At 39.3% G+C, this 144,179-nt stretch overlaps 1 protein-coding gene across 1 annotated transcript; it reads right to left on the reverse strand.

The window, feature by feature from the left end:
• Nucleotides 1–329: 329 nt before the first annotated feature.
• MAN2A1 (mannosidase alpha class 2A member 1) lies at nucleotides 330–117,258 on the reverse strand. The gene is made up of 22 exons (XM_005141196.2): nucleotides 117,124–117,258; nucleotides 110,432–110,692; nucleotides 96,494–96,638; nucleotides 89,482–89,653; nucleotides 87,720–87,847; nucleotides 86,032–86,205; nucleotides 83,500–83,686; nucleotides 78,215–78,392; nucleotides 73,580–73,782; nucleotides 66,277–66,462; nucleotides 64,792–64,906; nucleotides 61,764–61,831; nucleotides 45,642–45,807; nucleotides 43,408–43,638; nucleotides 43,174–43,296; nucleotides 37,866–37,980; nucleotides 30,335–30,468; nucleotides 29,141–29,282; nucleotides 22,446–22,579; nucleotides 11,758–11,952; nucleotides 4,151–4,261; nucleotides 330–3,235 (listed from the first exon to the last, which is right to left on the reverse strand). Exons 1-22 carry the CDS (start codon nucleotides 117,256–117,258, stop codon nucleotides 3,083–3,085), a joined length of 3,456 nt encoding a protein of 1,151 aa, XP_005141253.1. The 3' UTR covers nucleotides 330–3,082.
• Between the last annotated feature and the right edge of the window lie 26,921 nt (nucleotides 117,259–144,179).

The raw sequence follows: 144,179 nt of genomic DNA on the forward strand, positions 1-144,179 counted from the left end.
CTCAAATGTTTAAAAGAGAGATTAATTCAAGTAAAAATAATTCTAGAATTTTCTACTTTCTATCTGCTGCTAAGTCAGTGCAAGATTTCTTTTGTGAAAGAAGAGCTGCCCATTCCCTTCCCATCCTGTGCAATCACAAGTTTACATCTCTGAAGTTGGCATCTGTTTAGCAACTGTGAAATTGAGTGCATCTTTCATCAGTTCATCTCACTACAGATAACTGTCATTCCCCCAATAGCTACCAATGTATCAACCTTGTTGTTTTTACCTTTATAATCTTTTTCTTTAAATTAGTTATGTTTAAATCATTAATAACACTGAACACATACCACAATAACACTGTATTTTATTAGAGATCATATTTTACATATCCCCATGAGATAGAAAACCTTCCAAGAGAAAAGTATCAAAACCTTCAGTTTAAATCAGTTTATTTCAGACAATATGAGCAAATAAAAGAAAGACATTTAAGAAAAAGGAATGTAAAAGAAAATTTCGCATAGGTACAACTCTGGTATGGAAAGTAATTACAAGATTTAACTCCATTTCTTACACAACATTGTCTTTAAAACCCTACTGGAAGGAAAGTAAGGATGCTTAGTTCTCTTAACCAGTAGTTATAAACCCGGCAGCTTTAAAATAAAAAATAAAAAAAAAAGATTAAATTAGGTGCCAATGCACAGAAATAGTCAAGAACTTAACTGAAATATCCAATTAAAAATACAGCCTAAGTATTTATTTAAAATTGTTAAAAATAATCCGAAACCCCATAAATAGTCACATTCTGAACCAATTAAAGTAAAATTTATTATTGGACTTTGACTGCAGTTTTGGTTCAGTTAAGGATTTCAGGAAAGGATCCCAAATTGTTACACAAAACAAGGCAAGATAAAGGAACAAAGATTAAATCGGCTGGTTAAGGAAGGCATCTTGATTGTACAGCTGATCGAAAGGACTGAATGCTATACGAAACATGTTTTGGAAGCAATTTTAACAGGCAAAATATTTTAAAATATTATTGCATCAAAATTCAACTTTTCTGCCTAACAAAACTAAAATAGTACTTTGAACGCCCTCTTCTACAGAACATGTAAGTCTCTGATGCATTTTAATTCTGAGGATGCAAAAAAATAAATGTTATGGGAATTTTCTGCTGGCAAGCTTACCATGCTTGAAGTTCCAACAAAACCCAGTATTTTCAAATACTACAGCTAATGAAAGTTACAGTACATGTTTATTGCATGAAAACATCCATTTACTGGATCTATCTGATTTTCCACTTGTGGTTAGTGGTTCTTATATTACCAACTTGCACCAGATCCTACCAAGTATTCCATTCATTACAAAATGCACAGTAGATTGAATTAAGTAGGGAAATCTATACAGTCTCAGAGATTCAACCTGTGACAATGCATGAAATTAAAGTTTCACTTTTGTTTCCTCTTCAGATAGCCTGTAGCTACATGATATAATTTGATACACTGTGGAACAACAATGATGAAATTAAATAACTGTGATATTAGAGTTAGAAAATAGCACAACTTTTTACAGTTATGATGAGTTTTCATGCATTAGTATGAAACATAAGCAATGATGTATGGAAAAGTAATGCATAAGCAAGAGAGAAGAAAGTTGTGAAAATAAATGAAAATTAGGAAATGGGATCATATGTGAGTGGATATTTATATACATTAACTGTAAACAGCAGCTCTACTTAGGGAAATATTTTTCACACTTGAATGGCTTCTGCACTAAATATGAATTAAGTGAAGACAAAGCAAAAAGTAAGTCTCCATTCTTCAGTAATGTGAACACTGTCAAGGTGAACACTGGCAATGTGAGGTTCCAAATTTGAAAAAAGTTAAAATATAGGCACATGATTCTGAATTAACAGGTCACCACAGTCTGTGATATGCAAGCACATGTTCTGATGGGTTCGCCAACTATGCCTTGCTTACTATCAACTCTCTGCATCTCTATGAAAGCAGCTGAATTAGATTTTACAGTGATTATTTTTTGTCTATTTCATGTTATGACATCATTTTAATACATTCAAATAGTCAAAATGTTCAGAATAACACAGCATAAACATGGTGCAGATCAGAGTGTGGCCAGCATTGTCAAATAGGAGATACACAGCTTAAGTATTATATAAACTACCTTTCCCCCGGAACATTAACATAGACACCAAAATTGTAACAAGATGTATCAAAAAATAAGGCACATTTATCTTGATATGATAACCTTGAAATAGAAAACTCATTTCAAAGAACACTGTATCTGAGTTTTATAAAAAAACCTTGTATTCATGACAATTATTGACATTTCTCATCATACATGATAATGGAATAATTGCACATATCCCAGTGTGTCAAGTAACAAAATGGGAGTTTTATTAAACATTTCCATTGCAAAATTATTTTGTAGGTTCATGTTTTTGTATTTACATAACTCAGGTGAATGGTAGAAGTATTAAATCTACCATCACTTATTACAAGTACTGCAGGCTTTCATTTTACCACAATTAATAATCCCCTTTGTGGTGAATAAATTGAAATTAATTGTGGAATAAATTGAGATTATTGTCATTTATATAAACAATTGTAAATATTTGGGCATTAGCTACTATATAAGAACATTTTATTCTATTTTATTCACACGCTCCATCAGGACTTATACACTGAATTATTTGTACATAAATTCATCAAGGATTGGCAAAGAAGGCTAAAATCCAATCCCCTCTTTATGAAAATTAAAACACCAGAAACATAGTTAGTTAGCATTTAACCTGAGATTTAATCTGTTGAGAGGTTAACATCCTTAGAAATTTCTTCACTTGCTGCATTAACTTATACTGATGTTCCTATTATATGGAAGGGGAGGTGGGGTAAGTATAAACAAAAAACAGCCGAACAAAGTTGCTGGCAACATGGCTTTTCACTGTGTCAAAAAAAATACAGAATGCATGGCTCTCTCACAGTATCCAGAAGCTGGAAAAATAATAATGTGCTTCTTATTGCACGCAAAACCTAGAGAAGATACAACTGCAGATTCCTCTTTATCTGAGTATTATAGCCAGCTTTCATCTTAGCCGAATTCGGAAGGTATTTATCTCCATAGAACTCATACTTATTTCACTTACATTTCTGGCATCTGGAGGTGAATGCATCAAAGATAAAGATGTGGGTGTAAGACTTTCTACTTTGAATTTGTTGAAGAGTTTGTGCACGTTTATCTGGAAGGGAAAAAAAAAAGAGAGAACTATATTAATACATTTAGAAAGTACCTTTAAAATCTCCAACAAGGATTCAAATTAAAGCCCTCCTTACAGGTATCAGCACAGCAATTCTCACATCAAATATGAACTTTTTAAGTGTCATGTCTCAAATGCTACACAATAAATCAGATCTTCTTAGGCACTGTTTACTTGTCACATTTCAGAGCAAATAAATTAAATCAATATATTAAAAAACTGATTAGATGCATTTGGATTAAAATTACCTTGTTTCTAAATGAAGCAACACTTGCTCTTCTACTTAAAAGATAATCCCAAGCCAATTTCAAAATTTGATTATAAAATTTATACAGATTCAGAACTACCTACTCCATTTGTAATCCTCAGGACAAAGTTGCATGATTTATATTTCATAATTTTATGTATCACATCAATTCTACAGCAAGTGCAAACCACTCAGATATTTGCAGTGGTGTAAGTCATGTAAGTGAGTAGGGGTAGACAAAGGACATGCTATAATAAGCAAGTTTTTAAAGTAACAGTCACATGGTTTGTGGATATGTTAATAATAGTAAAAACATACACTTCAGAATATGCAACTTGATTCTTTTTAGATAGTAAGGTTCTAAAAACACTATTAAAATTATTTGAAAAATACTGATCCATGTTTTATGAAAACAGCAAGTACAGGAAGTTAATGAGATTAAAACTAACCTACAGGTTTACTTGTTAATATTTACATGGTCATTCCCACACACCAGCAGATCCATATCTTTATCAAATGGAAAACAGCTTTCAAGGTAAACTTAGCTATTATCCTGAAAGTGTAACTCTTGAGACATAACTACCTAGACTTCACCTAATAATTGCCTTAATTATCAATGTTTCTACAATACCTATAAAATGTTAGTTTACCTTTCCCTGAGTAGTGGAACAGAGCAGACCCATGTCTCTGTTTGAAAATCTACAGTCAAACCCCTTTCTGTGAAGAATCAGAGCAGCTTCATCAGATGGCTCAGTATCTACCTACAAATAAACAAAAGATTAGTCAGAAAGTAGCACAGTTAGAAGAACATTTTAGAACTTCATAAAATTATCATTACCTTCCAGGGATGGAGCCATCTATGCTTTAAACAATGTTCAGCATAGATTAAACTGACATATTTCTTTTAATATTTAGAAGACTAAATATAGAAAGACCTAAAGAGCAAGGCAGTTTAGATATACAAAGTCCTACCAAATACTTTGTAAGTTGTTAACCAAGGAGTTCAAGGCTCAGTAGATGCACATGTACAGACTCAGAATTTAAGTGTAATCACAGTTTTATTAATTGGCTTCCCGGAAAAATTATGTGGCTAAGCCAAAACCAAAGAGACCACATGCGAATTACAATAGCTAGAGAAAACTAGCTATATGACTATGAACTAGAACATCGTGAGTATGTTCTATCAAGCTTTCATTCTGCAAAGCTGCCCTGAAAAATCTAACTTAGCTTAAGGCGTACATGAAGCTTTACACTAAAGAGGAAGTATTAAATAATTTTTTTGTTTCTCTAAGACATAAAGTGCTCTTGAACCTTATTAGGCATGAAAGAATACCCCAAGAGTAATTCACAACCATAACTTCCTAGTGTGGACCAAACCAATAAAATTACTTAGGATAAGTGGTCACAAGGATAGCACAGAAGTGCCTCAAATCAGAATAATTTTCTGATATGTACTTCAGAATTGAAAACCATAGCCTAGAACTGGCTGGGTAACTTCAGTTTACACAGAAACTTCATTTTTTAGTTTTACATTACGATGTATAAAACTACTCTTGTACAGCAAGAGTATCAGAAAATAATTCTTCACATTAATGGTGAATGTGCATGCAAGCCATTCTCTCATGGTGAGAACAAGTGGTACATGACAAGATGCCCTTCACAGAATTGTTTAGATTGGAAAAGACCTTTAAGATCACTGAGTTCAACCATTAAACTAACACTGCCAAATCCACCACTAAACTGTGGCACCACACCTAAATGTCTTTTAAATACCTGCAGGGATAGTGACTCAACCACTTCCCTGGGCAGCCTGTTCCAGTGCTTGACAACCCTTTTTGTGAAAAAAAAAAAAAAAAAAAAAAAAAAAAAAAAAAAAAAAAAAAAAAAAATTCTACTATGGAATCTAAAACTTGTGGCAATTTCTTCTTGTCATATCATTTGTTACTCGGGAGGAGAGATCAATACTCACCTCACTATAACCTCCTTTCAGGTAGTTTTAGAGAGTGGCAAGGTTCCCCCCTGAGCCTTTTCTGCTCTGGACTAAACAATCCCAGTTCCCTCCGTCACTCTGCATAGGACTTGTTCTCCAGACTGCTCTCCAGCTCTTTGTTACTCTTTTTTGGATATACTCCAGCATCTCCATGTCTGTCTTGTAGCTGTATCACTACACTTACCCTAGTAATTTGTTTTCTATAATGCAATACATTATTTCTTTGTTGTTTTATATTATTCAGCTCTTCCATCCTGTCACATATATAATAAGTGCATAAAAAAGATGGTATTCTCCACAGCCGTAACAGGTTTTCAGGCTATCTTTCTCTAATTTATTTCTGGTTTACTTGTTTTTATACTAGTGCTTTTTCCCCAACATGCCACAAGCTAAGTTTGTTTACTTCAGTAAGTACTTATTGCCTTGTAGAAACCTACACCAGGAAGTGTCAGGTACTTTCTGATGCTTTAGCTCTTGAAAGTGTAACAAACCAGAGAGGTCTTAACCTAACTGGTCTTGGATCCAAACAATTTTTTTCTTACAAAAGGAGATCTTGGAACAGCTAGAACCAGCTTCTTTGAAACCCAGCATGACACAGCTTCATAATAAAACAAATTCATAATATTAAGTACTTGTTCAGAAAATAAAACTTGGTACATGGCAAAAAATAAAGTTGGTGCTTTCTAAGCAAGTTCCTAACTTAACATCGTAAAAACTTACTCAACAGTATTTGGAATTAAAATGAGACATTTTGCAGTAAAACACTGACTGGTAAAAACTCTGCACAGTTTACAAATCTTGAATAAAACTTGTGTTGAGAAGATTTTCATGATAGACATGAGCTTATAACCACATAAAATCAGATTTTTAATTAATGAATGGTGTCTTCAGTCAGCATATTCAAACAAATTTACAGTACTTAGTATCACTGATACTTGAATAAGCTCTAGTCCTGTTTATTGGAACACTAGTACCACTATTTACATTAAGTAAAATAACAACGATGATGTGACAAAATTATTTTCCATCTCCAACTATGACATGCCTTTGTTTTCATTGTTACTGATGTGACAGTGCTGCACTTAAAAGCAGACAGTTATGCACATAAAATAATACCGTCTGTTAAACATCAGATCAGTCAAATATTAAAATTTATGTCACAAAAGTCTGACTTCCTATGGGGTAAATTAATGCTAAAAATGACAAGCCAGTAAAGGGTACCTACAGGTTCTCTTATTACAGCAGAATTACTTTGTAGAAATCTGCAGAACAAATGCATTTGTACATTTTAAATGATGGTATGAATATTTCTCAATTTTAAATTAAGTGTTATTAAGATTCAAAAGATTGCAAATAGAAAGGTAATAAACAACTAATGAAGCCTTCAGAAAAAGTTTTGGTGAGTATGAAGATCAACGCTATAGTAGGTAACCTTTTAGAATTCCCAGAACTTTATCATGCACACAGCATTCTTGTGTAATCGATTAAACTGTTCTAACCTACTGTCATAGCATATGTAAGTTGCTACAGCCTCTGCAACTATTCTAACTTCCCTTTTCTCATATCATCTCTAGGTAAATTAGATTAAATTTATACAAACCTAAGAAACGTCTGAGCAAGGATGAGCCTATTTTGCAACAAATACATCATCTAAACATGACTATGCTAACCAAATGAAAACTTGTAATAAATTTATCTATTTTCAACGAACAACATCTTTAACCTTCTAAAACTTCACAGCATTTTTATATGACAAATATTCCCTAGCTACTATCAAATCCCTGACTACCCTTCCTGGAAGAGCTGCCAAAATTTATTTTGATTTTGATCTCTGAGAAATAAAAATGCAGTTCTCACATCAAGTTTCTAGGTTAAAAAAAAAACAACCAAATTGCTAGGCTTCCTAGTAAGCAGTATCCCATGGCAATACTGCTAAAATTTTTAAGAGAAAGAAACCCCATTTATATGTTTTTTATCTGATTACTGTAAGCTAAGAGAGATGCACTGAAACATTTAAGCAATGTGACAAAAATATGCATTTACATTTAGTATAAATCGACAAATGTACACAGTTTTCAAATCTTGAGACATAGTCTATTTATAGTAGGTAAAATCTGTGTCAAACAAAGAATTTTTTAAATACAGCTCCAGTTTTTAAGTTTTATATTCCTCAGGCATTTGACTCTTTCATCAAAAGGGCACGTATCTTGCAATCTTACAACAACAGCCAATATTCTTTCTACTGAGAGGAACAGAGTTTAAAGGGAAACTACGAAACCCTTCACCTTCTTTTATCATTTATGCTTTAAGGCATTTTCATGCATTCTGATTTCTACCTTAAGTCTTAATACTTTTGTAAATTCAGTACTCTTTTATGTGAACTTGCAATGATACAATTTCTTGAAAATCAATAACTAAAACAATGGAGAAGTATTCTACATTTCTGGAAAAAATTGCAATGCATCAATTAGCCAGAATTATGACACTTATTATCCAGTTTCTTTGAAGACCAAGAAAGGAAGAAGAAAGTGAAGAGTGATTCAAAAAGACTGTTTGGCATGCAAGAAATTATTTGCAAGTGTCATGGTTTGAGCATGTTTTGAGGGTGTTTTTATTCAAGGTTTTTTCCAGCCAGGTGGAGGAGGGGAGGCCGGGAGGAAGGAGAGACAGGACACCTGACCCAGGCTAGCCAATGAGCTATTCCATACCATAGCACGTGATGCCCAGGATGCATACTGGGAAAGAGAAGGCTGGAGGGGGAGAGCTGTGGAGGAAAATGGAGGAGGGAGCACATGGTGCTCGGCCAGGCAGGGTGGAGTGAGTTATGGGTCGGTGGCTGGTGGGGTGTTGTATTCTTTTCACTTGCTGTTTGCTGTATCATTATTATTTGTAGTAGTAAATGGCAGTAGGGGTTTTGTGTTATGCCTTAGCAATTAAACCGTTCTTATCTCAATCCGTGGGGGCTACATTCTTTGGATTTTCCTTCCTAACTCTCCGGGAGTTGGGGGACTTGGTTTAAACCACGACATTTTTTGGCGCCCAACGTGGGGCCCGAGGGTTTGAGATAAGAACAGATCTGAGCGGATTTATGGTCTCTTGTCACAATGCTGATTTATTGGCTCTTAGAGGTTTTTCTCTGGATCTCGCTGTTTCGGGATTTTGCCAGGTACTTTGTGTATGGATTGGATGTGTTTGTGTCGGAGGCTTGTAATACGGTGGGGCTCCGGCGGCAGGGGGGGATGGATGTGGCCGTGGACTTGGACTTGTACCAGGCCGTCCCGCTGGTCTTCGCCGTCCTTGTCCTTATCCTCATCGTCGTCTGTGTGGACCTGCGTGAAGCCGGGAAGGAGCGGCCCCGGGAGCTGCCAGCAGCTGAGGCTGCCAGGGAGAGCGGCACAGGGAGCCAAATGGCTGTGGCAGAGCAGCGGGGGCAGGCGGGGGAGGAGCGGAGCAGGGCGGTAGCTGAGCAGCGGGATCAGGCAGCTGGGGGGGTGAGTCCCGCGGCCGTTCCTGACCCTCCGACGGCCGAGAGTGTCCCCCGGAAGTCACCTGCCGACCCCCAGCAGGATGCAGGAGACCACGCAGCACTTCCCAGCAAGGCAGTGGAGGAACTGAGTCCTGCCGCCGTCCCGAACCCCGCAGCGGCCGAGAAAATTCCCCGGAAGTCACCCGCCGAGCCCCAGCAGGAGGCAGGAGACCACGCAGCATTTCCCAGCAAGGCAGAGGAGGAAGATCCAGACTTAGGAGAAGAGAAGCTGATGATGGGAGAACTGGCAAGCAGGGCAGCAACATCAGCCCCAGTGACAAGTGCAGCAGCAGCTGAGAGTTCTGATGGTTTTGAATGGCTTTTGGGTGCCCTTGGGACCTGCCTGCTGATTATTATAGGGGTCAGCCTGTTGGCACAGACACAGAGTGTGTCCTACCCACAACCATTTTGTCTGATCCCAGAAGTTAAGCAGAGTCAGGTGTGGGTCTTGTCTAAGGTTAGACAAGTACATAGAAGCACCAGTAGACTGTCCCCAAGGCTGGACAGTCATGAGTGGCAGGGCATGTGGGACAGTATGGCCAAGTATCTGATCCACTGGGCCCCTCCAGTGCTTTGGAAGCATTGGAGGTGGAAGGCAGCTGTATGGAGTCCCCAGCAGCAAGCTGTAGAACTGCTGAAGGGGACGGTGAATGATTTTGAGCCTGGTGGGCCCAGATACTTCAGGCTATCAGTCCAGAGATGCAACATAGAGATGTCTCATGATCGAGGGGTGGACTTAAGAGTGATTGTGTATTGAAATGTGGGTTCTGGGCATGACGTGAATGGTATGGAATAAGGGGTGGATAATGTCATGGTTTGAGCATGTTTTGAGGGTGTTTTTATTCAAGGTTTTTTCCAGCCAGGTGGAGGAGGGGAGTCCGGGAGGAAGGAGAGACAGGACACCTGACCCAGGCTAGTCAATGAGGTATTCCATACCATAGCACGTGATGCCCAGGATGCATACTGGGAAAGAGAAGGCTGGAGGGGGAGAGCTGTGGAGGAAAATGGAGGAGGGAGCACATGGTGCTCGGCCAGGCAGGGTGGAGTGAGTTATGGGTCGGTGGCTGGTGGGGTGTTGTATTCTTTTCACTTGCTGTTTGCAGTATCATTATTATTTGTAGTAGTGAATGGCAGTAGGGGTTTTGTGTTATGCCTTAGCAATTAAACCGTTCTTATCTCAATCCGTGGGGGCTACATTCTTTGGATTCTCCTTCCTAACTCTCCGGGAGTTGGGGGACTTGGTTTAAACCACGACAGCAAGGCATAGCAACATTTCTGCTGTAGGGAAGAACAGTCCTGTCTCTATAGTGTTCCTATCGACTACTGATAGCTTTCACTTTGAAGTGCACACATTAAAGTTGGCTATCAAGAAATCATTGAAAGATAGTGTGGACAGCAAAGAGATCATAACCTCAAACAATGTTATACCAGCTGGGATAGTGGGACTGGTATATCCCAGATAAAATTGTAGCATTCACTTGAGAGTATTAACACTGAACTCAAAAAAAAAAAAAAAAAAAAGACAGAACCAGCCTTCCACTTCACGAGTTTCATGGCCACATGATACAAACAAAGGGAGGAAGTTTAGGCCTTGAAAAGGGAGAGGGCACATGTTCCTGAAGGTCTAAACTTGATATGCTGAAGCAAATAAGTTGTTTCATGAAACAAAAAGACTTTACAGTGAAATGTGGAACATACATTTCACATGAAGATTAATTCAATACAAAGATTCCTCCTAACTATTCAAAGACATAGACCTGCCTAACAGTTATTCCACTCTGAAATTAAAAATAAGAAATAGTCACAGCTGAAGAAGTATACATGAGATTGAACTACTAACAGAGAAAATGTGACAAAGTCAACTGATTCTTTAAATCTAATATAAGGATTGAGACTAAAAATGAGCTATGATAAAATGAATATAATCTGAGGTTACTAGAGATGAGCAGTTCTACCAGCCAGGGACAACTACCAGGGACAACTAGTTTGTAAATATCGAAGTACAACAGCACTGCTGAGTGATACTGCAATACACCACATAGCTAGTGCACCCACATTTTAAAAAGTATTGAAAAACTGAAAAGAATTTACACAAGATGTACAAACAGTTCTACTTTATAGTTCATTAAAAAGAAAATTGAAATATGGTGGTTACAATTATGCAGGTTCCTTTGCAAGGAAAAAATGTATTGAGCACAGAACAGTGTTTTTTTGTGGTTGGTTTTCAGAGGAAGCAAAGATTGCAACCTGATGTCAGAAAAATTGAATAGGTATTGTGTTAAAATATTTTTAAGCTTAAATAATTTACTCCTATAGATTTCAGTATGTGGCAGATTTTAAGTCTTCCAAAATGGAATCAGAATTATCTAAAACCATATGCTTTATTTAAAAGACAAATTATATTTAATTCTTAATACAGAAGAGGCCAATATGATATACGATATCATACGGTATATGATCCCTTCTGCTCTTAAAATTTGGGAACACATTGAAACATGCCCCCTCCACATACAAAATGTACTATGCTTATTATTATGTTGTGAAAAAAAAAATCCTGTATTTCATGTTACTCAGACACAAGCCCCTAGTTCTTGCAAATTTAATAAAAAACAGTCATAATGCTGCAGTTTTTCATACCATATAACCACTCCAAATTACTTTCCTAGAATAAAGTATTTGATTACACTGTACTAGTAAGCTATATCATATGTTTGTTCATAAAAATAGTAGCTTGACCTTACCTTTGATTGGATTGACCTTAGATTGACTATATGCATGTCACAAGGCATGGATGACATGAGTGGAGAAAAAGTATTTAGCACTTCTGGGACACCGGAATCTGCATATGTTGTCATTGGAATTACAGGATGATTTAAGAAAGAAGAAGTCATATGGCTAAGAAGTGATGGAAAACTGACTGATGCCTTCTCTTGATTCTGCAAAATACAAGAGAAAATATTTGTAAAATCAAGTTAATATACCACCAGGTCTAAATGTCAAAGCCCACACACTGTCTATATGATTTGATTAATTCACTGGAAAATTTTAATTTAAAGACTGTCTACTTAATTACTTTTGGAAACTTCTCATTATCCACTATTTCTCTTCTAGTACTAGATGTATGTCCTGTTTTTAGAGATCATTAGTACCTCTTCCAAAATGATCATTAGACAATATCTCACTTTACATTCCTCACTTTTATATGTTAAGCCCTTGATTTGTAAACAATGTCATTTAGAGAAAGAAGCTAGCTACTAGTTCAGCAAGTTCCTTCTCTCTACTCAGTACCTACCTAAATGTTGACAGCTAATCTTACAGGCTTCCTTTTCTGCATAATATTCTTTCCTGTATTTCTCATCTCTTCAGATTCACCCAACTTGTCCCTTACATCCGTCTTTCTTTTTAAATCTAAGTTCTAAAACTGCCTGCTGAAAGAAATTGCAACTAGCATCTTTGTCCTGGCCTGCAACGCAGGGGATACAGGGGAAAGGAAGAGGAACATAATGCCTAAATAAATAACCCATGCTAGAGTTGCAGAAGGGACATGATTTTTCCTGTTGACTGAGAAGAGCTTATCCTTTTCCCAAAGATGACAGAACATAGTGATCAGAAATCTTCTGAAGTTCTGCTTTAAAGAGGAAGTAGGTCACCAAACTGATAATGAAGACAGAAACTACACAATGATATATACTAATTTTTGGCCTCCAGAGAGGCTATCTGCATTGGAAGTCATGTGAAGTACTGATGGAAATGCCTTGTTTCATGATTATCCTTAGAGAGTTGTTTCATTGGAGAATACAGTAAGACCCTGGTCTTGCAGCCTTTCTCTGTCCTCTAAGACAGATTCTGCCGTACTGCCAGTGCTCACAGTTTCCTCAAAGTGGTAATGACCTCAAATTGCACCAGCTCAGATAAGCTCAGAAGACACCTTACAGAGGTCTACCCTCGTGCTTTGGTGAATTATATCGGCTAAAAGCAGAGACACTAAGCTTGAACATCATGCATACCACAGAAGTAAAGTATTTTCTTTCTAAACAGAGCTGGCAAACAGGTACTCACAAATGGAAACAATTTAAAAAAACCAAAGCAATGTGATTCACTGTATATGTATATATATATATATACATACATGGTGAAAAAAACAAACCAAACCCAAAACAAAAATACCAACAAACAAAATAAAAACAAAAAAAAAAGCCCTCACAAAACAGGCACAGCTGTAAGTCCAGAAATCAAAGGAAGGCAATCCTCTGTACTCCCTACTTCACCATAAGCCAGCTACAATGAGTGGCTGCTGTAGGGTGAGAACATTCACTCCCTACAGCTTTGTGCAGTTATCACATGCTTGGGAACTACTCTGTCTTTATTTAGAACCTTTCTGCAACACATCTTTGTCCCACTGTCAAGAAAAAACAATATTTGAAAGAAACTAAGCTGTAAGGTTCCCTGGCATAAAAACGAGGACAGTGTTGGCCTGAAAGCAGATAGTGTTTATAGATAAATAGATGGAAACACTGCTCTTGAGCAGCAGACACAAACTTTCAGAATAAGAAACAGAGTATCATCTATATAATAGTAGCAGTAATTCTAATTTAGATGTAGTATTTTACAGAAACCTGTAAAGAACTAAAACATACCCAACTCTCTTCATATGAAACCAGTGCACCTCCCTTACTAAATAGATGTAGCAAGGCTATGAAGAAGATGTGCTGTGTTCTGTGTGACAGAGAAAAATATCTCCACTTTTTTTTTTACTTCTGTCACCTCCATTAGTACCTCACAACTTCGAAATTCGAGCTTTTGTATATATTTCATGAGTTCACTATAATAGTCGTAATTAAAACTGGTGTTAGAATATCTGACGTTGTCACACACGGTCTTGAAAATGCTTCTAAATGGTAGTAGTTAAGCCAATGTTGAGTTCCTGCTTTTCTGAAACATCAATTATGCTTGTTAAGATGTGGTTACACATAGCATAGCAACGCACAGTATAGCATATAGCTAGTATGTGAAACATATACATGCATACAAATATGCATAGCAAGTGGTAAATACTACTCAATCAGACAGAAATGGCTGTATCACCAAGCACGTGTTTTCAGAAAAAGTGGACACTGACAGATATTTAATTGGGGAAAAAAAATAGATGTATGTGGTACACTAAAAGCAATTTTGTTATCTGACTGCAATGTATCTGTGGTTGTACTGTCTCTATCATTCTAAACAATCTCTTCCAAACCATAGGAGGTATTTGAGCCACTGAATCCTGGCTCTCTGCTTTAGAGTAGGCTAAAATCCGTATAAATAAATTGAACAAGTCAAGGCAAAGTACAAAATAGGATCTGAAGAAGAAAGTGTGCTTGACATGGCATCATTTCTCCAGCTATGTCACTGCTGAAATAAACATGTTACCACATACTATAAATCCCATTTTATTAATATTATTATACTAGTATCACATACTAAGGCCTGGAAAGTAAAAAGAAATCAATGCTTATTTTTAACAAAAGTTACAATAACTACAAAAAATAAAGTCTATATGTTCAAATGTAAAGAAACAATTACTCTTTTGACAAGCAAATATTTGTTAACTGTACTCAGTTTCATACTCAAATAATAATCCTTTCACTTAAAAATTAAATCAATTCAGTTCTTGCTTATCTGAGGAGAAAGAAAAATTAATATTAGAAGTGGAAAAGATATGCACAGCCAATGCTTTGCAAGGACAAAATTAACAGACTTGGTTACATCTAGTAACTAAGTTACTAGTTACATTCTAGAAGAAGAAAAAGATGCATCTAGAAATTGCATCACACAGCTGTCAATAAATCAGATGAGTATAATGTAAAGTGATTTGTCCAAATTTTATTACATACTTGGCTTACCTATGAACAACATGGTAATTCTGAATACACCTTTTGTGGTATCCAGTTTGGCTGTGGGGGAACACTTAAAAACACTTCAGCAAAACAAACGTGAAATCTTTTGCACATACCAGCATATTTACTACTAGCTAGATGAGCTAGAATTCAAAAGACAAGCACCAGGTAATATTAGGATTAAGGACTTAATAGAATACAGGCTACTTGATTATGCTAGTGATTATTTAAGAATTCTACCTCTCCACAGGACATCCATGTAGTTTGACTACCACTAAAATATACTGTTCAGGGTGGGGTAGGGGAAGAAAGAAAAGTATTTCAGAGATGCAAATTAAAAGAAGCTTTTGGTTGATATTGTCATAGCAAAAAATCTCCACAATAATTACACCAAAGTGATGCACATTTAATTATTCAAGAACTGCACATCCTACACTTCATACAGGCTCCTTTTATGGGAAGTTTCCCAAAGAGCAGGAAACACCCTGTTCTTCAGAGCTGTCTGAAAAAAGACAAAGGAGTATTCTGGAATACAAAAAAGCTTGTAATAGCAAATATGCTACCAACTGACCAAAACTCTCTGCTCCTGTTCCCTGGCTCTTCAAGTCAAGAACAAAAGACCTGAGAATAAAACTAGGGTCAGGGTATGAGTCACACCACAGGTGATTACGTGTATAAACTGCATACAATTTCTTCATAATTTCTCTGAAAGGGCTATTTTAAAATTAAACAACTACCTTTGAGCAAAAATACACTAAAAATGTCTGTATATTTAACAGAACAGAAAAGGGACTACTACCCTCACTTCAACAAAACTGAAACAGTTACATGAATCAGAAAATGCTACTGACGTTCAGACCGTTTGAAAATCAAACATGTTCGGAAACTCTTAATACAGCAAAGGGCAATTCCAGATATAACACTAAAAATATAATGTTTTCTTAAAACACAGAACCATAGACTACTTATGGTTGGAAAGGATCTTAAGATCATCAAGTTCAACCTCCCCTTTCATAAGCAGGGACCCCACACTAAACCATGTCACCCAAGGCTTTGTCCAACCCGGCCTTGAACACAGCCAGGGATGGAGCATTCACAACTTCCTTGGGCAACCCATTCCAGTGTCTCACCACCATAACAGTAAACAACTTCCTCCTTATATCCAATCTAAACTTCTCCGGTTTTAGCCTGTTACCCCTTGTCCTGTCACTACAGTCACTAACGAACAGTCCCTCACCAGCATCCCTGTAGGCCCCCTTCAGATACTGGAAGGCTGCTAAGAGGTCTCCACGCAGCCTTCTCTTGTCCAGGCTGAACAGACCCAACTTTCTCGGCCTGCCTTCATATGGGAGGTGCTCCAGTCCCCTGATCATCCTCGTGGCCCTCCTCTGGATTTGTTCCAACAGCTCCATGTTCTTTTTATGTTGAGGACACCAGAACGGCACACAGTACTCCAAGTGAGGTCTCACGAGAGCAGAGTAGAGGGGCAGGATCACCTCCTTCGACCTGCTGGTCATGCTCCTTTTGATGCAGCCCAGGATTTGGTTGGCTTTCTGGGCTGAGAGTGCACACTGCTGGCTCATGTTCATTTTCTCATTGACCAGCACCCCCAGGTCTTTCTCCACAGGGCTGCTCTTAAGCTTTTCTCTGCCCAACCTGCAGCTGTGCCTGGGATTGCTCCGACCCCCACGCAGGACCTTGAACTTGGCACGGTTAAACATCATAAGGTTGGCATCGGCCCACCTCACAGGTGTGTCAAGGTCCCTCTGAATGGCATTCCTTCCCTCCAGCATATCAACCGAACAACAAGCTTGGTGTCACTGGCAAAGTTGCTGAGGGTGCACTCAATTCCACTGTGCATGTCACCAACAGAGATGTTGAACAAGACCAGTCCCAAAACCAATTCCTGAGGGACACCACTCGTTACTGATCTCCAGCTGGACATTGAGACATTGACCATAACTTTGTATGTGCAGCCATGCAGCCAGTTCTCTCTCCACCAAGTGGTCCACCTATCAAATTGATGTCTCTCCAATTTAGAGACAAGGATGTTCTGTGGGACAGTGTCCAACGCTTTGCACAAGTCCAGGTAGATGACATCAACTGCTCCACCCCTGTCCATCACTTCTGTAGCCCCGTCATAGAAGGCCACCAAATTGATCAGGCAGGATTTTACTCTAGTAAAGCCATGCTGGCTGTCACCAGCCATCTTGTTGTTTTTCATGTGCCTTAGCATGCCTTCTGGATGAATCTGCTCCCAGATTTGGCAGGCATGGAGGTGAGTGACTTGTCTGTAGTTCCCTGTGTCATCCATTTTCCCCTTCTTGAAAATGGGGGTTATATTTCCCTTTTTCCAGTCATTGGGAATTTCACCTGACTGCCATGATTTTTCAAATATGATGGACAGAGGCTTTGCAACTTCATTTGCCAGCTCCTTCAGGACCTGTGCATGGATTTCATCAGGTCCCATGGACTTGTGCATGTTCAGGTTCTTTAAGATGGTCTCAAACCAGATCCTCTCGTACAGTAGGCCTCAGGTGTTCATTCTCACAGCCCCTGCATCTGCCTTCCAAGACTTGGGTGGTGTGGCCAGAGCATTTGCCAGTGTAGACTGAGGCAAACAAGTCATTCAGAACCTCAACCTTCTCCAAATCCAAGGTAGCCAGTTCTCCTGATGGCTTCTGGAGAGGGCCCACATTGTCCCTAGTTTGTCTTTTACTTGCAATGTACCTACAAAATCCCTTCCTGTTATCTTTCACATCCCTAGCCACATTTAATTCTAACTGGGCCTTAGCTTTCCTAATCTAGTCCCTAGCTTCCCAGACAACATCCCTGTATCCTTCCCAGGCCCCCTGTCCTTTCTTCCACCTTTTATAAGCCTCTTTTCCCCCTCAAAGTTTCCTCAGCAACTCCCTATCTAAGGAGGTCTCCTGACACTCCTGCTGCACTCTCTTCTAGTTGGGACACAACACTCCTGAGCTTGCAGAAGAAGATGATCCCTGAATATCAACCAGTTTTGGCCCCCCTTGCCCTCTAGGGCTATATCCCATGGAACCTTACTAAGCAGGTTCCTGAAGAGGCCAAAGTCTGCTCTCTTGAAGTCCAGGGCAGTGAGCTTGCTGCATTCTCTTCTCGCTGTCCTGAGGATCTCAAATTCGACTATTTCATGATCACTGCATCCAGGCTGCCCTGGAATATCACATTTCCAACCACCCCTTCCCCCTTGGTGAGCACGAGGTCAAGTATGGCACCTCTGCTTGTCGGCTCCTCTATTACTTGCAGAAGGAAGTTGTCTTCCACACTATTGAGAAACCTCCTGGACTGCTAGTGCCGGGCCATACTGTTCCTCTCTAACAGGTATCAGGGTGGTTCAAGTCTGCCATGAGAACATGGGCCTGTGAGTGTGAGGCTGTTTCTCTCTGTCGAAGGAGGGCTTCATCCACAGAGTCCTCTTGATCAGGTGGGCGGTAACAGATTCCCACAATAATGTCTCCCAGCACTGTTCTCCCTCTGACCCTGACCCACAAACTCTGTTAACTGATCACCTGTCCCCATACAAGAGTTCCATATTCTCCAGCCCATCCCTAACATGAATAGCAACTTTCCTCCCTGCCAGGCCTATCTTTTCTGAAGAGACTGTAGCCTTCCATTCCAACACTCCAGTCACAGAAGACATCCCACCATGTTTCTGTGATGCCTATTGTATTATAGCCTCGTAGATGTGCACACACCTCTAATTCCTCTTGTTTGTTCCCATACAACAGGTGTTTGTATAGAGGCATCTGAGCTGAGCTCCAAATGAAGTCGGCTCATTGGCTGGAGCAGCTGGAATATCTCTACATCACTCAGCATTTATTATAGGTGCTGGCAACTGACTGGGAGTGTTGGGATGGAATTATGCTCCCCTCTCCCAACACATCTAGTTTAAAGCATCCTTGACCAGCCTCCTACCAAAACTGCTCTTCCCCTTTTTTGTCAGAGCAGCTCCACCAGCCTCCAGTAGACCCAGCCTCCCAAACTGAGTCCCATATTCTAACTACCCAAACCCCTGACTATGGCACCACTATTCTAACCATTTATTAACCCTGCAAATCCTCCTAGCCTTTTTAGGGTCCTCCCTTTTATCCTGAAGAATTGACAAAAAGACTGTCTGAACTCCAGAGCCCCTAACCACCTCTCCCAGGGCTCTGTAGTCCTTCTTTATGTTCTCTGGGCTACTGCTATCTGTATCACTAGCAGCCACATGGACCACTAGAACTGGGTAATAGTCAGTGGGACTTGCTAGTGCAGCCAGCCTCTCAGCACCAACCCTGATCTGAGCCCCTGGTAGGCAACACACCTCACTTGAGAGCTGGTCAAGCTGACAGATGAGTGCCCCTCTGCCTTTCAAAGTAGAGTCTACTGTGACCCACCTCTTTTTCCTGGCAGCACCAGTAGTGATCTTCTTTACCAGTGCATCAGCTGGTTGCTCTGTTGCGAGGGTGCGTCCTCGTTAGCCTCCTGCGGAACCGTGAAGCAGTTTTGGCTGGGGACAGATTTAGAAAGAAGCTCCTTGCTTTTAATTGTCCTCTTCCTCCTTTTCTTATTGTTTTCTTTTGTTATTAGTTCACATCTTCCCAGGTTAATGCCCTCCTTCTTCCCTCCATGAGCTACAATCGACGACTGACGCCCTTGCACAGTTTGGGCCTGAAGCAAGCAGTCCTGCTTCCTCTCAGCTTCCCTGACATCTTTTAACCTATTGACAGCATCCTGCAACTCAGCCATTTGCTGCAGGAGGACCTCCACCTGGGCGCACGAGTGCGGCCCTGCCCATTGTGCACCCTCACCTCAAGAGACCAATGCAGGCACTCTCTATACTACAAGCTCTGTGCTGCAGCCTCCCCTCTCATCGGCTCTTTCTGGTGTGGACCCTACCACTGCTGGAGCAGCCAGAGCAGAGTTCCCAGAGAGGACTCTGGTCATGAGACGAGTGCTCACTATCCTGCTCCCCTGCCCATGGGAACTGCTGTGCCATGTCATGCCCTACTCCTGGTTGCTCATGCTCCCTGGGGCAGGTTTTTACCTGCCAGTCAGGGCGGGTGCTGCTCCTCTTGGCTCCAGCCCCTGTGAGTCCCTGCTCACGCCAGCTGAGGTGCCGGCTCCTGGGCAAGTCCTGTTGAGGACCTGAGGCTCTTTCGGCAGCTCTCACCCTCCGAGTTGAGGCTCCTGGACGGTGAGTTTCCCCCTGCTCAGGTGTTGGAGGCATCACCTCTCAAGCTACTCACCTCAGCAACTGACCCAAAACATCTTACTTGGCCCATGGAGGTTGTGCACACTGTATAGTTTGGTCCAACAGCATGTCTTTTTGGCTGTGCCCACTCCCCCATAGCTTTGATCCTCTTCAAGTCCCTACAGAACTGTGTAAGAACTAACTGCCCTTAAAGGCTTACTCTGCAGTTATTTAAAACCATTATAAGCTCATCACAAAGGGTCAGTCAGGGGAAGGAAGGTAGATGCTGGAACACAGGTACCCAAATGCCTCAATGCAGGTTAACTGTCCCTTCTCCCTTGAAAGATTCTTAGTAACTTGCACAGAATCTTTCAAAAATGTAGCAAAAGGACAAAGATTTTAATAAGAAAAGGCAAATACATTGTTATTCTATAGAGCTGATGTTTGACTGATATCCCAAACAAAATGGTAAATGTATGCAAAGACACGTGTAAACGTTTCACTAACCAGATAGCCCCAGAGTTGTTTACGCTGCAGTTTTTTTAGAACTGAGGAAACCTCAAACTATTTTCCAAAGGTGTATTTTGGTTTGAAGCAGCAGCACCATTCTGGAATTAAACTTATGACTAACACCACTTAACCAGGCACTGCTCTAGTTTGCAGAGGAGTCTCAATGTGCATGCGCTAGCTTTCTTTTAGAAGTAAGTAACCAAGAAGTTTCCCTGGAGGTACGCATCAAACATGCTCTAACTCTTCACATCTCCATTACAGTCTGAACAGATGACTAATCCTTTGGATGGATGGTTTTTAAAGTCTGTTCTTCTGACAGAAAAATAGACCTTCTCTGAACAGTAACTGGACTAAAAGACTTCCAGAGATACATTTTAGAGAGTAAATCTATGGCTCTCTCAAAAATACCAGAACTTCACACAGTGTCAACGCAAGCACCATGGCACTAACTGATTTGATTTTCTCCTGTTGTTTCAAACTATTTGCTAATTTAAAGCATAAATTTCTGTGTCCAATAATTCTCACTTACCAGTTTCTTATTCTAATTTAACACAATACAATTTACCCTGGCTACTAAAGTAGCACAGAACTCTCTGAAGGTTTCTTCTTGCAAAGGTAGATTAACCCGTGCAATGCTTGCTGTCAAAGGTAGACTGCTGCAGAACTCAAGTACACTTCTTTCAAGTTAGCTCAGATATTTGCACACGACACTGATAAATGAAGTTAACATGCTGCCTGTATGGTACACAATGAGGAATCATAGTGACACGTACAACCTGAAAAAAACACTTTCAATCATTAAGTGGTGGAAATTAGCTTTAAACTTGGTATTATCATCCTCTCACAGTAGTTAATAAAATCCATTATAAACCAGAATTCATTCCAATTTATCTGAATATTCATTAGCAGCTCAGGATACATCCTCTCATCTTTAGCTTTGTGATGATTTTAACATATACTCAATGCTGTTAGTATGATTCTAATGCCTTAGTATGAAGATGTACTTCTTATTTTGTCCTAAAAAATTATAGAAAAAAAGCAGGGAAAAAATGCAAAGAACTGATAGAGAACTAAAGACTTATTTACAAGACTAACAAAAAAAGGCAAACTAAGATCTGTGCAACTACAAAAAAATCTCCTTCCAGCAAAACGGTCTCAGCTTTCCCAGAATCAGGATGAAATTAAAAGGTTTATATGTCTGAACATTTCCACTTAAATCTTATTTCCTACAAAACCTGTATTTATAAAGATGTTTTCTCTTTCTAACCATCCATCTGAAATAATGTGTCAACCTTACTCCAGATTCAGTGGATTTTGCTAAATTTAGCAATTTCGGAAGAATAAAAAGCTTCTCAGTAAGAAAAAAACAACAAAAAAAATAGAATGAAAGAACAGTACACACTACCCCAAAAACAGTGCAACAGTACTCCAGTCATGTGTTGAAGTGTGAGTGGGAAAGCAGACACTACAGGTATTTGTGTGAAGAGTAGAATCATACAGTTTGGGTTGGAAGAGCTCCCCAGAGGTCATCCAGTCAAACCACCCTGCAATGAGCAGGGACATCTTTGACTAGATCAAGCTGCCCACAATCACGTCCAGCCTGGCCCTGAATGCCTCCAGGGATAGAGCAGCCACCACCTCTCTGGGCAACCTGTTGTGAAAGATGAAGTCTTTACAATGAAAATATTCAAGCAAGTTGACAAGATTCCCTTGCAAGCTATGTTTCCTTAGCTCTACTGGTCATGGAATAATGTCTTCACTGAGTTACTGCTGCTGCAACAGAAATATTTAAATCTTAATTAGCCAGAAAAATCCAGACAACAAATTTTACCACATCTGTTTCATGTCTTCTTTCCAGCAGAAGTCGGAAGGCATTAGCTGTAATCTTGTTGTCTTGGACACCTTGTCCAAGGCCACGGTTGTCATCCTGCATAAGTCGACGATCCATGATCACTTCTAACTGACCTGAAAGAGCAATACAAGAGCTATACTAGTAAATAGAACATGTAAAGCTTGTATTAAATGTAAGAAAAATACCCTAAAATATAACTTAAAGAATCGCCTTTTTTTTTTTTGTCTTGCATATGGAACAGTAATAGCAGATCAATCCTGTTAGGCCTGATTATGAAAACAGTTAATATCTTTGGGCTTTGGCTGTTAATATTCTTCAAAAAATTTTTCACAAGCCTTTCAGCAGAAGGTCCTGCAAATTTTTATTGAGTCTAAATAGTAGTTTAACATGAAAAGTTACTACTATTAACCTGCATCTATAACAAGAATACTTGGCACATAAAGCATCGAAGAAGAGAATCAGCCCAAGTAGCTGCAGCTGTATGGATCTTCTGTATAGGAACTATTATAATCTTATACTCCATTAAAAAACACACCTCCCAGACACATTTTTTTCTTTTTTGTTTTTGTTTCACAGTTGGAGGCAGAAGGAATCATAGAACATTAGAACTATGGAACACCAGGTTAAAAGAGATCTCAAGGATCATATGGTCCAACCTTTCTTGGCAAAGCATGACCTACATGCGCCAGTATCCTGCCCAGCTGAATCTTAAAAGTGTCTCTTGTTGGGGAATCCACCATTTCCTTGGGGAGATTATTCCAATGGCTGATTGTTCTCACTGTGAAAAATCTGCCTCGTGTAAAGTTGGAACCTCCCCAGGGGTAACTTCTGCCCATTACCCCTTGTCTATTCCATGTGATTTGCTGTAAAAAGAGAATCTCCATTTCCTTTGTAGCCGCCCTTTAAATACTGAGACATGGGGATAAGGTCTCCCTTGAGACTTCTCCAGGCTGAACAAACCCAGTTCTCTCAGCCTTTCCTCATACAGCTTCCCAGTCTTCTAACTATGTTTGTGGCCCTTCTCCGGACCCTTTCCAGACTATCCACATCTTTTTTGTACAGCGGGGACCAAAACTGAACACAGTAGTCCAGGTGTGGCCTGTCAAGTGCTGAGTAAAGCGGGATAATGACAACTTTGTCTCTGCTGGTGAAACTCTCATTGATGTAACCCAGCACCCTGTTGGCTTTCTTTGCCACAGCTGCACACTGATCACTTCTATTGTGCTGGTTTTCTACCAACATGCCCAGGGTCCCTTTCTACAGAGCTCCACCCCAGCCACGCAGCCTTGCTGCACTCTTAGGTTGGGTTTGACCAGGTGCATAACCTTGTCCTTGTTGAACTTCATAAGGTTCTTGTTAGCCCACTCTTCCTCCCCAGGTGGCTCTCCCTTCCAAAGTGTCCACTTCCCAATTCACTCTGGTATCATTGGCAAACTTGGCCATAGTACATTTGATCCTACCATCCAGAACACTTATGAAGACACTGAACAGCATTGAGCCCAATATTGACTGGTGTGGACCACACTGGTAACAGGTCACCAGCTGGAAAAGTTCACCACCACCCTCGGTGTGCAGCCAGTCACCAGCACTGACCACTTGTCTAGAGCTTCTCTTGGAGGAGGCTGTGGGAAAGTGTACCAAAAGCCTTGGAGAAATCCAGGTAGACAATGCCCACCACTTGCCCCACATCAACTGAGCATGTTACTTTGTCCTAGAAGGTGATCAGCTTTGTCAAGCGTGATTTGCCTGCAGTGAACCTGTGCTGCCTTTTCCCAATCCCATGCTTCATTTGACTTGTGGTAGGCCCTAAGTGGTTTTATTCCATAATTTCCCCAGGGACTTTTGTAAGACTCATGGGCGTGTAATTCCCTGGATCATCCTTTGAGTCCTTCTTGTAGATGGGGGCAACATTTGCCTTCTTCCAGCCTTCTGTAATATCCCCCAATCTCCATGACTTCCCAGAGATTACAGAGAGCAGCCTCACAAGGACATCAGCCAGCTCTTTTAACACCCTCAGGTGGATATTGTGGACACAGGAAAACCATGTGGCAATACAGTATATAAATGCTTATAATCACTCCTTCTTGTAAGAGTATTTTCACTTGTGGGAGTATGAAAGTACTTTGCACCAGGTGAACACCAAGTATGAAGTTTTGAGTTTATATTGAACTGTAGAACTGCCATTCAAAATAGCTCTTTAAGCATTACATTAAATTATATCATATCATTCACAACAGCCCTGAGTACGACTTGGGGGTGCTGGTCAATGAGAAAATGAACATGAGCTGACAGTGTGCGCTCTCAGCCCAGAAAGCCAACCAAATCCTGGGCTGCATCAAAAGGAACGTGACCAGCAGGTCGAAGGAGGTGATCCTGCCCCTCTACTCTGCTCTCATGAGATCTCACTTGGAGTACTGCGTGCAGTTCTGGTGTCCTCAACATAAAAAAGAACATGGAGCTGTTGGAACAAGTCCAGAGGAGGGCCACGAGGATGATTAGGGGACTGGAGCACCTCCCATATGAAGGCAGGCCGAGAAAGTTGGGTCTGTTCAGCCTGGACAAGAGAAGGCTGCGTGGAGACCTCTTAGCAGCCTTCCAGTATCTGAAGGGGGCCTACAGGGATGCTGGTGAGGGACTGTTCGTTAGTGACTGTAGTGACAGGACAAGGGGTAACAGGCTAAAACCGGAGAAGTTTAGATTGGATATAAGGAGGAAGTTGTTTACTGTTATGGTGGTGAGACACTGGAATGGGTTGCCCAAGGAAGTTGTGAATGCTCCATCCCTGGCTGTGTTCAAGGCCGGGTTGGACAAAGCCTTGGGTGACATGGTTTAGTGTGGGGTCCCTGCTTATGAAAGGGGAAGTTGAACTAGATGATCTTGAGTTCTTTCTAACCCTAACCATTCTATGATTCAATAAATAGCCTTATGGAAGATGACATTTGTATCTTTTCAAGTTTCTATCTCCAGAAGGAAATCAGCTCAGGGCATGTAATTAATGTTGTTATGGTTCCTGCACACTGAATCATCAAACAAGTGTACTGGTTTCCTAAATAAAACTGGCAGACTGAAATACTTGTTTCCTAAATAAGAAATGCACAATTTAAACTACCAGATAAGGCTACTTAGTAAGCTATTCTCTTTCATATTTCTTCATTGTTCTACAACTACTTATCCAATTTTCCTAAATACTTGTTCTTCCCTTCCCTCAAGTAAAACCAGATTTTGTGTATCCAGGATAGAAGTCAGCTGGAAATGATTTAAGAAAACAAACAGCTTTCTGTACTAAGGTATAAGGCTAGGATTCTGCCTCAAATTGATGATCTTTGTGGACTGCTGTATGAACATGGGTTGACAGAGAGATATGATAAATCCAAAACCACAGTAAGAAGGACTCACCTATGACAAAATTTTGTCAAAATCTTCAAACAGAACTTAGAAGATTTAAATAAAAAGCTACTTAACTGCATTTCCTGCATTCTTTAATAAGCTAGGATAATGAAGACTGACAAAATAAAGCTTTATGATTTCTTAAGAGGATTGTGAACAGCAAATATAATCAGTGCTTCTAAAGTCAAAGATAAACACTCCCCCCCCCCCCAAAAAAAAAATCATTAGAAAGCCAAACAAAAAGATTGTTTTAAAGAAACATCTGGTTCAAAGATGGTGTAATCTATTGCATTAGGGTTCAGGATGTAACCAATCCCTTCTACCCCATTAATTATCGATCAGACTGCAGGGAAGTCCAACTCTAAAAGACAGTGGTGAATCCTGTCTATCTGGAGGTGTTCCCTGGGGCATGGAGGATAACCCACTAGATAGGAAATTAGAACAGAAGTGGATGAACTTACAAGGTGGAGAATGTTCAGCATCTAACACTAAAAAATGATTATACATCCAATCCCATAAACAGGGAGAAAGTAGGAAGCAGAAATAAATCTGTGGCATATGTACTTTACAGTTTTGATCAAGTCTCTCAGAAGCTGATGTTGAGAACTGATGACAACAAAGTGAGAAATCCTACTCCATACTGCTGAGATCATCTGATAGCTTGAGAGTTAAGTGCTCCATTGTAAGGAACCTGTCTCTAATCCAAGAATGACATAAGAAACAACCATCTGTTCATAGAAATCTCAGATGATGGGTTATGCCTTGAATCAGACAGCCTTGGACACAGAGACACACAGTTACTAAAGGCACTTGGCTAAACTGCAGTGTTTTTTAATTTTATTCCAGGATCCCCTTGAGATACTGAAGGGCCCTCAAAAGAAGTGTCATGAAGCATACGACTTTCAGTAGACACAGAGCCTTCAGCTTCATTTTTATTCTCTTTTAAGGAGTCCAACATGCCCACAGAACAAAGGTAGTAAACAAGAGTCATTTCATAAAATATGACTAATGATAACAAGTCAGATGAATATATTCTCTTCCCTTTTTTTTTTTTAATTTAGTGAAGGAAGACTAAACAGTTGATGTTGCTAATTAACTGTTAACCTTGCATGACTAAGTCTGACAAAGAGTGACATAATTAAGAAATTTATGTCATGACCAAGTATGAGATACATCTTTTGCTTTTTTATTTAACTGGAGTAAGGAAAAAGCCTCTAATGTCCTCTGAGTTGAAATGAATGCTCACAGAAAGCCAGTAACTTCCTAATACTTAACTGTAGCATGTCAAACAGTGCTAGCCTTAGCTTCCATAACATGAAGACAGAGATTGGAGGTCTATGTGGACTTAGATCATAGAATGGTTTGGGTTGGAAAGGACCTTAAGAACATCTACTTCCACGGCAGGGGGAGCCCTCACCCTAGACCAGGCTGCCCAAGGCTCTGTCCAACCTGGCCTTCAACACTGCCAGGGATGGAACATTTATCACTTCTTTAGGCAATCTGCACCACTGCCTCAACACCCCTCACAATAAAGAACTTCTTCCTTATATCTAATCTGACCTTCCCCTGTTTAAATTTGAACCCATTACCCCTTGTCCTATTGCTAGAGTCCCTAATGAAGAGTCCCTCTCCAGCATTCTTGTAGGCCCCCTTCAGGTACTGGAAGGCTGCTATGAGGTCTCCACGCAGCCTTCTCTTCTCCAGGCTGAACAGCCCCAACTTTATCAGCCTGTCTTTATACAGGAGGTGCTGGAGCTCCCTTATGATCCTCATGGCCCTTCTCTGGACTTGTTTCAATAGCTTCATGTGCTACTTATATTGACGACACCAGAACTGCACACAGTACTCCAAGTGTAGTCTCATGAAAGCAGAGTAAAGGGAGAGGATCACCTCCTTCAACCGCTTGGTCACACTTCTTTTGACCCAGCCCAGAATAGTGGGCTGTGAATGAACACCAGATGTTGCATTATTCTGTGATGCAGAGGCTAGGATTGTTAATGAACAGACACCATCACACAATAACAAAGTGTGTGCCCACTAATTTAGTTTCTAGTACCCAGCAAGAGACTACAAATATTTGGTGGTGTCAAGCTCATTTACAAGATCAGGCTAAAGGAAATGTGATTACTCCCAGTGGAAGGCATGGAAAAAAAGTGGTTTGGGTCTTGCATCAGGTGGTGCTGGAACAAATGCCTGATATTTCCAGCACGGTTTCATGAAACATATTGGCCTACAGGCCAGCATTAACTCTTTGGCTTAAAATTAATTAGGCTTGCTAATACTTCCATCAACCTAGTGCAGTAGTCACCTTTTGTCAGAATAAACACTAATATCACATTTTTCTGTAAAGAAACTGGGAAGTACATTTTGGTATAGTTTCTGATACACATTTTTCCTTCAAAGTATTCATTTCATTGTTTTTCAAAACCATATAAATTTAAACTCACAATATATTACAGCAAGGAATTGTACATCTTAAATTATGAATTGCATACCTTATTTTCCCACGACTTGCTAGCCTTATTTGCATGCTCCTTCATACTGGTAGCAGTATAGACTGAACAACTGACTACTCTTTCCATCACTCCAGGTCATTCATCATAGCTTTCTTTGCCTTGAGGGACAAGACTGTGTTCTTTTGGAATTCTTAATATGAATTAATTTTACTTGTCAACATATTCATCAACTCTCTCAAAGTACTCCATTAAATTTGCAAAGTATGGTTTTGCTTCAGAGGAAGCATGTTGATTATTAGCCAGGATAATTTTTATCCTTTATTTCCCTAATTTTAGTGTTAGAAAAGCTGCTATGTTTTCCTCTACAGGGATGTTAGGCTATACTTGCATATACCTTTATATGCATATACCTTTATATTGCTTTATACCTTAAAGCAAACAAGCAAATCAAAACACATGATCAGCATCACATCTCTCTTAAGCCCTCTGCTACCACAGCAGTACAAAACAGAACAGAGCACTTAGTTTCACTGTTTCATCCTTGAGTTCCATCAAAGTTCTTAAGTGAAAAATATCTGGTTCTGAAAACTTATTGCCCATTTTGTCTTTTTCATAATTTCTTTCCTCTGTCTCTAGTTTGAGACAGATCTTCCACTGAAGATGACAGGATCTCATGTGAGAACCTCTACGTCCTCCCTTACTGACATATTCTAAGACTTGTCAGAGTTGGAGAAATGCATTTTATCAAATGCTAGTATGTATGGTAATCTCTGAACGAGCTATTTCAGACAATCATGAAGGACAGGCCTTTATAATATCTATCATACTTACCATTTTTCAAGCTTGCAACACCTAGAGACTGAGCTGAATGAAGTGTCAAACGAACACCAGCATCTTGGATATAAGCCATGGTAGTCATAGGATAGATATTTGCCTGAAGAGGTAACTTGCTCATCGTCAGTCTGGGCTGGATCTGCAGTATGAACATGAACTTAAATAAAACACATTCTTTCTATGCATTTAAATTTCTAAGACCTTTTCAAACATTTATCCCATGTGCTTTAGAAGCAAAACCAGCACAAAAGCACTCACTTGACTGTATTATTTAGCTTTTTAGAGATTTGTGGCTAAAATTACCACTTTGGAAATGATAACTTCAATGTACTTTTAGATTCATCAAGAGAACCTAGAAAAAAGGAATAATCACAGTTAAAGAATAAGAGAACTTTTTTCTCCTCTAGAGACCAAGCAGTGAATAGATTCAAGGTAGAAGAAAATGAATTGTTGGTTTGTAAAAGCCGTAGTGGAATTCTTCAATAGTACATAATAAATGAATAGTAGTATTAAAATTATTTTCAAGTTTAAATATTCACTTTTCTGTCTCCAGCAAAATGCACTACTACACATTAAGTGGAAAAAAGCACTCTCTTACCCAGCAGGTATGGTTTTCAATCTACTTGCAAAACTATTTTTAGCAAGAAAAGAAGGTGAGTAAAAGAAAATTTTCTTTCTTTTGTATGTGCTGTAGAGTTCAAGACAAGAAAATGGTCACACTGTATTTCACATGACACATTACTAATAGGAAAAGTTAATTACACTTCAAAATACTTCACTTATTTCCATCCTAGCAGCAAGCAGTTGTTTGCTAGGTCTGAGTTGCTGGACCTTATGCACATCTGGCATTGTGCTATCTGAAGGCCTCTAACTAAATAGACAAAGTAGAGAGGCATACAGATATACAAACAACTACCCGGTAGCTTGTCATAACTTGCAGTTTATAGCTCCTATGTTAAAAAGGATATAAAGGAATATTTAACAAAATCCCTGAAAGAAAACAGTTGTTACTTTATCTCATCTAAATCAAATTTTATAATGCGTATGTTTTTAAAGCTTTCCTTTAAAATGATTAATGGAGTTTAAAGTTAGAGATTTGACTAAATATGACTCAAACTCTTTACAATCAGAAGTATTAAGACAGCCAAAACCTGACACCCTAGACTTTTATAGTTAATAGACTATAATTACCTGATATCCATTCAGATCAGTACAGAATTTATTTTCACTGTTTATGTCAGATGAAATTCTCATTGCAAGCTCACGATTATATTCTCCTCTAATATCCACAATATTGGAAACTTCAACAGACTGGCCTTCCAAACCTACATAAAAAAAACACATTTAAAACCTCTCGATTTTAAAAAGTGATTGCCAGACATATAAGAATGACTGCACTCCCAGAACATAGTGACATACTTTTCCCTGCTAGTTTTAATTTTCTGTTGTATTTAACAGAATACTTGAAGCTGGTTTGGTTATGTACAACAGTACTTCTAATTCAGTACTCATGGAACAGATTTTGAAACCTTCATCTAAGTAGAACAGAAGCAATTAATGAGAATAGCCAAGGTGGGTTCCAGAAAATCAGTAAGAAAGAGAACATAACTATTAAGTGCTATCTTTAGCACTTAATACACTGGAGCAAGACTTAGTCGTTTACAGCTCTTTCTAACTTTTAAGTGGCTGTCACTATTCACAGGTAAGAATGAAGTTACCAGCTTCTTGGCAGCAGCTGTTCCACTAAGCCAGTCAGCTGTTTTAACAAAAATGGGGACAGTGAATTAAGTAGCTGCACAGAACCACAACCAGGACAAAAGTCTTTGCTGATGGGGAACAGACACATAATTATTAAAATAAGGATTAAGTAACTGAAATGCAGAGATGTTCAGTGAGATTTTTTTTCTACAGTGCTTCATACTGAAAATTGAATACCTTTAATAATAACCTGACCATTTCAAATAGTCTGAGACACAGTTTGGATTGGAATCATTCCTTCATTCAGCATAACCATGTCTACCCTTTCTGTAGTGTAATGGGACTAAAAATTGTGGACAGAATTCTGCCAAGCAGAAAAGATACGAAATACCTCTTTGCAGTGACATTACAGATTATGTTGTGCTCATTTGACAGATTGTAAACAGAAGATAGTAGAAAGTAAGGAACTGATTAACCAACTCAGCTCTTTAAAACTTCTCAGTATTTAAAAATCTTAGAATTATTTATTTTTTTTCCCCTCAACAGTTCCTTATCTGTCAACACGTAAGACCCAGAAGCACTGCATATTATTCTGGGTCCTGAACTGCAGAATCTATAGCAGAAACACAAAATACTTTTGAATAATATTCCTAGATTCTGAAGCATGTGGACAGAGGTTAGGACTTTTTTTTCCTTCTACACATACAGTTTTCAAATTATATTAACAGTTCTGTTTGAGAACATTCCGGAAGAGTTTCCTTAAGGTCTTTACTTTGCTGAAATCTGAACCAAACACTGAACTTCACGCAATGGAATGCTGTGAGAGACTGAACTGAAAAACTCAAACTCCACTATCCATTGTCTCAAAGACTGGTATGAGAAGCTGAGATGGGATTCCATTGTTCACTGTCAGAGAGATGGGTGGGAGGAGTTAAGACCCCAATAATGTCCATTACCTGAGAGAAGGGTGTGAGGAATCATAGAATCATAGAATAGTTAGGATTGGAAAGGACCTCAAGATCATCTAGTTCCAACCCCCCTGCCATGGGCAGGGACACCCCACACTAAACCATATCACCCAAGGCTTCATCCAACCTGGCCTTGAACACTGCCAGGGATGGAGCATTCACTACCTCCCTGGGCAACCCATTCCAGTACCTCACCACCCTCACAGTAAAGAATTTCTTCCTTAGATCCAGTCTAAACCTCTGCAGTTTAAGTTTCAACCTGTTACCCCTTGTCCTATCACTACAGTCACTAACGAACAGTCCCTCACCAGCATCCCTGTAGGCCCCCTTCAGATACTGGAAGGCTGCTAAGAGGTCTCCACGCAGCCTTCTCTTGTCCAGGCTGAACAGACCCAACTTTCTCAGTCTGTCTTCATATGGGAGGTGCTCCAGTCCCCTGATTATCCTTGTGGCCCTCCTCTGGACTTGTTCTAAAAGCACCATGTCCTTTTTATGTTGAGGACACCAGAACTGCACACAATACTCCAAGTGAGGTCTCACAAGAGCAGAGTAGAGGAGCAGGATCACCTCCTTTGACCTGCTGGTCACACGCCTCTTGATGCAGTCCAGGATATGGTTGGCTTTCTGGGCTGTGAGTGCACACTGCTGGCTCATGTTCATTTTCTCATTGACTAACACCCCCAAGTCCTTCTCTGCAGGACTACCATGAATTTCCTTTTTGCCCAACCTGTAGCTGTGTCTGGGATTGCTCCCACCCAGGTGGAGGACCTTGCACTTGGCATGGTTAAACTTCATGAAGTTGGCATCAACCCACCTCACAAGTGTGTCAAGGTCCCTCTGAATGGCATTTCTTCCCTCTAGCATATCAACTGAACCACACAGCTTGGTGTCATCGGCAAATTTTCTGAGGGCACACTCAATTCCATTGTCCATGTCAGCAACAAAAATATTAAACAAGACCGGTCCCAACACAGATTCCTGAGGGACACCACTTGTTACTGATCTCCAGCTGGACACTGAACCATTGACCACAACTCTTTGAGTGCGACCATCCAGCCAGGTCTTTATCCACCGAGTGGTCCACCTATCAAATTGATGACACTCCAATTTAGAGACAAGGATGTTCTGTGGGACAATGTCCAACGCTTTGCACAAGTCCAGGTAGATGACGTCAACTGCTCCACCCCTGTCCATCACTTCTGTAGCCCCGTCATAGAAGGCCACCAAATTGATCAGGCAGGATTTTCCCCTAGTGAAGCCATGCTGGCTGTCACCAAGCACCTTGCTCTTTATCATGTGCCCTAGCATGCCTTCCAAAAGAATCTGCTCCCAGATTTTGCCAGGCACACAGGTGAGACTGACTGGTCTGTAATTCCCTGCATCATCCATTTTCACCTTCTTGAAAATGGGGGTTGTATTTCCCTTTTTCCAGTCATCAGGAACTTCACCTGTCTGCCATGATTTTTCAAATATGATGGCCAGTGGCTTTGCAGCTTCATTTGCCAGCTCCTTCAGGACCCACGGATGGATTTCATCAGGTCCCATGGACTTGTGTATGTTCAGGTTCTTAAGATGGTCTCGAACCAGATCCTCTCCTACAGTGGGCCCAAGGTCTAGGTTTTCACAGTCCTGGCGTCCACCTTCCAAGACTCGGGTGGTGCGGTCAGAGCCTTTGCCAGTGAAGACCGTGGCAAAGAAGCCATTCAGAACCTCAGCCTTCTCCAAGTCCTGTGTAGTCAGTTCTCCTGAAAGTTTCTGGAGGGGGCCTACATTGTCCTTAGTCTGTTTCTAAGCCGCTACATACCTATAAAAGCCCTTCCTATTATCTTTAACATCCCTTGCCAAGTTTAGCTCCAATTGAGCCTTAGCTTTCCTAACTTGGTCCCTAACTACCCTGACAACATCCCTGTATTCATCCCAGGCCACCTGTCCTTGTTTCCAACCTTTTATAAGCCTCTTTTTTCCTGTGAATTTTTCTCAGCAGCTCCTTATCCATCCAAGGAGGTCTCCTGGCCTTCCTGCTGCACTTCCTTCTAGTCGGGATGCAACACTCCTGAGCTTGTAGCAGGTGATCCTTGAATATTAACCAAGAGTCTTGGGCCCCGTTGCCCTCTAGGGCTATATCCCACGGAACCTTGCTAAGCAGGTTCCTGAAGAGCCCAAAGTCTGCTCTCTTGAAGTCCAGGGCAGTGAGCTTACTGCACGCTCTTCTCACTGTCCTGAGGACCTCAAATTTGACCATCTCATGATCACTGCATCCAAGACTTCCCTGGAGGGTCACATTTCCAACGAGCCCTTCACTGTTGGTGAGCATGAGGTCAAGCAAGGCACGCTCCTTTATTGCTTGCGGAAGGAAGTTGCCTTCCACACAATCGAGAAACCTCCTGGATTGCTTGTGCCGGGCCGTACCATTGCACCAACAGATGTCAGGGTGGTTGAAGTCCCCCATGAGAACATGTGAGCGTGAAGCTTTTCTTATTTGTCTGTAGAGTTCTTCATCCACACATTCCTCTTGATCAGGCGGTCTGTAACATATCCCCACAGTAATGTGTCTCATCACCGATTTCCCCTTAACCCTGACCCACAAACTTTCTGTTAACTGATCACTTGTCCCCAGAGACAGTTCCATGCTCTCCAGCCTATCCCTAACATAAAGGGCAAGTCCCCCTCCCCTCCTACTAGAACTGAAATGGGACTCCAGCGTCCATTACCTGAGGGTGAGGGAGCTGAGATAAGACTCTTCTGTCCATTATCTCAAGGAGTGGTGTGAGCAATTGCTGTCCATTATCCCAAGAATTGCTACAGACGTGTGATGTTGCAGAGCTGGCTGCAAGGCCAATGAAACTGGTCCACCAGGAACATGCAGTACGTGACATTAAGAACAGAGGTACCCCCCCTAACTCATAATAAATGGGGGAAAAGGTAATCACCATGAAAGACACCCTCCATGGGGACACCACCTCCAATGACTACTATGGACCCTTGGGGCCACTCTCCTGTGATGGAGACTACAGATCCTGGAGGACTCTCACCACTGAGGATGACTACTGTGGACCAAGGGACACCACTGGATCCACAGTGATGACTATGTCTCTCTGTACCCCAAATGCTTGCTTCATTTCTATCTTTTTTGTGATCTGTCCTATTCCTATCTCTTGTTTATCCTGATTTCCTTTTTATAATAATTATCTTTGTGTAATAAAGACAACAGGTTGGAAGTTGGAACTAGATGATCTTGAGGTCCTTTCCAATCCTAACTATTCTATGATTCTATGATTCTATAATAAACAAACTGATGGATTATGGTACTTGGCCTTGTTTGGGTCTTAATTTCATTCTTTGGATCACAAATGAAATAGGTCTGACACTCGGATTTTCTCCAGTTGGATGCTGACAAATACCGAAAATGTCTGCTTGCTTCAGTTTTTATATTATTATTTAGTATGTAAAATGCAGTCAGAGTTGTGATTTTGTCACCTAATTGTGTTTAAAATCTGTCAACTGCAGCAGTGTCAGCAATTTTTAAAATGTTCATTTACCAATGGCTATTATAACACAGTGCTAAATGAAAAACATTCAATTCAGGTAAATATTTCTATTTTTCCTTATCTGGAAAACATGCATCTATCTGTTTCACTTCTGATGCTTTTAGTCATAGATTTTTTAACTATTTTAAAGTAGCACTATTAAAGCACAAATACATTGATCAAGGATATAATATTTTAGTCCATAATTTTAAAATGACCGAACCATGACTTACTTTCAGCTCTCTTTTCTACTACATAATTTAAAATAAAATTTCCATTAGGAAGATAATAAAACATACAAAGCTTCTGACAAAAATATTAACAGTCATTCTGATATCAAGATCAAGATGCCAATAGAAGCAGAAAAAGTTAAGCATCACTCACTGGTAAATTACTGTACAGAGCTGGCAAGCCAGAGTATTTTCTGCCCAAAATCAATAGGATTCTAAAGCCAAAACTGCAAAAGCAGTGTTTTATCACAGCTGCTGAAGAAGCTGTAACACAAGTACTGTCCAACAGCTGGATTAGGCACACAATCAAGCTTTCCACTCTCTGGCAAGCACGTAGGCTACAATAGGATTATCACAACTTTATTTAAAAACAAAATATATGTGTACACATACACATATGTATTTCTCTCCACTTGCTTTGTTACTGTACATATTTAGCAGAACTCCTTTTAATTGAAGTAATACTATATAAATAACTTCCATTACAAATCCCAGGAAATATACCTCAACAAAACAATGATGTAAAATAATCAGTTTTTAAGCTTTGAAGAAGGCCATTTCATAGAAAGAAATTAAAATAAAAACATACCATAAAAGTAAATAAATATGTAAATAATTGCATAATTTTTCTGTGTAAAAGCTGAGAGCATTGTACAGAACTTCACCATGATGACTGAATAGGTAATGGTTTAAGTACTGAAACAGTATGATATACTAAAAATTATCTAAAAAAGGGATTATAAAAACCCTAGATAGTGCACTAAAAATGAAAGTTAAGCTTTCATTTAGGAACTGGCAAGCAGGTGATTTCCACTGACAACTCATTTTCTGTGAACTGTGAAATGGAAGTATTTCTGGCATGCACTTTACTAATTAAAACAAACACACACAAACAAAAAACACACAACAAAAAAACTAAAACCAAAACCAACCAACCTCACCCAAACAAAGAAAGAGACTTTTCAGGCTTTTTACTCCCCATCACTACAGTAAACATCCTCTTTATGCAAGTTTCCTCATAGGAAAGTAACTTTCTTTTCACATTTTGGCAACCTGGTGCATATTGACCTCAAGGTATTTTTTATTTTTATTTAAGTGCATTCTACATACTAGTCACATAAAAAAAAATTTTGCATATAGATGTATTTCCTCATGATTTTCAACAAGAAATTGCTATGCAACATCTTGATTTGTATTCGTAAGGAACGTGATCTACAGTTTGATTTAGAACTATTGCATCAGGCGAGCTAGCAATTTAACTCTGATCAGTATACGGCATATAAGTAAACATGGAAACTACAAACTTCAAAACATGCACTTCTAAAAAAACCCAAAAAACCACCCATGAGTTCTGTGGCTACAAAGTAGGTATCGCTGGCAATGCTACATTTAAAACCCAAAAGGAACAAGGAAAAGAGCAAGGGAGACTTTCAAAATACTTATAGCTGAATTATTTGTCTTTGAGGGTATTTAGAAAAATAATTAGATATGATAAATAAGATTTTTAAAAACACACAATTTTGACACTAAAGTTAATGGCAATATAAAGCTTGCTTAAGTATTGAAAATACCAAGCCAATGTTTCTGTATTCAGAAAACTTTCATCCAAACAGATGAACAACTGAAAATGCATGTCTCCTACTTCAATTACAAAACAATACCCTTCAGCATTTATGACAATTTTCAGGAAAACTACTTCATATAATTGCACCATGATTTCCTCCCTCTTTTTCATTCTTCACTGGCCCATTTAATCACCAAATTTGGAAGGGTGCAGTTTCAAAAGTTACTGTTCTGTAATATTCTTGGAAATAAGTTGTTGAACAGTATAGAAAGAAAAAAATGCAAGTCTTATTGAAGGTAAAGCAAGAAAAACAAAGACAAAGTTACGTTAATTTGAGTTCATAAGTCAGTATGCCGGTGTTTAGTGCTGACTCTGTCACAAGATCTTCCAAGCAGATAAGGAACATAAACAAGAAGCTTAGATAACTAAAGCATGCCTACAGTTGTGGAGTAAACCAAGCTTCACTATTAATGTCCTTAAGAAATAAACTTTACATGCTTTGTGATTTCCAAGAAGATATTGTTCTACCTCCATCAGTAAGTTTGAAGCTATAAAAGAAACTATGTTTCTACCTCATCTGAGATATTTCTAATTTTTTCTTGCCATTTTCATAATTTACAGCTACCTACAGCACTCAGATCACCCAGTAAAGTTCAGGACTCCCTTGCAGGTAAAAGCCAAGACTGCAAGGATGAAAAATAACTACTGAGACAGACAAAATATTACAGTTCTTACCTTGGACTTTATACAGTCGCATGGTATGTGTCACATGGTTGAAAAAACATACAACTTCTGAGAAAATCCTTCCATGAGCAACTCTTATGATAGGTGGGTCTGTAAAAATGTAAGGCTAGAAAAAGAAAAAAAGAAAGTTAGAATAATTATGTTGAAAGCTTTGCATACAAGTAGTGCCAATAAATGAAATTACTTAAAAATACAACCTGAAATTCAGCAACTTGTCTGCAGAGCCTCACTTTTCCTTTAGTTAAAATTAGGATAACCCTCATTACATATCTCACTGATATTTTATGAGGATTAATAGATACAAGGCCTACAGACAAACAAAGCATTAATATTTGCGAACATCTGGGTTGCTCTTTCTTGCTAGGAAAATCATACTTGCTAACCAGTAATCAAATACTGTAGTTTCGTATTCTGTGGCAGGTGGTTTAATTGTGGGTTTAGTTTGCTCACAGTCTACCTCATCACTGGTGCACACTGCATGAGGAAAGGTTCCTCTATCCTGTCTTGTGGATCAGTTTGCATATCCTTTTCAGCGTAAAAGAGAAAGCTTTTTCTTCATCAAAAGCAGCTACATTTGCTGTGGGAGCCCCCCAGAATGCAAGGCAGTGCTGGAAAACATCAAGCGACCTCAAAAGGAATATTGACTTCTTACTAATGTCTCTCAAAGACTAGCAGAATTTCTACCTATCCATAGCCAAACCAAAGAAATATAGACTATTATTTTCCCATGTAGTTACAGTATTTTGTGACTGCCATATAAGCAAACAATAACTTTTTTTTGAAACAGCTGATCCCAAATGGAACTACATACACTATATAGAAATACAAGGATATCTACAAACGTAAAAATGGGTTAAATATTAAGTGTGTACAGAGCCAAATCTGAAAATACAGAAAATACAACACATGCTATTACTACTGTAGGGCAACAACAATGAATAAGGACTTCACTGAAAACAACCCCCAACAAAATACTCAAAAAACAAGTCACTTGGAATGATATAAGCAGAAAGCTTTCAGAGGGTGGCTGTCTTCCTCCTGCATGTACTAATATTGAAGCAGGACAGAGCATGCTCTTTGTTCATCAGCAAGAAAATCAAGTATCAAATGTATCTTGAGGAAGAGAGTAAACAAAGACAACACACACACACACACAAACAAAAGTCAAAGAAGAACAAGTACAGGTCCATATCATCATATCTTCTTCTTCAACAATGTAACTGTATGTATATTCATGGAGAAGTTTTCAAGAAATATTATGCAAAAAAGAAACTGAAAGTGACTTTCAAAGACTCTAAGTTTGCTTTTCTACTCACATATTTACTCCTACAGCTTCAGACAGAACCCTGTTAAATAAAAGTTGCCCAAGATCCAAGAGGGAACTCTGCTGCTATCAACTACAGGAATACTTTGCACAGGAGCTTGTGTTGTTAACACAACAATTGTTAACACTTTGGTAAGATGGGTTGTTTCAGGAAGAGAGGGATTTTCTACTGATGATCTTACAGCTTTGGTAAGATGGGTTGTTTCAGGAAGAGAGGGATTTTCTACTGATGATCTTACAGCAATGTTTTATCCAGTTAATTTCACTGGAACTATCCAGGACCAAACCAGCAAAATGGAGAGATGCTGGATGAGTGACAAAGGAATGCAAAATGCTGTAAGGCTATTAAAAAAAAAAAGAAAAGAAAAAAAAAAGAAAAATGTTACCTGGATTACAGTTTTATAACATGAACAACAAATAATAATGAAGGAACCCCATTCCATCAAAGTTATTAGTATAAAACATAATGGTGACATTGATAACAACTACCAAAATACATTGTTCTCATAAAAGTAGACAGCAGAAGTGAGATACATTTAACAGCTCTCAGATTCTGCGATATTCCCACAAAAGCTAAGTTCACACACCAGAGTCTCCAAGCTGCTCATGTTGGCAGATCTGCTCCCCAGCTGAAGATAGGTGGGAATGATATGGAAAGATGAGGTGACAGAAAAAGAATTATGTGTCATTTTGCAGATACTGTCTGAAACTATTTTTTTTAAATCATAATTTGTGATTCCTGTGGCACATGCATTGAAAGAAATAAACCAGTTTGCAAGCCTCTAATTCAGACACAGTATGGGGAAAAGATACAACTAAGGAAGGAAGTTACAAATGCACAGCCTACCAATGCTTTTGGGAGTTGGAAAATTCTTGCTGATACAGAGGAGATATTTGAGTTCTCGAGGATGCCTGTTGCTTCCTGACTGCTGGGCAAGCAGAAAAATTGAAGGAAAGAAAAAGGTACTGAGAGAACAGGGAAGCCTCTTAATTCATATTTAGTGCCTAGGAAAGAACTAATCCTAGAAGGTGATTTCTTGATAGTCATCTGGAGACAGACTTTCTTCAGAAACCGTAACGAGACAGCTGACTGGGTTTGCCACACTGAAAACATTTCAGTGAATCAGGATTTTAAGCAAAAAAACCCCATCCTTTATGTATTGAATAAGCATGTATTCTAGCATCATTGTTAAAGATCCTTGGTCAGATGTACAAAGGCCTGCAAAACGATCCCAGTCCGGGACCTGAAATACAGAAATACTTTTGATGCAAAAGTGATTAAGATGCAGAAATAGGCTTCTTACTACTCAGACACAAACCGCTTTCCCTTTTCAGTGAAAGGAACAATGATAGAGCTATTTGAAAAACTCAGTGGATAAATGCCATGGCCTGAATTCAGTATTTACTCTGACTTTGAGTGGGAGCCTGGACTAAATGACCTCCCAGCAGGACAGATTCCATGATTAATCAGACTTTAAATTAGAAATAAAAATATTTGGGTCTTATATCCAGTGGTAGTCTTAAGAGCCCACTTCCTAAATGATTAAAATTAAGTTACTTCAAGATCTGTCTGTTCCCTTCACCTCCCCTGGAATGAGTTCCATTGCATGAGATTCAGCAGCTTGCTGTGGCAGGTTCTGTTGAGCCTGGAAAGCAGTATTTTCAGAAACAGAACAAGAACACAGAACAATGGGTCAAAGGGTCCAGAAATTGTTTTTCAGTACCATATTCAAGAGAAATATGGAAACCTTACCTTGAAGGAAGTGCAGGGGGAGAGTGAAGCTATAAATTTTAAGGGAATACTTGGAGCAAAATAATATCCCATAGCTCCCTAGGATATCTTAAAGTACTTGACCTCAAATTGGGTGCCAAAGTGTCATGGGACACAGGATAACTGGAGAAATGCCTTCACTTGAAGGTCTGCTGGCACAGAAACTGTCTTGGAATGTTACAGCCCAAAGGCATAAAGCACAGGCCATAACCCTTTCCCCTTGTGGTCAAGTGAAGCACTACTAATCATCTTAGTATAGCCTGGAAATTTCTGGCAGTGCAGCATACTCTGTTGGCATAGAAGTCAAATAAACTATGCTCAGAGGAAAGTTTTCTACCACAGACTGAATGCTTTTGATATGCCTGAGGTTTTTGTGGGGAAAAAAAAAACAACAAAACAAACAAAAAAAACCCCAAACAAAACAAAAAACTAACCCAAAAACCCTACAGACAAAACCTTCAAGTTGCTTCTGAATAAGAGATAAGCCTTCATTTGGTAGCATTAGAGATTAGACCAAGCAGGAGGAGTGGCTGGGTCTCTATGAGTTCTCAAGAATTGTGTTGTAAGAATTATGTGGCCAGAAAGAAACAGCTGTAATTTTGATATTTTTGTCTTCAAAAGCAACATCACCAATATGTGAGCAGATTTTCAAATGACAAATGTGGTGCTTAAGGAAAATATGCAGCACAAAGAAGGGAACAGACACTTCCAAGGCAGATGATTCTTCAGTATTGTGAGCACCCTCCAGGTAATGGTGCCTGCATACTTGTGTTTCTCTCTATCAGGCATGCAAAACCAGAGAAAACATTAAAAGTAAGAATACTGTGCTTGAATGATGATCTTCTGCCCCTTCATGAGAGAAGACATGAAGGTGGATGCAGAGGGATACTCGGAATGGAGATTCTCTTTTGGACAGTGGAGCATCTAAATCTCACAAAAATGCGGAGAGGTATCACCATCTTTTCATTTAGTTTGAAGGCCAAAAGCTGAGATAAACTCAGGTATGTGTTCCTTGTCAAGGAACAGAGGCAATAGGTAATCCTAGCAGATTAAAAAAGGGACTGTTGTGAAAAAAGTTCCTTGAAGCTAGTAGCAGCAGCTTTAGCTATGCAAGTCAGAGATCATCATCAGTAAAGGAAGTCCAACCACGGAGACAAAGTGTGAAGAGACAAAAAGGGAAAAAAGCTCTAGCTCTAGAGATCCTGCAGGATAAAAATGAAAAAAAAAATCTCTTTAATAGTCTGTTAATACATAAGTACTTACAGCAACTAGTACATACATGTGTGCATAGACACAGCTGTCTGAGAAAGAATCACAAACCTCAAAATATGTGCCTCTAGGAGACATTGCTAGAGAAAAGGATATTATTCTGTTCACTTCCAGGCTCATTTACATATATAACAACAACAAAATAGAGTTATTACCCTTTCTTATTTCCTGAAGTGGCAGATATCCTAGTTCGCCTCCTGCAAACTTAAGCTTTCCTGGGAGAAATTGGGCAAAAAAATATACTGCAAACTAGCTAGTTTCTTAAATTTGTTCACTATTTCATCACTTGCTTTCTGATATATCACCCTTCCAGTTCCACAAGTGGTACAGTACAGTCCACATGGTAATTAGGTTAGTGTAAGAACACAGTCACATCTGAAATTTCTAACTTGAAAACTAACCGAACTATGCTGTTGCCCTCCAGTAATTATGCACCTAAAAATACTGATAACCCTAGACAACCAAATTGGAACAGTTGCTTACAACTCTATCTTCACATTTATTGTATCTTAATTACTGTAGCAAAATACATTTGCTGATATTCGCTAAATAAGTGCTACACTGTGAACTGCAACCTCCTAATTCACAAATTAAAGAAATCTTAAGAATCAGAAAAGTGAAGAAATGCAGAAATGAATCAAGTATGTCCTATACATTTTCTCCAGAGGAAGTGAAAGAATATACTTTATTGATAGTGAACGGTCACATCTCACTGGATTTCTTGCAGGTGCAGCATCTTATTTTATTTTTTTTGTGAATCATAAACATTCTGTACATTTTCAAATTAATGTTCACTTTTTACCCAAATCTAGAATTATAAAATATTAAGTTCTGTCAATCATTTCAATAACTGATGTCATTATTAGCTCTTCCAATCTTTATGAATGCATGAACTTACTCCAAGATTAGAACCTCTCTTCAAATGGAAGATTTACCTTGGCATCTCCATCTGGTAAGAAGAGATAAGCTCCACTTTTATCCCGGTTACTTGTAGTTCCATACCAAGCAAACTCCACCTTCATTTGATGATTTTTACCATCTTCTTTAGTACTTATTTTCTAAGGATAGAGAATCATGTTTGAAATAGATGACATATTTAGGATTCTCCATATAGAACCAAAAGTTCTTTAGAAAGTAAGACATATGTTTTGAAATATAATACAACACACCTCCAGTAATCCAGACATTTCAGAAAACCACAGTTTCATATAAGTGTTTTCCAAGATGATATTATCCACAGAATTCTCCATCTCTTTTATTTTGAAAAGTCTGTCCGGCTTCTGCTGCCTGCTCTTCCTTGTATATATATTATAGTCTGCTAAAACTGCTTCTGAACTCTGAACCTCCAAAAGCTGGTAAACTCCAAGCCCTAGTGGTGGTAGGTGTGCCACAAAAGAGATCTGTTGGGAGCAAATAAGAAGGCATTATTAAAAATATCAAAGTGACAACTTTTTATACTGTATTTATGCTCAGCATAACTCCTTTTGCTTTGGTAATTTTAGGATGGCTGAATTTTTCCCATATTACATAAATGAATATGAAATTATAAAGTGACATTCTAAATGAACAGCTGAAGTACGTTAATAAAAATTAGCAAACAAAAATGTCTGCATTGCTAATTTCCTCTAGCATCAAGACCACTGCTGTATTAATGCAATAATGATTTTGAAGCTCTTTTAAAAAGAATGTTAGCTGTGATGTGCAGTTCTAATCTTATTTGCTGTGCATTGAAGATGCATGTATGGTGCATCAAGCGCACACAGATCCAACTTTGGGTTAGAATAGACCTCAAAAGATCATCTAGTCCAACCCCTCTGCCACTGGCACATATATGATTTATATTCTTTGAAGGAACTAGTTTCTCTCTGCTATAAGGCAAAATTCAAAATTGTTTAAATTATAAGTTGTATTTAAAAATCCACAATATTAAATAGCAAAATATAAGGCAACCGTCTCAATTTTAGTCTTTGGTTATTTAAGAGCTATAATTGCACAGAAGGAACAGTTATATAAAAGGTAAATCTTCAAAACAATCTGCTTAAAATTTGAGGTACAGATATGTAATTTTGTTTCTTCTTCAGGCAACTGTGTTTATTTACTGTACTGGTTTTGGCTAAGAGTTACATTTATCCATAGTAACTCATATGGTGATGTTTTAATATCAACGTGTTAGCTATCACTGAGCACTGCTTATGAAGCATCAAGGCCTTTTCTGCTCCTCAACCCATCCAAACCAGTGAGCACACTCAGTGTACACAAGAAGCTGGAAAAGTACACAGGCAGGACAGTTGACTCAAGGGCTATCCCATACCATACAAAGCTGGGGGAAGGGAAGGAACAGAGGGGGATGTTTGAAGTGATGGTGTTTGTCTCCCCAAATAACTGTTAGACATGATGAAGCCCTGCTTTCCTGGAGATGGCCGAACTCCTGCCTGATCACTGGAAGGGATGAATGAATTTTTTGCTTTGCTTGTGTGTGTGTCTTTATCTGTTGAATTGTCTTTACCTCAAAGCACACATTTTCTCATTGTTACCTTTCAATTCTCTCCTCTATCTCACTGGGGGTAGTGAATGAGCAGCTGTGTGCGGCTGAGCTGCTGGTCAGGTTTAAACCACAATAATTATCCCTTTGTAAGATAACTGAGAGACACTTACTGGATTATCTTTTGCAGGAATATTATCCTGAAACAAGTACAACTTGTCTCCCAGGTCAAAACCAATCAGACTTGAGAATGCAAGCCCGAAAGTAATACAGCAGTATTACAGTAATAAAGTACTATACATCACTAAGAATTTAAAGTACAGTTTCTGATGTGTGATCAATGAGAACAATCTTCTATAATGATGGAGGATTCAAAAATTCTTAAAACTTTGTTTAAAACCAAAACCAAGAAAAGCTGTCTGTCTAGCGTGAGCAGAGGAGTAATTGAGATTGCTATTCCAGTCTCTGCATCTGGATGACAAAATGAAAAAAAAAAACCCAAACCAACCCCAAAAAGAAACCCAAACCACTAAACCAAACACCAAAAAACGCAGATATAACTGCTTAAGCCATTGCACTTAGAAAACCTTTCCGCTCGAGTGCTTCAGCACATACAGACTGTGTATAGCTGTGCATAGACTACCACTTGAAGGAAAAAGCTTAATCAAATTAGGGGAAAACCATACACATCCAACATTTTCTCCTTAAATAGCTAAAACTGATCCTTTAAATGTTAAGTTATTAAGCTTCTGTGATGTGTGACAGAAACATTAACACTAAGTATGTATGTTTATGTTGAATGGCATTATCTGCAGAAGACAGAATTGCTAATATCTGAAATATGCTTCCCATTTTCTTCGGTTGTGAAACTATAGTGTCAAAAAAAAACAACTTTAATGCTTTTTACTTGAAGTTGCATACCTGATATGCTTCATGTGATACTGTAGTTGCTCCATTCCAAACTGCACTAATCTGGACAGTAACAGGTTTTCCCAAAGGAGATAATAATTTAACTCTGGGTGAATTCACACTGACTGAAACTACTGAAAATCGCTCCTGTTCCATAGGATTATATATCAAAAGGTATCTGCAAAAACATATTTGACAAATTATCTTTTGGCAAACAAGTTTCCTCCTTCAGGTTTAATATTTATTCCCATAAATTTTACATACAGAGCATTAAAACAAGGTTAGAACAACAAGTACATACCACAACAAATAAATATGCAAAACATAACCAGGAAACAATGGATATTTAACATTAATTCTTGAGAGATCTTTTCTTAATGCTATTATTTTTCCAAGCAATTTTGAAAATACCTTATGCTAAAAATACATGTATTTCATATTTTAACTACTAAAGAATTGCTACAAACAAATGCAAGCACAATCAAGATATTTAAGGGCATTCTGAATTTACTTTTTAGGCTGAACTACTAAACTTTTATCCACAGCTGTCTTCCCTTTAATGTAAGAGAAATACTTAAGTAATGGACAATACCTGTTGTATATACATAGGATCAAAGAATGGTTTGGATTAGAATGGACCTTAAAAGACCACCTAGTTCTAACCCCTCTGCCATGGGCACATATATGTTACTTATTCTTTAAAGGGACCAGTTTCTCTCTGCTATAAGTCAAAATTCAAAATTATTTATATTATAAATTTACCAAAATTCCCTATGGAAAGTTTCTGCATGTACACTGAAATATTTTTATTAGGTACATACAGAAAAACTAATTTTTATATAATCTGTGTTCTTCCCTTGGAACACAGATCATGTTACTAACCAAAAGAATTACTCCTGAAAACAAATAGAGCAATGTTATTAGCCAAGAGGTTTCACTTGGTTTGGGCATTTTTGTTGTTACATTTGTTTTGGTTTTTTTTAGGTTTGTTATTTTGTTTTATTTTGTTTTTAATTACAGGTTTCTGTATTGTAAGGTACAGAAAAATAAAATTATTCTAAAACATTTGTCCCTTATGCATCCATATAACACTATCATTGTACTTCTTGTCTCTTCATCAACAAGCTCAAAGAATGCACTATTTACACCTGTTCCCTCATGGCTGCCTCTGTCCATTTCACCTTTCAAAAAGAATTGTCCTTAACATTGAAAAACATTCCTGCCAAGATTTCTAATAAATTTTTAGATACACAGCTGAACTAGTATTCTGTCTTCAACTTCCTTGACCCTTCCCATGGTGAAACAGTTTACTCCTTCATGAAATCTTATCTTTCATCAGTTTCCATGATACCCATTTCTTCCTTACAAAATCATACCTTTGGAATTTTTCCTAAGTAGAGTCTCTTCATTCTCTGCTCCGTTTTTCTACACAGATTCCTCAGGGGTTTGTCAGTGGTTTTCTTTCTTTTTCTCTCACATCTTAACCTTGTAAATTAAACTATCACCTTCACAGACCAAACCACTTCACTTATAATCATCTCCTTCCACCCAAACTAAAGAACCCATACTGTCACTCAGGTCTTTCACTTACACATCACCTGAAGTTGAACCTCTTTCCATAATCTCAAATTCTGACTGTTAGCCTTCCAGGTTCCTTACTCATGCACTCAAATGCTTGATGCTAGCCTTGCAATACAGTACAATCAAGGTCCTGCTAACAAGTTATTTGCCTAGCTAAGCCTTTTAATCTTTTCTCTTTTCCAATACAGCTCTAAACTGATTGAGGGCAGCCATTCTCTACATGCATGCCAGAGGAGAGTGAGATCTCTGTGGTATATAATGTCTGGCAGGCAGTGGACAAAATTGCTGCTATGATACTTTAGAAATAATGAAAACACAACATTTCAGGGCTGACAGGCAGTAGCAAACTGCTTAGTTAATAAGAGAAGTACAAATATAACTCCTCCTTACTGTAAAAGAGGTGACTTACACAATTTTAGTGTAAAGCCAGAGACTAAGTTAATCCACCACTAAACTGTAAAGGCAATACAGAAACCTAAGGAAAAAATTTTCTTTCTCTCCATACTGCTGAAAAATGTCACCTAATCTCTTTCCATTGCATCCTTTGATTTCTTTGCAACAATAATTTTAACAAATGCAGTTTTACTCTATGAACACTCAGAATCCTTATGAATACTAACCAGGCTACAGTTTAGCCCTTACATTTTCACTGGCTCCCTTTTTTTCTGCATCAAACTGAGGCTGTTCATCTTCAATTTTATAATTCACTGCTACCCTTTTACCTCACAATCAGTAGGAAGGGTCAATTCCAACTTCTCATTAGTTAAATAAACTAAAAACAGAGGCTGTATTAGCTTTTCCTATAAAGATCCTTTAGATTACGTTCATACATAGGATGTGCTACATATAAAAGTTAAATTTTCCTTTTAACACCTTAGAAAAAGATTCCTGTGTTGAAGGACTGTTTAGTCATGACTTATGTGCATAACAACTATTTTCTTTGCATATCTGCACATCTGTGATCAGTTTCCTCTAGCACAACAAAAATCACTTTGGGATGCTCTCTTTTTTGCTTCGTTTTATGTTGAAGACTCCTAGATTACAAGACAACACAACAGTAGACCATATTCTTGGTCACCTTTCGGCATCTTTAAGAACCTGTGCAAGACTCTGTAACAGCCTCCCCTGGACTTGGGTAGGTCATTTTACATTTCTGCTTAATTGAAAAGACCTTCTTTGTGGACAGAATTTTAACTTTGTTAATGTATTTTCTTATAGCAGTTATGAAATCAAAACCAAACTAAACCAACATTGGTCCCACTCCAGACCCCTTAAAAAGTAGGAAGACAAAACACAAGTAAATTAGTGAAATACTCTAAGAACTCCTCATATATTGTGTAAGAACTGTGCCAGAAACAATACAGATCTAAAAGATGATCCAACACCAAAGCTAAAAATAAATTGTCATTCTCATTCATGAACAGAACATTACAAAAATCTTTAATTTATTGTTTCTGTACAGCAGAATTCCTCAATTCTTATGCCTCCAACTAAAATGCTGGCTAATGCATACAATCTGTTTCCAATAATGTTATACATCCTCCTTATATTTAAATTATCTGCCAAATAAATATGACTAAAAATATTTCCAGAAACATTGTTCACCTTCCCACTGATACAAGCATGTTTCACAACTTTAGTCACATGACAAACTTACCCATGACAAAAGACTTTAGCAAGTGCCATATCATCACTATATTTCACAAGACTTTTTTTTTTTTTAATAGTCAATAAAACTGTTGTGGTATTCAGGTACATATGTTTTATACTTCTCGAGTCAAGGTATTTTAAGTGCATTATAGGTATGTAAAGTAATAATGCAGTCAGATGAATCTAGTAATGACAGGGCAGATTTTTCGCAGGAAATCCTGAATTATAGGAATTTTGCCTAGGTTGCAGCATCTTGCTCTCAAATTTTAATGTAGCAGGACTGAAGTACTTATACTCAAGATATAATGCTGGTGCTTATACAAAAGCACTGACTAATGTAATTAAATCACATCACTTCTGAAGTACTATTCAACTCCCACCCTTAAACACATTAACTATTTTAAATTCTGTATGAAACACAAAACCTACATTTCACTTAAGCTGTATCATTACAGTGAATGATATCCACAAATGCAGAGTACAACTGCTTAATGTGTTGTGGCTACATTACACAGAAAAGCAACTTGACAGTACTTAAAGCTTTTCTATTCCAGATTTTAAGGCAAAACCATAAATATTATTGTCTTTCAGAAGCAGTAATCAAATTTCCTTTCATTATTCAGATCACTGGTCTTTGGCAACCGCACCAAGAGAACTACGAAAACTCACATCTTTTGTCCAAATAAATGGCAAGGAGTTCTCATGCTTCCAGGTAAAACTCAGATGAACAGTTACCTTAAGTATTTTACTTCAGAAATCCTATTATGGCCAAGTCTCAGCTGTCATTTCTGTCATTCATTAAAGAGATCAAACAATTCTGAAACTGTTTTAATATAAAATGTATTGAAACAAAAGGAAATAATATAACTACAGATAAACCACCACATCCAACTTACTCACAGAGACCACATATTCCACCTGTGCATTGGGAGCAGGAGTAAACTGCTCTCAGCCCCACAAAGAAATGAAAAACATGTGCAGATTTGAGCTCTTGCATCTCTGATGTGCAAATTATTTGCGATTTCAGAAAAGCAAATCCTGACACCAGTTTTTCAGACACTCTTAGAAAGATACACCTTGAATTTTTTCACCCCATACTTTTCTGGGTCTTTGAAACCTCAAACAAGTATCTTTTATTCATACAAGTGTAATTTTCCCTATATAACCTACCCTATGCTACTAATAAACCCTTCTGTTAAACACTCACCTCCAAGCATCAAAGAGTGCTTTAACTAGTCTGTCCTGTAGTTAAGATTTAGCTTTCTGTGAAGCATTTTCAGCCAGAGCCGAAAAAAGCTCCCCTCCCCCATTCTCACTGTAAATACTTTCTTATTGTAAATTTTGTTCTTTAAAAATTGAAAAGTTACAGTATTTCAGACCACTGTTCTTTTTGTTTTGCTGACGTGCATACATACATGGCCATACATACATACTGATGCATACACACATTCACTGGTAACACCTGCAGCACAATGACCATTTTCTTCTAAAGCTCATTCAATGCTGCCTTCACAAGTAATCCATTCAAGTAATGTGAGAAACCAGAAGCAGTAAATGTCAGAGGATCATCACTGACAAAGGATTATTCAGAAAATCACTTCTTCAAAACACTCACACTCATGTCAGCTTCTGACTACAGCTTTAATTGCCCAGTAGAGGATCTTTGTTCAAGTTTGCTTGGAGAACCAATTTTTTGAGGCACTCCAGCTCAGACTGATCAATTTTATTAAGAACTGACAAACCTTCATAGACTAGAGCGTTCTCCATTGTAATACATCAGAATCAGACTCTGGATTTACACACAATTTCAACACAAAGTTACATGAACAGCACCTTTGACACTGGTTAGTTTTTTTCCCCTCTGATACAACAAAGGCTAAGCTAAAAAACCAGTTAAGTGATAAGAAAGGCAAAACAGCTACAAGTACAGCCAAAATTGAGAAACCATACAAACCATGAAACCAGATGATATACTATATCAGCAGGCTTCCACTGAAGAATAAAAAAGAAAAAACAGAAGCATGAAAGTTCTCCTGAAATGCAAAGGAGTGGGAGGAAGTGAAAGAGAGTGGAAAATCATGAACAGACTTAGAATTAAAATGTTTGAATACTTAAAGAAAAAGAATGGAAATTACATATGTAAAAAATCACCAGAAGGACTGATGAGTTGGAAATCAGAAGTCAGTTAGAAAGGTTTTCTCAGATCTTGGCAGTTAATGGACTTTGATGGACTACAATTTTAGAATTCTTAACAAAACTTCATTTCTCTTATCAAAGTCATCTCACTAGGATAATGAAACAATAAAAATTCTTCAGAATCACATGGGGGGGCAGGAGAGAACAAGAACTGAATTTTCGCATATCTAAAAATATGAGAAACTAAATTACTTCAAAAGATGTGAAAAGAGTTAGTTGCTAGTAATATTTTAGTAAGTAACATTTATCTAGTAAACACTGATGCATAAGAGATTGAAACAAACTGGGGATTTGTATTACTGTAAAACAAGCTTTCTGTAGCTGCCAAAGTTATCTTTAAAAAAAACAAAACAACAAAACTGTGTGACTTCTGCTGTATGTTGGAAGCTTAACAAAAAAGATCCCACCCACCCAAACAAACAAACAAACAAAAAAAAGCCCTTGAAAGCCAAAATCTTAAAGTATTCCATGAATTGACATTACATAGGCCAAGGGTGGTTCATGGGGATACTGATAAATAGAACAGAGAATTAAGACTACCTACTTAAAACAAATACTTACTTGTATATTGCAAATATATACAACCTCCCTTGAAGAGTTCTGTGACTCCTGCATTGAAGCCCAAGAAAACATGTAATAGACACTTATTTTCCTAAATTTTTTTAATACAGAACAAAACTAAAAACAACTGCATGACAAAAAATAACTCTCGCATTACTTAGGAAGGATTCTCCTTGCTATAGAGGGCCATGGGAATTTTTAAACAAAACTAACCATAGGAATTGCTTTTTCTTAAGAAAACCTGCTAAATAGTACGCAAAACACTAGGCAAAAAAAGTTATATCAAGTTACTTAGACCTGCTCAAAGCTCTTTTACTCTCTCACATTGGAAGTGAAGGCCCCCTTAGTCAAAAGTAAGATTTAAGTGACATTTTAAGTACAGATACCCTCATCCAGTTTTTTCCATACTTGGTCAAGTTTGTATGGATTTTTGCTATGAATTACTAAAGATGGAAAGAGTCTACAAAATAACTGTTCTGAAAACAAATGTCATATAAGGACGCATATACAACTCCAAGTGTCCTTTAATCAACCTTTTACTCTTAAAAAAGGATTTGAAATCATCTACTTCTCATGAAATCATGCTACTTCTCTGATTCTAAAAAATTAGGCATTTTCCAGTATCTCAAGCTATGTTCTTAATACTCCTTTAGAAACAAGACTAATCAAAAGCCAAATAAATATGTAAGCTCATGATCACGACACCCTCCTTGTCAGCAGATTATTTTTTTTCTAAAACAAAAAACAAAAAAACCAACCAACCAACCAAACAAAATCCCCAAACAACACTAGCTATCAGTTTTATAGAATCATAGAACAGTTAGGTTTGGAAAGGACCTTAAGATCATCTGGTTCTAACTCCCCTGCCATGGGCAGGAATACCTCACACTAAACCATATCACCCAAGGCTTCATCCAGCCGTATTCTATTTAAACCATCCAAAAGCAAAATTGCCTCTGACACCCTATGAGTAATTCTCTTAATCTGATCTGTAATGCCTAGTCTTTTTCTGCTGTTTCTATTTGGTTAGTCCCCACATTTTTCCATGTGGTTTGTAAGACTTCCACTTGCCTGCTTCATTTAATTCTTTGACTATGAAATATTTGCTCCAGTTTACTAAGACAGTTTTAAATTCTAATCCTATATAGAATGCTTGTTCCTAGTATGACTTCAAATTTTATAATCTATTTACATTCTACTCTGTTAGCATGACTGATACAAATAAAATACTATTTGTGATTTTATGATCTGCACTACAGAATTTCTTGCTTGGTTTTGGCCTCAGTTTGCACAAAAAAAACTCCAGATTGCTCAGATGGATAATTTAGGGTAAGTTGAATTATACATGATATCCAGTATTTATCAATGAGCATTTAAGTCATAGTTAGGCAATCAGCAAGTCTATTAACTGAGTGAAGGTAGTAATGCATTTAGAACAAACTGATTAGAAATTAAATTAAGTTGTGGAATTAAAACATGATGCCAAGACTCCTTTTTTGCTTCCCACTTTGAAAGAAAGGGGACCTACTTCAGTATTCCTGTTTGGGTTAGTGGGGAGGTTTTTAAATATAAGCTGCACATTATGTGTGGTTTAAACTGTGTCAACACACCTAGTTCTATTACAAGGCCTAGTTTCAATAATTGCTACAGCTCTAACATTCCGATCCTCTGAGATACAGTAGATGCTGAAACCATTAGTGTTCATAAGTATACAATCTTAAACATTCAATTAAACAGAGAAGTCCTTTGTGAGGCAAACCTTATGGTTAAAAATCTCAGTCTCAGACACACTGCCAGATGTAAATTCGGGGCAGTTTAAGTTAAGAAAACAGTTCTCTATATAGTAAAAAAAAAATAAAAAAGAAAAAAAACCTGCAAGCTCTTGCCAAAAGACGACCCTGATACTTTCCCAGCAGGCTTTCTGCTGACTGGATAAAGTCTATAGAGTTTACTGGATAAAGCTTCCATTGACTGGATAAAGTCTACCGAGATTTTTTGGCTTATAAGATAAACTATGCTCATATGGTCCTCTGCATTGCATCCTGCTGAGCTTCTTATAAATTTATTTATTGAGCTTCTTGTAAAATATTGCCACAGATGTAACAAACACAACACCCCCCCCCCCCAGTTCATATCTAATCAGCAACTCTTCTCATGAAAATATTTAATATAGAGTAGAATATCAATCTTGAATATTATTATATATGAAAAAATACTAAGATTTGTGCCTCTTCCTAAAAAAAACATCTTTTTCAGGTTATGAAACAAGAATCCTGCAGAAGAATTAGTATGTGTCTAATCTCAACTTGGAACTTCAAGCAGACAGTATGTATTTGTGTTGATTTCATAAATATGAACACAAAGGTATGAACAAAATCTATTATTCACAGATCAGCTTTTCACTATAAAATCAAACTTGTGACATCATGAAATAAGAAAGAAGAGATACTATATAATAAATAAATTCACAATAATTCAGTAGTTTCAACTAACGAAACAGAATAATGCTATGACTATAACAGCATTTGAAGAAGAAATTAAATGTATAGTTTAGAAATAGACCAATATTTTTAAAATTACATATTCTTTCTAAAAGCAGCTGTAGCTAGCAGTTCTGATTAACACACAAATAATTAAAAACAAATACTGTGTTTCAAAAAGGTTCCATTATCTTAGCTTGACATTTCAGAATTCTGAATCACTCCAGGAATGCCATTCCTAATGACAAACCCAAAGTAAACTTTAGGTGCATAAGTGAAGGTGAGAGAACTCAGACACACACATTCCTATTAAATCTCTTTCTATAACTGTACAGATATATCTTTATAACATTTATTACTCATGCAAAAGGCAGAGAATTAGGCAGATGAGAAGCACATATTCCATTCCTCTGCTCTCACAGAAAACGGGACCTTTGCATAGCTTTCTCAAGAACAAACCATGGAACATCCTCGAGAAAATGGCATTCATGATAAACACAGACAAAGCACAGCAAGAACTATAAATTCTAAAAACACAAAAAACCAACATTAACCTAAGACAAGACTTTTATATGTTATGTACCTACTACATATGCCAAATACACATACTTCCTATGATTTGGATGGATTGTAGTGGCACACATACCCTAACCTGGAGCACATACTATTCTCCAATTAAGGATAGAAGGATTAAGTCCAAAGGCACTATTTTAAATTTTTCTTTTACCACAAAGTTGTGAGGTGTTCTGAAGTCCAAGATGGGCTTGAAGCCCCCTGACTTTTCAGGATCAGGAAGTACCTTCACTAAAATCCTTTCCTTGTTCCTCTTGTGGTGCAGGCTTTATAAATCTGCATTTAGAAGGGAAAAAAAATCTGGTTCAGAAGAGCAGAAAGACTTTATGTATGCCATACCACTTCAGTCTTTGCCTTGAGAGCCTTGGACTAACTACAGTATTGCCTCAAAGCTAATCCAGGAGGCTGAAGGGGCGAGTGCCTGGAAGAAAAGAAATAATATACAAATATACTGTAACTGTGTATCTTCTACTTCCAAAACTGCTTCAACAAGTACATGCATACAATGAAGATCTTTCAGCTGTATTCAATTTTTCACTAGCATACGCCTTCATAATGAAAACTCTTAGGGTTATTTTTTGTTTGTTTGCTTGCTTGGCAGGTTTTTTTTCTTTTTTGTTTTGTTTCTTTGCTTATTTTTTAATTCTTTTTTAAACAAACCCTCCTCCGAAGTATGCTTACTTAACCTATTCTTTCTGCATTTTCATTACAAACAGTGTTTTCAGAAGAACCCAGAAATCTCTTGTAACTTCACAATCTGATTGTGATTGTGCTGGTACTGCAAAACCCAACAAAAACTTGATATTCTGTGTACTGAAATGGAAATCTTAAATTTGTGCAGTTTTGAGAAGCTGCAAAGTTTCTACAAATGCTACAAACAGTGTTAACTTATTTACTGGTTTAATTTTGCAACTGCAAATTCAAAACAGTAATCAAAAATACTTAGAACAGGCTGGTTTATCAACAAAGACAGACCAATAACTGAAAAGTTTGGTTTATATGAATTTTCATGCACTGAAAAATTAATGGTTAAAAGTTTGAAATTAACAACTTTTAGGACAACTCGAATTCAGAAGCATGACAGTCAAAACTGAATTTTGAAAAATAAAGATTAATTCCACAAAAAGCTTTGGAGTCCTATGAACTGCAAATCAAAGCTGTTTTTTTCCTATTAATAATGAAAATTTCTAACTCCTCAAAAAATGTACAACAGTTCAGTTTTAAACAGCTATAACTTATGTCAAAACAGGCATTCCTCTCTTAGCTTACTTGTTGGGTTTGTTTCCAAAGTTCCCAGAAAAACTTGTAGCAAAATGTAAACCACCAGTACCAGAAGTCAGTTCAGAGATGAGCCTGCATGTAGCGTGATTAACGCAAGAAGCAGGAAACTTACATGGTCAAAATGAATATCTCTGAACAACTGCAGTGACCTTATCGAAAGAGTAGGAATTAAGAGACCAATGTGCCACATCCCTCACTTCCTCTCCCATTAGACACTGTCAATGGAGAATTTGCACGTTTTGTCATAAAGGTAGTTGCACAGCTAAATTCCACCTATAAAGCAGAACAATCATACCCTTCTTTTGATTTTTGTCGTTTTAAAGTAACCACTTTTTCTAGAATAATTGTTACTGAAATATTTATTTCATGTTTACATTAACTGACGTTTCAGGATTCAGAGGACTGAGTTACTCTGTGTCAGTCAAAAATTTCATTGCCTTTGCAACAGCTTTCTAAATACCCATACAATTTAGTCAAAATGACTTGGAGTTGACTACAAACAGAACATGCTCATAGCAGTCACAGATCACCTCAATTCTAGTAAACTGACCAGGCAGCAGTATGCTTAAATTAACACTTCAAAGTAATTAAAATAAAAATAAAAATAAATTAGGCTGTATTCAGCCTAAGCATCTAGGGTATTGGAAACTAAAAAGTACAGCTCTAAGCAACCATTCATCCTGTCCATATCCCATAAAGTTACTGATACAGCAGTTTCACTGACAAAAATATAACAAGGTTGTGCATATTGCTATCACTATTTCATCCACTAAAAAAATAAAACTTGGTTTGGTTTTGTTTGGTTGTGGTTTTTTTTCCCATTTGTTTTGCTTTGCTTTTGTTGTTTCGGGTTTGGTTTTCTTTCCTCTACAGGGGAAAAAGTGTGCTTATTAATTATGTATGAACTACAACAAGTATTTTTGGTCTCATTTTGAATGTTACTCTATTCCTCCTTGTTTTCTTTAAGCATTTTTCCCCTCATTGACACTTGAAAATACCCTTGTTTCAACTGCCTGTGTTTTTAAAAACTGTTTCAGTATATAACTAGAAATGCATATGCCTCAGAAATCAAGAAACATAAAGGTAACTAAAATGCATATTACTAAAAGGTCAAATGCTTTCAGAGCATCCTCCCCTTCTAACCAAAGGAGAGAACAACTGTTTACATTGATTGTACCAACACACAGGCAACACACGTCAAAAAAACCCAGCAAAATACCCACCACCAATTTTGAAGTTGCCAAATAGGAGTCTTAAAACAATACCCCAATCCAGTCACTTTCTAGGATCAGAAAGGCACAGTTCCTTTGATGTGAAGCTTTATTCTATTGCTTCGCATAATATTAGCTTTCCCTTTTGGCATATTATACCAACAAAATTTCTTTCTTAGGCAAATTATCCTGGCTGTCAACTTCCAGACAAATACGATAACATACACTGTTCTGACAAGAATTTTCACCTTTGCTCACTAGTCTCTATTGCACATTAAACTTAGTAACATGGCTTTGACATCTACATTATAGTATTGTTTTGTGAAAGCAGTGGGTATACCTGCCAAGGAATTTTTGAAAAGGTAACCAACATGCAAAATCTTAAATCATAATTTCATTTCTCAAAAAAAGATTACAAATTTTGGACCTAACAGGATGAACATATCTTACACCACAACTCTGTTAATCACAACCTTATGCCAAAACCTGCTCAAAGATATTGAAGTAAGGATAACAGCACAGATAATTTTGTATCCTCTATCTGGAAAAATTAAACTTTCTTTTTTTAAGGGTGGTTGTCCCTTAACTGCTTAATGCTTCAACAGATCTTTGAAGAAATAATTGATTACAGTGTATCCTACTCAGAACTAATCCCCCAGGTAACCTAAATATTTCAACTACTGAAAAATGTGTCTGCTAAGCTAGTAAACTAGCCTGTTAAGTAGGGTATTAAGCTATTCCTGTATGATTAGCTGACAAAAATAATCTGTGTGTATTGTTGACTTAGCACTAAACAAAATACGAAATCAATGATACTTACAAATCTTTCAATATCACAGTATCTTCAGTTCAGATGTTATGCCGTACATCAGGCTTGTAAAGCCTGAGCAATGGAGCACAGTACCGAAACTGCCCAGCCAGGTTCAGCAGAAAAAAAAAAAAAGGTAGGGGCGGGGGGAAGCCTGACTGATACTCTCAGATTTCATTTGGTCCTAAGTTCACCATGTTATGCTAAAAAATACTACTACAAAATCCAGTTTGGTACAGACAGCCAATTCAGCTATTTGGTCATGTATCGCATTCCCCTGCAATGCTGTTTCCAGAACACAGTAGACGCAAATAGCAAGGAAATCTTACCCCTCACACTGTCAACATATCCTTTATCAACAGCCAGCAGCTTAACCTGGACAGCACGAGGTTCAAAACCACACCCTTCCCCCTTCTCCATCCCTCTCCCCTCAAAGTCCAGTGGGTGCAAATCTTTTGCCATTTGGGAAGTATGACCTCTGGCTGATTATTCCCAGGAAGCAATGATCATATCAAAGAACATGTCTGTCACAAAAGTATGATGCAGCATCCAATTTAACAGCAAAATCACAGGTTTTGTCTCCAATACACACTTTAATAACTGTTGATTTCAGAAGACAACAAAAGTAGTTCCCTATCTATTTGCATATTACCCTGTGAAAGCTTTGGTTTTCAGATGGAAGTAGTTTGTTTTTTTTTAAGCATGCAAATTAATTATCAGTTAAAGGGGTTGTATGTAATTTAAGACACTGTAACTTTAATACTCCAAAGCCTGACTTGTAAGACCACTTAATTATTCAAAGTCACAGTAAGACACTAAATACTCTATGTTCCTATTTCCCTGGAATAAACACTTTTTAGTTTTTCTTTTTTTTTTAAAAAACCTACAGATTCCTATAAAGATTTTATCAGAGCCCTACAGAGAAGAGATGCATAAGTGGGGGGAAACAATATCAAATATATTAAGAATTACATCTACTTAGGAGCAGTCTGGAAGGTACTTCTTATCTACATAATCTGGACCTACTTCACACTAGGACAATGACTGCTGGAAGATTTTTCCTTCTTTTCTTTTTTTCTTTTTTCCCTCATGTAACCAAGTTGTACTAGCTTTCCTGTACAGGCTCTTCATTTCAGACAGTTTTCACACTGACTACGATATTCACAAACAGTGAAGAGAACACTCAACTAAAAAACATCAGAAACAAAGGTTGGATGAGAGAGCAAAAGGCATACTACCAACTACTTTCCTGTTAAAAAGCAGGTCAGATTTGAAATTGATAGTATCAACTCAGTAAAATAAGATATAATACAAAAATTGATTGAAAGTACTAAAAAAGGCATTATCTTATGAGCTTCTCATCAGTAGCTCTCCAAAATTACAGGTGATATGAACCAAACTTTTACAAGAATAATCAACTGACAATATAGCTGTTTTTTTTTTTTCTTTCAAAATCACAACAGAGAAATGCAGAACTATGAAAGGCTAAATATTCAGCCAATTAAAGTAACACCTTGCCAGTTACATTAACTTAATTTCTATCCCACATAATGATATATTAGAATATATTAACAGAAAGAAACCTAAAGATTTCATGCTACAGACATGAACAATAAAGATAATTATGAATAGAGGATAACTAAATAATAAAGTTCTGGAAAGAATGAGTATTTTCACAGTATTGATGTGTCCAAATTTGAAATGAAAAATCAGTTTCTGTGTTAGAGCTTAAAACTTTGATCTTTAAACACAGTAATCCTTAACAAAAAATGTATCGAGTTTAATATTCTACTGAAATTAACATTTCACATCTTTACTGGCTACTAAAAAATTCAGATGCACAGTTATAATATTCACATACCAGATTTAAAGCAAGTTACTGACTCAGCTTACATACCACTTTTCACAATGGTAATAATATTAGTGGAGATATTCAAACTATAAGAAGAGATAAATTTAGGAGCCTAAAAACACTAAGCTCATTTTTATCACAGAAAATAATTGAACAGATACTGAAATGAAAATGTTAACAAAGGAAACATGAATTTCTGTGCATTTAAGCATCATTTTGGAAGTGTTTACAAACAGGAAGTCATTACAAAAAATAAAACCACCATATTTTCAGGCAGCAATATCAATATTCCCTTGTAATCTTTCTCTTCCCCGTCTTCCTCACACATTTTTTGCTCTTTATTCTATCTCCCATAAATCTTTACGGTACCAGACAGGTTAAAATTAGCAATTATCTATCAACATTATCGTTGTAGTAAGTTTAGAGAATAGCAGGAAAAGGCTGCTAGAATAATTTTAAAATAAAATTGCTTGACATGTACATGTACTTTATATATGACTTAGAGGAAAGAGAAACCCAAGCAAATGCCTGAACTGCATGAACACCAAAAATGAAAAAACTTACTTAGCATTCTAGGCAAAGAGATAAGAGGAACAGTGGATGCAAACAAAAGCCATATCAGGGGATGGAAAGCATATAGGGAAAATTTCAACAGCTAACCTAGGCAAAGAAAGCAAAAAATTTAAAGCCATTATCAAATGGCAAGGATGATCTACTTTAAAACTAGCCTTCAGCCAAATATTTACATACAATCTTCTCCCAGTGGAGAAATCTGAAGGGATATTTTGAAAAAGTTAAAAGGCCTTATTTAAATACATAGCAATTCACCTGAGTTTTTTATCATTTTGAACAACTTTATTAATCTAGAACTCCAAGAGAAAAAAAAATCCTATTAAAACAAATAAATAAATAAATAGTATGCAGGTCTGCATAACTGCTCTAGAAAAAAGTTTTATTAATACTAAACATATACAACACATTATATTTATTTAAATTTAGAGGACTGAAGACAGCTTCCCCCAAAAGCTGACAAGGACTAAGCTTTGCATATTTTCCCAAAGAATCTATTTAGAATTTTTTAACAATAGAAGTTAACCATTCTAAATAGTCCGACACCTTCATGAATTAGGTATGTAAGTTTTATTAGCTTGGCACAAGCTAGAACTAGAGAAATGAAATACTAATTATCAGCAAAAATAGCATTCACTTTTTAAATGAATCTTAAAGTCTTCTGGTCTGTAAGCAAAACAATGCATATTACTTAATTTACACACACAGCAGCTCTCATATCCATACATCTTCACTTTATTCGCATTAGTTGACTTATAATGAATTTTTAAGTTATTTCAGGTTAGACACTGAATGGTCATGGTAGGATGTCAGTTTAAACTGAATACTCAAGAACTACAAACACAGAAGTAAGACCTCTTAATGTAATAGAAAGCTCGAGTTCACAAAAGAGAATCCTAGTTCATCTTCTACCTTAATTTTAAAGAAAATCCAGCATTTATATATTGCAATTTTTAGGCCTTTTAAAAACTAAAGTTTTGCTCACAGTATTGAGCCATGTGTGATTATTTTAGTTAGAATTTTCTACTGCTGCTCTCAAGCATAATTCATTAACTATTACAATACTTTAAAAGCATACGCTAAACAGCCCATTTTAATTGCTGCAGCTGAATTAGTGGTGAGAAACTTCTGTAACTTACTGTGTCCTATTTCAACTAGACATAATAGTATTAGCATAATATGCCAAACTACCTTTTTACCTTTTTTTAATTTTTTTTAAATTTTACTTATATTCTGAGTAACAGAGGTAAATTGAAGTTAAAAAAAATAAGTGACATAAAAAATTAAGTGACATAAAAAAACTACTAGGTAGTAAAATCACACACATTACTCAAAGAATCTCAGACACTAAGTAAAATGTAATTTTTTTACCTTGGTTGTGATGTCAGCTTTATAACTGTCTTGTGTGGCAAAGAATCTTGGCCAGACTGGGTGTCATCCTACAAGAGAACATCTTTGAATTTGATTTTGTACACATTTAAACATATATGAGATTTGTCTATTATATCACCTTTACGATGTACAAAACCATGCTAGCCTGACCCGCAAACCATACCATAAATTAAGACCTATTTTAGCACTTAACATAGGACGACCACAAAAGTTTATAAAGTACTTCAGATTGACAAAATAAAAGGCTTAATTTAACCAATTCATTGAGAAAGATCTGCTTTCTTTAATGTCTCTTATTTGATACGAGTATCAAATCATCATCCCCAAGTTTTCATTTTTGCATACATGATAACTGCTATCCTCCTTCAAATTTTGCAAATACTTATGAAGTTTTTCCTTGCTATAAAGTTACTCTCTGAAACTCTAGACTCCTATATACTCATTACAGGGATTTAGAGTTCAGTTTTCTTTCAGATCTCGTAGTTACCTTATATAGTAGAAGAAAATTTTCCAAACCCATGATTTATAATGCATGATTTTTTATGGGATATTAACTACTTGAAGAATTGTTTCATAATACTGATGAATTCTTATATTTCACTAGTTTCTTATGTTTCTCTTTTCTTAAATACAGTATGACACAGTGCTCATTTCATATGAGAAAAGGTAGTGACACACTAGTGCTGTGACTGCTGCATTAATCTTTATATAAGAGAACAGACAAGCTGTTGATGTACTGTTATATTCTTATTGGTTCATATAATAGTGACAACCATAGACTCTGCAATTCAAGTATAAAGCTCCCAGTTCCTCAGAATACTCAAAAACATGTTCAAAACCATGTTTTTCAATCCAAATATTGCCACTTGAAGATTTTTTTTTTCCTCACATAAAGAAATAGGAATGGTGCAATGGTTAAATAGCTTTACTTTTATAGGTTGGATCTCATCTTATTGGTTGGATCACCCAGGGACCTCCAAGTTTATTCTATTTTTGAGTATACTGTCTTCCAAACAATCTAGTTTTTGTTTACTAATGTAGAGTCTGTACAACTTATACATGATGTACGAAGTATTCACGTATCAGCTCAGAAAAACATGATGCTTTTGTGTGTAACACAAGCAGTGCCATTCTGGAATCTTTCCATCATGTCTTATTTCCACATTCCTTTTTTTCTGGCTTCAAGAAGGGAAATATTCTCCTGGTTTTACCTACTATCTACTGGAATGCTGCTACAGTCTTGCTCTACTCTTCTGACCATGTGTTTTTTAGTTCTACACCCCCTAAGACAACAGCCATTTTCAATCTTAAGTGTTCTGCATTTACCTTTCTCAAATTCCTTGGCATTTATTCCAAATGCCCATCTCCAAGCAACTCCTGATATCAGCTTCCATCAGCCACAAAAATACCACAACTATTTAAACAAGTGCCTTTGAACTTTCTACTTGCTCATGGTTTGCAAAAGGTTTTTTGTAAACATGCTGAAGTTCTCCTATTAGCATTCTACAAATCACATATAAAAACCCTTTTGTGTCATAACCAAAGTACTGTGGGAATATTAGATTTATGACATGCTGCAGTCACTGTATATCACATAGATAAATCATAATCTACTTTCATAATCACCCTTTTTTTCCCTGTTTCATAAAGGTAAAAAATTAATCGAAAAAAGAATTTTCTTTTTTATTTCTGCTTTCACAGTGGTAATAATGGGTTTGACTTAGTATGTTCCTAGACAATATACAGTTTAACCAGCAACTGGTACCTATATAATTTAGTGCTATTAATCCCATGAAGAACAGGAACAATGAAAGTTCAGCAAAATGTAACATCACAACATTCTCCTATATAATTCAGAACAACTTCAAAATATTCTTACTGTCGGAAGGTGCATATTCATTTTGTTAGCACATCCATTTTTATCCAGCCAAGATAAATATTACATGCTTGTGGCACACCCACATAGTACACACCCACAGGTACATTAATGCAGCACATACATGTACATTAGGATCAAGGACATAAAACCCCTGAAAAATGGGCAGGTGGAAAGGGGTTGTGTTGTTCTGAGTTGGTTTTTTTTTGGGGGGGGGGGAGGGGGTAAGGGGGCAGGGGTGAGGGTTTTGTTTGTGGGGTTTTTTTGCTTTTTCTAATATACATGACTTTTTAATACACATGACTTTTTTTAAATATACATGACTGGAAGAGTAATTCAAGGTATAAGATATCTGGCATATTTAAGCCAGCAGAATAAATGTCATGTAAGTTATAAGTCTGAGATAATCATATAAAAAAATCTGCCTTGATACTTCCATGTTTATGCACAAAGAAATTAAAGTGTCTCATTTTCTTTCTGTCTCAGGTGTATGGAGTTCAGTAGGATTCCCAAGACTACTTAGCTATCTCAACAGGAAACTGTTGTGAAAAAAACTAAGAATTTTGAAAGGAAGCAATATTAGAAAGTGTGTTTCACCAAGGTGCTCTTCACTGTAAAATGGGTCTCAAAGTGTTATGCAAGCATCGGTTGCCGACTATCACTGGTACATTTCTCCTTCAAATGATTTCAGCCAAGATAAAAAAGCACAAAGTCTTGCTTAGACCTCGTCTTGCAAATTCATCATAGGTTTATGTTCAGGATGGAAATTTTCCTCATCCTACATTTGTAAGCAATAAGTAAAGTCAAATTACAGGATGCTTATCGTATGCATGTCACAGAAGTCACCAACAAATCTATGCCAACAAGAAAATTAGAATACCTGGGTTTAGTATGTGATTCACAAAGTGGAGCAAAATAAGCCCATTTAATTTAGATGTCTGGGTTTTTTTTCAATATTAACTGCTGAAGTTTCCTTCAGTATCTTCTTTTAGTATGAAACTCATTAGTAGCAGATTTCTGAGCAGGTACCAGCAGCAAATTTTATTCTAACTTTTCCTTGGCCACTCAAACTGTACTGAAAAGACATAGTTCGCATTTCATGTTTGGAGGAAATCAAGAAAGATAGCTCACCATCTTCAGGAACGGAGTTGATGTATCATAATTATAAGCACTTTTATCCTTTAGGATAAGAATATGAGCAGAGTCAGTTATCACTTTCTTCAAGTTCATTATTGAATGGAAAAGCCTGTTAATATTTTAAAGTCTTAGTTAGTTTTTGGTTATTTTCATTCAATGTGGTAACATCAAAATTTAAAAAGATTAGTGAACTTAAAAGTATGAGTTACACAAAAATATTTTTTTAAGTCATCATAGCATGAAATAAAGTACAGCTAGTTGCAGTAGGTAACCAGGCTGCAGAATATAGAAATATTCTGAATTTCACTATATTCCTACCTTGCATACCAAAAATTAGGTGCATCGCCACCCCACTTTTACACTAAAAAATTAATATTCTCAAATACCAAGTACTTTTTCAAATGCTAACCTTATGAAAGTTTGCAGTTCATATGTTTGATTTCCAGCATCTATAGTTCCAGGGGAAAAAAACCCTGGAACACTGCACAAGGACTGCCTTTAAGCAAGATTAGAATAACAATCAGAAACATAAAAATTTAAATTTATCATTATTTCTATTGCTTCAACCAACACAAGGTTTACAAATTCTTAAATATAGAGCTGTGTCATTTTATTTGTAAAGTGATAGAGCCTTTACTTTACTCTCTCATAAGCAAGTGCATTGCACATGTTTATACCTATATACATATGCCATATTAAAAAAATATGAAACTTAAAAATATTTGTAATGAATACAGTAGTTTAAATCAAGAAAGAGTATTTTAGAGGCATCTAAATAACTTAATGAACATGCTCTACCATCAACCATCTACCATTCTCTACCTCAATTAGTAAAACTTACTAGTACTTAACTTTCCAATATGCAACAATTTTCTGAATGAACGCATAATTAAAGCATACATCTATGTACACAGACATACTTATGTATGTTGCTCTTCAAAGATATTCCACAAAGTAGCTAACAGAATAATTTGTCAATGCTCAGAAAACAACTACCCACCAGATACAACAGCAATGAACAACAGACTAAGTAGAAGATCAGCAACATGAAAAAGATTTTCCACATTGAAGAAAGATAGGTATCTGTGGTGGATTTTCCAAAGAACATACACTTAAATTAGCTTGTCTTCTCATCATTGTTTTAGCTAAGGCAGACATAAAATCTTCTAATATACAATAGCTACTGCATAAAATAATAGTCTTGTTATTAAAGAACTGTTGGTATTGTGTCTACCTAGCTTCTTTTGAAACTTCAGAAATTTTGTTTGAACACCAGATTTTTTTATTCAGAGGATTAAAAAAAATTCATAATAAAAGAACGCAAGTAATCACATCAATTGCTTTTGTACAGCAGTACTGCAATTGCAGTACTGAGCATGTTGCTAGCTATAGCAAAATTACATCTCTGGAATAAATACTTCTATTTTTATAAAAGAAAGGGAAGTTAAGATTCAATTTTACATATGCATAATAAATTACCTAGTGCCATAATCCACAACTACCCAATCTTTAGATGTTCCAGTAATAGCATCATGATGCTGAAAGAGTCCAAGGTTCCTCCTAGCTTCTGTCAGCAATTTATAGTTACCCACGGAAGGAAATACACTCATTTTCTCATATTTACTGGCCTGTACCAAAGCCAAGGAGTAGAGGATTTCAGCTGCCCTGGAATTGCAGAGAAGAATCAAATATTTATATAGGTTTAAAAACCAAAAAAAGCAACACAAGTTTTACCTGAATAATAAACTGATTTTTGTTTGTTAGGTATTTTCTCATGCCTCATTCTGAAAGTTCTTTAAACATTAATCTTGTACTTTTTAGCCTGTTTCTAGCTTCAAACAGTATAAATCATTGCTACGCTTCATCATCAACTGGCTTTGTATCTTGTAAGCTTCCTGCAAGGCTTCAGTGATGAAAAATACAGATTTAAAATAAAAATGACATTTCAAAGTAACATATAATTTTCATACATGTGTGAGGTGTACAGATCTGACCTCACAATGATACATTAATAGACGGCCTTACACGAGACAGACAATTTTAATTTCAAAAAGCAACTTAAAAAAATGATTCTCTTAAAGGAATATATTAATCTGTACACTCTGTATCATACGTATTCCGCCATTTGTACTTTAAGCAAACTAAATTGTCCTACAGACTTAGGCAGCTCATACACTTTCTCAATATACCTTCACCTGACCAATGAGAATACAGGATTCAAAAACCCAGACTGAACGGATTGCAGAGCCTCTCCCACTACTTATACAAAAGCCTATCACCAAAATATTACCATTAGGTTCTCATTTGCTTTATGACAACCCAAATTTATTTTATAAATAAAAAAAACAGCTAAAATTGCCAGGAATTTTGAATATCTAAATAACGAAGATGCCTGTGGAAATTCTAGGAAACCATCCGTTAACTTTTTTCTTATCTCATTTTTCTAAAACATTACAGTTCAGTTTTTTAAGTCCAAAAAGTCCCAAATTCATTAAACTTTGAATTCAATGAAGGTTTCTCAAGCATACAAAGAAACCAAGAAGATACACGTTAATGTTATAAAAGCTAAGAAAACAAATTACCGTATGTTCTTGAAACAATTATAAAATGAACATCTAAGCATGTATATAAAAAAAAAAGCAAAACACATTAACTTTTACACATGTTGTCAGAGACTGCACATGTTCAAATTAAAACTAGGTACAGGAACAAACTTTATAATCATACTCAACTTGGGTTTTCAGATTGTGCATTTATATTAGCTGTTAACACAAGAAGTTCCTTTGGATTCAGTTTGGTATCTGTATTTTTCAATCATACAGGTGATAATTACACAAAAATTGCAAATGGCATACGTCAAACTAAATGGCACACTGAACATATTAATTTCATATGTGCATTTCACTGAGCATATTCATTGCTCAATTCATTTTTGAACTGTCAATATTTGAGGAATAGGATGAGATTTTGCTCTTAGAGGTAAGATAACTGCTCAGAAGCTACACAAAAAAAATCAAGGTGTTAAAAGTTGTAACTCCTGTTTATTACTAGTGTACTTAATGGCTGTGATTTTGACATGGCTTAGTCTGATTCTTAGCACATTCCTCCGACTTTCTTCTATTACAGCTGAACTTGAAAGGAAAACAAGTATATTGTAGTTAAAGGCATCAGATTCATCTAGTGCATAATGCCTGAGAGTGTTACACCTTTTTTAAAAAAATTGACCTAGCAACAAAACACTGGCCTAACTGCAGCTATAAAGAGAAAAATAAATTTTAGTCCCCAGATAACTGCTTAGATTTTTCGCATACAATCCACATCAATTCCTCGTTTTGAAAACAAAAACAAAGAGAAGTCCATTATCTACAAACAATGAAAAAGCCTTAAACCCAAAAGAAATTACATAAAAAAGAAGCTGTATAGTAAATACACTTTGAGCTCATACTGCTTCACTTTAAACCCACTGTCTATAAGGAGCACTTAGAATTCCTTTGACTCTCAGAAAAATAATTGATAATGTTTTACAGATCCATTTAAGTACATCAGTCTCTTAGATTCAGAATCTTCATTTCAAGATACAATATTATTCTAAACATTTTAACGATTCACTGCTCAATGAAAGACTCTCAGATGTGAAACCGCAAAAAAACATTTTGTTAGAGAGCACCTTAAGCATTTTTTTCTCTCTAATATCTTTCCATAAAACTTGTATATAGCCTTATTTTTTTTTTCACCTTTATTTCAAACTGTTGCAGAATACCTCAAATAGTTACCACTTTGTTTTAATTTGTCACTGTTTTTCTACCGAACAGGACACTGCAAATAGGCTGAAATGTCCTTCAATAATTGCTCAAAGCTTAATAATTGCTTCAATAATTGCTCATTAGGTTACATTTAGGTTTACTTTATATTCAACCTAAATAATATTTTTTTTCCCCCAAGAGTTTCTTAACTCTAAAGATATGGTCTTTTCTATCCAGTTGCAGAGTCAGAAGTATCGCTGTAGCTTTTGTCCTACTTCTGAACTACTTCAATCATTTTTTTTGGCTGACTTCCAATATTTTTCCCTGATATACTGGTAAAGAGTGAAATCACAAAATGCACTCCTACCCTGTCCCCAAATATGCTGTTGTTCTTTGCATCTTTCATTATTACATTAAGCAAACTTCTGGGCATCGAGTTCATCACTCTTCAAACTATAATTCACCCATCTCTTACTTAAGATTAAAAATCTATTATGTCATCAATTATGTTAATCTCTATTACAAAATCCTTAAACTTTCTTGAACTTTCTTTAATGCATAACCCCAAAACTTTTTTAAAAGCAGAAGAAACCCAACTAACCAAGTCTTTTTACTTAAATGACCAGCCATCATAGCAGGTCCTGAGGTTGAACGTTTCCTAGCTATTAAGTAGCCATGAAGAACTTCTTACTCTTTAAAAACTCTTACGCTTTAAAAGCATTTATTCTTGGTAAAGAACATACACACATATATATTTACCTCATTTTCATAGTTCATTCCCCTGCATATATATACATACACTTACATATACACAGTAGACAGACAGATAGATACAAGTTAGCTTGAAAAAAAACCACAAAAAATTTAATCCCAAGGTTGGGGAAAGGGTGTTATTAAATACAATCATAATGTATTTCCTCTGACTTCAAAGAAAATAAAAAATGAAAGACAGAACTCTGAACTCTGCTGTTCTCAAAGCTAATATATCATCCTCAAAGATTTTCCATGTCTATGAAAGCAAAATTGTCCCTAAATGTGATACTAAAACTGGCAAGAAAAAATCTGTAATTATTTTTCTTACATGTTATTCATAGTAGATAATGAAGGATGAAAAACTTCCCAGGCACATTTTTAGAAACATGCTTTGTTTTGTTTTAGTTCATGTAACTGAAGGTTTTAAGTTTTCTTCCAGAGATTGTTTACCTGTAAGTCCGGCACCATTTTCAGAAATTAAAGGTAAGCGAAGCTCTTACATGAAGAAATCTTTTAACAGTGTAAAGTTGTAAATACTACAAAGGTAAGTAAAGTGACACTGTTCATACTTAAGAAAAAAACTCCAGAAAAATGGCAATAAAGGAAGCACATTCCAAACTTCTGTTTTAAATACTGCCGAAGGCAGTACTGTCAACTTCTCCTTACTGTATTATTTTTACATTCTTCTGCCAAAGGGATCCTAGCCTTGCGTTTTGTCGTACCTCTCAGCTTTGGTCTTATTTTTCTTCTCCTTCCTGATAGTCTTTGGCTTCTTTCTTCCCTGCTTTTCCATTTGTGAAAATTCTCCTTCCTCGTCAATGCAATACCTTCAAAGCTATGATACAGTGTTTTTTCCCTAACACCTTTTTTATCCTCAGGCCCTTGATTCCAATTCTCCTTACACATTTATGTCTTTCTATTGCCTTCATTTCTTCTTCACTAATTTTCTTGATTTCCTCAGGTCTCTGTATTCTTTAGTTGCAGAGAAGGTTAGAAAAAGACACTTTTAATACAAGAAAAACATACTACAGATCACAGAATAGCCCTGTACCCAGTTTGTGAAGCTTCCACATTACCAAAGAAAGACTTGATTACTTGAAGAAGGTAAACAAATTTCCTAGATATGGAGGCTTCTCTTCTGAAAGGTACTCATTATCTGCCTCCAAAATGCTACTTTCCATGCTCTACAACACTATCTTCCACACCTCTCTTGCTCTCTCCATTGCTGCAGCAGCCGTTAAAACATGGGAGGTGAGGGACAGGGTGAGGGCAATCAAAGAAAACCTTAAGGAAGGATTTCTCTGCACTGCAGAAGCTCTTCTCTAGCACAAAAAGGTATGAATAGATTATAGAACAGAAAAAGGTCTGAAAGAACTACAACAGGTGTACTTTAAAGTGTCCCTCCAGAAGACAAAACATGTCTTTGCTACTGTGAATCCTAGGAAAAACAATGTTTTGGAAACAGAGTTTCAAAGTTGTGACAATAGATGAAATATCCAGGCTTTACATCATATGGCATGTGTCTCAGATTTGTTTCGGGAGCCTTAAAATACAGAAAAATGATTTTACAATGTGTCGTGGTTTAAACCAAGTCCCCCCACTCCCGGAGAGTTAGGAAGGAGAATCCAAAGAATGTAGCCCCCACGGATTGAGATAAGAATGGTTTAATTGCTAAGGCATAATACAAAACCCCTACTGCCATTCACTACTACAAATAATAATGATACAGCAAACAGCAAGTGAAAAGAATACAACACCCCACCAGCCACCGACCCATAACTCACTCCACCCTGCCTGGCCGAGCACCGCGTGCTCCCTCCTCCATTTTCCTCCAGAGCTCCACCCCTCCAGCCCTCTCTTTCCCAGTATGCATCCTGGGCATCACGTGCTATGGTATGGAATACCTCATTGACTAGCCTGGGTCAGGTGTCCTGTCTCTCCTTCCTCCTGGCCTCCCCTCCTCCACCTGGCTGGAAAAAACCCTGAACAAAAACACCCTCAAAACATGCTCAACCCATGACATTATCCACCCCTTATTCCATACCATTCACATCATGCCCAGATCCCACATTTCCAATACACCATCACTCTTAAGTCCACCCCTCGATCATGAGACATCTCTATGTTGCATCTCTGAAATGATGGCCTGAAGTATCCGGGCCCACCAGGCTCAAAATCATTCACCGTCCCCTTCAGCAGTTCTACAGCTTGCTGCTGGGGACTCCATACAGCTGCCTTCCACTTCCAATGCTTCCAAAGCACTGGAGGGGCCCAGTGGATCAGATATCTGGCCATACTGTCCCACATACCCTGCCACTCATGACTGTCCAGATTTGGGGACAGTCTCCCAGTGCTCCTATGTACTTGTCTAACCTTAGACAAGTCCCAGACCTGACTCTCCTTAACTTTTGCGACTGGGGCTGATGTAGCTGTCCTCCTTGCCAGTTCTCCCACCACCAGCTTCTCTTCTTCTGAGTCCAGACCTTCCTTCTCTGCCTTGCTGGGAAATGCTGCGTGGTCTCCTGCATCTTGCTGGGGCTCGGCGAATGACTTCCAGGGAATATTCTGGGACGCTGCGGGGTTCGGAACGGCGGCGGGACTCGGTTCCTCCACTGCCTTGCTGGGAAGTGCTGCGTGGTCTCCTGCATCCTGCTGGGACTCGGCGGGCGACTTCCGGGAGACACTCTCGGCCGTTGCGGGGTTGGGAACGGCCGCGGGACTCACCTCCCCCGCTGCCTGATCCTGCCGCTCAGCTACCGCCCTGCTCCGCTCCTCCCCCGTCTGTTCCTGCTGCTCTGCCACAGCCGTTTGGCTCCCCGTGCTGCTCTCCCTGGCAGCCTCAGCTGCCGGCAGCTCCCGGGGCCGCTCCTTCCCATCTTCACGCAGCCTCACGCAGACGACGATGAGGACAAGGACAAGGACGGCGAAGAGCAGCGGGACAGCCTGGTACAAGTCCAAGTCCACGGCCACGTCCATCCCCCCCCGCTGTCGGAGCCCCACCGTGTTACAAGCCTCTGACACAAAGTACAGTGAACCAAAAGCTTTAGCCCAAGCCCCATGATCGACAAACACAAACACATCCAATCCATACACAAAGTACCTGGCAAAATCCCGAAACCGCGAGATCCAGAGAAAAACCTCTAAGAGCCAATAAATCAGCACTGTGACAAGAGACCATAAATCCGTTCAGATCTGTTCTTATGTCAAATCCTCGGGCCCCACGTTGGGCGCCAAAAATGTCGTGGTTTAAACCAAGTCCTCCCACTCCCGGAGAGTTAGGAAGGAGAATCCAAAGAATGTAGCCCCCACGGATTGAGATAAGAACGGTTTAATTGCTAAGGCATAACACAAAACCCCTACTGCCATTTACTACTACAAATAATAATGATACAGCAAACAGCAAGTGAAAAGAATACAACACCCCACCAGCCACCGACCCATAACTCACTCCACCCTGCCTGGCCGAGCACCATGTGCTCCCTCCTCCATTTTCCTCCACAGCTCTCCCCCTCCAGCCTTCTCTTTCCCAGTATGCATCCTGGGCATCACGTGCTATGGTATGGAATAGCTCATTGGCTAGCCTGGGTCAGGTGTCCTGTCTCTCCTTCCTCCCGGCCTCCCCTCCTCCACCTGGCTGGAAAAAACCTTGAACAAAAACACCCTCAAAACATGCTCAACCCATGACACAATGTGTCTCATCTACAGCTGTTACAAGAATCACTACTTAATTAGTAAAATTTTACAGTAATTTATTTCTTCAAAGATGCAAAGACTTTTCAGCAGAGCAGTTCCTTACAATCTGAGATCATCTGCCATACAATATTCCTGACTACTTCTCACTTGCGTCTAACAACCCTTGTAAAATTGCCACCTTCATATTTCTCCCTTTAAGAATTCACAGTGTAGCCATAATGACAGATTGATCTGACAGCTATCCAAATCTGATACAGAAATAAAAGCATACCACCAGCTATTTTTCATCGAAAGAGGACTTGCTGATCCCTTGAATAGAATTTTAGAACAATTTATCTGTTTGCGCAGAAAAAAATTATTGTATTTCTGTGAATTTACTAAAAAGAAAAAACAACTCCAAAACAGATACACAAATTAATTCTTGTGTCAAGAACTACAGCTGGGGGCCACTGGGGTTATTCTTATTAAAGTAAACTTAAACTGTGCATTTATAAATCACTTTTCTATCAGTCCAGCAGATTTAGAGTACTTAGACATTCATCTCTCTCATGTGCCAAAACATACACTATGAATTTACTTATGGCAGTATTTACCGTAAGTAGGATTCCAGGATTCTATCCAGCCGTTTATAGAAGGGTCGTGATGTGAAGTATCCACTCCAATAATGATGATCTCTGTCTGCATAGGTGAAGAAGTCTCCACTTAAAACAGGGAAAAATGAATTGCTGCTCTTTTCAGCCAAATTGCTTTCTTTGCGCAGCGCTTCAAAGTAATCTGACAAAGTTCCAAACTGGGCCTGAATAAAAATTAAGATAACTATAACAGTTCCATTTTCTTGATTTAGACATATGAAGAGAATGAATAAGCTTGGTTTCACATACATTTCAGAAATGTGCCAGTCTTCAAGCAGAATTATAGCAGAAACTCTATCCTAAAGACCTTTAAAGCTTCCCTAAACATTTTTCACAGAAGCTGAACAGCATTTCAATTTCAACAAGACAGACATGGAGAGGATCCACAGGAAGGCTGCAAAAATTATCAGAGGGATTAAACACCTCTCCTGTGAGAAGGAAAGGCTGAGACATGTAGGATTGTTCAGCCTGGACAAGAACATGCTCTGGAGTGACCTTACTGCAGCCTTTGAACATTAAAAAGGGCTTATAAGAAAGGTAAGGACAGGATTTTAGTAGGACCTGTAACAACAGGACAAGGGACAATGATTTTAAATGAAGAGTGTAGATTGAGATAAGGAAGATACTTGTTTTACAACAAAGGTGGTGAAATACTGGAATAGGCTGATCAGAGATGTGGCACTACCATGCTCTGAGCAGCCTGATAAAGTTGGAGACGTCTCTGCTCATGGCAAGGAGGGTTGAAACTGGAGGAGCTTTCATGGTCCCTTGCAACCCAAACTATTTTATGATCCATGAAATAAGAAATACTTTTTTTTTTATATAAAGTGGCATTTAAAATTCAAATGAACCTCACCAAATAAGAAAACCATTCTTTCATGTCTTATGTGTAAGTCTCTAACACATAAGGTGAGTAATATCTCAGTATTATGTAGATGTCTGGACTAAGTAAAAAACTTACTTTAATTCAGTAAGTGCATAGCTGAATTAATCCTGCTTTTCCAAAATTAACTCTGTAGAGCTCCAGATCTCCAAACTATGCTTAATCCAAGATTACTACTGATCAAAAAATTAGCATTTGCTCTCAGAAGCTGGGGAGAGGGGAGTTAAATTCTGTACAAAGAAATTGGGTTTAGAGATGTAACATGGAGGAGTACAAAACAATCATTATCTTTGGGTCAATTTTAAAAATGCTCAGCTAAATTAGGCAGTAAAAGCCCGTAACAGGGTAGGTAAAAAGGTAATAACTTCAAGCTTGAAGAGTACAAATAAAGGAGGAAAATAAAAAAGGAGAGGGACTGATGTCAATGTTGCCAGCACTGAAATGCTGTTAAAGAAGGTAGACACAGCAAACCAGATTTTGAAAGAGAATGTAAAAATAATTAACAAAAGTGGGAACAACACAGAAGATCACTTTACCATAAATATCCTCATAATAAACTATAAAGATAACTTCTTCAAAGTTAAAATTGAATCATTTATATAAATTTATATATACATATATATATATTAACAAGCAGCATTTAAAGTAGCATGCTACAATTTACAACACCAGAAAATAAGCTTTTATTAAAATCTTTTTTAAATTACTTGGAACACAAGGACTATTACTCTGCAACAAAGATACACTATTTCAATATTTGAAAAAGCAAACCAAATAGTATTGACTCTCCAAAAGCATTCAGAAGACCCAAGTATCTGCTAGGTGGAAACAGTATAACTTGCCACTGCGGCAGTAAAGCAGGGAAAGAGACATACTGCCACAGAAATCTCAAAACCTTGGTAACACTTGAGTTATCAAGCAGTTTAGGTCTTGGGACAATTGGATTTTTCCCTCACTATTATAGATACCTATAAAACAGAATCCAGAAGGAAAAAAAGTACCAAAGGACCAAGAAAAATCAGGCATAGGAAACCTCCCTTCTGTATTCTGGGTTACATTAGAGGAACAACCTCATCAGAGGAACCAGTAAAGCTGAAGAAAACTCATGCTAATGTCAGGTGAATGAAAACTGAAATAACCTGATAAGACTCTTCTACTGGCATACAAAAAGTTTCATCTTAATTTATGCATAACAGACGTAAAGAAGATCTCCAACTGGGAGATTAAGCACCCTGAAAGCAAAACAGGTATCTTTCACATCAATCTACCACATCCTTTTAGGAACACAGAACAGTTTCTGGCATGTGAATCTCAATACTAACATGTATCTACTAGACAAACAAGTGAACTTAGTCTGAAAGGGTAATATGTCATAGGATCAGAAAAGCAAAGAAGGCAGTCCCTCATGTCAGCAGTAATATCCTATGCATCTCCGTGCTTAGGAAGAAATGTGAACTCTTCTTTTATGTAATCTAGGTTACTTGCCTGTGGAGTTACAAACCACTGGGGAAAGTTCAGTAGAATGTGAAATTCTCCACCTAACCTCATATTTTCACAGATAAGGAGACATGCTCCAGTGTCCACAGTGATCCCTCTGAGCAAAGTATCCTAGGCAAGAAAGGGCTGAATCAGAGAATTGCATGTACTTTTGTCTGGGTATCAAGAACCAGAAAAAGGTTGAATACTTTTAAGAGGATCTCAAGGGCTGGTGTGATTACCAAGGTGTTAATCCAGGTGGCCAAGCCAGGGCTAATGAAGTAGATTCCCAGAATATTTCACAATGGGTTGAGCAGAATCTTTCAGATAAGGATGCTTCAGATGCCTCAGGACAGGAGTTGTCCTTGAAGAATGACCTCAGAGCTAGAGCCTTCCGTTTTTGTCCCAGAGAAGAAATTATCTAGCCCAGGTTAGCAGAAATTGAAACTACAAGAAAGTATGCTGCATTAATAGATAAAGAGTAACTACCTGCACACTATATCCATTCTTTATGTTAGCAAAAGCTTTAGATTTAAAAGGTGGATTTTAGATTTAAAGGAATACTCTCCAGGTCTATTTCCCTCTACTTAGACACAGTGTTAGAAAAGGGTGAAATTTTATGTTAAAAAAGTAATTGTATTTGAAAGTTTGTAAATCAAGAGAAGGCCTTTATATATGAACAAGTTGTAATTTTGCTGTTCTGTACCTTAGTTACTAGTTTTGTACCTTAGTTGTAACTTTGCTGTTCTGTACCTTAGTTATAATTTTGGCATGGGTGGATTTAAGAAAGTATTGTAAAACCTTATCCAAGCAGAACATACAAATTGACCAGAGGCAGCCAAGTGAAAACAAGAGAATGCTGGCATCCACATAATGGTTAGGGCATGTCCAAAGAACGGACAGGTGAAATGGACAAAGCGAGGAAGACTTCTTACTTCATCTGAGGAAGACTCCTTACTTCATCAGGATGACCACCAGAGGGGGGCTGTGCAAGCGCATAAGAGGCTGATGTCGTAATAGACTGATGAGGCAATCCCTGATGCATATGTATTAGTTAAGGTAGCAATTTATGTTGAATATGCATTAATTGCAAAACTTTTGATGTATAAATTGCGAACGCGATGTGACGAGGTCGAAGCCAGATTTGGGCAAGTGCCCCTGGTTTCCCAGCGCTGCAATAAAGCATCTCATATAACCATTCCAGTGGTTATGTGTCTATTCTTACATTAACAACAGCAGGCATTCATAAACCTATCAACCACACCCTATAGGAAACAGATGGAAAATCCAGCTCTCAGACAAGCTGCAACTCCAAAAGATAATCTCTCTTACACAGAACAGAAGCCCAGAAGTCAGCAGGAAAAACTAACACACTACAGGCACTACTCAAATCTGCAGTAAGAGGAATGAAGAAAGGTCACAGAAAAGGTGAAGGCAAAAAGATGCACACAATATCTGAAAGAAATCAGATGTATTTAGAAAGCCTAAATGTGAAAGCAGCAATAGTGCTTTCTCATGTGATACTCGAGAAAACACAAGGTTGTGGTTACATATTTCTTATTCCCATGCTGAAAGATGATGAAAAGGTGCTTGAATACAGTGACCATCTACAGTGCAAGTCTCTAAAGCACTCATCTTACACATCAGAATTTATGAATGTGTATATTAACACTCAAACATCATTAATGATGTAAAGTGATACTTCATCTGATAATTGTGTTAATATACTCAGTCCTTCTATAGCTAGGTCAAGCTCTTAGATTTTATTGTATTCAACAACATGTACCAGCAATATTGCCTCTTGGGATTTTCTGTTTGAGACATAAAACCAAGAAGACCCAAGTACAGCAACAAAATTTGCTTGAACTTCTAATGAGAAAATACAATAGTTTTAAATAAGAAAGCCCATGAGCCTTAAATAACAATGCCTGAAGTGCATGAAAATGATCACACCTAATAGCTATTTTTTAAAATTATCTAGTTTGGATACTATTTATAGTTTTCAAACAGATATTACTAATAGGAAAATTGCTGTTTTGGAGGGAGAGGAAGCAGTAAAGATAAAAAAATGTAATCTGCCAAGACAAGACAATCTCCTATAAATAATACTGAAGCTTGATCACTTAAAACAAATAAACCTTAACAAAAACACACCACCACAGTATTTTTCCATAAAGAATCTCAAAATACTGAGAAATACTGTTTTCGCCACAAACTAGAAAAAGTGTTGTATGTACCTTAACATGCCACTCAGGATGAGAATTCATATAATCAAATAGTTTCTGATAATTCTGGTACTGCTGATCCCATTCTGAGCTCTCAGAGTAGCGGAAGTCATCCCCAAGCGGAGCCAAGAGAACTTTAGTACGGAAAAGCTTTGACTTCTTTCTGTATTGATCTAAAATAATCCAAGCCCTGGAGAAGAAAAAAAAAAACCCACAAAAAAAAGCAAAGCCATTTAGAATAAAGATCAACATTTGATGAAACAATTCTTAGATATCAAGTTCTGCATTAGGGTGACCCTAAACAAGACATACAAAAATCTGCTATCTCATTTTGTTACAGAAAGATGGATGCGATTCCTCACACTGGGACACCACATTCAACCCAATATTGTTGCAAACACTGTGCTAAAAAAATGCTTCCATAAGCTTATCAATCTCCATCTAAAAACAGTAGGGCAGTCTGCATCAGTTTGATCCTGTGCCAAAACTAACCTTCAGTTCAAATTGTGTTTACCTGCTTTGTATTTTGATAACAATCCTAATCCTCTCTATCCCTTACTTACAATTATAAGAAAGCTCATCTCATCCTCTCTGGTAATTCCCTTGGATACCTTGCTTCATATCTTCATGTCCTTGGCAGAAAAACTGGCCATAAATTAATCTTAGAGGAACTCTAGTCTTGAAGAAAGAAAACCTATCTGCAATACTAGAAGTCTCTTTTCTCACTTTAGCCAGCTTCTTACCTGTCATAGAGCCATGTCCTGAAAAACTAAACCCACCTTTTTCTGCCTTTTGCCTTTAAAAAAAAAAAAAAACCCAAACAAAATACCCACATACACACACAAGAGGAAAAGAAAGTCAATAAAAATATCCTTTGGCAATTACTAACTCACTGACAGGTAAAATAGTCACAAGTCAGGTGTCTGGGTTACAGAAAAGGTCTATTTCTCCCTCTCCCAACTGCCGCAGAATGGACTCAGTCAGAGATCAATGTGATCAGACAAAAAGACATTTATTGCAAAGCATTAACTCCTTATATACTATTGCTTACACACACCTACAGCAATTTGGCATATCATGATTGGATACTTGTCTTGAAGACCCTTTGTGACTAACACATAATTGGTTAAGCACAGGTGTGAGAACTTGACCTCGAAAGCTTGCCAACAGTTCACAGTTCTCATAACTCAGTGAATTCCAGCTTCTTCTTATCTTGCTTGCTTAAGCTTTCTCGGGCCTCTCATGGCCTTGCTGTATCCCTTGGAGTTATTCAGATCTCATGTACCAAATATTCATTCTCCTGTGAGAACACTGTCTCCACACCCAACCACAATGACAATCAAAATCTTCAGATAGTACATAGTATAAACCACAGTAATGCATTTAAGAAAATGGGAACAGAAATAAAGTTTTAATGAGAAAATCACAGAAAAATACAAATTCCAGTGAGTTTTTTGTTTCTGCAAGTCTTTTCAGCAGACTGTCTACCTAAAATCTCAATTCATACTCTTGAGGATTTCTAAGTAAACTTTTATGTGAGAATTGAATCTAGCACAATATATTTGAAACCCATATTTCTTTGACCAGCAAGTTAGAATTTGTTTACTGAATTATAAAATTATTGAGTAAACACAGGTCTGACTAAGCATTCTGGAGGGAGAAAGGGGATACAACATCTTTTGCAGGATCTACATAGTTTTGCAGTTACCAGACAGACCCAACCAGTAGCTTCCCTCTTCTTTGTCTATAGTTTGATTCAAGATTCAGATTACCAAGTGTTTATGCTAGAATCAATGTTTTCTATTACTTTCAAAAGGTTGCTGTTTTGAGCATAAAGACTTCCTCTCCACACAACTAACAGAACAACTGGCACAATAGAAGACTTTGTAACTCTACCTTCTAAGAAGCCAGTCTTACTTCAATTTTCCACAGACAACCTATGGTTGGAAACATACTTTATTTTAGAGCCCCCTAAAAATACAGGACTTAAGGAAAGGTTTCAGTTAACAGGATATTTAATTTTGACATCTCTCTTCAAAGTCCTCTATTTTCTTTGCAAACCTGCTGCAAAACTCATCAGTGTGGTTCCCCCCTTCTTCAAAGTACGCATAACTGCAGGATTATTACATGTTTTGTAGAGGGCAGCAGGATCTTCCTGCATTGCAAGCTAGCTCTGAATTGCAAAAATGCTGAAGAAAAATCAGATGTCTCAAGTCAGGCATATTCCCTTAAGTTTCACCCAAATAGCTTCCTAAATCACTATTTCTAACAGGAATGAGAAAGAGCTAGCAGAAAGCCCCAGACAGAAAACAAACAAACAAACAAATAATACCCCAAAACCAAATCTGGGGGTTTATGCACTCAGAAGTTCCTGAAATTGTAAAGAAGATGCATTATGTAGTTCTGAATATTCAGAGCAAACCTAACTGCACTCTCAGTTATCAGCACTAAAGTATATCAACATAGTAACAGCATCAAGAAAATCCTTCACCCTTCTTTGGGAAGCTTTCAGATTATCACTGAATTCTTAAGGCCTTTTGCAAATGAAGAAAACCCCTTCATACCACCACTGTGGTTTTTCTAACACAAAAAAGTCCAGGTATTTGGCTAAAACATATCAAAATTGATGTGGCTGGTTTCGTCTCTTCCTATATAAAAGGAGGAGCAGTAGCATTCCAAACTGTGGGAATCACAAGAAATTCTGCAGCAGCAAAATGACAGTGGTCATGACAGTTACAGCCCCGCTACTTTAGCCCACACAGCACATGAAGCATAAGGGACTCACTCTTTGCTTGATTATCAAAACTAGAAAATAAAACCATTTGGTGGATTAGCAATTTCCTATTCAGATGATTTTAAGGAGTAGGTGGATATGGGGACCTTCCTAGAAGGGTGATCATGTATTCTTGACATTTGTAATCACAAAAATTAACCATTGATACCACATCAGCAATCTGAATGCAGCAAACAGCTGCATGCTGTGCAATGTGGCAACCATAAATAGAAATCAACTGAAGGGTGCAGTTGGGCTTCTGACCAGTAAAGGGTGAACAGGAAAGTCCCTTTTCTGCTTCTTCGCTGAAGCATATCTCTTGTAGTACAGATTCTTTGGTATTTCCATGAACGGGACAGAGAAATGTATACCAAAAGAAGCTGTGCTTCCTCTAACAAAACAACTCATTCCCACTCAAGGAAAAAAAAACAGTTTTTTGTTGCTAGCGCAAAAAGCCAATACTTGAGCATTCAAATATATGGATAAGGATTCTGCTACAAACCAAGGCAAGTGCAACAGAGATATTCAGAACCTAAGCAGTTATGAAATGTAATTAAACAAGTACAGGCTTTCAGTTAGGCTGCTGTTTCATTCCTTCCTGCCATTCACAACTAAAGTGGTAAGGCAATGACAAATCCCACAGCTACTAGTCTTAAATTTTTAATTCAATCTCGTTTCAGGATATTTATATATTGTATATGGCTGTAACAGTACTGAAATCAAAAGCAACAGTCCCAGCTGAGTATTCAGGATCTTTCAATTATTTTGTTGCAGCTTTTGCATTGAGGAAAGGTTACTGGTCTAAACCTTGCTTCTAATTGCTCATGTGTATTTAATGTTTTTTTTCAGATCCATTTAGTGTAGATCTCTATTTTTCCAGTCTTAAAAACCAAAGCACTCAAAGACAAGAGAGATTAATTAAGTGTGCTACCAACTTTTAACCTTAAAAAGCTTATGATGTAAAGAGAGGTTTTCTTCTAAATCTCACACATCTCATCATAACAACTGTAAAACTTGTGTTGTTACAAAGGTCAGATCAGAGTTTTTCATTACCTATAATATCCCAACTTTTGATAAAAGATGAGCAGCATTTTTAGCATTTTCCAGCAAAACATTAATTCTTATGGTGTAGTGGACTGATTTTAAACTACACTCTCAAAAGTATGGCTCCTGTGCTCTTCCAGTGTTTCAAATGTAAGTAATCGAGGCTCCCAACTCAAAGACTATGCATAAATTGTACTTCTCCCCTATGTATAATCTAACATACTGCTGTTTCAGCTTTTAGACACCAAAATTATTTTTATCTACCTAAAGTTCATGCAAAAGAAGTTTCAAAGACCATATTGCGAAGATGATCTCTTCAACTTGATCATTTGTTCACTACATAATTGCCCCATTTCTCTTAGTCTTTGAATGCTGTATGACACAGTGAAAGAACCCTCTTTCTTTTTTTTTTTTTTTTTACAAGGTCTAATTTAAATCATTACACAAAGATTGCATCTTGGCAGTACAAGCATCTTGAGAGTGCAAGGGAATTTATTCCTTCCCTTGGAAGGGATAAATTATGATCTAATTAAATACCAAAACATTAAAAAGCATTCTGAGCAGGCTCTCTACGTTATCTTGATAGCCTTTATGTTACAGATATTTGTTAAACAAGCTGTTACTGTTCTACAAATATTTGTCTTAACTAATTGGGATACATATATAAGATCTTCCTTTTTACGACTCTGATTTGAACACAAGAGCTTTCCTTCATATTTGACAAACACTGGGTGTGTCATAATAATTCTTCTATCAGTTCTACTGCTCTCCTGTCACCTTCATTTTTCTACTTTCAAAGAAAATTACTTTTCATATAATCATTCCAAATGTCTACCTTAAAACATAACAACTGTGATGGATTCTATTTTATTTAGGTTTTACCTTTAATAAGATTTTGTAATTGGATTTTACTGAAAAAGTTATGTTTGACAGGTGCTTGGCACAATTCATATTCAGAAAAAAGGACATGCACTTAACATGTGGGGAACCAATGAATCATTGTTATACCACCACTTCAAAACTTCAGCATCAAGATTGGAACCAAAAAGTCACCCTGCTACCCTTAATACATTTGTTACACACAGCAAGTTGTAACAATTGTTAACATCTACCTAAATTTCTAATTCTTGAACTTGAGGATGGTTTGAAGGTGTGAAGATACTAACACGACTATAGAATGGAATCTATTTCTGGAAAAAAACCTTTACCAGTTCTAACTTTATTATGATTTTTTCCCTCCTCCCAAACTGGAAAAGTAGTTTTGTAAAAACGTAAACTTGAACTTATAACCTACCTTCAAATTTCACTGTCAGTCATGTTCTGGATTTATGAGTAAACACTAGATGAAGTAATAAGCATTATTTTCCAACAACAAGTTTATTTTAAAACTGTGTATGTTCACCAAGCTATGCTAAATACCATCTTTGATCAGTATGATTTTTTTTAAGGCATTCTTTTGCAGAATATGTAAAAATTATACCTGTGTTGAACATTTCCAGCATGAATAGCTTCTGGAGGAACTCTCCATGGACAGCTTACTCTTCCTCCAGGAAGACGTTTGAAATCAAACTGGCAGCAGAGTTTCGGATCTGGACCACAAGTATGAGGAATATCATAGCTATAGAAAGGCATCATATGACAAAGGATATCTGTACTGGATCCTAAATCTGAAATGAAATACACAGAACACACCTTTAAAATAAACCCTCTCAGATTTGCCAGAACTTAATCAGTTCCATCTTAATCAGTTCTGAATCCAAGAATTATATCAAAAAAGCAAAGACAATTCCTCGCTTTGAATATCCATTAACTGGAGTTTACCTTCTTATGTACCTTACATATAGAGAAGCTAAAAAACACAGATACAACCAAGATTGTAATGTTCTAATCAAGCACTAGCAGGTTGTGGAAGATAGGAACAAAATGTTACTTGGTTTGGCTTGGGTTTTTTATTTTTATTACTTAGAGAACTCTCTTTATCTACATAATTTTAGAGCTGAACAAAACTTGTGGTGAATCAAAACCAATTAAAAAAAAAGACAAACAAACAAAGCCTAAATCGAAAAAAAAAAAAATCAACCTGCTGTCATTACCTCATTAGCACATTTAAATTGGTTTGGTTTAGCAATATCTTAATTTCTTGAGCACATAACTTCTAAAGTACGATTCTATGTTCTTGTAGATAAAATTGTGTGTGCTTGCACACAGAATTACATAGAAGTCTACACACTTCTGAGACCATCTTTGCAATCCTAACTTTTCCATCCAGTCAAACCATTCCATAGAGTTTAACCCACCAGAAGCAGAGCTCTACACGCATTTTGTCAAGTCTCAAAAGGTCTTTCAAAATTTAACTTTAAAGAGAACCTTATGTTCTCATAGAACTTAAGAGAAACTTAAGTTTACTCATCTGGTAAAATCCCTAAATGCTGATTACGTATTTTCAGCATTAATAATATAATTTTATGCTGAAAAAATTGATGAATGTTGTAGGATGTGCTGCGGAGCCTGGCTCCTAAGTATGCCAACATATGAAAATACTCCCCAAAACCTTAACAGCGTAAGTCTTTACAGTTCCAATACAAGGCTTGTTTTAAAACTCCTATTTTACTATTACTTATTACTACAAAGGTAATATTCCATAAATACATGCATTTACTTTTCAACCACAGGAGTTCTTTATCTCAGGTACTATGTTTACATATTATGCCAGATGCATATGCAATAATCTTTGATCCATTTTGAAAAGCCTTTTTGCGAAGCATAAACACAGGATCATATCACATGTGATTTGCTTATGCAACTAAGCAGTGCATAATAACTACTGTGTGCACTGAGAGGCATACACCAATGTTCAAAGAATAATCTCTTAAGTGTCAGTATCTGGGAAATTCTTTCACAGTGATATGCTCTCCTTAAGTTTACTTGTACAGCAAATTGCTTTCTCTGAATATCCTTCTTCCAAACAACTTCTAATTAAGAACACAGAGGAACTAAAAGCTTTAAAATCACCATCACCTTTCAGGAGGGAGTACTAAATACATTTGTTCAACCCTATATTAATAAAACAGTGACATATTATCTTACTTTCAAAAACATAAACAATAAAACCTCAACTACACACATTCATCATACACCTTTTTGGAATGTTAGCGCAGTACAAAGCAAACCAAATTGTTCATATTGAAAAGTATATTCATTTAAAGACACATCAGTTTACTAAGGTATAGTCACTACATTACCTAAAACACCCTTTATATTGCATAAATAAAAGTAAAAAGGAAATTATATTTATTCTAAAAATAAGGTTTTAGATTAAAATTTCACTGCAAATTAAAATGGTAAAATGTCTTTTTATCTATTTTTCTGACTAAAGATAACCTACAGGTTTCAAGTCCACAAAAACCTACTGTCAATAACAGAAGTCATTCATCACACCACCTGAGGAAAACTGATTGCTTGAATGTTTTTTTTTTCTTAGTAAGAACATAACACAGATCTCTTGGTCTTCAAATATTCACTTTTAGGTTTTTTTTTCCCTCTCTTCAACAGAAAGGTCTCTTCTCCTCCACTTCATTTTCACATAATAGGAGGATTAAAACAAAGACATGAGAAAAGGCACAAGAATATCCCACCTCATTCACTTTTTCTTATATACTTGCGAAAAAGGTAGAAGCAAGTTAAAGAGAAAAGCACAAATGAAAGTGAAGAAACAGGAAGATCAGAGGAATAATGGCAATAATACAGTTTTTATATTTAACTTCATGTCTAACATACAGGTACTCACATTCCCTGCTATTAAAAAATAAATAAATAATAAAAAACACAAAAGTTAACCTACAGGACTTTTTTTACCAGAACTGCAAATCAAAATTTTTCAAGTCTAGACTAACTTCTCTAAATAACCTGTTCTGTAAAGATTTCAAAGATTTCCATATGTTTATTCAAGTTCTCTCTATATTTCATCTGTGTAAAATAACAAAATAAATTGACATAAAGGACAAACACATACCCCAGTTCTGTCTCCAAAAAAATTCTAGTGTCTTCTGTGTTGCAAAATATTTTTTAACTGAGTAATGAACTCTTTGTATAAGCATACTGGAAAATCCTGCGCGTCTCAGAAGGTAGGCCATAGTTGGTGAATGCCCAAAAGGATCAACTGCCCAACCAGACTTTGGTTTTACTCCTGTTGACAAAAGAAAAAAAGTAAAAAAGGAATAAAGTTTTGGTTTTCACTCAAAGAAAGCTGTATCAAGAGCACTAAAAATAAAATTTCCAAGAACATAAAATAAAATATACAGGTAAGTATTGCCTCCTGCAGAACACACCCTTGTAATCAACAAGTTTATAATCAACAAGCTAGAAGTAAACAGATGAACAATTAATAACAAGAAAAAGATCAAAAGTCTTCAAGGAAAGGCATTCTGTCGAACCACATAAAAAACCTGAGATTAGCACTCTGCAGTGTTACAAAATTTCAGCTGTGTCTCAAACATCTTTACATGGAATAGTAATGAAACATCTGATTTTTTTTACTTTCAATAGTTTACACATTACAGTTGGGAAAGAAAGTTGAAAGAAAATGAATGCATGGAGATGGATTGATGACGTTGAATTTTCACTGTAATTTGAATAATGTTAACCTTTGTTGGCTTTAGAACTAACTTTTCTTATTTTTTTGGCTGACAATCATTAGAATCATGTTGACTAATACAGTATTTTCACTGAACTTCATACTACCAAATAAAGATGATCAACTCATGTTTAACTGATTCTTCAACACAGTTCTCAAGACACACTTTTACTGTCCTACAAAAAACAACAAAAAAACAACAACAAAAAAAAACAAAACAACAAACAACCAAAAAAAAAACCCCAAACCATCCAAAACCCAGTAGTGAACGCATTCCCCCTTTATTAAGCCTTCCCTTTCCCATTTTTTAATTATGACAATCCGTGCTTATGGGAATTGCAGCTTATGGAAAACCTAATGAACAGCTTTTCAAAATAATTTGAGATAACTAGATGAAGTGATGTTATTATTAAAATCACTGTACAATTATTTTCTATGTAAATGGATTATCTCTACTTATGGAACATCACCTCTGCAAACAACCAAACAAAAAAATACCCTCCCAAAGCTACCAAAACGGTTCAGCCAATGTTACTGCAATCACTAATTCCTCAAAGTTTCAGAAGTGTATATTTTGTTAATTGTATTTTGAAATATAATTATAACATTATAATGGGTTTGAGTTTTAGAACTACTACTACTAAACTTCATATTTTTTCGTAAGAAAACCTAATGAATACACACCTCTGAAGAACAGATGCAAACACATGAAGGGAATATAAAATTTTAAGTCATTTTAAGGCTTTTTCATGATTTTCAAAAGACAGAACTGGCAACTGGTAACTGTTATATTTTATTATGCTAATATATTATGTATATCTTTCACTGACCAGGACAAAATATTACAACATAAAATTGTTTAAATATTCTTAATTGAGGAACTATCTGTAAACGGTAACTGCAAATACTAGACTCAATTCTATAGTTTTCAATAAGCATTTAGATTTAATGTTTCAGGAAAGCAGAGTAGAAAGAGCCTTCTAAGTACTACAGAAATACAAAAAAACACACATTTTCTAATTGACTTCCTGTACTAACACAGTTAAATTCTACATCAAGTTACATACCAAGGTTCTTTTCTAGCCATTGATGTCCTTCTATCAGCTGGTCAATTAAAGCAAAATAGTGAGGAGAGGCTTCATCAGGCATGACCCATCCTCCTGTTACTATTTCAAACTGTCCATCTTTTAGTAACCTAAAAAAGACGTAAACTGTGTTCAGAATCTTGCACATCAAAAATACTCCTAAAAATCAATTTATGAATACCCACAGGCATTTTCAGAGACAGTGCCAAAATCCCAATCACCTGTGCTACTTTCATCACTGGACTACATTTCTTTAATCAAACAGGGAAAGACTGAAGAGATGAACAGTGATTTTTTTTAATGCTTTTATGCAACGCAAACTACGAGGTCTACTGCATGTGCCGTAATATTTTTTTTTAATCAGAAAGAAACCTATTTCCTGCACAGATTACAAAAGTGAGTGTATGTGCCACAGTACTGAAGGCCAGCTTAGCAAGGTGACTACACACTGCACACTTCAAGCACTACTAATATCTCCTATCTCTGATCTACAATTTTTATTGTTTTAGTGAGCCGGTAGAGCTTTGAAGTTTATTGTGTCTGTAAGGCCTTTGTAGCATCTCACTCATTAAAATGCCTTCTTGAAAAAGATGACAGAATAATCCAGGTTCTCTAGTAAGATGCCAGTGAACATAATACTTCCAGCATCAGGTTGTCCCTACAGTTAAATATGTAATTCCAACACTTATACATTAGCATAAAAATGTTTAATGAATTAAGAAAGAAATACAGTAAACTTATCAAAGTTTAGTCACATTACAGATAATACCCATGAGAGTAACGAACAACATACAGCAAAAATAACCTGTAGTGCAGCTTCACTCAAGTCTACAGCAGTTTAACCCCTACCTGATTCCTCTGAAGAAAGCATGCAGCTCCTTAGTGACTATCATTTATTGTTTGTTGTGTTCCAAGACATCTTTTTAGTCTCAAAAGCAATAGCTGTGCTATAACACTCATGCATTGTACATATATTTTTAAACAGATAGCTTTCTATGTCATACCTAAGATTTCCAGCATTACCTAACCTTTGCAGCCATGAGGCTCTCATAGCCTGAATGTATACTACAACCTATGCATCTTAAAGAAGTGCACAAAAAGAAAGCATCACAATCACAGAGGTATCAGCAACCCCCGGAAAAAAAAAAAAAAAACAACAGCTTTTTGAAAGCCGCAAACTAGATCCTTACTTGAAGTTTAACCAACAAGCACACTTTCTTGTCTCAATGTCTAAGCAAGCCTTTTACTTCTGTATTATATTTTCACTTGTGATTTTAGACAGAACTAAGAGCAAGGGTGTAGAATACTGGTTCACAATTTAAGCAGCGGCAAGCTTATAAAAAAACTACATATTTAAAAACAAAATTCTCATACTTGTGTTATAACTAAAGAAAAAAATGCCAAATGGAAATATTTAATAGGAAAGACTATTTTACTCCATTACCAACACTTAAACATGAGTTCAAGTAAAGTTTATAATCACAACTCCATTACAATTCGAACGACATCTTCACAGTTGTACATGGAAATTCTAAGTATTTTTTTTTTCCCCAGCAATTCAGGAATTTGGCCTCCCTTCTCTAAATGGAATTTCATTTTGTAACTGGAAAAAAATGAACCCAAAAAAATCAGAATTTGAGTAATGAATTGTCCTAGCAATTCTGCATTGCAACAAATGAAATCTCTATGGTGTCTCAGAACATGCCACATGGAAGACAATAAGTAGTTCAGTCAGTATTCAAACCTTTTAACGGCATCCCTTTTTTGGCTATCTATTCCTTCCCACCACTTTGAGAAGTAAGAAATCTCAGACCACATAAATTTCCTTCGGTTGTCTTCTTGCAGTTTTATAACCATATTATTTAAGATATGCTGTGTCTGATCTCTGAAGTAATCATCAAAAGTCTTCAACCAACCTAAGAAAAAGAAAATAAATTTAAGTATCTTTCAACAGTCTTAGCCTGTCTTCTTCCTACTCCCTAGATAAAGTTATGTAACACATTTCTCAAAAAACTGAACCTGACACCCTGTGGACAGTTCAAAGTGCTAAACTCTGAAGGAGTTTCTTTTTACAAAGTATAGATGTTCTATTTCCAAATGTATGAATATATGGATTCTCAGGCATTGTACTTGGATCAACAGAACACAGAAATTTTAAAAATTGCTGTGATTTTTTTGTTTTGTTTTGGTTGTTGTTTCTTTTTGTGGTTTTTTTTTTGTTGTTTGTTTTTTAATTTAAGCTCAAGCAGTTGAAAAAAATGTATGTATCTGCAAATTAATCTTCCATGATAACTTCCACTAGATTTCACCATCTCTCACATCAGGAACAATGGACAGCCTTCCCATTCCAAGCCCTATTACCAACACACAAACACAGAGCACCCTCTAAACCTTCCCTCAATGTCTTACCCTTTTTCAAGTCGTAAAGTACCCCACCACCCCACTGTCTGAAACTTTTAAAGGTGAGGTTATTAGATGTCATTCAACTTGTCATTCAACTTTTCTGCTTCAGCTTTGTACAAATCTGTTCTTAATTTTTGGGGGGTCAGACAACAATCTACGTAATATGTGCTCCAAACATGTCAAGAAAATTAATGTCACCTGAAAACCATATGCAGATCTGGCCAACAGAAAACAAAGCTGAAGCTCCATGGTGTATTAACAGCATTAAACTTTTATGCTTAAGTTTTCTTTACCTTAGCACTGCCATTAACTTCATAGTGCTAGACAGATTTCCTCTGGAGAAATGGAGTCTGTCTTAAATAATAACAAGGGGTTAATTTGAGTGCTACTACGGTAAAGTTACCAATGTTATAGATAATTGATGAAATGTTAAAAGTAGTATATAGACCTGACATACATGCACATGTACTTCCAATGTTATTTTTACTTAAGTAGAAACTGGCGGGTGGACAGGCAGTGGTGGGCAGGGAAGATGTATTTTAGTCCATCCCAATTCCACTCCACTGCAGGTTGTACTACGTCTTTAGTGACCACATTCAGCAATAAAATACTATGATTTGGCACACACACATATATTACAAAGCTCACAAGTCTCAATTCTTAAATAATTTAATGAGAAGGCATTACCAAAATCATCACTGCCAACAGAGTAATAAATGCTAGAGGCATCTTTCGAACCCTGGGGTTATGCCTAAATATCATCTTTCAAGTCCAGCTGTGCTGGTTGACAGCATCATTGTCCCTCAGCCCAGTTCTACCCTCTGGAGTTCAGCTACCTAACCCACTTCAGGCAGTCACATGAAACTGCATATGAGAGGTAACATAAGAGCTTTGCCAACACAGCAGGTTATATCATTGCTCATTAATCTGCTCCAGAAAGAAATGCCATCAGCAGTGGCTATAACCTCACACAACACAGCTATGTGTAAATGGAACGTCCTTCTCCAAGCAATAAAGGAGCCAAGAAGGAGAAGTGCCATGCTTGACCTCGTGCACACCAACAGGGAAGGGCTCATTGCAAATGTGACACCCCAGAGAAGTTTTGGATTCAGTGATCACGAGATGGCCGAATTCAAGGTCCTCAGGACAGTAAGAAAAGCATGCAGCAAGCTCACAGCCCTGAACATCAAGACAGCAGACTTTGGCCTCTTCGGGAACCTGCTTAGTAAGGTTCCATGGGATATAGACCTAGAGGGCAGGGGGACGCAAGACTAGTTGATATTCAGGGGTCATCTGCTGCAAGCTCTGGAGTGTTGTGTCCCGACTAGAAGAGAGTGCAGCAGGAGGGGCACGAGACATCCTTGGATAAGGAGTGGCTGAAAAAACTTTGAGGGGGAAAGGAGGCTTATAAAAGGTGGAAGCAAGGACAGGGGGCCTGGGAAGGATACAGAGATGTTGTCTGGGAAGCCAGAGACTAGGTTACGAAAGCTAAGGCCCAGTTAGAGCTAAACTTGGCTAGGGATGCGAAAGCTAACATGAAGGGATATTATAGTTACGTAGCGGCTAAAAAACAGACTAGGCACAACGCAGGCCTCCTCCGGAAGCTTTCAGGAGAACTGGCTACACAGGACTTGGAGAAGGCTGAGGTTCTGAATGACTTCTTTGCCTCTGTCTTCACTGGCAAAGGCTCTGACAGCACCACCCAAGTCTTGGAAGGCGGACGCAAGGACTGTGAAAATCTAGACCTTGGGCCCACTGAACGAGAGGATCTGGTTCGAGACCATCTTAAGAACCTGAATGTACACAAGTCCATGGGACCTGATGAAATCCATCTGCGGGTCCTGAAGGAGCTGGCGAATGAAGTTGCAAAGCCATTGGCCATCATATTTGAAAAATCATGGCAGTCAGGTGAAGTTCCTGATGACTGGAAAAAGGGAAATATAACCCACATTTTCAAGAAGGGGAAAATGGATGACCCGGGGAATTACAGACCAGTCACTCTCACCTCTGTGCCTGGCAAAACCTGGGAGCAGATTCTCTTGGAAGGCATGCTAGGGCACATGAAAAAGAGCAAGGTGCTTGGTGACAGCCAGCATGGCTTCACTAGGGGAAAATCCTGCCTGACCAATCTGGTAGCCTTCTATGATGGGGCTACGGAAATGATGGACAGGGCTGGAGCAGTCGACGTCATCTACCTGGACTTGTGCAAAGCGTTCGACACTGTCCCACAGAACATCCTTGTCTCTAAATTGGAATGTCATCAATTTGATAGGTGGACCACTCGGTGGATAAAGAACTGGCTGGATGGTCGCACTCAAAGAGTTGTGGTCAACGGTTCAATGTCCGGCTGGAAACCAGTAATGAGTGGTGTCCCTCAGGGATCGGTGTTAGGACCGATCTTGTCCAACATCTTTGTCGGTGACATGGACAGTGGGATTGAGTGCACCCTCAGCAAGTTTGCCGATGACACCAATCTGTGTGGTTCTGTTGATACGCTAGAGGGAAGGAATGCCATTCAGAGGGACCTTGACACGCTTGTGAGGTGGGCTGATGCCTACCTCATGAAGTTTACCCATGCCAAGTACAAGGTCCTACACCTGGGTCGAAGTAATCCCAGGCACAGCTACAGGTTGGGCAAAAGGAAAATTCAGTGTAGCCCTGCCGAGAAGGACTTGGGGGTGTTGGTCAATGAGAAAATGAACATGAGCCAGCAGTGTGCACTCACAGCCCAGAAAACCAACCGTATTCTGGGCTGCATCAAAAGGAGCATGACCAGCAGGTCGAAGAAGGTGATCCTGCTCCTCTACTCTGCTCTCGTGAGACCTCATTTTGTGCAGGTCTGGTGCCCTCAATATAAAAAGGACATGGAACTGTTGGAACAAGTCCAGAGGAGGGCCACGAGGATGATCAGGGGACTGGAGCACCTCCCATATGAAGACAGGCTGAGAAAGTTGGGGCTGTTTAGCCTGGACAAGAGAAGGCTGCATGGAGACCTTATAGCAGCCTTCCAGTATCTGAAGGGGGCCTACAGGGATGCTGGGGAGGGACTGTTCATTAGTGACTGTAGTGATAGGATAAGGGGTAACAGGTTGAAACTTAAACAGCAGAGGTTTAGATTGGATCTAAGGAGGAAATTCTTTACTGTTAGGGTGGTGAGGTACTGGAATGTGTTGCCCAGGAAGGTTGTGAATGCTCCATCCCTGGCAGTGTTCAAGGCCAGGTTGGATGAAGCCTTGGGTGATATGGTTTAGTGTGGGGTGTCCCTGCCCATGGCAGGGGGGTTGGAACTAGATGATCTTAAGGTCCTTTCCAACCCTAACTAGTCTATGATTCTATGATTCCATAGCTTGAGATTAATCTGCACTGGTGAGCGTCCCCCCACATCAGACATGCTATTGAAGTGCTCAAATCTTCAACTGCCAGCAACTAAACAACAATTTTACTTGCTACTGATCAAAAGCGTGAAGGTGACCCAATCTCATACCTGATTACCCAGTAACAGGCAAATATATTTCCTTCTGAGAGGTGAGGCATAGAGACCTGAAGTTTGTAGGTCCTGGTTAAATTCATACGGAAGCTGTTAACCTCGATTTAGCAGAATTTAACTACACAAAGTGTTTTGGGGCATCAGCACATACATCATCCCCCAAAACAGAACATGGAACTTTAAACCTTTTCCTTTCCTACAGCTACTGTTTCAAGGCAGTTTTTTGCTTTGAGCTATGGATTCTTACTAGCATAACGGGTTACATGAAAAGTTAAAGAGAGAGCAGCCTCAGATGAGAGAAAAATATAATAAGAACGTAATGCTTCTGCAGCTAATACAGTTATATCTTAACTGACCGCATATATTGGTAAATATTTTTCACATATATTGTTACACTACATTTTCACTATGCCTTAATCTCTTTTGCCTTAAGACATTTCCATCATGTCCTTTAATCCTCTGCAGAAAAGTAATGTAACAATTACGTATACAAGAGACTTCAGATCTCTGTTACAGATAATTCTTCCTTCTTTCAAGTGTTAATATGCAGTTTCATACTGCAGAAAAATCCACAGAAATGTCCTTAGCAAAGCAGTATCAAGTCAGGAGATTTCTATGATAACACTTTTTGTAATACCAACCAATAACCAGCCTCACACAAGCCCCTTTGGAGATGGAACAGTTTATGTTTACCAGGATTGTATCCCAGTTAAACTCTACTTGATATCAACTGAAGAGTCTGAACAAGATTGAAGATATGCAGATTGTACGCATGAGGAGATACAGATTTCTTGTGTTATTGCTGCTGGTTGAAGGCCAGATCTAATTTTGTAGTAAAGACGTGAAACACTTAAGATATTAAGGAGAAAGACTCAAGAAACCAAAACCAGCAACAGTAAGAAATTCAGCTGTCAAAGGTGAAATAACACCACTATTAATACTTTGGCCAAGTTCTTGGAAATAGCCTAAGCAGGAAAAAAGTTGCAACAGAAAGCTGAGAGACAGCTCTTTTAACTTCAGATTTCTTCAAATCTTGTTATTGATGGTGTAGCCACAGAGAGTTCTTTCAGCAAACTGGAAGAACAAGGACCTCACTATAAATTTAATGACTGACTACCTCAAGATAGATATCTGAGTACTAGTAAAAATCTACCTCTGAAAGCTAAGTTCATTAAGGACCACAACCTTATGCTTGGAAAAGACCCAGAACAGTGCTGGAAAGTGCAAAATAGAATCAAGTGAACCAATAGATATCATTCAGACGTAAAATTAAACGACAGACACATTGCAAACACACTTCCTGGGCAAGAAGAATATTCCTACTGGGAAAGTACAGGAAATTCCATGATTTATAACACAAAGTTAAATGGGAAAGGGTTGGTGAGGTTACCTGTTGTTGTAAAGCGGTATCTGTGCTTTGTTTGTCTTAGGAGTATAATACTTCTGGTGACTCAGAACTTTTGTTGGAGGGGGTGGTAGGGTGGCAGGGTTTGGCCATTTGGTTTTTTTTTCAGGAGGGAAAGGTTTTTTGGGGGGTATGTTTTTTTTCATTTGGGGCTGCTATTTTTTGCTTCTCTCATGGTTGGGGGTGTTTGGGTATTTTGTTTGTTTGGGGGTTGTATTTTTTTAGGGAGTTTGGGGTGGGATTTTTGTTGTTTGGCTGCATTTTTTTAATTACTGACCAAGAACCCAAAGTGATAGAAAAATGCTGTATAGAGAGGATGTCAGCAGAAAGAAGGGAGAGAGGTAAACTCCATACCTCTTTTTTAATAAGAACCAGGAGAATTATAAGTTCTGTACATTCTTTAAGATGGTTTCAGATTAATAAAATGACTGTAGAGAGTACTTATTTCTAGGAAAGTTTTCAGAAGAACAACCAGAGAGGAAATAAATGAACAGGTTTAAATACGGTTCTAAAAAAAGGCAGATCAAAGTCTGTAGTCTGATTTTTTTCCTCCAAGTATTATTACTATGTTCATATTTTGTTGCTTTAGCTGTCACAACTGGACAATAACACTCAATTTATATTCCAGAGATCATTTTCTTCAAAGACTTTAGATAAATGGAATTAGTCACTTATGTTCAAACTACCATATCTTACTTCACTCAGAGCCCCAGTACTTCAAAGAACAAATTAAATTGTTGGTGAGATACACAGCAATAAAGTTTAAAGTCACTCAAACTGTGGCTTTCCACAGTAACAAGCAGCTTCACTAGCTTCTCCTGGTTAGTGTACTATGAAGGAGTATACTATATTAGCATCATTCACTGCTTTTTGCTATATTTTACAGTTATTTCAAAATAAAGTGACACTTCTCCATTTTATTTATTACACACACAGTAAACCACCACTTGGGAGGAAAAAAGCAAATTATGTAAGCAAATCTAGGTTTCAGTTTAAATCCAGACTTCATATTATCTTACTGTATGTTGGGGGCAGGAGCATGTATCAAACAGCAAAGAAAGCATTTCAGCCAAAACCCTCACATCTTCCAAAAAGCACATCTTTTTAGCACAGGCTGAGGGTTAAATATCAATGACAGTCCAAAAAGTTAAAATATGAACAGACCATATTTAATGTAGCATGCTGGGTTACCAGCAAGATGAACAATGAAAATCTGCACTAGTTTCTAGTATCAATACCAAAGTTCTACTCCAGTTAATAAATAAGTACAACTTTTATCGTAGCAGTTGTCACTTGAAATCAATGACACTTTAATTATAATCTACTTAACTGCCTTGCTAGACTTAAATCTAACATAGTACATAGCATACTTAGAAAAAAACAAAAATCTTAACAGAAATGGTAACATATTTTTAATTCAAAAGCCTACAGATACCCAAATCAGTATAGTTAAAATACTACCTGGGTCATTATGTGAGTGAGGCACAACGAAAACTTGAAGTGGTTCACTGTCCCATTCATTTTCATTGTATGTGATATCGAATCCTTGTTTCCACACACCACCATCTGGATTATCGAAAGGAAGAATGTCGTAGATATCCAACATCTAACAAAAATTAAAAAAGAGTGAAAAGAATGTAAAACACAAATTCACAAAACCAGTTCTGCTATTACAAACTAAAGCTGCTTTCACTAAAAATGGATCAGCTTGTTCATTGCACAGGGAAAAGTGTCAAATGAATAGAAAACTGTCTAATGAGAGCACATTTCAAGTCATAACTATGACACCCAAGACAGAGCTGGCAGGAAGAGAAGCATTTGGCAGGCCTTGCTCTTAGGATACTAAATTGATTAGATAAATGGTAGGAATAAAAGCTTTAAGTCACAAAAATTATGACAGCTCACAATGGCACTGGGGCAGGAGGGTAGGGAGAGGATTATACAGAAAAGCACAGTACACTAAATAAAGGAGTGAGAATGAAGTGGACAAGCTAAGCAAGCAGTAAGAAGAGATAACATAGGAGAGATCTAGGCAAAAGTCAAATTCACAAAAAGAAACGGAAAGAAATGTTCAGAACTACAGTCAATTAATATAACAAAGCTCCTTATATATTTATTGTTGAACCAGTACACTAATTATACAATGAGGACATATTTCACTTGCCAATGCAAGTAAGAAGGTCAGACATAACTTTACAGTTACTTTAACAAGTTCCTATGAAATTCAGATACCACTAGATAGCTGCAAAGACAATCTTCTCATGTGAGTTCAGATCAAAGTTTACATACCCACTTTTTTTTCTCCCTTTTTTTTGTTTTTAGTTCTTTTTTTTAAGGGTCTGGTCTGCTTTTAGGAAAAAGGCAAACTTTATGAACATGAACTATTATCTGGACAAGCCTTTTACTGGCACTACAGTTTAATAAACTTACTTAAACTACAGTTTAGTTCTAAACCCATGTCAAAATACAACTGCACACCTGACAAACCCTCAACACGCATTTCACCTTCACAGAAATAGCCTATGAGTCATTTACTACATGAACACCACAAGAGTTAAAATCTTCTAGTGGTAAGCTGGCTTCTGTCTTGCTAGCAACCTTCAGAAACAAACACAGACATCTGAAGCAAATATATGACTCAAGAAGTAAAAGCCTTGTGATGGGCTGTCCTTGACTGGCTACAAAACCTCCAGTCAGCTGCTCTCTCTTCCTCAACAGGAGAGGGGAAGAAATAAGACTAAAAGCTCATGGATCAAGATAAAGAAAGGAAGATCACTTACCAAGTACCATAGCAGACAAAAAAGACACAAATCTGGGAACATTAAATTCATTTGTTGTCAATTAAACCAGAGTTGGATAGTGAAAAACAAAGACAAAACTAAAACACCTTTTCCCCACCCCTTTGCTAGGCCAGTTCCACTTCACTTCTTTGTTCCCAACTTCTCTATGTACCCCCACCTCAAATAGTGAAGGGCATAGGGGTTGTGGTCTGTCCATAATGGTTCCTTGTCCATCACTCCACTTACATCCACAAAAAAAAAAAAAAAAACAAAAAAAAAGGCATCAAAATCAAAATTATGTTAACACTGAAAAAGTGGAAATTTAACAATGTAATTCCACCTCTTCTCCCTTCACGTCATTTCAACAACAAAAGAATCCCCACATTATTTAATTCTGACAATGTCCACTCCATGTTTTGCCCACTAGCATTCTCGATTACTGTCCTGATCTCATTCCCCAAGCCCGAGGTGAGATGCCATAAACAACCACAGTGAGTTGATCCTGGCTGGGTTGGCATCTCACAGCCAAGCAAGATCAACCCACAAGAGGCCTTCATCTTAAAAGACAGAAAGAGGATTCAGTCATGTTACATGGAAATGCAAGCCCTGTAACCCAAGAAATTGTTCAGCCTCAGCTGGGCCTACAATGTCCATACAGTAGATACCTATGGCCTGTACAAGCTATTCTTATCACAGCACTTCTTCACCATGATTGTTTCCACCTTCAGACAATAATGCTGAACAGAAAATACAAAGACTTGATATATGCATTCAGTATGCCCAGCCTGAAGGGACCAAGCAAGAGTTACGCTGAAATCAGCCCAATACCGTATTTTCTTGCTTTTCTAAAATTTTATTTTGAGGAACTGTATTTTTCTGTGAAATGCAACCTTCTGAAGAAAATTAAGTGCATACTCTGTAAATTTGGCAGCTATCAATGATTGACTTTACAACCGACAAACTCTTTTGACATTTCAACCATTAAAACATCTGTTCAAGAAGCAACAATTATGAGTTTTTCTTATGGATGGAGCCTGAATTTCACAAGTAACTTTCTGCAGTCTACAAAATATTAATTTTTACAGTCCACAACATAGTTTTTTCTCAAACATCTATTACCTTACAGTTATCTCAAATCATGCTTCCCGTGTTTATGAGCTCAAAAGCTTAAAACTGCAATTCAGGAAAAATCTTGGAATCTTAATCAAGAATTGTCTGAAATGACTGGCTCAATGACCTAAGCCATCATCTGGAGAGGTTTTCTGCCTGCCAGGTGCCTGGATCCAGGATACTGTAAAGGAACTATCAAAGCTTGTCCAACTCACTGACTATTATCCCTTGTTGTACTTCCTATGATGCTTTCAGGGGCAACCCACACTGCATTGAAATTGACTACAGAGCTTTGGGGATAGTGATCAAGGTCATGGAAGCCTACATGTTGCCCTCTTCAATCCCACCAGTGAGGGGCAGGGTATGAGAGGACATTGATAGCACAGGTCAATAATTGGCCTTGGAGCTGGTGTTGGCAACAAGTTCTATGACCACGCACCAGTGCCTTCTTAGGAGAGATGGGATCCAACTCACTAAGTGGGGCAAAGGTATCAGGCCAAGATAGCCCAACTGTTAAGAAGAGCTTTTGGTTAGAAACAAAGGGAGGAGAAGAGAATTATCAGCAGCCCTTTGACAAAGTGATGGACAGGTGTCATGTGATATCAAAGGATTAAAAAATTAATAGCAATTTAAAAAAATTAACAAAACAGGGCTTATTCAGGGTCACACCCATCATTCGCATTTAAGCAAGGAAGTGCCAACAAGGCACAATTACAGAGAAGTCACTCAAACACCTTCTGGAAATCACTGTCTCTCAGAAGAACACTAATGCACATACCCTGGGGAATAAATCACAGAATCCCAAGGCTTGGAAGGGACCTCGAAAGATCATCTAGTCCAACCCCCCTGCAAGAGCAGGGTAACCTAGAGTACATCACACAGGAACTTGTCCAGGCAGGCCTTGAATATCTCCAATGTAGGAGACTCCACAACCCCCTTGGGCAACCTGTTCCAGTGCTCTGTCACTCTTACAGTAAAGTTCTTCCTGATGTTAACGTGGAACCTCCTATGCTCCAGTTTACACCCATTGTCCCTTGTCTTACCACTGGGTATGACTGAAAAAAGCCTAGCTCCATCATCCTGACACCCACCCTTTACATATTTGGAAACACTGATGAGGTCACCCCTCAGTCTCCTCTTCTCCAAGCTAAAGAGACCCAGCTCCCTCAGCCTCTCCTCATAACAGAGGTGTTCCACTCCCTTTATCATCTTCGTGGCTCTGCGCTGGACTCTTTCAAGCAATTCCCTGTCCTGCTTGAACTGAGGGGCCCAGAACTGGATGCAATATTCCAGATGCGGCCTCACCAAGGCAGAGTAGAGGGGGAGAAGAACCTCTCTTGCCCTACTAACCACACCCTTTCCAATGCATCCTAGGATGCCATTTGCCTTCTTGGCCACAAGGGCACATTGCTGGCTCATGATCATCCTCCTATCCACCAGGACCCCCAGGTCCCTTTCCCCTTCACTCCTTTCCAGCAGGTCAATCCCCAACCTGTACTGGTACATGGAGTTGTTCTTCCCCAGATGCAAGACTCTACACTTGCCCTTGCTGAATTTCATCAAGTTTCTCCCCGCCCAACTCTCCAGCCTGTCCAGGTCTTGCTGAATGGCAACACAGCCTTCTGGTGTCAGCCACTCCTCCCAGTTTAGTGTCATCAGCAAACTTGCTGAGGGTACACTCAGTTCCCTCATCCAGGTCATTGATGAAAATATTAAACAGCACTGGTCCCAGCACTGACCCCTGAGGGACTCCACTAGTCACAGACCTCCAGCTAGATTCTGCCCCATTGACCACAACTCTCTGCCTTCTTCCTTTCAACCAGTTCTTGATCCACCTCACTACCTGATCACTAAGCCCACACTTCCTTAGCTTATCTATAAGGATGCTGTGGGAGACAGTATCAAATGCCTTACTGAAATCAAGAAAAAACACATCTACCACTCTACCATCATCCCTCCACCTAGTCACTTCCTCATAGAAAGCTGTAAGGTTGGTCAAACATGACTTCCCCCTCATAAAACCATGTTGGCTGTTCTTAATAACCCCCTCATCCTTGGTATGCCTAGAGATGGAGTCAAGAATAACTTGTTCCATCACCCTTCCAGGGATGGAGGTAAGGCTGACCGGTCTATAATTACCTGGGTCCTCCTTCTTGCCCTTCTTATAGACTGGTGTGACATTTGCCATCTTCCAATCCTCAGGGACCTCTCGCGTTTCCCACGATTTACCACAGATGATGGAGAGTGGCCTAGCAATGACTTCCGCCAGCTCCCTCAGCACCTGTGGGTGCATTCCATCCAGACCCATCGATTTATAGATGTCCAGATTGCATAGCTGATCCCTAACCCAATCCTCATCTACCAAAGCAAACTCCTCCTTTGTCCTGACTCCTTCTGGGGCTATAGGAATCTGGGGCCCTTGGGGAGAGTCTGCAGGAGTAAAGACAGAGGCAAAGAAGGCATTCAGCACCTCTGCCTTCTTTATATCCTCTGTCTCCAGGGCACCCCACCTCATTCAGCAGTGGGCCTATATTGCCTCTTGTGTTAGTTTTATTTGCTATGTATTTGAAGAAGAAGCCCTTTCTATTGTCCTTAACCCGACTTGCAAGATTAAGTTCCAAGGAGGCCTTAGCTGTCCTTATTGCCTCCCTACATCCTCTAACAACTGTCCTATATTCCTCCCAAGTAGCCAGCCCCTCTTTCCATAATCCATAGATTCTCCTTTTCCACTTGAGTTTGCCCAGCAGCTCCTTGTTTAACCACGCTGGACTCCTAGATCCCTTACTTGATTTCTTACCCATTGGGACACCCTGATCCTGAGCTTGGAAGAAGTGGTCCCAACTATCTTGAGCTCCTTTACAGCCTAGTACCCTTTCCCATGAGACTTCCTTTAGCAGTTGATTGAACAGGCCAAAGTTGGCCCTTCGGAAATCCAGAACTGCGGCCTTGCTAAGTATTCTATTCCTCCCACACAGGATCCTAAACTCCACCATCTCATGGTCACTGAAGCCAAGGCTGCCATTGACCATCACCACTTCAACCAAAAACTCCTTGTTGGTGAGTACTAAATCTAGCAGCGCTCCTCTCCTACTTGGTTTGTCCATCATTTGCAATAAGAAGTTATCATCAATGCACTGGAGGAACCTCCTAGACGGTGAATGACTGGCTTTGTGAGTCTCCCAGCAAATATCAGGGTAGTTAAAATCCCCCATGAGGACTAAGGCATGTAGTCGCGAGGCTACTTCCAGTTGCCTGTAGAAAGCCTCATCAACTCCTTCATCCTGATCAGGAGGTCTATAATAGAGTCCCACAACTGTATCACCTGTACCAGTCTGTCCCTTAATTCGTACCCACAGACATTCCACTTTCTCCTCATCTGCCCCTGGACAGAATTCAATACATTCTAGTCACTCTCTCACATAAAGAGCAACGCCACCACCTCGCTTTGCTGACCTATCTTTCCTAAAAAGGACATAGCCATCCATGACCACATTCCAGTCATGTGAGCTGTCCCACCATGTCTCTGATGAGCTAGAGATCTGTGTGCAGTTGAAAGCTTATGATCTTGTCAGTATCATGAAGACATGACGAGATAACTCTAATGACTGTACAGTTGCAATGGAGGGGTACAAGGTCTCAAGGAAAGACAGGCCAGGAAGACAAGGAGAGAGCGTTGGCCTTTATGGAAAACAGCAGCCAGTGTGCATGGAGCTCTGCCTGTGGATCTGAAGGGAGAAAGGGATAAACCAAGCTTCCTAGAGGTAAGCAGAGGGCAGCATGCCAACATTTGATTAAGGGTGTGCTGGCAAGGTCCTTCAGTCTCTCTCAACATAATTAGGGGATGTAGATCCATGCAACAGCAAAGGGTTATTCATGTGTTAGAAACCATGGAAGCATCTAAGAATGATCATACGGGAATTAGGGGCTCTGTTGCAGATTATTTTTAGTTTTACTTAGTATTTCTATATTTTGCGTTTGATTGTGTCCTGGGTTCAGCAATAGCAGTCATTTTTCTTCTTCTTAGTAGCTGGTGCAGTGCTGTGTTTTTGACTTTCAGTCTGGGAACAATGCTGATAACACCAATGTTTTAAGTTGTTGCTAACTAATGTTTACTCTGACCAAGAACTTTCTGAGTCTCATGCTCTGCCAGGGAGGAGGGGAAGTCAGGAGGAAGCAGAGACAGGACACCTGACCCAGAGTAGCCAAAACGGTATTCCATATCACAGCACATCATGCCCACTATATAAACTGAGGGCAGCTAGATGACTTCTCATGTCGGACTGGGTATCAATCAGCAGGTGGTGAGTGGTTGTATTCTCTTCCCTTGTTATTTCCCTTATCATTATTATTAATGGTGTTAGCAGTAGTGGTTTTGTGTTATACCTTAGTTATGGACTGTTCTTATCTCAACCCATGGGAGTTAAGATTCTTTCAATTCTCCTCCCCATCCCTCCGGGAACAGGGGAGGAAGAAGTGGGGGGGAGTGAGCAAGCAGTTGCGTGGTTCTGAGTTACAGGCTGGGCTTGAACCATGATTGTGAAACAGTTATCTATAGGAACATCCTTATTTAAGAAGTTAGCCTCTATGTTAGCACAGGTTGCTGTGTTGCTTGAACTTCTTGTTCCCTGTGACATGCCAGCCTTAGTCCTTACTCTCTAGAGCATAACCAAAGCACCTTGGGTCCATTGTATATAGGATGAGTTATTTGACAACCTGGCAAGGTAGATATCTAGCCAGCCAACTTGGCAACAAAACCTACTTTTAATGTGATCTGCAGTAAACTGCCTTCATTATAAACGACACACTCACAGATCGACAAGACCCTTCCCCCACACAAGCATAGTAGCAGAAGACAATGACATTACAGGTATTACAATCGTATGTAAATCACTAACCAATAATTGTAACTGGGAGTGCACTATCTTGTAACTTTTGTGTATAAATGTAATGATGAAATTGGCATCTGCTGTGCCTGATTTGTGGAAATTCCACCTGGCATCCAGCGCTGCAATAACGAAGTGCCTGCTTCTTAATACTACGTTGGTGCTCAGGAGTTTTATTCTCTCAACTTTTGGTGACAGTTTCCCCCCCAAAAGGGGTTAGGACCCATAGCCCAACTGAAGTGCATCTACATCAGTAACATGGCAGCATAAGCAACAAACGAGAGGAAGAGTTGGAAGCAACTGTGCAGCTGGAAAACTCTGATGGAACTGCAATGACAGAAACATGGTGAGATGACTCACACAACCAGAATGTTGCAACAGATGGCTATAAACTCTTCAGAAGGGATCAGCAAGGAAGGAGAGGCAATGGGGTAGCCCTGTATGTTGGAGAGTGCTTTTACTGTCTAAAGCTTGACAACGGTGATAAAAGGATTGAGTGTTAATGGGTAAGAGTCATGGGAAAGGTCAACAAGGCAGGTATCATGGCGGGAGTCTTATAGACCACCCAACCATGATGAAGAGGCAGACAAAATATTCTGTAAGCAGCTGGAAGAAGTCTCACAATCACCAGCCTTTGTTCTCACAAAGGACTTCACCTTTCCAGATATATGCTGAGCTTACAATACTGGAGAGAGGAAACAGTCTAAGAGGTTCCTGGAATGTGTGGAAGGTAACATCCTTACACACCTGGTAAGTAAACCAAGCAAGGGAGATGGCCCATTGGACCTGTTGTTTTTAAACACAGAAGGACTTGTTGGTGATGTGATGGTTAGCAGCTGTCTTGGGCATAGAAATGACAAAATGGTAGACTTTTCAACTCTTGGCAAAGGAGGGGGCTCAGCAGAACTGCTACCCTAAACTTCCAAAGGGCAGACCTTGACCCGGTTAGGAGACTGGTTGACAGAGTCCCTTGCAAGACAGCCCTGAAGGTCAAAGGAGTCCAGGAAGGATGGACATTCTTCAAGAAGTAAATCTTGGAGGTGCAAGAGCATGTCATGCCCATGTGCTCAAAGATGATCCAGCAGTGAAGGCCACTGGCCTGGCTGAACAGGGAGCTTTGGCTGGAACTCAGGAGAAACAGGAGAGTTTATGACCTTTAGAAGGACAGGCAACTCAGGAGGACTACAAGGATGTCATGAGATTATGCAGGGAGAAAATCAGAAGGGCCAAAGCCTGACTGGAACTTAAATCTGGCTACTGGCAGATTGTGAAAGACAAAAACTATTTCTATGACTATATTAGCAAGGGGAGGTAAGGACAATCTCCAAAGTCTTTTGGATGCAGAGGGAAACACGGTGACAAAGAAAGAAGAGGCTGAGGTACTTAATGCCTCCTTTGCCTCAGTCTTTACTGGCCTTCAGGAATCCCAGGCCCCACGAAAAAAAGTCTGGAGCAAGGAAGATGTGTCCTCGGTGGAAAAGGGCCAGTCAGGGAATACTTAAACAAACTGCACATTACGTATGTGCAGGGCCATGGGCTGCACCCACAAGTACTGAGGGAGCTGGCAGATGTCACTCCAAGGCCACTCTGAAGAATCTTTGAACAATCACAGTGTTCAGGCAAATTGCCCAAGGACTGGAGGAAAGCAATGTCATTTCTATCTTCAAGAATGGCAAGAAGGAGGAGGACTCAGGGAACTGCACCTGGTCAGCTTCACCTTCATCCCTAGGAAGGTGAGGGAGCAGCTTACCCTGGAAACCAATTCTAAGCACATGAAGGATGAGAAAGTAATCAGAAGTAGTCACCAGGGATTCAGCAAGGGCACGTCATGCTTGATCAACTTGAGGAACTTCTACAGTGAAATGACTGGCCTGGCAGATGAACACAGAGCAATTGATATTGTCTACCATAACTTCTGTAAGGCTTTCAGCACTGAGCAGACAATAAGATGGATCAAAAACAGCTGAAGAGCCAGAAAAAGAGGATGGTGATCAGTGGCATGAAGTCTAGGTGAAGGCTAGTAACCAGTGGTGTGCTATGGACTCACTACTGTCTAACATCATTAATGATCTGGATGATGGGCAGAGTGCACCATCAGGAAGTCTGCAGATGACACCAAACTGGGAGGAGAGGCTGATACATCAGAGGGTTGTGCTGTCATCCAGAGGGACTTGAACAGGCTGTAGGAAGGGGTCCAAAGGAATCTCATGCAGTTCAACAAGGCAAAGAGAGAAGTACTGCAGGTAGGCAGTAATAGCTCCAGGCATCAGGACATGCTGGGGACTGCCCAGCTGGGAAGCAGCTTGGCAGAACAGGACCTCAGAATCCTGGTGGACACCAAATTGAACATGATAACACACAACAATGTGCCCTTGCAGCAGAGAAAGCCAGTGGCATCCTGGGCTGCATTAAGAAGTGCTACCAGCAGGCCAAAGAGTCCTTCCAGCTTACTCAACACTGGTGAGGCCACACCTGCAGTTCTGTGATCAGCTCCAAGCTCCCCAGTACAACAGACACAGACACACTGGACAGAGTCCAACAAAGGGTCACTAAGATGATGAAGAGACTGAAGCAACTCTCACATGAGGAAAGGCTGAGAAAGCTTAAACTGTTTACCTTAGAGAAGGTTTTCAGGGATCTTATCCATGTGTACAAATACCTGAAGTAAGAGTGCGGAGATGATACAGGGGTAACCAATGTACAGGGGGGTAATACAGAGAAATTGTACAAGGGGGTTAAAGGAATTCTTTTGCTTAAAAGTATTGTCTGTCCTAAGCACCTAACATGACAAGGCATTGACTACTGATGAGGGGGAGAAGCAGATGCTTAGTTCTACTGGTAAGGGACAAAAGCAGATGTTTGGTTCTGGGGGAGAAGCAGACTGGGCATGGACCAAACTCTAAGGCCATGTGTGAAGACTAGAAGGTGAAAAGTTTAAGAAGAGGAAGACTCACTTACTTCATCTTGAGACCCTTGCCCATGACCAGAAGGGGTACTGCGCAGGCACAAAGGACCTTCTAGCTCATTATAATATGAAGCAGGGATAGATAATAAATATGTATAGGCATATTGAGTAACCTAATGCATATGTATACCTTAAGAGAATAAACGTAAAGGGAAAACAACCCTGAGGTATGCATACTCTGGAGGAGCTATCCCCATGCATCTCAGTGCTGAATAAAAGCATACCTACTTTACAACTTTAACGAGTTGTGGAGTCTATCCACGCATCAAAGAGGAGCCACGTTCTTTTCAATGGTGCCGGTAACAATACAAGAGGCAATGGGCACAAACTTCCTCTGTTTTAACACAAGAAGTTCCTGCTGAACATCAAAAAACACTGTCCACATAAGGGTGACTGAGCACTGACAAAGGCTGCCCAGAGAGGCTGTACAATCTCCATCCTTGGAGATACTGAAAAGCCTTTTGGGAACGGTCCTGGGTAACTGGCCCTTGAGCAAGGAGTTAGGAGTTAGACCAGATGACCTTCAGATGTCCTTCCCAACCTTAACCATTCAAAACATTTTGTGATTTGAATGTTAATCAAAAGCAGTTAGGGAAAAAAAAAAAAAGAACTCAAACTCCTACTGGAATTAGGAAAAGGTTAAATACAAGTATTTTCCAGTATTTTTCCTTCTATTTCTAAGGATAAAACACTTGTAAGCAAGGATTTTGTAAAAATAGTAAACAAACAGAAATTCAAAGAGGGTGCTGCCTGTCTTAATTATGGCTGCTTCAGAAGACAGTCATGTTGTTACAAAGCTGTTGAAAACTTATCAGTGGTCTTTTCCTCTATATGGGATCACTTTCTCTATACCAAGAGACTCAAACTGCTGAAGTAATGCAACTCTTGGGCAAACATCACAATATCACCCAGTGAAACCTAAGCCCCTGCAGAGGAAAAATACAAGCATAGTTTGTGCCTCATCAGGCCACCTCTTTAAAGAGTGATTCATGCCTTATTTTAAAAGGAGCAACATTATTTAGAACAATGTTAGATGCTTCAGTATTTGAAAGGGACAAGAGAAGAGGTATCTCACTATATCAGTTAAAAGACCTTCCATGTCAGTGTTGATGGCTGTTGAGAATTCTATCTTCTTTGAGCACAAATTCCAGTTACTTCTTGAACTATTGACCTAGAAAAGTGTCAGGTCATAACTATATCCAATTCAGAGTTCTTCATTTTGTTCATTTAATTACCTAGCTCCATATTCGCCTTTTGAAAAATGTACACATTAGTCTCCTATTTAATTTGAATTATATTAATTCTGAATTCAGCATTATTTTTAGCAGCCAGCTCTATTACAATTTCCTAACTAGTTACAAACACTGCCAGTAAAGGTGGCGTTTTCTTGACGAGAAACGTCCTTTAGCTATCTTATCTAAGTATCTTTGGGGTCTCATATTATTAATAAATTGTTTTGTCCAGTTTATGGAAAAAAAAAATTCAATAAAAAGTCCTGGTAATATTTCTGACTATAAAGACTATAATAAACTCCCATAATTTATTCAGTAAAGCCTCCTAAAAATCTCCAAAGCGATTTTTATCCAAACACTATGTGTCAACTATACGCTATGTCTCAACTCTTTTTTCTAGTCTCATTTCATACTCATACACCCACTTAATAGACAAACACGAGAAAAGTAAGATCCATATCTGTGGGTTTAAGTTAATATTTATGAACATCACATAATTAACATTTATAAGCTGGTTTAGAATTTAAAATGCAATTTTAAAAGACAATGCTCTGAATAATCTATTAAATTTTTTTGTCTCCATAAAAAAAGAAAACTAGAAGAGGATGTATTCTGCTAGCCCAGGTAATTTATCAGGCTTGGCAAAGTATTAAATAGTAAAACTGTACTCAAATACAGTAATTTAGATTAGCTCGGCAATGTGGTATTACAGGAATTCCGCTGAAGTCAACATCTTAGATTCCATAACTGAAATGCAGGCCAGACTTGAGGGATGAGAAGCTGTATAAAGAAGCAGTATTAACGTGATTTAATGATGATGGTGGATAACCTTCTGAGTACAAGGTACTAATGTAATGACATGAAAAGCATTACACAAGCTCACCTTCCCTCCCTAAAGCAAGGCAATGAAAGAAAGTGCGATTAGGGGAACAGTATTAAGAATATTCCCTGCTACACTTGTTATCTTTAGGCACATGCATATGCTCTTAAAAGTAAAGACAATTGTCCAAAAGCAGTTTAGCTACTAGAGTCTGCCATTAGGTAGGTAAGTGTATGTTCTGACATTCTGCAAATGTGAAGCTAAACATGAGAACATTTTAAGCAATCATGTTTTACTTTTCATTCATAACAGGTTAACATGCGCAAGAATTTAAGACATTTCCCCAAAATTCACAATTCACATTCACTCTAACTTATTCCTAATGCACCTAGAAAAGCACATAACTTAATATGGTACCACACTATATAAAGAATACCTGTTAACAATCCAGTAATTTGGAAACACGTAATCATAGTTTCACATGCTTTAACTTTCTAGCACCGAAGTCTTCATGTATATTAGAAACATGGACAAAAAAGGCCTACTTTCTCTTGAAGATCTGTTAAGGGGGTGCCTATCCCTGAAGAGCTAAAGGCATTATGAATGATACATCAGAGGTTACAATCGTTCTAATGTGTACTTACTCAACTTGAGTCCACTGTCTTTCTCCTGCAACAGAAATACCTGCATTTCTAAAATGAGAAAGCTGGACTTCAAAATCTAATCTTTGCTTTAGAGTACTATGAACATTTATAGTACTCTCACAGGACTCCCCAAAACAGTACAGATCACAAACCTCAGACCGTATTCTCAGTGCTCCTGAAATACTCCATTTAAAACTGAATATATGAGTCCATCAACTTGCAAGCACCACCTGAACACAGAATAAATTCAACTTGAAGTGTCTGACTTCAAAATCTTTAACCTCTCCAGTTAATGCCAACCAGTCAACATGGTATAATGTTGCTCCTTTCTGACCAAAGTGCCTATACAAACAGCAGACACATAATAATGCTCAAATACAGAAATGGCGTTCAAAAGGGAACACAGTACCTGAGATTTGTTTAAAATTATTAGCTCTTGAACATTCTATAGCTCCCCATCAAGACCCATCTACACACGTCTCTAGTAAAACCTATTCAAATCAAGGCCATCTGCTATTTCCAGTTTATCCGTCATCAATTACAGAACAATTTCGGGAAACTGGAGACTTTCAAATTGTTTCCAAAGAACTTTTGACAGTACTGGACAATAATCTGAGTATAATTAAGCACTGCTTTGTTAGGAGATTTTTTGTTGTGGATTTTTTGGGGGGGGTTGTTTGGTTTTTTGGTGGGTTTTTTTTTTCTTTTTTTTTTTTTAAGAACTCTTACACTTTCTGGAACATTGTGTCTTCATAATCACCACTCAATTTCTAGACAGTTTAAAAAAGTTAAAAAGGAACAGTTTCAGAACACCTGTTAAACACAACAGTCACCTGAAAAATTACATTGCGTCTTAGATTAGGAGCTCAGTACCAAGCTTTTACTGGTAATCAGACATTTTCAGAATTAAAAAGTAATGACAGGGAGGACTTCAGCAGAAGAGGAGAAAAAGACATACTGCTTACCTGTACACCTGAACCATGACTTCCACTTTTTGAAGCAAACAAACAATCCTCAGAATCAACTGAAAGCAAAACTGAAGCAGAAGGAAAGAGCTCAGAGACAGATCCTTGACTGAAGTTTATAGCCTCTGGATTTTTTTGCCCATCCTTTACTGATTCACTCAGATTGATCACAGAATCTCTTATGTTTGAAATAATCTCATTATTTTCTGCTAACAGGCGTTCTAAGTGATCTATTTTTTCTTGCAATATTGAAAGCTGACCCTGTTAAAAAAAAAAAGTAAAGTTTAATTATTTTTCAGACCAATTCATAACAGAACTAAAAGAACATAGTAAGATGATCTCACAGAAAGACAAATCTTGATTCTTTATGTAAAGACAAACTAATCAAAAACTGAGCCAACATAAGAAACCTTTTCCCTTGAGAATACAGGAAAATAGTAAGTTTTATTTTCCACTAAGAACTTGAAATTGCAGCATAATATTTAATCACTGATAAAAAGATAATCTTAAAAGGTCATGCTGTTTCAACTATGTAAACTTCAACTTTTCTCATATCTTTCATAGATTTGCAAAAAACTGATCATTTATCATCACATCAAAACATCAAAGAGAACACCATTTTTTAGGAGTAAGTCACATCATGATGGGATTAACAGGATAGATATTTATTTTTTCTTCCTGTACATGCAGAAACATATCTCAATAAATACCGAGCTTCTTATTCTCAGTGAAAATCAGAGAGAAATTAACAAAAACATTTACTGGAGGCAAAATATACCTTAATAGCCTTGCTGTACTAAGAATCTGTATAACTGCATTACTACAAACATCAAGATAATCCTGTAAAACACAGCTCAAACTAATAGCACTTTCAGTCAGAAGGTCGTATTCAGCTGCCAAACAACAGGATTTTGTAGATGATTCTAGTGTGCACTGCAAGAGGAAGGATACAGAATAACATCAGTGTGAATTGAAAGAAGTCATTATGTCTCCCAAAGCAACTGACAAGGAGAGACAGATACCACAAAGCAATTTAATAGCATCTAATCACAGTATTGTTAGAATACTGGAGGGAGCATAGCAGAATAAGGTGCCTGGAAATGCTACTGCCCTCTCACGTACTAGCCACTCCTTCCAAATGATCTGAGGCATGCTTTTTTTCTAGATATGAATGTGTTAGCTCCTACAGAATCACTAAGGCCAGATGATTTAACACGGCTTTAGGGATAGTTCATCTTAACAGTAACTTACTTCCTTCCTCAGAATGACTTCAACCTAACAACTGTGAACAATTATTGCTAATAGGGTTTTGTTTGGCTGCATTTTTTTAAATAAGTCAACGTGTTTCAAAACCAGGAAAATGATGACTCTTGCTGTGGATTTCTTCTCTCAACATTCAATCTTCTCTGCTGTAAAATTCTCAAGAATGTTACTAAAACTCTGTAAGTCCACAGTGTTTCAGTTACCAGAAGTCAGAAAATTACAACTTAATTATGTACAACCTTAACTGTCACTACTTAACATTTTAGAGTAAAACACACATTTCCTAAATACTGGATCATGCTGCTTCCAGTACTTCTGCAGAACAGAACTATGTTCTTACACAACATAGGTCTGAAAGCTCCCAAACAAGCTCATAAAACTACACCCATTACCAACAACATGCTGCAACAAAACGTGTACGTGTATAATATGTACATCTGACTGCAGCTACTTCACCACAGCCAGGCATCTAGCAAAATTCTATCTGGAAAATGTGTTTACACTCTATCAAGAGCTATTTCAAAACAGGAAGTCAACAGACTCACTGACACTGGAGGGAACCAAGGCCTGCACTGCATAGAATTGGAGCATTGGTAACTACAAACCGTGAGCTGATTTGCTTCAGTTACAGGCACCTAATGGAGACTCAAGGCTGACTGCGAGTAGTGCTTCCACAGAGTAGGGGAAGTAGTACCTCAGAAGTACTCCAGAGTCAAGTTCACAAGGTGCCTTTGTTCAACACACAGATTGAGAGAACTGCTGGTGTTTCTGCCATGCATTTGGTCCCAACTGCCTGCTATTACTGCTCCATGCTACCATGATTCATACTTTGGCCAGGTGGTACTACTATCAAATTACTGGCAAGCTCAGATGAAACAACACTCCATACTGCAACAATCTCCACTTGTGGCATTTGTGCAGAAGTATTTGATGCATTATGTAGATGCCTTGAAAGCATGAATCCAGTAAAGAAGCCTTAGCAATACCACATACAGCCAGGCCAATTAATGCTTTGCTGGAAAGACACCAGAAACAAAAGAACAAGCCAGCTGCTTTTAGAAGAACTGTACCTGATCACCTCTCCTCAATGCAATGCAACTAGTAAGCCCATAAAAGCAGGTAACACATGAGAAAATTCATGTAATAATGATGGTCAAAGGCAGGGAGGGGAGGGGGAGTAGGATGAGAACAAGAGAGATATTAAGAAACAGTTGTTTAGAAAAAACTGTAAGGATGAAAGTTTGTGCTTTGCCTTTTAATATAGTTTAAGTGGAAGACCAATGATAAAAAGGAGCAATCACTTGGTGCCATTCAAGTTATCAACCAGAATCATGGCAGACTTGAGTTTATAAAATGTAATTCTAGGAATAACCTTGCACACAGTGGGCACACACGTCCCATGAGAGACAAACCAAACCACGCAAAAGTGGCTAGAGTAAAGAGCTCACATCCAAAGCACCACCATCAGGTGCTGTTTTGCCTTGCTGAGGCATAAAATTCACTAAAACATGAACTCTCTACACAAAGGCTATAGCTCTGAAGCAAGATGCTATTACAAATTAATCCTCCACATATTTCTTTAAAAATTGGATTTTTAATGTTTACCACGCACACTTACATGTGACTCTATCACAATTTAGAATTCAGAGAAATATTCCACAAGTTTCTGTCATTGAACAGGTTTTATGGATCTACTGTAAGTCAAAGCAAAATTAGTTGAGAAAAGCTGTGTTAGGCTAATGATTCCCCCCCCCCCCCATTTGGGTCCAAATTACAGCATAGATAGATATGGGCTTATCAGTATTTGTATTCATCTGTATGCAGTAACACAGGTTCTTCAAGGCAAGCTGCATATGGACTTATTCTACTTTAGACTTGGTATGAATGTAGCTCTCGATTACTAGTTATCAATTTAGCCCACAAACCACTTCCACCTGACACCTGCTGCACAAGAGATTGCATAGGACTCACCACCACTCTGAACCTCTCTCTGCTCTGCAGTCACACAAGATTTCTCAGAGAATTCAGTGTTATTACTGACAAAATCAGTATACTCAGCCATTTTCCACTATATTCCACTAGAAGACACAACCGACACCAGTAATATAATAATGTAAAAATGGACTCAAGGCTATTCCTCCACCTTGAGCTTGTCCCTGTGCAATGTTGTAACATTGTTCCTAGGCTGAAACCACAGTGTATCTGAGACTGTCCTGAGACAGAAGCATCCTAGGGCTAGGAACAAGCTCAGAAAGACAGAGCTTGTGATTATGGCCAAGGTAAGAATAATACACAGCTGACACCCAGACAGGATCCTTAAAGGTACAGGCAAGAATTACAAAGAAGAGACCAGTAAGTCTTGATCTCCATGAATTTATGGGTACCTAATCTTCCCCAAATTACCAGAGATTTCAGTTCTATGGCAACATACAGATCTTCTAATATGATGATTTAAGTGCACCACCAGTGACAGCAAAGCTATAAATCACCTTGGCTCAAGCTCTGCTACAGATGCTACAATGATACCCTGGATAAGCGTGGATAACATTCACTGTAAAACTGATTACTGCTGCCAGCTTTAGCAAACTCAACACCTAAAAAGACACAATGTCCCCACTGTCTCACCTGTGGTGACATCTGCTAGCAAGTGCTGTTTAGCAGAGCTATGAAAGGCATTTATTTACAAGTATTTGGTTAAAGTACATAAAGGTGTCTGCCCACGGATATTCACCCATCTTGGGAAGGAGATCTTGTCCAAAAATCATTTCTGCAAGAAATTTCTGCTGACATCCTTGAACAACACCACCCGAACTCTCAAAGCAGAAAATCAGCTCCAGAAAGACAACTCTTGACTATACTGGCAGATAAGCCTGAAAGAAGACAGGTTTACAAGACTGAATCTGATGCAATCTACCCCAAGACCATGCAAAGAGAAGTTGCTGTCTAGAAGAAAAAGTGGAAGTGAAAGTGGAGCAGCAGTCCTGATCATTTATCTTGCTACTGGTATTAGGTACAAGGACACTTTAGGTGAATGCAGACCAGCAGGCACTGTCAGCTGAAAAACTCCAACAGTAATCCTAGCAGAAGTTAAACAAGAATCCTAGATTGACAAATGCTTGCAAATTAAACAGAAGACTCTTTCCAGTGGTATCCACTCTCCTCTGAGCTTAGCTGAAGTCACATAGGTCAGGAAGAAGAAACTAATCAATATGCAACTTTCAAGACATGAAAGGTGACGTATGCTGTTACCAGAACAACAGAGAGAAACTGAAAAGCTGAAAAATTATCAAACTGTCAGAACAGAAAGAGCTATGAAGTGAATCAATGACAAAAATTGTGAAAAAGTCTCAATTTCATTTTCTAAGCAAAAAAACTGTTCTGACTTTTGTCATCAGGAAAGAGAATGCCTTCTTAAGTTTACAGACAGACCATCTACTGCTGCTACAGCTTTTCACAAACAAAAACACCTTGAAGTTTCTACATCTGTGACTAGCTAGTTTCATCGAGTTCTGACAACACTACACTGACACAACGTCACTGAGGTAGGATTAAGTCTGTTTCTTTTCAAAATTTTGGTGGCTTCTATTCCACAGTTCATCTTTTGCGTCTGCTTGAAACTGATGTTATGTGATAGGGCTCTGAAAACGTTTGCTAGGTGTCAGAGGTTTACAGTTGTAAAAAAGTGGAAAAAATTTCTAACCATGGGCAGCAAAAGGAAATTACAAAAATCACATCAATTTCACCTGTAGCTTACTCAAACAATAAAGTAGTAAAGAAGGAAAAGATAACTGTTCACCCAATAAGGACGGACCAAAGCAACAACAGGCAGAGAATTCTCCAGTGAGAATCAGCAACCGCAAAGAAATTTAGATATGGAAAAGGCAAAAAGAGTAAACACTGACAGACTGTTCTAGAAGACACAGGGGAGGGAAGAAGATGGAAGGAGAAATTACCATCTCTAGGTGATCAGATCACATAGGAAGAAAAGGTGCAACAACAGATTAAGCTACTAAACCCTTGGTCACAAGAGATAAAATCATGTGTTACACTGAGGACACAAACAGAAATTTCAGCTGCAGACGCTGACAGTGTAAGACAAAACATGTCTAATAAATCTTCCTTGTTCACTCAAGTATTTCAAATCCAAATCGAGCATTAAAAAACAAAAAGCAAACCCAAAAGCAAACACACACACAAAAAAGAAAACCAAACGCACAAAAAAAAAAAACAAAACCAAAAATCGCTTACGCACGTATGTATGAGCTTTCCTGTTCTGTACTTGGATTAAACCCAACTGGTGGTATAGAGACGCAGGAATTTCCTCAGACAAGATACTGCCCATATCACCAAACCAGCACTTAGCTGTTATGCGCAGAACACATGCCACTACCCTCCTGCTGGAGTTACATACTGAACAGGCGCAGTTGCTGCAGGCAGCCTTTCTTCTTCTGCGCTTGTTTCCCATTGTCTTACTTCCTTCAAAAACTAGTGGCTAACCTCTGAACTGTAACTTGAAGGAATAAAGGCAAAACAGATTTGCATTCTTTCTTTACATTTAAGCAAGGTTTTAATCTTTACTGTTAACAAAAGGATATCAACTATTACTTTTTATTTAAATGAAAATAAAATAGTGATTCTAACAGAGACACATCTGTGACTTTGAATGTCAGCCTCCTGAGTTCTTCCATGTACCTGAAGTCTCATTGCTGCACTAAAGGACAGTTTAATTTGGTTTGTTTCCCCCAAAATAACCACAGTGCAAGCACAGATAAGCCATAATTTTACTTCCTATAATTCTGTGTGTGTGGTCTATTACTACAAGAAAACAAAGCTATTTATACACAGCAGAATTCTGCTATTCTGCACAGCATACCATGTGCTCTCCAAACTACTTTATTCTCATCGTGGTTGAACATTCCTTATTAGCACACTACCATGATACACAGCATTTAAAATTCTCTCCCACACAGGCACCGAGGGAAAAGGAAAAACCAAACTCCTTCGTTTAACCACAGGGTGCCGTCAGGTATCAGCCAGTTACGGTCCCAAAGCAAGGCTTAACAAAAGGGAACGCCGCAACATAAAGTCAGCATTCCTCCAAGGCCACCTGTTGATGACACCGTTGAGGTCTGCCCTCGAACTCCCCGTCAGTTCCTACCCGACCTCAGCACCAGCAAACCCCACACGCCATCTCCGCTCCTGCGCCGGAATCCCAGCCAGCCCCCCAATCGGGGCCCCACGCCCGGGTCAAGCCGGGCCATTCCGGCGGTAGCGCCGCCCAGGGGCGGCACCGCTAGCCCACCTCCCCACCGGCCCAGCAGCCCTGGCACCCCCCCCAGCCCCGCGCCCCGGCACTGCGCCGAAGAGAGCGGTGGGAGCTGCCCACGGCACTGCCGCCCTCTCCTCCGCCACCAGCACGCTCTGCTCACCTTGGGGAAGGTGCCTTCCCGCCGCGGGCTCTTCGGGTGGTCGAAGTGGCCGCGGTCTAGCATCAGGTAGAGGGAGAAGATCACCACGCAGAAAACTGCGCTACCGAACACCGTGAACTGCCGGCTCAGCTTCATTGCCAAGGCCGCCCGCCCTACCCAGCCCCTCCCGGGCCACAGTCGCCGCTCCGCGCTAGAGGGTTGAAAGCGGGGGGGAGAAAGGGGTGGAACTTCTCCCGCTTCGGCGGCCCGCGGCACGGAGCAGCCCCCAGTCTCTTCCGGAGAAGTGCGAGAAGTTGGCCCCACCGCAGCGCCGAGAGACGAGCAGTTTCCGGCAGCCGATCAGGTTTGCGGGTAGGCTGACGCCCAGCGGGGAAGTGGCGGCTGCGACGAAAGGCAGCAGCGCTGCTGGGCCGACCGAGCACCTCAGCTCCCGGCTCCCTCCTCCCTTCTTGCTTCCCGTTCTCCTCCCGCGGCCGCCCCACCCGCATACAAGCTGCTGCCGCCCCTGATGCACTGCGGGCCGCTGCGCGCCCAACAAGCTTCAGCGTGCCACCACCGGGCCCAGCCGCCGGCCGGACCGCCGTGCCCCGCCTCCGCGCCTGGGCTATGGGGCGGTGCCGAGCGCGTGTCACCGGCGCCCGGACCCGCCTCTTTCCCTTCCTCCCCAAACGGCTCGCCCCTCCGGAGCTTTCTGAGTGTAGCGCTCGCGGTTGTGGTCGGAATTGGGACTAGCAGCATCTTCCTGTGGTGAGGGGAGGCTTGCTGTCCGGAGGTGCCGTTTAGCGGTATACCCTGGATTGCCGCCGCTCCGCCTGGCGGCGGTGTGTGGCAGTCTTCGCTGGGAAGCATGAGGCGGCCCAGGGCGGGAGGTGAGGGGGCTGAGGTGTGCCTCCGCTGGCCTTCCCGGCCCTTGTCGTTCCCTGCGGCGGAGTGTGGAGAGGAGACGGGAGGTGTGAAGAGACACCGGGCCCCGAGAGAAGCTCAGCGTCCCCGTGGCGTGCGTCAAAGAACCGTCGTACCTTTCCGTACCAGCGCTGTCCCACCTTTCTGTGCCAGCCGGGTATCTCCGCTAACAGCATCAGATGCAGTGGCTGGCTGCTGTGAAGCCCCAGGTTGGGTCTGGCTGTTCTGTGTCCGAGCAAAATAGTAGGCTTTGCAAGAAGCACCGTGTGTGCCCACAGGAGTAGGTCATGGCTGTAGCCGGCTGACAGAGACCATGGCAGTTTAGCCCGTTCTAGTTTTCAGAGGTTGAATCTGCACAGGTTTGAAAATGGTCATGCATGATATCTTACTTCAGATGCATTGACTGCTACTGAGAACTAGATACATGCTGAACACATCTTTTACCACTGTTGGTGTGCTTCTTTCTTCAAGTGTGTCATTGAGACACACCACTACAACTTGAAGTCAGAATGTGTGTGTTAGCATCACTACTTTCATTTCTCCTAACATGAAATCTGCCCCAAAGTTTTTTTAAGAGTGTAATAACACAAAAATTCAGCCAATGAAGTACAGTAGACTGTTGCAGGAGCCAAGATCATTGCAAAGATTTTCCATCTTTGGAGCTTTTCCTGGTATCTTGCAGAACCTGCTCATTCCAGTATCTTACAGAGCCTGTTTGAGGGCTTGATTATTTATAACATTTTCTTCCATTTCTCCCAGTGAGCAAAAACTTCCACATGTCTAATTCTGTCTTGGAAAGGCAGTGCAGGACTCCTGCAGTTACTGGGTATGGATGTTAGGAGCTGCTATGGAGGGCATTGCTGAGAGCTGAGAAACTCTCGCACATGGTGCACTGCTGTGCATACTGACTGCCTCTAATTCGTTTTTTTAACACAGGGGAATGAGACCAGTTGAAAAATCATCTGAGCAGTGGGGACTATACAGGGAATAACCTGGGGAAGAACAAAAAAATGGGGGCTGGTGTAGGAGCAGAAAGGGACTGTCAACCAGGGAAAGCTAGGAATAAAACATGAAGCTGGTTAGGGTAAAGAATGCCAACACTTGGTGCAAGGCAAAATACAGGAAAGATGCAGATAGGTCTGTACAGAATCTGGAATAAAACCCAGGAGTTTTAAAACTTGGCATTACAGTGCTGTTCAGCAAAAAGCTATGCACTCAAGGATCTCACCATTTCGTATTTATTCTGTTCCCCCTCTAGTGGCTGATTCCCGCAGAAAATGCAGTGCTTCCTACACCATTTGTTCTGTTAATGTAGTTAATTTATTCTGTTAATGTGAATCAGAAAGTCCGGATTTGCCATGAGCTACATAAGATGTAATTTCAAAATTCCTTTTTCTTAAGGGGGAAATTATATTTAAATCTACAGTCAACTAACACTTAGATTACAAAAAATGCCTTCAGGATTGGGATATGTATTAATAAGATTGATTCTTAAAGCCTTTGTTCTTTCTTTTTTGTTTCATGGAATATTTGGTTGATTCATTGAATAGGATAGTAGGGTGCCTGGAGGGAAAAAATAGGACTGTGAACAAACCAGTCCTCTGCAGACCTTCTGTTTTGCTTGTCTAAAGTCAGAAACTGATGAATGAGGCAAGTACCATAGAATGACAGTAGTGGTCAGGTGGCTAGGAGAACAAATGTTACCACAGACCATCAGTCCCTGTTCTCTTTGCTGTTAGAGGGTTTCTGGGTGATACTAAGTCATTCACTGAAATACCTGCAGAAAGCTGGCATGGATTTTTTACTTTCTGGGCTCCTTCTCAAGACACATATGATCTAACTTGCAGAAATATGCAGAACTGGTATTTGCAGCTGAGGCCAATGAAAGTAATGAGCTTAGGCCTTCCCTCACAAGGATCCTTTACACAAAAACCTATAATGTTTGTAATTAATAAACTGATTTCTTAGAATATCATTGAACTGTAAGGAAATTAACTGCTCTGTTGGTTCACTGTTTCAGTGGTGGATATGGAGTAACACAAGAGGTCACAATTTAGGATTACAGTAAAACCGTATTTTGGATCATAGTAGTTTCAGAATCATAGTAAAGCAGTGAAGAAACCAGGAGCCAAACTCAGAGTAGTATTTGGTCTTGCACTTTAAAGCTGCATCATAATATGTATTTGAGGGGGCAAATACAGGTTTCTATAAAACTGTGTCATGATGTATATATGGACCAATTTGTGTTTTGTAGGCAACATTGTGATATGTTGTTTTTGCAGTGTCTGATTGTGTGACTCTTCCTATTTATTGTGGTCACAATTTTTTTTTAGGTGACACTTAAGATTAGATAATACCTGTTTAGATACAGGCTTAGTTCTGTTGCACTAGATACATGTTCCATGTTCCATACAATACAGAAGGTCGACACAGCAAAGTTTCCAACCTTTTTATGGTTATGTTTTGTGATGAATGCAATCTTCTTGCTTTACCTTCAGTGTTATGACTATGTTATTGCTACCCATTTAGGGAACCTGAGCACTGTGGCTGGACAAACTTATGCAGAAGTGCATTACCAGATCTGTAGTCATATGAAGAAGTTTTATCTTAAATACAGACATGTCTTACGCCCTAGACAGCTGTGTGGATTTTCTTTTAGATCTCAGTTTTGGATTTGGGCACATAAAGTTTGCCTAATCCCTTCCTTAGATGACAAATTATTTTTCTGGATCTAGCTGCTAATAGCAAACAGAGGAAACTACTTTTTCTCTAGTTATTTCCTTACTCACCAGGCTGCTGGTATCTAAATTACATTTTTTACTACAGACTACAAAAACCTTATCTCTGGCTGTTAAGAAACTGTACAGTCAAGTAAACTCCATAAGTGAAGGAATCTACCATCCAAACAAGGAAGAAAATATAGAAGTATTGTACGGGTCTAATGTTTACTATTTTCCTAACTGCATGCTACTCATAAGAGTGCATAAATATGCAATTATTGTTATTAATAATACTGTAAAAAAAATCTGTAAAAATATTTACTGGCAAAGGTTTGTTTCCACACCAGGTCAATGAATATTAAATAATGAGATTAAGAAACAGTATGTCTTTTTAAAATCTATATAACTTCTATAACTAATATATACATTTAGTTCTTAGGGACAGATTATTTTGGTCAGGGTATTGTAAGCTTATTATCATGATATAAAATTATTACTGTTGCATTGGACAAGTCATCAATAGCTGTTTATCTAAAAACTGTAACTAGCCTCAGAAATTTTGTAGTGATATAAGAATTTGGCAAACTTTACAATTCATCTTCAAGAAACAGGTTTTTCTCATTTGATTCTTGAATAAAATGCTTACACATTAATGTCCATCCTTTGTAGCAACAGGTGCAACATGAGAAAAGGAGACAGTTTCTAAAGTCCATAACATAATGTATTTGATGGGTAGTTGTATTTCTGAGTATGTTAGAGAGGGGTAGAATATTTTTCATTTGCCTGAGATATTTCTTAATGGAAATGGAACTCAGTGTGTTCCACTTAGTGTTGAAAAACAGCTGTGGTTGTTCAGAAATTCTTATTTCTTCTGAGGTTCCTTTGTATAGTGAGCTTTCTGTGAGTGTTTTTTATAATACAAAAATGACTGAGGTTGTAGCACATGCATATACGCATGATACTAGAATGGGGAAAACTTGCAAGATGTGATAATTATGGGTAGTACATTTTGATGTACATTCTTACAGGTCAAGTTTAGAACTACAGGATCCCTTTCACCAGGTGCTGACTGACACCCCCTTACAATCTTTTTCATGAGCCATATGTCTTAAGCTATGTAAAGGATGTTTGCCTTGAACACTGAAGTATTTTTTTCTGATGTATGGCCTGTTTCCCCACCATCTGTAACAAAGCCCTTTTCTATTGGAGAACCTTGAACGGAACAGTCCTGCCTTAATCCTTGATTGGCTGGGTCAAAACAGCTGGATTCTGAGAGGCACAACAAGTGTGAATTTAATGAGAATGGCATGACAAAAATAAAAAGATATCTTCAGAAGTCTGAAAGTAAGCTGTGACAAGCCACATGTCATTAACAGGCTGAATGTGTGTAAAAACACATGAAAGTTTACTGAAATTATTACAGAATAATCATATGCATTTCTATGACAAGAAGTGCCCAAATCAAAGATTTAAGTAACAACAACAAAAAAAAATGGTGTTGGACAAGCCTGTTTGTTCATACAAGCCTGTTTGTTCATGATGAATCTAGCCATTACACAATGCATCAGTGTATTTTTACAAAGCAAAAGAATGCCTTCTTTGCTGAATGCTATTGGATATTGGGTTTCTACTTGTGTACTCACTCATGTCTTTAATTGTATGGATGTTTTCTAAAAAAAAAGAACAAAAACACAAGGAAAAATGAACAGAGAATATGTTTTACTCTCAAAAGTTGACTCTTTCAGTATTCAATACAAAGCAAAGATACAGCACAGAGAGAGAAGCCTTTATTGTAAGCACTGGCTAAAAGAGTAAAACATAGGCTGAGTTAAGGAAAGGAAATATGAACATTGTAGAATGAAACATTTTATGTCATTCTGTCCTCAATAAAAATAATGATCAGAGTTATGTAATACTAGAGTTACATATCCAAACAAGGTGTAGCCATTTTTTTTGCACCTCCAAGCACCCTAAATGTAATAATGCCATCTCTAGGAAGCATAACAGGAAGGCAGTATTGAATTACAAAATATGGTAGAATCATAGAATAGTTAGGATTGGAAAGGACCTCAAGATCATCTAGTTCCAACCCCCCCGCCATGGGCAGGGACACCCCACACTAAACCATATCACCCAAGGCTTCATCCAGCCTGGTCTTGAACACTGCCAGGGATGGAGCATTCACTACCTCCGTGGGCAACCCATTCCAGTACCGCACCACCCTCACAGTAAAGAATTTCTTCCTTATATCCAGTCTAAACCTCTGCTGTTTAAGTTTCAACCTGTTACCCCTTGCCCTATCACTACAGTCACTAATGAACAGTCCCTCCCCAGCATCCCTGTAGGCCCCCTTCAGATACTGGAAGGCTGCTATGAGGTCTCCACACAGCCTTCTCTTCTCCAGGCTGAACAGACCCAACTTTCTCAGCCTGTCTTCATATGGGAGGTGCTCCAGTCCCCTGATCATCCTAGTAGCCCTCCTCTGGACTTGTTCCAACAGTACCATGTCCTTTTTATGTTGAGGACACCAGAACTGCACACAATACTCCAAGTGAGGTCTCACGAGAGCAGAGTAGAGGAGCAGAACCACCTTCTTCGACCTGCTGGTCATGCTCCTTTTGATGCAGCCCAGGATACGGTTGGCTTTCTGGGCTGTGAGTGCACACTGCTGGCTCAAGTTCATTTTCTCATTGACTAACACCCCCAAGTCCTTCTCTGCAGGACTACCATGAATTTCCTTTTTGCCCAACCTATTTCAAGAAAAAATATGTCTATAACAATGATTTAAGATAATAGAAGATTTTTTTCTAAAGCACATAACAGCATAGAAGTGAAGTGGAATAAGCACCATTACCAGAAAGCTGTCCTGGGATTTCACAGCCAGGCTTTCAATCACATTTTGTCTTGGGAAGCATAGTTAAAACATTGGACTAGTGAAGTTTCTTCTGCAGTAATAGCTGTGATGTTAGCTTGCTGCGGGAGAACTGTTTGAACTGCAGTATCATTTTGTCTGCTTAGACATGGCACAAATGCAAATACACTAACAGAGCTCTTACTTTGTTTGAGAAACAGGTTTATATTCACTGGTAAATGCGTAAGAATTATTTACAGAACTGTATGCAAAGAGAGGTTGTGCTGAAGGAAGTCAAGTATCATTGGGAGATCTCTGTAGTAATGACCAGGCCAACAATAACACTAGGAAATATAATTTGGATTCCATAATCCTTGTGTTAAGACTTCAAGCAAGCGTGCCAACTATGATGAGTAAATTGTTTTGTTTTAATCATAGGCAAGCCATAAGATTACACATTTAAAATAATTCACTTCAGAAATGTAATATAACTGTGACATTTTGTCTTACTGAACAAAGGTTGGTCCAGACTGTGATGCAGAAAAAGAGCCTATACAGTGATAATAAAATAATGATTTAAAATAACTACTGATAATCTTTTTATCTATTCAGATTTTCATTTCAACTTGTTGGTATTCCTTAAAATATCTCCCTTATACTACACACGCCATTATCAATATTAAAAAAACATCGAATTGTAAAGCTATTCTAAACTATTTGAATGCATAGCTGTGAATCAGTAAACTTAATTACAACTCTTTTGAAATTATGTAAAGGTTGAAAGGCAAGTCCTTAAATATCAGCTAAAATACAGGTTAGCATTAACACAGTAGAAATAAAAAAACATGGAAAGAAAGCAGGATGTCTTAAAAAACAGGGAAAGAGAATTGTTCAGTCAAGAAGCATATTATCTAGCCAAAGATTTGCTGCCTCAGCTTAACGGTGAAATCAAATCTGGAATAAAGTTATACTTTTCCGTGTAAGAAAATTTTTTGAAGCAGTATCCCTAACAACTGGTTTGTAATTAAAATGAAAGAGAATAGAATAGAATAGAATAGAATAGAATAGAATAGAATAGAATAGAATATTATTTGAAAGGACCTCAAGATCATCTAGTTCCAACCCCCCCTGCCATGGGCAGGGACACTTCACACTAAACCATATCACCCAAGGCTTCATCCAACCTGATCTTGAACACTGCCAGGGATGGAGCATTCACTACCTCCCTGGGCAACCCATTCCAGTACCTCACCACCCTCACAGTAAATTTCTTCCTTATATCCAGTCTAAACCTCTGCTGTTTAAGTTTCAAACCTGTCGTGGTTTAAACTAAATCTGCACAGCTCCCCCTTTGTTTCCCCTCCCCCCCCCTCCCCACCTTCCCACTCCTGGAGGGATGGGAAGGAGAGCCAGAGGAATACAACTCCCACGGATTGAGGTAAAATCAGTCCAGCAATTAAGGTATAATAGAAATCACTCCCAGTACCAATAACAAATCAATGTTAGAGGAGACAAACAGGGAGAGAGAATACGATACCACCTGCCGCCACGAGGCCAGCCCAGAAGAGAGTGCTCCCCCCTCCCCTCCTGGCCAGCTTCCAGTTCCCTCTCCGAGCCCAGCCCCGAGGAGAGAGCTAATCCCTCCCCTCCTGGCCAGCTTCCAGTCCCCTCCCCGAGCAGGACGTGCTGTGGTATGGAATACCTCCCCGACTAGCCCAGACCAGGCGCCCTATCTCTCCCTCCTCCCTGACAGAGCATGAGCTACTGCTGAACCCATGACATTATCCACCCCTTATTCCATACCATTCACATCATGCTCAGATCCCACATTTTCAATATACCATCATATATATATATATACATATATATACATATACATCTGCATATACCCAGACAGGTAGAAAGAAATCATTTCTTAATACATGGACCAATCCCTATAATGCAATTGAGTCCATTTGGTCCATGATGTTAGGTTTGTAACAGCCTTTTGCAGCAGGATAGTCTGTGTGCATTGCTGGATTTTTGCCTGCTGATGTTGATCATTCCTTTACTGCAGAACTCATCTGGTTCTATCAAAGTTCATTCTCTGTTGGGACGATGGTTAGAGGGAAGTCAGGGCCAGTCGCTGGTGACCTGAAGACATCTAGTTGATGGACTATAAAAATATTACACAGCAAGCAACAACGTATAATTAAGTTCATTGGCTGTTTTCCCCTAAAATCAAATCCCCTTGAGGTATACATCGGACTTCCCATCTTCCTGCATTACCCACCAAGTATATCCGGGTCCTTGAGCAAAAGCAATCCCACGAATGGGTTTGCCTTGGCCTGAAACAGGAGTAACCCAGACTGTCTTCCCTAGCAAATTTCTCATGTGCACTACAGAAATCTTGTCCCCCTCTACAATATGTAAAAGTTCTGACTGGGCTGGGCCAGCCCAGTTAGCAGATCCTCTGGTGTTGACCAACCAGGTGGCCTTTGGTAAATGTGTATCCCAAGGCTTGAAAGTTCCCCCACCCATCACTCTCAGTGTAGTTTTTAACAGCCCATTGTACCGTTCAATTTTCCCTGAGGCTGGTGCATGGTAGGGGTTGTGATATACCCACTCAATGCCATGTTCTTTGGCCCAAGTGCCTATAAGGTTGTTCCGAAAATGAGTCCCATTGTCTGACTCAATTCTCTCTGGGGTGCCATGTCGCCACAAACTCTGTTTCTCAAGGCCCAGGATAGTGTTCCGGGCAGTGGTGTGGGGCACAGCATCTGTTTCCAGCCATCCTGTGGTTGTTTCCACTATGGTAAGCACATAGCGCTTGCCTTGGCGGGTTGGGGGGAGTGTGATATAGTCAATTTGCCAGGCCTCCCCATATTTATACTTCAGCCATCGTCCTCCATACCAAAGAGGTTTTAACCGTTCCGCTTGTTTAATTGCAGCACATGTCTCACACTCATGAATAACCTGGGCGATAATGTCCATTGTTAAGTCCACCCCTCGATCACGAGCCCATTTGTACGTTGCGTCTCTGCCCTGATGGCCTGAAGTGTCGTGGGCCCACCGGGCCAAAAATAATTTGCCTTTATGTTGCCAATCTAAGTCCATCTGAGCTACTTCAATCTTAGCAGCTTTATCCACTTGTTGGTTATTGTGGTGTTCCTCAGTGGCCCGACTCTTAGGTATGTGGGCATCTACATGGCGTACCCTCACCACCAGCTTCTGCACCCGGGCAGCGATATCTTGCCATAATGCAGCAGCCCAGATGGGTTTACCTCTGCGTTGCCAGTTGCTCTGCTTCCATTGCTGCAACCACCCCCACAGGGCATTTGCCACCATCCATGAGTCAATATAGAGATAGAGTACTGGCCACCTTTCTCGCTCAGCAGTGTCCAGCGCCAGCTGGATGGCTTTGACCTCGGCAAACTGACTCGGTTCACCCTCTCCTTCAGCAGTTTCAGCAACTTGTCGCTGAGGACTCCATACAGCTGCCTTCCATCTCCGATGCTTTCCCACAATACGGTGGGACCCATCAGTGAACAAGGCATACTGCTTTTCACTTTCTGACAATTTATGATATGGTGGTGCCTCTTCGGCACACATCACCTCCTCCTCTGGTGACATTCCAAAATCTTTGCCCTCTGGCCAGTCCATGATGACTTCCAGAATGCCTGGACGACTGGGACCGAGCTCATTGTGTAATTAGTGCAGCCCATTTACTCCAAGTAGCATCAGTTGCATGATGTGTAGAGGAGACCCTGCCTTTGAACATCCAGCCCAGCACTGGCAAGCGGGGTGCCAAAAGGAGCTGTGCTTCAGTGCCAATCACCTCCGAAGCAGCTCAAACCCCTTCATAAGCTGCCAATATCTCTTTCTCCGTTGGGGTATAGCTGGCCTCCGAGCCTTTGTATCCCCGACTCCAAAAACCAAGGGGTTGACCTCGAGTCTCCCCTGGAGTTTTCTGCCAGAGGCTCCAGGTAGGACCATTCTCCCCAGCTGCGGTGTACAGTACATTTGTCACATCTGGACCGGTCCGGACTGGTCCAAGGGCCACTGCCTGAACTATCTCGCGTTTAATTTGCTCAAAGGCTTGTTGTTGCTCAGGACCCCATTTGAAATCATTCCTTTTTCCAGGTCACATGATAGAGAGGGCTTACGATCGAACTGTAATTTGGAATGTGCATTCTCCAGAACCCCACAGCACCCAAGAAAGCTTGTGTTTCTTTCTTATCGGTTGGTGGAGACATTGCTGTTATCTTATTGATTACTTCTGTAGGGATATGTCTACGTCCATCTTGCCATTTTATTCCCAAAAATTGAATTTCCCGTGCAGGTCCCTTGACTTTACTCCGTTTTATGGCAAAACCAGCTTTCAGCAGGATTTGGATTCTTTCCCTCCCTTTCTCAAAAACTTCTTCTGCTGTATCACCCCACACAATAATGTCATCGATGTATTGCAAGTGTTCAGGAGCTTGCCCCTGTTCCAGTGCAGTCTGGATCAGTCCGTGGCAGATGGTGGGGCTGTGTTTCCACCCCTGGGGCAGTCGGTTCCAAGTGAACCGGACACCCCTCCAAGTAAAAGTGAACTGTGGCCTGCACTCTGCTGACAAAGGAATTGAGAAAAATGCATTGGCAATATCAATCGTGGCATACCACTTGGCTGCCTTTGACTCTAATTCATACTGCAGCTCTAACATGTCCGGCACGGCAGCACTCAATGGTGTGGCTTCATTCAGGCCACGATAGTCTACTGTTAGTCTCCACTCTCCGTTAGACTTTCGCGCTGGCCATATGGGGCTATTAAAAGGTGAGTGGGTCCTGCTGATCACTCCCTGCCTCTCCAGTCTACGGATCAGATTATGGATGGGAATCAGGGAGTCTCAATTGGTGCGATATTGCGCCGGTGCACTGTTGTGGTCGCAATGGGCACTTGTTGTTCTTCGACTTTCAGCAACCCCACAACAGAAGGATCCTCTGAGAGACCAGGCAAGGTGGACAGCTGCTCAATTTCCTCAGTCTCCAAAGCAGCAATACCAAAAGCCCACCGGTACCCTTTTGGGTCTTTGAAGTACCCTCTCCTGAGGTAGTCCATGCCGAGGATGCATGGAGCCTCTGGACCAGTCACAATGGGGTGATTCTGCCATTTCTTCCCAGTCAGGCTAATTTCAGGCTCTAGTACAGTCAACTCTTGGGACCCTCCTGTCACTCCAGAAATATAGATGGGTTCCACCCCTTGACAGTTCGATGGCATCAGGGTACACTGTGCACCGGTGTCAACTAGAGCCTTATACTTCTGTGGGGCTGATGTGCCAGGCCATTTGATCCACACAGTCCAGTAAATACGATTGTCCCCTACCTCCACCTGGCTGGAGGCAGGGCCCCCTCTAATAGTCATTGTCGTCACAATCTTGGACACCTCAGTCGTGTTGAAAGGGATTATTCTTCTTTATCACAGGAGCTGGAGTAAAATCAGCTCTTCCACTCCATCTGGGAACCTGTTCACCAGAGACTGAAGCTGCAGCTCTCATGGGGCGTTCAGTCTTGGCCCTTGCTCCTCTCTTCAATTCACCCACACGTTCCTCCAAGGCTGAAGTAGATTTTCCATCCCACTTTGTCATGTCTTCTCCGTGATCCCACAGGTAAAACCATAGGGTAGCCCGTGGTGTGTATCTTATATATTTTCTCTCTCGAGCAAAAGGACGCCTTTTGTTAATAGCTGAAACGCGTGTTGGCACACGTGAGGAGCTAGATAAATCAGACAGATCGTCCCTCAACTGTCTGAGATCATGAGACAGTTTTTCCACAGCTGAGATGATGGAAGGGGTAAGATTGTCTTCCAATTCTCAGAGTTTATGAACCATTTCATCCACTGTTAGTGGTGCTATGTCATTCCAGGTTACCGTTGCCAATGGATGGGCATATGACGACAGTGCGTTTCGTGTAAGCTTTCGCCACATGGGCCGAGGAGAGGTGCCCTGCTTGACCTCGTGCTCACCAACAGGGAAGGGCTCATTGGAAATGTGGCTCTCCAGGGAAGTCTTGGATGCAGTGATCACAGGATGGTCGAATTTGAGGTCCTCAAGACAGTGAGAAGAGCGTGCAGTAAGCTCACTGCCCTGGACTTCAAGAGAGCAGACTTTGGGCTCTTCAGGAACCTGCTTAGTAAGGTTCCATGGGATATAGTCCTAGAGGGCAAGGGGGCCCAAGACTCTTGGTTAACATTCAAGGATCACCTGCTACAAGCTCAGGAGTGTTGCATCCCGACTAGAAGGAAGTGCAACAGGAGGGCCAGGAGACCCCCTTGGATGGATAAGGAGCTGCTGAGAAAAATTCACAGGAAAGAAAGAGGCTTATAAAAGGTGGAAGCAAGGACAGGTGGCCTGGGATGAATACAGGAATGTTGTCCGGGAAGTTAGGGACCAAGTTAGGAAAGCTAAGGCCCAATTGGAGCTAAACTTGGCAAGGGATGTTAAAGATAATAGCAAGGGATTTTATAGGTATGTAGCAGCTAAAAAACAGACTAAGGACAATGTAGGCCCCCTCCGGAAACTTTCAGGAGAACTGACTACACAGGACTTGGAGAAGGCTGAGGTTCTGAATGGCTTCTTTGCCACGGTCTTCACTGGCAAAGGCTCTGACCGCACCACCCGAGTCTTGGAAGGTGGACGCCAGGACTGTGAAAACCTAGACCTTGGGCCCACTGTAGGAGAGGATCTGGTTCGAGACCATCTTAAGAACCTGAATGTACACAAGTCCATGGGACCTGATGAAATCCATCCGTGGGTCCTGAAGGAGCTGGCAAATGAAGCTGCAAAGCCACTGGTCATCATATTTGAAAAATCATGGCAGACAGGTGAAGTTCCTGATGACTGGAAAAAGGGAAGTATAACCCACATTTTCAAGAAGGGGAAAATGGATGACCCGGGGAATTACAGAGCAGTCAGTCTCACCTCTGTGCCTGGCAAAATCTTGGAGCAGATTCTCTTGGAAGGCATGCTAGGGCACATGAAAAAGAGCAAGGTGCTTGGTGACAGCCAGCATGGCTTCACTAGGGGAAAATCCTGCCTGACCAATTTGGTGGCCTTCTATGACGGGGCTACAGAAGTGATGGACAGGGGTGGAGCAGTTGATGTCATCTACCTGGACTTGTGCAAAGCGTTCGACAATGTCCCACATGACATCCTTGTCTCTAAATTGGAGTGTCATCAATTTGATAGGTGGACCACTCGGTGGATAAAGAACTGGCTGGATGGTCGCACTCAAAGAGTTGTGGTCAACGGTTCAATGTCTGGCTGGAGATCAGTAACGAGTGGTGTCCCTCAGGGATCGGTACTGGGACCGGTCTTGTTTAATATTTTTGTCGCTGACATGGGGAATGGAACTGAGTGCGCCCTCAGCAAGTTTGCCGATGACACCAATCTGTGTGGTTCTGTTGATATGCTAGAGGGAAGGAATGCCATTCAGAGGGACCTTGACATGCTTCTGAGGTGGGCTGATGCCAACCTCATAAAGTTTAACCATGACAAGTGCAAGGTCCTCCACCTGGGTGGGAGCAATCCCAGACACAGCTACAGGTTGGGCAAAAAGGAAATTCATGGTAGTCCTGCGGAGAAGGACTTGGGGGTGTTAGTCAATGAGAAAATGAACATGAGCCAGCAGTGTGCACTCACAGCCCAGAAAGCTAACCGTATCCTGGGCTGCATCAAAAGGAGCGTGACCAGCAGGTCGAAGGAGGTGGTCCTGCTCCTCTACTCTGCTCTCGTGAGACCTCACTTGGAGTATTGTGTGCAGTTCTGGTGTCCTCAACATAAAAAGGACATGGTACTGTTGGAACAAGTCCAGAGGAGGGCTACTAGGATGATCAGGGGACTGGAGCACCTCCCATATGAAGACAGGCTGAGAAAGTTGGGTCTGTTCAGCCTGGAGAAGAGAAGGCTGTGTGGAGACCTCATAGCAGCCTTCCAGTATCTGAAGGGGGCCTACAGGGATGCTGGGGAGGGACTGTTCCTTAGTGACTGTAGTGATAGGAGAAGGGGTAACAGGTTTGTCATGGGTTCAGCAGTAGCTCATGCTCTGTCAGGGAGGAGGGAGAGATAGGGCGCCTGGTCTGGGCTAGTCGGGGAGGTATTCCATACCACAGCACGTCCTGCTCGGGGAGGGGACTGGAAGCTGGCCAGGAGGGGAGGGATTAGCTCTCTCCTCGGGGCTGGGCTCGGAGAGGGAACTAGAAGCTGGCCAGGAGGGGAGGGGGGAGCACTCTCTTCTGGGCTGGCCTCGTGGCGGCAGGTGGTATCGTATTCTCTCTCCCTGTTTGTCTCCTCTAACATTGATTTGTTATTGGTACTGGGAGTGATTTCTATTATACCTTAATTGCTGGACTGATTTTACCTCAATCCGTGGGAGTTGTATTCCTCTGGCTCTCCTTCCCATCCCTCCGGGAGTGGGAAGGTGAGGGGGGGGAGGGGAAACAAAGGGGGAGCTGTGCAGATTTAGTTTAAACCACGACAGTTTTTGGCGCCCAACGTGGGGCACAAACCCATGAAATAACAACAAATCTGACAGGATTTATAGTCATTTGTCACAATGCTGTTTTATTGGCTCTCACAATGTTTTCTCTTGATCTCACGGTTTCAGGATTTTACCAATTACTTTTCATATATATTAGCTGTGTTAGTGTTTATCAAGTATGGGGTTTGGGCTAAGGTTCTTGTCTCATTGTACTTTATGTGAATGACTTGTAGTACAATAGAAGCATTGATCATGAAACTGATCTGGTTTATGCTCCCGGTATGGTCACCAACTTTATATTTTGGGAGGTATATAATAGAAGTGCTTAGCAATTTCACATCTTTTTTCTCCTTCTCGGGTGGTCAACCTGTGAAGGAGACATTCTTCTATCCTCCCAGTGTTCTCTCCAGATGATCTACAACATCATTTGAGGGTTTTGAAGTTTTTGAATGGCCTTTTAATACGGTTGAGACTTGTATGCTGATTGCAATGGGGATCACCATAGTAGCACACATACAGAGTGTGTTTTGCCCACAGTTATTTCAAGAGTTAAGCGGAGTCAGGTCTGGTCCTGTATTGGGGTTAAACGATGACATAGGAGGACCAGGAGATTTTCCCAGAGGCTGGACAGGCATGAGTGGCAGGGTGTGTGGGATAGTATGGGCAAGCATCTAGGCCAGTGGGCCCCTCCAGTACTTTGGAATTCTACTTCCGAACAAGTGAAGAATCCGGAAGAATTAATAAAACACCTAAATGAGGTGTGTTGTCGTCCTGGCCATACCAGAGATGGACAAATTACGGCAACATTCTGGGGCTTGGCCTATGCCTATAGGGCCTTGTTCGACACTATCCAACACCTTCAAAAGGAAAAAATTGTCCCTGGATCTGAGAGCAACACAGAAGTCAGGACAGCTGTTCCAACTCCAAGTACAGCAGCTACACCGTCCCCAGCGGCAAGTACAGTTGCTACCCAAACTTCAGCTGTGACAGACAGTGCAGCTACTCCAGTAACAAATACAGAGGCTATTCAACCCTCGACTGCGACAGACAGTGCAGCTACCCCAGCAACAAGTACAGTTGCTACTCAAACTACAGTGATAACCACTGCAGCTGAACTAGAGGACCAATTCGTACCAATATTGGTTGCTCCTGTACACAAGAGAAAAAGCAGAAAGGAGGCAAGAAGGAAGAGGCAGGATGAAGAAACTATGCATCCACTACCTGGTCTAGTATCTGATCAGGGGTCATCATCACACGACGAAGAAGAAGAGGTGACTTCTCGATCTCGGACCTCAACTGAGCTGCGGAATGTGCGAAAAGATTTCACCCGTCAATCAGGGGAGCACATCATCACCTGGTTGCTCCGATGTTGGGATAATGGGGCCGATGGTCACAAACTAGCAGGTACACAAGCCAAGCAGCTGGGATCACTTGCTAGAGAAGGGGGAATTGACAAAGCAATTGCAAGAGAGAAAAAGTCCCTCAGTCTTTGGAGGCGGTTTTTGGCAGCTGTGAAAGAGAGGTTCCCATACAAGGATGATGTTATGAGTCGTTCGGCCAAGTGGACTACTATAGACAAAGGCATCCAGTCCCTGAGGGAATCAGCTATTGTAGAGATGATCTACCACACCAAGCCGAATAATGGGAATGTACCCATAGACCCAGATGAAGTCGAATGCACACGACCCATGTGGCGAAAGCTTACACGAAACGCACTGTCGTCATATGCCCATCCATTGGCAACGGTAACCTGGAATGACATAGCACCACTAACAGTGGATGAAATGGTTCATAAACTCCGAGAATTGGAAGACAATCTTACCCCTTCCATCATCTCAGCTGTGGAAAAACTGTCTCATGATCTCAGACAGTTGAGGGACGATCTGTCTGATTTATCTAGCTCCTCACGTGTGCCAACACGCGTTTCAGCTATTAACAAAAGGCGTCCTTTTGCTCGAGAGAGAAAATATATAAGATACACACCACGGGCTACCCTATGGTTTTACCTGTGGGATCACGGAGAAGACATGACAAAGTGGGATGGAAAATCTACTTCAGCCTTGGAGGAACGTGTGGGTGAATTGAAGAGAGGAGCAAGGGCCAAGACTGAACGCCCCATGAGAGCTGCAGCTTCAGTCTCTGGTGAACAGGTTCCCAGATGGAGTGGAAGAGCTGATTTTACTCCAGCTCCTGTGATAAAGAAGAATAATCCCTTTCAACACGACTGAGGTGTCCAAGATTGTGACGACAATGACTATTAGAGGGGCCCTGCCTCCAGCCAGGTGGAGGTAGGGGACAATCGTATTTACTGGACTGTGTGGATCAAATGGCCTGGCACATCAGCCCCACAGAAGTATAAGGCTCTAGTTGACACCGGTGCACAGTGTACCCTGATGCCATCGAACTGTCAAGGGGTGGAACCCATCTATATTTCTGGAGTGACAGGAGGGTCCCAAGAGTTGACTGTACTAGAGCCTGAAATTAGCCTGACTGGGAAGAAATGGCAGAATCACCCCATTGTGACTGGTCCAGAGGCTCCATGCATCCTCGGCATGGACTACCTCAGGAGAGGGTACTTCAAAGACCCAAAAGGGTACCGGTGGGCTTTTGGTATTGCTGCTTTGGAGACTGAGGAAATTGAGCAGCTGTCCACCTTGCCTGGTCTCTCAGAGGATCCTTCTGTTGTGGGGTTGCTGAAAGTCGAAGAACAACAAGTGCCCATTGCGACCACAACAGTGCACCGGCGCAATATCGCACCAATTGAGACTCCCTGATTCCCATCCATAATCTGATCCGTAGACTGGAGAGGCAGGGAGTGATCAGCAGGACCCACTCACCTTTTAATAGCCCCATATGGCCAGCGCGAAAGTCTAACGGAGAGTGGAGACTAACAGTAGACTATCGTGGCCTGAATGAAGCCACACCATTGAGTGCTGCCGTGCCGGACATGTTAGAGCTGCAGTATGAATTAGAGTCAAAGGCAGCCAAGTGGTATGCCACGATTGATATTGCCAATGCATTTTTCTCAATTCCTTTGTCAGCAGAGTGCAGGCCACAGTTCACTTTTACTTGGAGGGGTGTCCGGTTCACTTGGAACCGACTGCCCCAGGGGTGGAAACACAGCCCCACCATCTGCCACGGACTGATCCAGACTGCACTGGAACAGGGGCAAGCTCCTGAACACTTGCAATACATCGATGACATTATTGTGTGGGGTGATACAGCAGAAGAAGTTTTTGAGAAAGGGAGGGAAAGAATCCAAATCCTGCTGAAAGCTGGTTTTGCCATAAAACGGAGTAAAGTCAAGGGACCTGCACGGGAAATTCAATTTTTGGGAATAAAATGGCAAGATGGACGTAGACATATCCCTACAGAAGTAATCAATAAGATAACAGCAATGTCTCCACCAACCGATAAGAAAGAAACACAAGCTTTCTTGGGTGCTGTGGGGTTCTGGAGAATGCACATTCCAAATTACAGTTCAATCGTAAGCCCTCTCTATCATGTGACCTGGAAAAAGGAATGATTTCAAATGGGGTCCTGAGCAACAACAAGCCTTTGAGCAAATTAAACGCGAGATAGTTCAGGCAGTGGCCCTTGGACCAGTCCGGACCGGTCCAGATGTGACAAATGTACTGTACACCGCAGCTGGGGAGAATGGTCCTACCTGGAGCCTCTGGCAGAAAACTCCAGGGGAGACTCGAGGTCGACCCCTTGGTTTTTGGAGTCGGGGATACAAAGGCTCGGAGGCCAGCTATACCCCAACGGAGAAAGAGATATTGGCAGCTTATGAAGGGGTTTGAGCTGCTTCGGAGGTGATTGGCACTGAAGCACAGCTCCTTTTGGCACCCCGCTTGCCAGTGCTGGGCTGGATGTTCAAAGGCAGGGTCTCCTCTACACATCATGCAACTGATGCTACTTGGAGTAAATGGGCTGCACTAATTACACAATGAGCTCGGTCCCAGTCGTCCAGGCATTCTGGAAGTCATCATGGACTGGCCAGAGGGCAAAGATTTTGGAATGTCACCAGAGGAGGAGGTGATGTGTGCCGAAGAGGCACCACCATATCATAAATTGTCAGAAAGTGAAAAGCAGTATGCCTTGTTCACTGATGGGTCCCACCGTATTGTGGGAAAGCATCGGAGATGGAAGGCAGCTGTATGGAGTCCTCAGCGACAAGTTGCTGAAACTGCTGAAGGAGAGGGTGAACCGAGTCAGTTTGCCGAGGTCAAAGCCATCCAGCTGGCGCTGGACATTGCTGAGCGAGAAAGGTGGCCAGTACTCTATCTCTATATTGACTCATGGATGGTGGCAAATGCCCTGTGGGGGTGGTTGCAGCAATGGAAGCAGAGCAACTGGCAACGCAGAGGTAAACCCATCTGGGCTGCTGCATTATGGCAAGATATCGCTGCCCGGGTGCAGAAGCTGGTGGTGAGGGTACGCCATGTAGATGCCCACATACCTAAGAGTCGGGCCACTGAGGAACACCACAATAACCAACAAGTGGATAAAGCTGCTAAGATTGAAGTAGCTCAGATGGACTTAGATTGGCAACATAAAGGCAAATTATTTTTGGCCCGGTGGGCCCACGACACTTCAGGCCATCAGGGCAGAGACGCAACGTACAAATGGGCTCGTGATCGAGGGGGTGGACTTAACAATGGACATTATCGCCCAGGTTATTCATGAGTGTGAGACATGTGCTGCAATTAAACAAGCGGAACGGTTAAAACCTCTTTGGTATGGAGGACGATGGCTGAAGTATAAATATGGGGAGGCCTGGCAAATTGACTATATCACACTCCCCCCAACCCGCCAAGGCAAGCGCTATGTGCTTACCATAGTGGAAACAACCACAGGATGGCTGGAAACAGATGCTGTGCCCCACACCACTGCCCGGAACACTATCCTGGGCCTTGAGAAACAGAGTTTGTGGCGACATGGCACCCCAGAGAGAATTGAGTCAGACAATGGGACTCATTTTCGGAACAACCTTATAGGCACTTGGGCCAAAGAACATGGCATTGAGTGGGTATATCACAACCCCTACCATGCACCAGCCTCAGGGAAAATTGAACGGTACAATGGGCTGTTAAAAACTACACTGAGAGTGATGGGTGGGGGAACTTTCAAGCCTTGGGATACACATTTACCAAAGGCCACCTGGTTGGTCAACACCAGAGGATCTGCTAACTGGGCTGGCCCAGCCCAGTCAGAACTTTTACATATTGTAGAGGGGGACAAGATTTCTGTAGTGCACATGAGAAATTTGCTAGGGAAGACAGTCTGGGTTACTCCTGTTTCAGGCCAAGGCAAACCCATTCGTGGGATTGCTTTTGCTCAAGGACCCGGATATACTTGGTGGGTAATGCAGGAAGATGGGGAAGTCCGATGTATACCTCAAGGGGATTTGATTTTAGGGGAAAACAGCCAATGAACTTAATTATACGTTGTTGCTTGCTGTGTAATATTTTTATAGTCCATCAACTAGATGTCTTCAGGTCACCAGCGACTGGCCCTGACTTCCCTCTAACCATCGTCTCAACAGAGAATGAACTTTGATAGAACCAGATGAGTTCTGCAGTAAAGGAATGATCAACATCAGCAGGCAAAAATCCAGCAATGCACACAGACTATCCTGCTGCAAAAGGCTGTTACAAACCTAACATCATGGACCAAATGGACTCAATTGCATTATAGGGATTGGTCCATGTATTAAGAAATGATTTCTTTCTACCTGTCTGGGTATATGCAGATGTATATGTATATATATGTATATATATATATATGATGGTATATTGAAAATGTGGGATCTGAGCATGATGTGAATGGTATGGAATAAGGGGTGGATAATGTCATGGGTTCAGCAGTAGCTCATGCTCTGTCAGGGAGGAGGGAGAGATAGGGCGCCTGGTCTGGGCTAGTCGGGGAGGTATTCCATACCACAGCACGTCCTGCTCGGGGAGGGGACTGGAAGCTGGCCAGGAGGGGAGGGATTAGCTCTCTCCTCGGGGCTGGGCTCAGAGAGGGAACTGGAAGCTGGCCAGGAGGGGAGGGGGGAGCACTCTCTTCTGGGCTGGCCTCGTGGCGGCAGGTGGTATCGCATTCTCTCTCCCTGTTTGTCTCCTCTAACATTGATTTGTTATTGGTACTGGGAGTGATTTCTATTATACCTTAATTGCTGGACTGATTTTACCTCAATCCGTGGGAGTTGTATTCCTCTGGCTCTCCTTCCCATCCCTCCAGGAGTGGGAAGGTGGGGAGGGGGGGGAGGGGAAACAAAGGGGGAGCTGTGCAGATTTAGTTTAAACCACGACAGGTTTGAAACTTAAACAGCAGAGGTTTAGACTGGATATAAGGAAGAAATTTACTGTGAGGGTGGTGAGGTACTGGAATGGGTTGCCCAGGGAGGTAGTGAATGCTCCATCCCTGGCAGTGTTCAAGATCAGGTTGGATGAAGCCTTGGGTGATATGGTTTAGTGTGAAGTGTCCCTGCCCATGGCAGGGGGGTTGGAACTAGATGATCTTGAGGTCCTTTCAAATAATATTCTATTCTATTCTATTCTATTCTATTCTATTCTATTCTATTCTATTCTATTCTCTTTCATTTTAATTACAAACCAGTTGTTAGGGATACTGCTTCAAAAAATTTTCTTACACGGAAAAGTATAACTTTATTCCAGATTTGATTTCACCGTTAAGCTGAGGCAGCAAATCTTTGGCTAGATAATATGCTTCTTGACTGAACAATTCTCTTTCCCTGTTTTTTAAGACATCCTGCTTTCTTTCCATGTTTTTTTATTTCTACTGTGTTAATGCTAACCTGTATTTTAGCTGATATTTAAGGACTTGCCTTTCAACCTTTACATAATTTCAAAAGAGTTGTAATTAAGTTTACTGATTCACAGCTATGCATTCAAATAGTTTAGAATAGCTTTACAATTCGATGTTTTTTAATATTGATAATGGCGTGTGTAGTATAAGGGAGATATTTTAAGGAATACCAACAAGTTGAAATGAAAATCTGAATAGATAAAAAGATTATCAGTAGTTATTTTAAATCATTATTTTATTATCACTGTATAGGCTCTTTTTCTGCATCACAGTCTGGACCAACCTTTGTTCAGTAAGACAAAATGTCACAGTTATATTACATTTCTGAAGTGAATTATTTTAAATGTGTAATCTTATGGCTTGCCTATGATTAAAACAAAACAATTTACTCATCATAGTTGGCACGCTTGCTTGAAGTCTTAACACAAGGATTATGGAATCCAAATTATATTTCCTAGTGTTATTGTTGGCCTGGTCATTACTACAGAGATCTCCCAATGATACTTGACTTCCTTCAGCACAACCTCTCTTTGCATACAGTTCTGTAAATAATTCTTACGCATTTACCAGTGAATATAAACCTGTTTCTCAAACAAAGTAAGAGCTCTGTTAGTGTATTTGCATTTGTGCCATGTCTAAGCAGACAAAATGATACTGCAGTTCAAACAGTTCTCCCGCAGCAAGCTAACATCACAGCTATTACTGCAGAAGAAACTTCACTAGTCCAATGTTTTAACTATGCTTCCCAAGACAAAATGTGATTGAAAGCCTGGCTGTGAAATCCCAGGACAGCTTTCTGGTAATGGTGCTTATTCCACTTCACTTCTATGCTGTTATGTGCTTTAGAAAAAAATCTTCTATTATCTTAAATCATTGTTATAGACATATTTTTTCTTGAAATAGGAGGCAGAGAAGCGCAGAAGTACAGCCAAGTAGAGAGGAATGACGTGCGCTAGATTTACCAAGATTAAGGGGCTATAATATAAACTTGAATATTCCTATTAAGATGCTTTTTTAAATATTCACCACTGACACATTAAATTGGATCCATGGTACCTTCTGTTAGAGATAATGGCCAGCGATCTGATCTGAGCTGTAAGTCATCCTTAAACTGGTGCTTGTGGAAGAGAATGTTAGAGCTGTAAATGCAGATGTTGAGAGCAAGAGCTAAATGTTTGAAAATGTGTGTGGATACAGTAAAAAAGGAATTTGAGTGCATGTGGTGCAGAAGTGGCTGCTTCATGAATATAGACTATTTTCTCCAAAATCCTTTCTTCACCTTCTTCTCAAAATGGTAACTCTATGTAATTCCTTGTTCGAACTTGGACATTTACTATCGTTACAACACGATTCTCGATAGTCAAGAATGAGACATATTTTGCAGAGATGTTTGCGAAGTAGTTATGTTATACTGTAAAACTGAGTAGGAAAGACTGATCTTTATTACTCAAAGAGCTCTTATGTCTTTCAGCGCGAAAGACCTAAGTGTGAAGTGTGCACTATTGATCAAAATATTGGCAGGCTTGACAATACAGAAAAAAAATCACTTCTGTCCAGGTATTGTAAAACTCTTGATGAAGTTTTCAGTCTTCCTAGAAGTATACCTTTAATCTCACTCTGGCAGAAAATAATAACTGCTATGAATAAACATACTGTCAGTGGCAATTATGCTCTGTGTGCACTGTTAAATGGAAGATAGCATTCTGGCAGAAGCCATTTTCCCACATCTTGCTAACCTGACCAAATTTTGTAAGAAATTAAGGCTGGCCGTTAAGCCTAAAGGAATGATAAGTACCCATGATAGTTACACTGCTGCTGTGTTACTTGGTATGCTGCTCAGGACCATAAATGTAGCAGCCCCTTTTCTGGGGCCCTGTTGGGGCTCCTAACTGACAAGTCATGACTTGCTGAAGAGGTCTGCCTTCAGCTTTTTTCATGTCTGCCCTGTAAGATGTCTCAGGACCTGCCTTGCAATATTAAACTGGTAGGATTACTGCCAGCTAAACTGTATGCTGGGCATGCTCCTGTCTTGCCTTTGGTCTGGCTTTTACTTCTTGGCATTGTTTTTTTTGTGTTTGTATTGGTGTAGTCAGAGCAATTGCTGTGACAGCCCATGTTTTGCTTATGATCTTTTAACATATACTGCATACACTGAGAATCTTGTGTATCAATACTTTCACTTTTTCAGTAGCATTTTCTTGACAATTCTAGTTCAAGAAAAGAGGAATGTATTTGCTTTGCCCTGAGGTACACACAGATGTCATTTTACAAAGCAATTATGCTTTTCCACATTTTTACTTTATACAATTTCATGTCCTGTCAAAACATCCTTTTAAATCTTACCTTGGCCACATAGAAAATATTGGCATATCTTCAATTGCTTGAAGTCAGCAGGCAAACTGAATATTTTACTATCAGCCTTGGAGCTAGAATATCCTTTGGGCCTCACAAATGTTATAAAATGCAATCACGCCACAATAGCATGAGGGATATTTTCTGTAATAATAACTGTCCTAAGTGTAAGGCATTTTTAGCCTTCCGTCTTCCAAAGAGACATGTCACAACCTGTGCTGAAGTGAGTGTTAAGTCCTACTCTGAAAATGCTGATTGTCTTTTCTGATGCTGTCATTCTGCATATAGAAAAGTACTTCTCACCCTTTCAGTACAAGATAGTTCCGCTGATCAATACAGCATTCATGTTACTAGCAGCAAGACATGTTAAGGAAGATAAATGGCACTAAGAAGAATAGAAACAGATGGATTTCTTAAAATTTTGCTGAAGTAGTGTGGCAGATACTGGGGAGATGTGCTATATGTTATACCAAGACTAAAATACAGAGAAAAGGCAACCCACAGGATATTGCATCATATACTCTCCTGTAAGACACAAGGACACCCTTGCCTGAAGCCATGTATCTTTTTCTATGGTCTTTTTCTACCAGGGCTTGATGAATCTGGGAAAGGAAGCCAGCTCTGATTACACCCTAGCAGAAGAACCATACTACCTTCACTGTGTCTGCTCGTAAAACCTCCTAGACAGTAGACAAGCATTTCTTAGACTGAACTGTATGATCCAAGCAGCACTGGAAAAGGAATAACTCTGGGGAAAAGAATATGATTCTTCAATATTCTTTCAATTTTTCACCAGTATTAAAAATACTGGTATTAAAAATGCTGATGAAAAATACTGGTGGAAATACTGACAGAAGGGGAAAGATGTGACTGTTAGGATATTGACAACTTTCCTTATTTTTTTCACATTTTGAAACATTCATTCTGGGAGCATGACAGTTAAATTGTATTATCTGATGAACCTAAGCAGATAGTGAGTTTACCTTGACAAAAATCCCTCCGTTAAAAGCAAGCTTATTTAACTATTTACTTATTACCTAACAAAATTTCCAAGGAGGTATGCATTAGCATAACTATCTTTCTAAAAGGCTGGTGTTTTGAATCAGCAAAAGTGTCATTTGGGGAAATTGATATAGTAAGAAAGTCTTGGAGAGGCTGTAGAAACGAGCTATTTCACATTTGCATTCAGAGACTAACCACAATCCAGTATGCCAGTACCTCCACTGCAGCACAATAGTTCACTATTGATATTAAGCTTTTGTACCTCTGAATTCTGAAAACTAAACTGGGTTTCAAAAGGTCAACAGAAATGGCACTGTCTTGCAGATCAGACTTTTGGATGTTATCCAGATGCACTAACTGCATAACATGATAAATAATATTTTACATACTGCATTAAATTGTGTTACTTTTTTACATTTTGTATTTCATGCTTAATGATCTGCTTTTATCTTTCCCATCTGTTCTCCTGTTTGTCCAGTTATCAGGTACCATTTACTAAGAAAGTAGATAATAGGTAATAAATAAAGGCCCATTCAGTACTTTTTAATAAGCTGGACTTCTACAGGCTGAGACATAAAAGAAAGGTGTAATGTCCCATCAGATCTTGCAGGTCTGAGCTAAATAATACAGGTGTTTGAGTAGCTGATACACTGAACATAGAACATTCCTTGCTTCCTGTTTTGATCTTGTCTGCTGAATAATGAAAATAAAACAGCAAAATATTTAGCTATGGTTTTCTTTACAATACATTCCTACTAACAGTCCTTATACTGTTGCTAATGTTGAAATTTTGTTTTTGAATATTTTGTATTTGAATATTTTCTTCACACTGGATTTATTATGGGTAGCATAAAAAATGAATACTTGTTATGTGAATTTAAACAGAAGGCTACATCTTGTTTTTGTGAATGGTATTATCATTTGTATAATACCTGGTGCATTTAAAGAATAAATTATGTCATTTTTTAAATGTGTGATATGACATATTTAATATAAGTGCTCATGATATGGAAATAATCAAGAACAGTAAACTGGATACTAAAAGTATGAGTTACTGTAATTTTACTAGAGTAAGCCTCTTGTATATTTCACTACTGTCAATGCTGGCTGTAGTAATTTGTCCAGCTTGAATCACTGAGACCATTCCTAGGGTCCTTTTACACATCAGACCTATGAGGATGTGATCAGCAACCTGCTGATGCAGAAATTAGCCTAGTAAAAGTCAAAGTAAAGTATACTGAATTTTTTTCCCCTCTTAGAAGTCAATTCTGTCAGATGTATCTTCAGCACCACGTGTTTTTTCCAGGGTCTGATTCAACATGAAAACAAGAGCATGGGAATTTTTCAGAGGAATTTTTCTCAGACCTTTATTCAGTTTGTTTGCTAGTTCTCTCTTTGGCTGTGTTCCACTTTATCACTAAACAAGCTATGAGTTATGCAGGCCAAGTCAGATATCTAGTGTGGATATTATAAGAGTTTCAGTTCTGGTTAGGCCTGTTCTTTCCTGTATAGGAAAGAGAAATGTTCTTTAAACCTAATTGAACAATCATGGAACAATGCTTATTGAGCAATAAAAGACATATAAAATTAGGATAGATCCAATTAGGAGTGCATGAACAGTGATGCTTCACACTTTCTTTTCCCTGTCAGAGGCTTGTTTTTTATGAGGCATAGCAAAAGCAACATTTGTTATATAGAATCATAGAATAGTTAGGGTTGGAAAGGACCTTAAGATCATCTAGTTCCAACCCTACTGCCATGGGCAGGGACACCTCACACTAAACCATATCACCCAAAGCTTTGTCCAACCCAGCCTTGAACACTGCCAGGGATGGAGCATTCACTACCTCCCTGGGCAACCCATTCCAGTACCTCACCACCCTCACAGTAAAGAATTT

The sequence above is a fragment of the Melopsittacus undulatus genome, chromosome Z, assembly GCF_012275295.1.
Source record: "Melopsittacus undulatus isolate bMelUnd1 chromosome Z, bMelUnd1.mat.Z, whole genome shotgun sequence".
Lineage (NCBI taxonomy): Eukaryota > Metazoa > Chordata > Aves > Psittaciformes > Psittaculidae > Melopsittacus > Melopsittacus undulatus.

Coding starts and splice junctions, on each gene's coding strand:
- MAN2A1 (XM_005141196.2), bottom strand. CDS start 117,258: ATGAAGCTGAGCCGGCAGTTCACGGTGTTCGGTAGCGCAGTTTTCTGC. Junction 73,783..78,214: donor ATCCTGAGTGGCATGTTAAG/GTACATACAACA, acceptor ATTTTTATTCAG/GCCCAGTTTGGAACTTTGTC. Junction 66,463..73,579: donor ATCCTGGAATCCTACTTACG/GTAAATACTGCC, acceptor CTGCAATTCCAG/GGCAGCTGAAATCCTCTACT.